General features: G+C 37.9%; 3 protein-coding genes and 1 pseudogene across 5 annotated transcripts; 3 read left to right on the plus strand and 1 right to left on the minus strand.

The window, feature by feature from the left end:
- Positions 1-15557: 15557 nt before the first annotated feature.
- On the minus strand, positions 15558-68054 carry C8H12orf54 (chromosome 8 C12orf54 homolog). Of its 3 annotated transcripts, none has more exons than XM_059183603.1 (9): positions 67972-68054; positions 67294-67406; positions 61629-61659; positions 61103-61141; positions 39523-39555; positions 37470-37494; positions 35785-35833; positions 16869-17036; positions 15558-15769 (listed from the first exon to the last, which is right to left on the minus strand). In XM_059183603.1, the coding sequence occupies exons 2-8, from the start codon at positions 67347-67349 to the stop codon at positions 16946-16948; spliced, it is 324 nt and encodes a 107-aa protein (XP_059039586.1). In that variant the 5' UTR covers positions 67350-67406; positions 67972-68054; the 3' UTR covers positions 15558-15769; positions 16869-16945. The 3 variants fall into 3 exon arrangements, with proteins under 3 accessions (XP_059039586.1, XP_059039584.1, XP_059039585.1); XM_059183601.1 differs by having other exon boundaries at positions 16869-17039; XM_059183602.1 differs by having other exon boundaries at positions 16869-17039; positions 67860-68048.
- A 7220-nt stretch (positions 68055-75274) lies between these two features.
- On the plus strand, positions 75275-84278 carry LOC131837944 (heterogeneous nuclear ribonucleoprotein A1-like; annotated as a pseudogene).
- Positions 84279-89337: 5059 nt separating this feature from the next.
- LOC131837945 (olfactory receptor 8S1-like) lies at positions 89338-90255 on the plus strand. Its single transcript, XM_059183604.1, has one exon. The coding sequence runs from the start codon at positions 89338-89340 to the stop codon at positions 90253-90255; it is 918 nt and encodes a 305-aa protein (XP_059039587.1).
- Positions 90256-129144: 38889 nt separating this feature from the next.
- LOC131837947 (olfactory receptor 8S1-like) lies at positions 129145-130080 on the plus strand. Its single transcript, XM_059183605.1, has one exon. The coding sequence runs from the start codon at positions 129145-129147 to the stop codon at positions 130078-130080; it is 936 nt and encodes a 311-aa protein (XP_059039588.1).
- The last annotated feature ends 14099 nt before the right edge of the window (positions 130081-144179 follow it).

The following is a 144179-nucleotide window of genomic DNA, read 5'->3' on the forward strand; positions in this document are numbered from 1 at the left end:
AAGAACTTGCCTGAGTATCTGTCAATCAACTCCTCCTCCAGCCCTACTCTCGCCTGCCCACTTCCGACTACCCCCATGAGGACGCCCCCTGTCAGCAGGAAGTAGCCAGAACGGAGTCGACGCCCCTGACAACATTATATTAAGCAAAAGGTCGGAATGTTGGGCTGGCAGGAAGGGCTACTAAAGATGGCGAAAGTTCCCTCCACAAGACCTGAGCTCGGACAGGAGAACAAAGGCTCAAGCAGGAATCTGAGACCCCCACCCCGGGCTCCCGTGGACCAATGGGATCCTGATGAGCAGGCGGGATATCCAAATAAGGGAAACTTCCAAAAGACCCTTGAGCTTCCTCTGAGACCCCTTAAAAGCCCCCTCCTCCCTGCCTTGGGGGCGACTTCCGCCACTCTGCTTTCCAGAGTGGCGGAACCTCGCCCGAGGGTGCCCACCTCCTCCCGGCGCAACTTTCCTGGCTCCCCTTCTCCTGAGCCCTGAAACTTCGCTGGAGAGCGTTTTTAATAAATCTTGCCTTGCACCCACTTTGCCTGGTGTTGTGTTTATCTCGCCGGAAAAAACTTTACATTATTAACTATTAACTATAGTTAATATAATAATAGTTATATATATAGTTATATATATAATAGTTAATATAACTATTAACTATTATTAACTATTATTAATAACATTACTTGTTATTAACACCAGCATTAGCCACCCCCACCCCTAAATGGCACATCAGGCACAGCACATTTAGATGTCACAAGGGAAGCCAAAACTTTTACTTACTTTACATTCACATCTTTGCTGTAACAGGAGCGTGCAGTGCTGGCTGTGCTGGGCCCCATAATCCTGGATGACCTCCCTGGCGCTGTTGTCCTGTAGGATGGGGACTATTAGGCTCAGCAAGCGGTTGCAGGGCTTGAGGATATGCAGGATGCCACCGACCCGGTTCTGCTGCTGCTCCTCGATCTCGCCGGATGATCTGGACTTGTGCCACCAGCTTGCCCTCCAGAATGCTGGCCTTGTAGTTGAAGAAGCTTTCCACCACCTTGAAGAAGTAGCAGGGGCTGTCCCTCCAGCCTGTTGCCGCCATTTCAGCAGCAGTGGCGTTTCGTCCAGGTGGCGCCCGCTCTTGGAGGCCCTGAGGAGGGCTGCCTTTTAAACTTCAAGACTTCCCAAGAGTCGTCTCCCCTCGCGCCACCCGCCGCCCTACTGGCAACAGTTGGGGGCCCAGCGCATGGCTGCCTGGGACCGCCTGGCTGGACCGGCATCCCCTGCGCGCATGCGCACGGACCTCTCTTCTGTCCGAGCAGCTGGACGCGAGGTGCTAGGCGGGGGTGGAGCGCTCCGCTCTCTCGGCTTTGGAGGTACATTCGGTTTCTACGGTACATTTTGAGGGCTATAACTCTCATCTGCATTTATTTACTTTTAACATTTCCAGAATATCTTCCCATTGCCTTAAGGTTTCCGTCACGTCTGTTGGGAAGTTTTCAGTCTACTGGTTGTTCTTTCAAAGGCAGTGTTGTGCCTTCTTTCCCAGGCCGAAAAATGGAGGCCCTTGACCCAAGGCCCTTTCTTGTCTCATCCTTGGGTGGTTCCTGAATGATGAGGGTGTCTGTATGCTAAAGGAATTCAGCCGGCACCAGCACGCTCGCGGCACTCCAGCCGAAAGGGAGGTGGAGGTGGACCTGAGGCTCTGTGGGGAGGGAATTCGAGGCCCCAGATGTTTGGAGCCTGAATTACAGAGTGTGCTGGCTGCGGGGGCTTGAATCAGCCAGACGGCAGGGTCCTCACCCTGTCGGGAGTGAAAGGTGGGAAGGAAGCTGAACACGAACCCTCAAAGCACAAGTCCAGGGCAGGACCACTGTTGCCTGTGCTTAAGGGTGGTGCTGTTAAAAGGTATTTGTCTTTTGTCTCTGTCTGTTTTTACATTTTTCTCTTTGTCTTTGGTTTTCAGTAGTTTATTATGAAGTGGTGAGCTGTGGTTTCTTTTGTATTTATTCTGCTGGAGGTTCATAGTTATTAAGCAACTTTTCATCTTCAAACCCACCATTATGCTTTGTGATGCAAAGGTTTTGGGAAGTATATTTGGCAACCAACTTCTTTTAGGTTCTGGCACTGAAGGGAAACTACTTGCTGTTTCTGTTAACACCCCAGCAATAGCTGGGATTCCACTTTCCAGTTTTCTCTCAGCACTCACAAAACTAGTTCCCTTATTCCCTCTTAGACATGGCATCAGCAAGAAAGTTCCCCTTCTGGGATCCACAAAGTCCCTTCTCTGAACTCCTAAGATAGCAACGCAGATGGACATTGTGCCTTTTCAGGGATCCGAGTCCCCACTCTTAGAGAATCTCCTGCAGGCTTCTAGTGGCTGGCCGTCCAAATTCATCTCCTTGTACCCCTAGCCCTAAGGATGGTAGCTACTTCTTGTAATTACTACTTCTGTGTCACCATAATGTCCTCTTTCTGCTTTTCGAAAATTTTTTTTTAAATTTCTTATTTAAATTCAATTTAGTTAACATAGTGTGGTATTAGTTTCAGAGGTGATTCATCAGTTGCATTCAACTCCCAGGGCTCCTTATATCAAGTGCCCTCTGTAATGACCATCACCCAGTTACCTAATCTCCTACCCACCTCCCCTCCAGAAACGCTGTTTGATCCCTATAGTTATGAGTTTATTATGGTTTACCTCCTTCTCTGTTTTTATCTCATTTTATTTTTCATTCCCTTCCCCCATGTTCATCTGTTTTGTTTCTTAAATTACATAAATGAATGAAATCGTTTGGTGTCTTTCTCTGACTGACTTATTTCTGTTAGCATCATATCCTTGGGTTCCATCCATGTGCTTGCAAATGGCAAGATTTCATTCTTTTTGGTGCTCAGTAATATTCTATTGTATATATGTATACCATGTCTTCTTTATCCATTCATCTGTTGATGGACACCTGGGCTCTTTCCATATTGACTATTGTGGACATTGGGGTGCATGTGTCCCTTTGAATCACTATGTTTGTATCCTTTGGATAAATACCTAGTACTGTAATTACTGGATCAAAGGGTAGTTCTAGTTTTAAGTTTTTGAAAAGCCTCCATACTATTTTCCAGAGTAACTGCACCACTTTGCATTCCCACCAACATTTGTAAGAGGGCTTCTCTTTCTTCACATCTTTGTCAACATCTGCTGTTTCCTGCATTGTTAATTTTAGCCATTCTGACTGGTGTGAGATGGTATCTCATTGTGGTTTTGATTTGTATTTCCCTGATGCTGAGTGATGTGGAGCATTTTTTCATATATGTCTTTATTTATTTATTTATTTTTTAAAAAACGATTTTATTTATTTATCAGAGAGAGAACGGGGAAGAGAGCAAGCACAGGCAGACAGAGTGGCAGGCAGAGGCAGAGGGAGAAGCAGGCTCCCCGCCGAGTAAGGAGCCCGATGTGGGACTCGATCCCAGGACGCTGCGATCATGACCTGAGCCGAAGGCAGCTGCCCAACCAACTGAGCCACCCAGGCGTCCCTCATATATGTCTTTATTGGAAAAATGTCTCTTCATGTCTTCTGCCCATTTCTCAACTAGATTTTTTTTTAAATTTTGGGAGTGTTGAGTTTGATAAATTCTTTATAGATCTTAGTTGCTAGCCTTCTATCTGAGAAGACATTTGCAAATATCTTCTCCCATTCCTTCAGTTTTCTTTTAGTTTTGTTGACTGTTTCCTGTGCAAAAGATTTTTATCTTGATGAAGTCCCAATAGTTCATTTTTGCTTTTGTTTCCCTTGCCTTTCGAAACGTGACTTGCAAGAAGTTGCTGTGGCTGAGGTCAAAGAAATTGCTGCCTGTGTTCTCCTCTAGGATTCTGATGGATTCCTGTTTCACATTTAGGTCTTTCATCATCCGTTTTGAGTTTATTTTGTTGTATGGTGTAAGAAAGTGGTCGTTTCATTCTTCTGCACAGGGCTGTCCAATTTTCCCAACACCATTTGCTGAAGAGACTGTTTTCCATTGGATATTCTTTTCTGCTTTGTTGATGATTAATTGACCATACAGTTATGGGTTCATTTCTAGGTTTTCCTTTCTGTTCCGTTGAACTATGTATCTATTTTTGTACCAGTAACATGCTGTCTTGATTACAGCTTTGTAATACAGCTTGATGTCTGGAATTATGATGCCTCTAGCTTTGGTTTTCTTTTTCAACATTACATTGGCTATTCAGGGTCTTTTTTAACCTGAATACAAATTTTGGGATTGCTTTTTGAATTTTTCAATTTCTGTTTAACTATGTTTTCATAAATTATACTGCTCTGTCCCATTCTGTCCTTTCTTTCTGTGACTCTAAACATATGTTAGATCTTACCATTTCCCACAAGATTTTAATGATTTTATGCTGTATTTCCCATTTTTTGTTCTTGTATTTTTGTGAGAACATTTTCTATTGACCCCATTCTAGTTTATTAATTCTTCTGTACGTAATGTATTTAATTTTGGTTATTTTTCAATTTTGATTCTATTTTATAGACTCCAGTCTATAAAATATAATAGAATCAATTTTGATTCTATTTTATAGACTCCAGTTCTCTGAGAAATTCTCCATTTTGCCATCTATTTACTTGAACACATTAATCAAAGTCATTTTGAAATGTATGTCTAAAGAGATCACAAGTATTGCCAAGGATGTGGGGAAGAGGAAATCCTTGTTCACTGTTGGTGGAAATGTAAATAAGTACATCCATTATAGAAAACAGTATGGGGAGTCAATAAAAAATTAAAAATAGACTTGACATACCCAGCAGTCCCACTTCTGGGTGTGTATTAAAAGGAATGAAATCATTGCCTTGAAGATATATGTGTACCCACATGTTCATTGCAGCCTTATTCACATAACTAATACATGGAAACAATCTAAGTGTCTATCAACAAATGCATGGATATATATATATACACACAATGGAATAGTATTTAGCCATAAAAAGAAGGAAATCCTGCCATTTGTGACAACATGGATGACCCCTGAGGGTATTATGCTAAGTGGAACCAGACAGAAAACAAATACTCTATGATCTCACTTATGTGTAGAATCTAGAAAAGCCAAACTCATAGAAACAGAGAGTAGATTAGTTGTTGCCAGAGGCTAGGGGTTGGGGAAAATGAAGAGATCTTGGTCAAAGTGTACAAATTTCTAATTATAAGTGAATAGTTCTGGGGAGCCAATGTACAGTATGCTAACTATATTTAGTAACAGTGTATTATATACATTAAATTTGCTAAGACAGTAGACCATTAATGTTCTTATCACATACACAAAATGGTAACTATTTGAGTTGATGTATATGTTAACTAGTCTTCTTGTGATAATTATTTCACAAGATATACATATATCCAAATCATCTTGTACACGTAAACTCACAATTATCACAGTTATTACATAGTTCAATTATATCTTAATAAAGCTAGAGAAAGGCAAATGTTTGTTGAATAAATGCATGAATGAATTGATGTGAGAAAAAGTCAAAATAAAATGCATATTTAATAACTTCAATATGTAGATAACCCATGACTATGTTTCTGTGGTCTTTTTTTGGTCAGTTGACATTTTTGTTATTATATTTATTAATCTGTTTATTTATTTACTTATGTTAGTCACTGTAAAATGCATCATTAGTTTGCATTGTTCCTAGATTCATTGTTTATGTACAACACCCAGAGCTCCATGCAATACGTGCACTCCTTAATATCCACCACCAGGCTCACCCGTTCCTCCACTCCACTCCCCTCTGCAACACTCACTTTATTTCTTGGAGTCCACAGTCTCTCATGGTTTGTCTCCCCCTCTGATTTCCCCCAAATTGACATTTTTAGATATAATTGAGATTTTGGTTGGTGTTATCTCATTCTAGAAAAGAACGACTTTTGCTTTGTGTAGGCAGAGGCAAATCATCATTTTTCTTTTTTTAAAAATTTTTTCAATTTATTTATTTTCAGAAAAATAGTATTCAATATTTTTTCACCACACCCAGTGCTCCATGCAATCCGTGCCCTCTATAATACCCACCACCTGGTACCCCAACCTCTCACACTCCACCACTTCAAACCCCTCAGATTGTTTTTCAGAGTTCATAGTCTCTCATGATTCACCTCCCCTTCCAATTTACCCTGACTCCCTTCTCCTCTCTAACACCCCATGTCCTCCACGCTATTTGTTATGCTCCACAAATAAGTGAAACCATATGATAATTGACTCTCTCTGCTTGACTTATTTCACTCAACATAATCTCTTCTGGTCCCATCCATGTTGCTACAAAAGTTGGGAATTCGTCCTTTCTGATGGAGGCATAATATCCATAGTGTATATGGACCACATCTTCCTATCCATTCGTCCGTTGAAGGGCGTCTTGGTTCTTTCCATAGTTTGGCGACTGTGGCCATTGCTGCTATAAACATTGGGGTACAGATGACCCTTCTTTTCACTACATCTGTATCTTTGGGGTAAATACCCAGGAGTGCAATTGCAGGGTCAGAATCCTAGAGGAGAACATAGGAAGCAATCTCTTCGATAGCAGCCACAGCAACTTCTTTCAAGATATCTCTCCAAAGGCAAAGGAAACAAAAGCAAAAATAAACTTTTGAGACTTCATCAAAATCAAAAGCTTCTGCACAGCAAAGGAAACAGTCAAGAAAACAAAGAGGCAACCCACGGAATGGGAGAAGATATTTGCAAATGACAGTACAGACAAAAGGTTGATATCCAGCATCTATAATGAACTCCTCAAGCTCAACACACATGAAACAGGCAAACATATCAAAAAATGGGAAGAAGATATGAACAAACACTTCTCCAATCAATATATACAAATGGCTATCAGACACATGAAAAAATGTTCATCATCATTAGCCCTCAGGGAGATTGAAATTAAAACCACATTGAGATACCACCTTACACCAGTTAGAATGGCCAAAATTAACAAAACAGGAAACAACATGTGTTGGAGGGGATGTGGAGAAAGGGGAACCCTCTTCCACTGTTGGTGGGAATGCAAGTTGGTGCAGCCTCTTTGGAGAACAGTGTGGAGATTCCTCAAGAAATTAAAAATAGAACTTCCCTATGACCCTGCAATTGCAGAGGCAAATCATCTTAATGTAATCTAGGATTGAACTGTTTCAAACTTGTGTTTCTTTTGTTGTGATGGTCTATTTCTTGTTCAGTATTATTTGTAGAGTGTAGGGCTTCCATGACCTACCATACCTCTAACTAGAGAAGTTATTACTAGTTACCTTTTTTTGACAGACCCTGAGCTCCAATTTTGAACTACAGATCTGGTTGGCTTCTTAGCCTCATAGGAACTACTTTTTGCTCATCTAATATTCTTGTCATGTGCTACTTAGGAAATGGCAAATATCTCATGGAAAAAATTGATGCAGAATGTTAGTCTCACCTTAAAAGCATTTTGCTTCTTCTGGGGATCTTGGCCCAACAAGTTCTGGCTGCCTTGGTAGTCCTGAATTTCAAGTTTTGTGCCAAATAGACAAAGGCTTTGAGGATAACATAGAATAATACAGAATACCAAACTCATTTCAGTGCACTTTTCTTCCCTCTGAGGTCTTGGTCTCTGACTGTTGACACCCTTGTTAGACATTCCAGCACTTTGAAACAGATGTTTTAGCATTATCTTTTTCTAGTTCTCAAAAGAAATGTTGATTAGGTACAAGCCAATCCTACATGATCAGAAGTGAGATGTCCATATTCTTTATGACTAAGAAAAAGTGATATTTCTAGAATTATGGCCTAACTTTGAGAACAAAGCTTGTAATTTCCAAAATACCTTAGTGTGGGCTGTCTTAAATATTTATCTGTCATTTGGCTTTTTTTTTTTTTTTAAGATTTTATTTATCTTTTTGACAGAGAGAGGGAAAGACAGTAGAGAGGAACACAAGCAGGTAGAGAGGAAGAGGGGAAAAACAGGCTTACTGCTGAGAAGGGAACCTGATGTGAAGCTGGATCCCAGGACTCTGGGATCATGACCCAAGCCAAAGGCAGACACTTAACAACTGAGCCACCCAGGCATCCCTCATTTGGCTCTTGAAAATCTTTCTCTGGATGTTCTAACTTCATCTCAATGATATTTAGACATTGTTATTTTATTTTTTTATTTTATTTCTTTTTAAAAATTTATTTATTTATCTTCAGCATAACAGTATTCATTACTTTTCCAACACACCCAGTGCTCCATGCAATCCATGCCATCTCTAATACCCACCACCTGGTACCCCAACCTCCCACCCCCCCCCCCCCACTTCAAAACCCTCAGATTGTTTTTCAGAGTCCATAGTCTCTCATGGTTCACCTCCCCTTCCTATTTCCCCCAACTCTCTTCTCCTCTCTATCTCCCCATGTCCTCCACGCTATTTGTTATGCTCCACAAATAAGTGAAACCATATGATAATTGACTCTCTCTGCTTGACTTATTTCACTCAGCATAATCTCTTCCAGTCCCACCCATGTTGCTACAAAAGTTGGGTATTCATCCTCTATAATGGAGGCATAGTACTCCATAGTGTATATGGACCACATCTTCCTTATCCATTCGTCCATTGAAGGGCATCTTGGTTCTTTCCACAGTTTGGCGACTGTGGCCATTGCTACTATAAACATTGGGGTACAAATGGCCCTTCTTTTTACGACATCTGTATCTTTGGGATAAATACCCAGGAGTGCAATGGCAGGGTCATAGGGAAGTTCTATTTTTAATTTCTTGAGGAATCTCCACACTGTTCTCCAAAGAGGCTGCACCAACTTGCATTCCCACCAACAGTGGAAAAGGGTTCCCCTTTCTCCACATCCCCTCCAACACATGTTGTTTCCTGTCTTGTTAATTTTTCCATTTCTTTGTGTCTTCCTTAATTTCTTTCATGAGTACTTTATAGTTTTCTTGAGTATAAATTTTTTGCCTCTTTGGTTAGGTTAATTCCTAGGTATCTTATGGTTTGGGGTGCAATTGTAAATGGGATTGACTCCTTAATTTCTCTTTCTTCTGTCTTGTTGTTGGTGTAGAGAAATTCAACTGATTTCTGTGCATTGATTTTATATCCTGACACTTTACTGAATTCCTGTATAATTTCTAGCAGTTTTGGAGTGGAGTCTTTTGGGTTTTCCACATATAGTATCATATCATCTGCGAAGAGTGATAGTTTGACTTCTTCTTTGCCAATTTGGATGCCTTTAATTTCTTTGTGTTGTCTGATTGCTGAGGCTAGAATTTCTAGTACTATGTTGAATAGCATTGGTGATAATGGACATCCCTGCCGTGTTCCTGACCTTAGTGGAAAAGCTCTTAGTTTTTTTCCATTGAGAATATATTTGCGGTGGGTTTTTCATAGATGGCTTTGATAATATTGAGGTATGTGCCTTCTATCCCTACACTTTGAAGAGTTTTGATCAGGAAGGGATGCTGTACTTTGTCAAATGCTTTTTCAGCATCTATTGAGAGTATCATATGGTTCTTGTTCTTTCTTTTATTAATGTGTTGTTTCACATTGATTGATTTACGGATGTTGAACTATCCTTGCAGCCCTGGAATAAATCCCACTTGGTCGTGGTGAATAACCCTTTTAAACCACTGTTGAGTCCTATTGGCTAGTATTTTGGTGAGGATTTTCACATCTGTGTTCATCAAGGATATTGGTCTGTAGTTCTCTTTTTTGATGGGATCCATATCTGGTTTGGGGATAAAGGTTATGCTGCCTCATAAAATCAGTTTGGAAGTTTTCCTTCCATTTATGTTTTTTGGAACAGTTTCAGGAGAATAGGAATTAATTCCTCTTTAAACGTTTGGTAGAATTCCCCTGGAAAGCTTTCTGGCCCCGGGCTTTGTTTGTTTGGAGATTTTTAATGACTGTTTCAATCTCCTTACTGGTTATGGGTATGTTCAGGTTTTCTATTTCTTCCTGGTTCAGTTGTGGTGGTTTATATGTCTCTAGGAATGCATCCATTTCTTCCAGATTGTCAAATTTTTTTTTCATAGAGTTGCTCATAGTATGTTTTTGTAATTGTTTGTATTTCCTTGGTGTTAGTTGTGATCTCTCCTCTTTCATTCATGATTTTATTTATTTGGGTCCTTTCTCTTTTCTTTTTGATAAGTCTGGCCAGGGGTTTATCAATCTCAATAATTCTTTTAAAGAACCAGCTCCTAGTTTCGTTGATTTGTTCTATTTTTTGTTTTCTATTTCATTGATTTCTGCTCTGATCTTTATGATTTCTCTTCTCTTGCTGGGTTTAGGCTTTCTTTCTTGTTCTTTCTCCAGCTCCTTTAGGTGTAGGGTTAGGTTGTGTACCCGAGACCTTTCTTGTTTCTTGAGAAAGTCTTGTACCGCTATATATTTTCCTCTCAGGACTGCCTTTGCTGTGTCCCACAGATTTTGAGCCATTGTGTTTTCATTATCATTTGTTTCCATGATTTTTTTTCAATTCTTCTTTAATTTCCTGGTTGACCCATTTATTCTTAAGGAGGATGCTGTTTATTCTCCATGTATTTGGGTTCTTTCCAAATTTCCTCTTGTGATTGAGTTCTAGCTTCAGAACATTGTGGTCTGAAAATATGCAGGGAATGATCCCAATCTTTTGATACTGGTTGAGTCCTGATTTAGGACCGAGGATGTGATCTATTCTGGAGTATGTTCCATGCACACCAGAGAAGAATGTGTATTCTTTCACTTTGGGATGAAATGTTCTGAATATATCTATGATGTCCATCTCTTTCAGTGTGTCATTTAAGGCCGTTATTTCCTTGTTGATCTTTTGCTTGGATGATCTGTCCATTTCAGGGAGGGGAGTGTTAAAGTCCCCTACTATTATTGTATTACTGTCGATGTGTTTCTTTGATTTTGTTATTAATTGTTTTATATACTTGGCTGCTCCCACATTAGGGGCATAGACATTTAAAATTGTTAGATCTTCTTGTTGGACAGACCCTTTGAGTATGATATAGTGTCCTTCCTCATCTCTTATTATAGTCTTTGATTAAAATCTAATTTTTTTTTGATTAAAATCTAATTGATCTGATATAAGGATTACCACCCCTGCTTTCTTCTGATGTCCCTTAGCATGGTAAATTGTTTTCCAACCCCTCTCTTTAAATCTGGAGGTGTCTTTGGGTCTAAAATGAGTTTCTTGTAGGCAACATATTGATAGGTTTTGTTTTTTTAATCCATTCTGATACCCTGTGTCTTTTCATTGGGGCATTTAGCCCATTAACATTCAGGGTAACTATTGAGAGATATGATTTTAGTGCCATTGTATTGCCTGTAAGGTGACTGTTACTGTACCTTGTCTCTGTTCCTTTCTGATCTACTACTTTTAGGGTCTCTCTTTGCTTAGAGGACCCCTTTCAATATTTCCTGTAGAGCTGGTTCGGTGTTTGCAAATTTTTTCAGTTTTTGTTTGTCCCGGAAGCTTTTTATCTCTCCTATTTTCAATGATAGCCTAGCTGGATATAGAATTCTTGGCTGCATGTTTTTCTTGTTTAGTGCTCTGACTATATCATGCCAATTCTTTCTGGCCTGCCAGGTCTCTGTGGATACATCTGCTGCCAATCCAATATTTTTACCATTGTATGTTACAGACTTCTTTTCCTGGGCTGCTTTCAGGATTTTCTTTGTCACTAAGACTTGTAAATTTTACTGTTAGGTGACGGGGTATGGTCCTATTCTTGTTGCTTTTGAGGGGGGTTCTCTGCACCTCCTGGATTTTGATGCTTGTTCCCTTTGCCATATTAGGGAAACTCTCTCCAGTAATTCTCTCCAATATACCTTCTGCTCCCCTCTCTTTCTTCCTCTGGAATCCCAATTATTCTAGTGTTGTTTTGTCTTATGGTGTCACTTATCTCTCAAATTCTCCCCTCGTGGTCCAGTAGCTGTTTGTCCCTCTTTTGCTCAGCTTCTTTATTCTCTGTCATTTGGTCTTCTATATCACTAATTCTTTCTTCTGCCTCATTTATCCTAGCATTAAGAGCCTTCCTTTTTGATTGCACCTTATTAATAGCTTTTTTGATTTCAACTTGGTTAGATCTTAGTTCTTTTATTTCTCCATAAAGGGCTTTTAAATCTCCTGAGAAGGTTTCTCTAATATCTTTCATGCCTTTTTTGATCCCGGCTAGAACCTTGAGAATTGTCATTCTGAACTCTAGATCTGACATATTACCAATGTCTGTATTGATTAGGTCCCTAGCCTTTGGTACTGTCTCTTTTTCTCTTTTTTTGTGGTGAATTTTTCTGCCTTGTCATTTTGTCCAGATAAGAGTATATGAAGGAGCCAGTAAAATACTAAAAGAGTGGCAAAGACCCCAGGAATATATGCCTTAACCAAATCAGAAGAGACCCCAAATCTTGGGGGGCAAGATAGGGGATAAGAGAGGTTAATAAAAAAAAGAAACAATTAAAAAAGAAAACAAATAAAGAAAAAATATAAAAAAGAAAAAAATCTATATATACTAATAGACTAGTTAAAAAACGTTACAAAAGAAAAGGGTAAAAGTTAAAAAAATTTAGCAGATGCATGTGCCCCTTTGGATCACTACGTTTGTATCTGGGGATAAAAATATATGTTTATAAAAAATAAAAAAATTAAAAAAAATTTAGCAGAAGAAGAAAAAAAAAGATTGAAAAAAAATTAACTGCGGGACGCCTGGGTGCCTCAGTTGGTTAAGCAGCTGCCTTTGGCTCAGGTCATGATCCCAGCGTCCTGGGATCGAGTCCTACATCGGGCTCCTTGCTCCGCAGGGAGCCTGCTTCTCCCTCTGACTCTGCCTTCCACTCTGTCTGCCTGTGCTTGCTCTCGCTCGCTCTCTCTCTGACAAATAAATAAATAAATAAAATCTTTAAAAAAAAAAAGAAAAAAAAGAAAAAAATTAACTGCAAGACTAAAAAGACTAAAAAATCATGGGGAGAAAGCCATGAGTTCTGTACTTTGCTTTCTCCTCCTCTGGAATTTTTCTGCTTTCCTTGGTATTGAACCTGCCCTCCTTGGTAGGTGAACTTGGTCCTGGCTGGATTTCTTGTTCATCTTCTGGGGGAGTGGCCTGTTGTAGTGATTCTCAAGTGTCTTTGCCCCAGGTGGAATTGCACTGCCCTTACCAGAGGCCAGGCTGAGTAATCCACTCGGGTTTGCTTTCAGGAGCTTTTGTTCCCTGAATGCTTTCCATAGAGTTCCAGAGGACAGGAATGAAAATGGCAGCCTCCCAGTCTCCACCCAGAGGAGCCGAGCGCTCAGGGCTCCACTCCTCAGTGCGCCCTCAGAGAATAGCGCCCGATTACTCCCGTCTCCCTGGCCTCCAGCCGCACTCCAAGCTCACCGAGCCTGCGACCCATTCAAGGTAACCCCGAGCTGAGAGCTCACTCCTGGACTCTGTCTCTGTAGCCGGCTTCCCTGTTCTAATACCTGTAAGCTCTGTGACACTCATACACCCCCTATCCTTCTGTGACCCTGTGGGACCAGGGGCCATGCTGACCCCGCGTGGGTTTCACCCTCCTTTAGCCTCTGGAGCGATGTCCCTCAGCGGAAGAGACTTTTAAAAGTCCTGATTTTATGCTTCATTGCTCCGCCACTTGCTGGGAGCCGGCCCCTCCCTCTGCGGTCTATCTTCCCGTCTCTTTGGATTCACTTCTCCGCCAGTCCTTTCAGAAAGTGGTGGATTTTCTGTTTCTAGAATTGCTGTTCTTCTTCTCTTCCATCTCCCATTGGATTTGTAGGTGTTTGCAATCTTTAGATAAGCTATCTAGCTGATCTCCTGCTACCTGATGTAGTGTCAGCCTGCTACTTCTCCGCCATCTTGACTCCTCCCTTACTGTTGATTTTTAAAGAGTTCTTTGTTTTGGTTTATCTGATGAATATTTGTATTTTCTTCCAATCCACTTGTCTTATTTTCTTGATTTTGAGAAGTAAAACTTTGAAGGTAACTCAATCAATACCTTTTTTATTTTTTGGAACTCTTGCCAATTCTAGATGTATTTTGCTATCTGTCAACCGCTATACATTTCTTACTGGAATTTTATATTTAACTGTTTTTGGAACTGGCAAAACCACTGAAATTAAAAAAAAAGATTTATTTATTTAAAAGAAAGCAAGAATTGGGGAAGGGTACAGAGGGAGAGGGAGAGAAATTCTCAAGCAGACTCCTCACAGAGCACAGAGGCTGATATGGGCCTCAATCTCAGGACCCTGAGATCATGACTTCAGCTGAAATCAAGAGTTGAAGTTTAACTGATTGAGTCACCCAGGTGCCTCCACTGAAAGTGTTTTTAATACTGTTGGATTAACATGAAAATGGAAAGCATCCTTGTGTAGTTTTGTTTTCAGTACAACCCCAAAATTATGTGGTCATTTTATCATGTGGAAAAAACTGCATTACTTTTGTAAAGTCTTTTTTTTTTTAAGATTTTATTTATTTATTTGACAGAGAGAGAGAGAGAGATCACAAGTAGGCAGAGAGGCAGGTGGAGAGAGGGGGAAGAAGGCTCCCTGCCGAGCAGAAAACCCGATGTGGGACTCTATTCCAAGACTCTGAGATCATGACCCCAGCTGAAGGCAGAGACTTTTTTTTTTTAAGGGTTTTTTTCTTTTTCCTTTTTTTTTTTTTTTTTTTTTTTTTTTTAGATAGAGATCTCAAGTAGGCAGAGAGGCAGGCAGAGAAAGAGGGGGAGGCAGGCTCCTTGCCGAGCAGAGAGCCTGATGTGGGGCTCGATCCCAGGACCCCGAGATCATGACCTAAGCTGAAGGCAGAGGCTTAACCCACTGAGCCACCCAGGTTCCCCTGAAGGCAGAGACTTTAACCCACTGAGCCATCCAGGTGCCCACTTTTGTAAAGTCTTAATTAAAAAATCAAAATTTGTGGGGTACTTGGCTGGCTGGCTTGGTAGAGCATGCAACTCATGATCTTGGGGTTCTAACTTCAAGCCCCATGTTGGGTGTAGATCTTACTTTAAAAAAATCAAATTTTAACAAATACCAAGTCAACATCAAACAAGGTAATGGATTTTTGAAAAACATATTTTGTTGCTATAATGAATTCTTCTTATTATTTTATTGGTGTTATGATTAATTTTCACTCCTGGGGTTAAATTCTGTGTTGTATAGTTTTTAGTATGTTATGTTCAGTTGATTATATTTTGTCTAGAAAAGAAAGAATTAAAAGCTCTACTTTCCCTGTCATGTAATATATACATTTTTATGTTTAAAGGTCACCATCTTTGATAGAATCCTAAATATTTCTTCCTTGTAGGAAATATTTTTGGATGAGGTGGCTATTTCACAGTCTGCAGAATAGCTGTATGTTGGACTTGTAGACCGAGAACATTTAGATCACAGGATAATAAAAATGAAAGAAGCCTTCAGTATTTTCCAGTTACACCTCATTATTTACAGGGAAGGAGACTGAGGCCCACAATGCAGAGTAACTTAGACAAAGTCAGAATGGGTTTGTGACTTTATAACCATATCTTTTCCTAATCTGTTGTTTTATGAACCAAACGAACATCCAATCACTATATTCCACTACCCAGTGAGAATCAGTAAAGTAAATGTCTTTTATATCACATTTATTTTTATCAGTTGTTTGTTTGCTGGTTTCTTAGCTTGGCAGTTGTGATGTGCTTGTGTATCATTCGATTTCCAAGTTCCCAGGTGCAGTTACAGATCCTGGCATCTCTGCCCATGAATATCACTTTCTCTTCTGGGCAGTGGTGATGTCTGCCTAATAACTTCTCCTTTACAGGCAACCAAAGTTGTGCCCTAGATGTCATAGTCACATGAATGAAAATAAAAGAAATTTGGTTCAGTAGGCAGGTGGCACTGCCATCATGACCCTATCCCCGGATATCCAACATTGAGTAAGGGAGGAGATATGCTGGTTGTATACCTTCTTTCTATGTAGTGTTCACTCTGGTATCCTACATTGCTTCCTATGTTGTACTGAGAGAAAGGAAGCTCCCTGCCTTAAATTCTGAACCAAATTAAATTTTGAATGATGACAGAGGTTTTGTAAGTATATCTATTCTTTAAGAAAGCTGTAACTTTTTGCCAAAATATTGGAACATTTTGTGAATTTTGCTAATACATGGGGAATAAATATGGGATAAAGTATTTGAAAGGGGGCTGGTCAAGAAAGTACACAGTTACTGTACTTAGACACATGCAGATGAGCCTGCTTTTCTTCATCACCCAGCACTCAGACTCTGTCTTGAAAGGAATTCCCAGTAAGTCCTAGGTCAGGCCAAATAGAGAGTGTGGCTAACTTAGTATATGCCACAGGTGAGCATCTGAGACAGTTTTCTTTATATGATATTAGGCGTCAGATGAAACTAGAGAGTAGGGAACTTTGTCATATTCAAATGTCACTCAAGCAGTGCCTTTGAGCCCTCAATGGCAGCACACTCAAGTACTTTATTAATGAAAATCTTGACAATAGAGTCTATTATGGACATACTGTGTTTAACTCTTGAGTCTGAGTTAAGCCCCCAAAGTAATTAAAGTGTCCAGAGCACTTTCTAGAAGGGAATAATGGGCCTGACATTTCTTAGTATGGTTTAAAAATTTCCTACATTTCCATCTCTTTATCCTATACTTGTCTCTCCATGTTTTTCCCTATATAGGAACCATCCACACCTGATAAATTCTGACTCTTTGTATTGATCAAAGAGAATAAGAAACTGTGGCTCGATCCTGCCCTCAGCCTTCCACTCTCTTACTCCTTGTCCAATGTATTAGAGCACACCTGCTCAGTTTAGTGCTGCTCTGCCATGTTAGAGTGAGGACTCGTTAGGCCTGGTTTTCTGTCTGTAGAAGAATGGGAAGAATGGAGCTAATGGGAAAGGCCATATTGGTAAAATACCTGGCAGAAGCAGAAGAGGCCTTCCTTTCTTGATTGTAGGGCTAGGGTCCAGGGTAGCAAGCTGATTGATCAGAGAACTATCTTCTTAAGTTGTGGGGGTGGATCTTCGATGGCTGTTCTCCAGTGCTTCTCAAATTTAGGGCCATCCCAGAATCTGGAGGTCCAACACTTCTGTACCAAATAAGAGAAGGTTGTGAATATATGACGAAGAAAGATCCCATCCTCCCCCCCTTTCTTCCCTGGCCTCCACTGTCCTTAAGGATTTATTATCACATTCCACCAAGAATAGGCATCTCTAGCTTTGGAACTTGCAAATCTCTGATGATCATGTGGCCCACAGGAAATAGCCTTTTCTGGGTCTTAGGAAAGGGAGTGACATAGTTTATCAGAGCTTGTGTCTTCAACAGGAAAGTCAGGACAATTACTCATGCTTGCCTCAGAGGAATATTAAAATTAAGTAAAATGTTAGTTCCAATATGTGTTTATAAAGATTTATTTATTTGAGAGAGAGCGAGAGAGTGAGAAAGAGAGAGGTGGTGTATGGGGAGGGGCAGAGGAAGAGGGAGAGAAGCAGACTCCACTAAGCACAGAGCTGGGCAGAGAGCTTAATACCATGACCCTGAGATCATGACCTGAGCTGAAATCAAAAGTTGGATACCCAACCAACCGAGTCACCCTGAATATGGTTTTGACAAAACTAAAGTGCTCCTCATATGTAAACGTTTACAATAATTACATTTAAAATATCACCTATATCACCCCATCACCTATGCCTTTATTGGAGAAGTGTCTGTCCATATCTTCTGCCCATTTTTTGATATGATTGTCTGTTTTGTGTGTGTTGAGTTTGAGGAGTTCATTATAGATCCTGGATATCAACCACTTGTCTGTACTGTCATTTGCAAATATCTTCTCCCATTCCATGGGTTGCCTCTTTGTTTTTTTGACTGTTTCCTTTGCTGTACAGAAGCTTTTGATTTTGATGAAGTCCCAAAAGTTTATTTTTGCTTTTGTTTCCTTTGCCTTTGGAGACATATCTTGAAAGAAGTTACTGTGGCTGATATCGAAGAGATTACTGCCTATGTTCTCCTCTAGGATTCTGATGGATTCCTGTCTCACGTTGAGGTCTTTTATCCATTTTGAGTTGATCTTTGGGTATGGTGTAAGAGAATGATCGAGTTTCATTCTTCTACATATAGCTGTCCAGTTTTCCCAGCACCATTTATTGAAGAGACTCCTCAAATTCAACACATACGAAACAGGCAAACATATCAAAAAATGGGAAGAAGATATGAACAGACACTTCTCCCATCAAGACATACAAATGGCTATCAGACACATGAAAAAATGTTCATCATCATTAGCCCTTAGGGAGATTCAAATTAAAACTACATTTAGATATCACCTTACACCAGTTAGAATGGCAAAAATTAGCAAGACAGGAAACAACATGTGTTGGAAAGGATGTGGAGAAAGGGGAACCCTCTTCCACTGTTGGTGGGAATGCAAGTTGGTGCAGCCTCTTTGGAAAACAGTGTGGAGATTCCTCAAGAAATTAAAAATAGAATTTCCCTATGACCCTGCAATTGCACTCCTGGGTATTTAAACCAAAGATACAGATGTAGTGAAAAGAAGGGCCATCTGTACCCCAATGTTTATAGCAGCAATGGCCACGGTTGCCAAACTGTGGAAAGAACCAAGATGCCCTTCAACGGATGAATGGATAAGGAAGATGTGGTCCATATACACTATGGAGTATTATGCCTCCATCAGAAAGGACGAATACCCAACTTTTGTAGCAACATGGACAGGACTGGAAGAGATTATGCTGAGTGAAATAAGTCAAGCAGAGAGAGTCAATTATCTTATGGTTTCAGTTATTTGTGGAGCATAACAAAAAGCATGGAGGACATGGGGAGTTAGAGAGAAGGGGGTTGGGGTAAATTGGAAGGGGAGGTGAATCATGAGAGACTATCGACTCTGAAAAACAGTCTGAGGGGTTTGAAGTGGCAGGGGCATGGGAGGTCGGGGTACCAGGTGGTGGGTATTATAGAGGGCACAGATTGCATGGAGCACTCAGTGTGGTGAAAAATGATACTGTTATGCTGAAAATAAATAAATGAAAAAAAAAGAATATTTAGATAACGAAATGTTTAAGGTACAGATTAAAACTTTTCCAAAGGAAAAAAAATAAAATATATGTAATTAAGAGATTACCTGTCAGTTATTCCTTTCATGGTTTTAGCCCTGATCAGTTTAAAGTATAATGACCTATCATTTTAAGAGGAATTGTTTTTATTTCCAACTTTATGGCCAGCTGTCTGAAAAAGGACCAAATGCTTCAAACAGGGATCAGAGAGGAAGTTCATTTTCATTTCCTGGTTCATGAAGGACCATATCTGAAACATATCAAACTGTTTTTTGTTTTTTTTTTAAATTTTTTATTTTTTATAAACATATATTTTTATCCCCAGGGGTACAGGTCTATTTTAAAAAAATATCTATAGTCCTCTGAAGAACATGCTGATGAAATCCTTCTTGACTATGTATTCCTCTTGTTTCTTAGCTGTCATAATTGGAAAGTTATTCCTAATGTCTAAGTTAAATCTCTGGTATTATTGCTTGATCTTTTTGACTCCTAGACTTTTCATTTTTTAATCATGATAAGTGTTGTCTTTAATCCCCATCACCTATTTCACCCATTCCCCCATCTACCTGCCCTCTGGTAACCTTAAGTTTTTTTAAGAAGATTCTATTTATTTATTTGACAGAGAAAGATCACAAATAGGCAGAGAGGCAGGTGGAGGGCAGGGGGAAGTAGGCTCTGTGCTGAGCAGAGATCCCGAAGTGGGGCTCGATCCCAGGACCCTGAGATCATGACCTGAGTTAAAGGCAGAAGCCTAACCCACTGAGCCACCCAGGCACCCCTAACCTTCATTTTTTTCCCCTATAGTTAAGAATCAGATTCTTGGTTTGTTTTTCTTTCTCTTTTTTCCTTTGCTTGTTTGTTTTGTTTCTTAAATTCCATACGAGTGAAATCATATGGTATTTGTCTTTCTCTGACTTCTTTTGCTTGGTATTATACTCTCTAGCTCTATCAATGTTGTTAAAAATTGCAAGATGTTATTTTTTTTTTTAGTCTTTTTTTTTTTAAAGACTTATATTTATTTGACAGAGATCACAAGTAGGCAGAGAGGCAGGCAGAGAGGAGGGGAAGCAGGCTCCCTGCTGAGCAGAGCGCCCGATGTGGGGCTTGATCCCAGGACCCGGGGATCATGACCTGTGCCAAAGGCAGAGGCTTTAATCCATTGAGCCACCCAGCACCCCCATGATTTTATTCTTTTGATGGGTTAATAATATTCCATTGTATATATGTACCACATCTTCTTTATCCAATCCAGTCTTTATCCAATCCAGTCGATAGCCAGCTGTCTGAAATTTGGCTATTTTGGGCTCTTTCTGTAATTTGGCTATTGTTGATAAAGCTGCTATAAACACCAGGAGCATGTGCCACTTTGAATCAGTATTTTTATATCCTTTGGGTAATATCTACCAGTGCAGTTGCTGGATTGTAGGGTAGTTCTATTTTTAGCTTTTTAAGGAAACTTCTCCTTTTTTCCAGAGTGGCTGCACCAGTTTGCATCCCCACCAACAATGTAAGAGGTTTCCTCTTTCTCTGCGTCCTTGCCTACACCTGTTGTTACTTGTGTTGTTGATTTTAGCCATTCTGATAGTTGTGAGTTGGTATCTCATTGTAGTTTTTAAAAAAATTTTTTAAATTTATAGTCAATTTAGTATCTGGACTCTCTAGTCTGTTCCACTGGTCTATATGTTTGTTTTTATGCCAGTACCATGCTTTCTTGGTGATCACAGCTTTGTAGTACAGCTTGAAATCAGGTAACGTGATGTCCCTAGTTTTATTTTTGTTTTTCAACATTTCTTTAGCGATTCAGGGTCTCTTCTGATTCCATACAAATTTTTGGATTATTTGCTTCAGCTCTTTGAAGAATACCGGTGGAATTTTGATCGGAATAGCATTAAAAGTATAGATTTCTCTAGGCAGTATAGACATTTTAATAATTTTCATTCTTCTGATCCAAGAGCATGGAATGGTCTTCCATCTTTTTGTGTCTTCTTCAGTTTCTTTCATGAGTGTTCTGTAGTTCCGTGAGTACAGATCCTTTACCTCTTTGGTTAGGTTTATTCCCAGGTATTTTATGGTTCTTGGTGCTATAGTATATGGAATCGATTCTCTAATTTCTTTTTCTGTATTTTCATTATTAGTGTATAAGAAAGCCACTGATTTCTGCACATTGACTTTGTATCCTGGCATGTTGCTGAATTGTTGTATGAGTTCTAGTATCTTGGGGGTGGAGTCTTTTGGGTTTTCCATATAAAGAATCATGTCATCTGCAAAGAGAGAGAGTTTGACTTCTTCATTACCAATTTGGATACCTTTTATTTCTCTTTGTTGTCTGATTGCTGTTTCTAGGACTTCTAATACTATGTTCATCATCACTAGCCATCAGGGAGATTCAAATTAAAGCCACATTGAGATAACCTTACACCAGTTAGAATGGCAAAAATTAGCAAGACAGGAAACAACATGTGTTGGAGGGGATGTGGAGAAAGGGGGACCCTTTTCCACTGTTGGTGGGAATGCAAGTTGATGCAGCCTCTTTGGAGAACAGTGTGGCGATTCCTTAAGAAATTAAAAACAGAACTTCCCTATGACCCTGCCATCGCACTCCTGAGTATTTACCCCAAAGATACAGATGTCGTAAAAAGAAGGGCCATTTGTACCCCAATGTTTATAGCAGCAATGGCCACGGTCGCCAAACTGTGGAAAGAACCAAGATGCCCTTCAATGGATGAATGGATAAGGAAGATGTGGTCCATATACACTATGGAGTATTATGCCTCCATCAGAAAGGACGAATACCCAACTTTTGTAGCAACATGGATGAGACTGGAAGAGATTATGCTGAGTGAAATAAGTCAAGCAGAGAGAGTCAATTATCACATGGTTTCACTTATTTGTGGAGCATAACAAATAGCATGGAGGACATGGGGAGTTAGAAAGAAGAAGGGAGTTGGGGGAAATAGGAAGGGGAGGTGAACCATGAGAGACTATGGACTCTGAAAAACAATCTGAGGGGTTTGAAGTGGCGGGGGAGTGGGAGGTTGGGGTACCAGGTGGTGGGTATTATAGAGGGCACGGATTGCATGGAGCACTGGGTGTGGTGAAAAAATAATATTGTTATGCTGAAAGTAAATAAAAAAAGTAAAAAAGGAAATCAATTTAATTAACATATACTGTATTATTAGTTTCAGAGGTAGAATTTAATGATTCTTCTGTGGCATACAACACCCAGTGCTCATTACTTCAAGTGCCCACCTTAATGCCCATCACCCTGTTATCCCATCCCCTACTCACCTTCCCTCTAGTAATCCTCAGTTTGTTTCTTATAGTTAAGTATCTCATAGTTTGCCTCCCTCTCTGCTTTCATCTTGTTTTATTTTTTCCTTCCTTTCCCCCGTTTATCTGTTTTGTTTCTTAAATTCCACATGAGTTAAATCATATGGTATTTATCTTTCTCTGACTAACTTATTTCACATACCTTCTAGTATACCTTTCACTTAACTAACTTATTTCACATACCTTCTAGTGCTGTCCACATGGTTGCAAATAACAATATTTCATTCTTTTGGTGGCTGAGTAATAATCTATTATATTTATGTATACCACATCTTTATTCATTCATCTAGTGAAAGACATCTGAGCTCTTTCCATATTTTGGGTATTGTAGATATGGCTACTATAAACGTTGGTGTTCATTCGACTCTTTGATTCATTTTTTTTCCTTTGGATAAATACTGAGTACTGCAACTGCTGGGTGTTAGATAACTCTATTTTTTAACTTTTTGAGATACCGCCATACTTTTTTCCAGAGTAGCTGAACCAGTTTGCATTCTCACTAAGAGTGTAAGAAGATTTCCCTTTCTCCACATCCTTGCCAACATCTGTTGTTTTTGAGTTGTTAACTTTAGAGCTTTTCCCCTAAGGTTAAGAACACATCAGGGATGTCCACTCTCACCACTGTTGTTCAATATAGTACTGGAAGTCCTAGCCTCAGCAATCAGACAACAAAAAGAGATAAAAGACATCCAGGTAGGCCGAGTAAAAGTAAAATTTTCACTCTTTGTGGACTACATGATATTCTATATAGAAAACCTAAAAGACTCCACCCCAAAATTGCTAGAACTGATATGGGAATTTAGCAAAGTCTCAGGCTATAAAATCAATACACAGAAGTCAGTTGCATTTCTATACACTAACAATGAGGCAGAACAAAGAAAATTAAGGAAGCGATCCCATTAACAGTTGCAACAAAAATCCTAAGATACCTAGGAATAAACCTAACCAAAGAGGTAAAGGGCTGTACTCATCAAAGTTTTGATTTGTATTTCCCTGATGATGAGTGATGTTGAGCATCTTTTCATGTGTCTGTTAGGCATCTGTATGTCTTCTTTGAATAAATGTCTGTTCATGTCTTCTGCCTATTTTTAAATTGGATTATTTGGTTTTGGGATATTGAGTTGTGTATGTCCTGTATATATTTTAGATAGTAACCCTCTTTCAGATATGTCATTTGCAGATATCTTCTCTCATTCTGTAAATTCCCTTTTAGTTTTATTGTTTCCTTTTTGTGCAGAGACTTTTAATATTTATTTAATTTTGTTATGTTAGTCCTGTTATGTTAGTACTGTTTCTCGATTTTTTAAAAAAATTTCTTTTCAGCATAACAGTATTCATTGTTTTTGCACCATGCCCAATGCTCCATGCAATACGTGCCCTCCTTATTACCCACCACCTGGCTCCCCCAACCTCCCACCCCCCTGCCCCTTAAAAACCCTCAGGTTGTTTTTCAGAGTCCATAGTCTCTCATGATTCACCTCCCCTTCCAATTTACCCCAATGTTTATTGCAGTGAAACTTTTTATTTTGATGTAGTCATGATAGTTTATTTTTGCTTTTATTTTCCTTGCCTCAGGATACATATCTAGAAAAATGTTGCTATGACCAATGTCAGAGAAGTTAGTGCCTTTGCTCTCTTCAAGGATTTTTGTGGTTTTAGGTCTCACATTTAGATCTTTACTCCATTTTTGGGGGGGCAAGCAGAAGGAGAGGGGGAGAGAGAATCTTAAGCAGGCTCCTTAGCATGGAGCCTGAAGTGGGCCCAATCTCACAACACTGAGATCATGACCTAAGCTGAAATAAAGAGTTGGGTGCTTAACTGACTGAGCCATCCACGTGCCCTATATGTCTTTAATTCATTTTGAGTTTATTTTTGTGTATGCTGACAGAAAGTGGTCTGTTTCATTCCTTTACATATAGCTGTCCAGTTTTCCCAACACCATTTGTTAAAGAGACCGTCTTTTTCCCATTGTATATTCATTCCTCCTTTGTTGAAGATTAATTGCTCATATAGTTGTGGGTTTATTTCCAGGTTTTCTATTCTATTTACCTATGTGTCTATTTTTGTTCCAGTACCATACTGTTTTGATTACTACAGCTTTGTAATTTAACTTGAAGTCTGGAATTATTATGCTCCCAGCATTGATTTTCTTTTTCAAGGTTGCTTTGGCTATTTGGGGTCTTTTGTGGTTCCACAAATATTAGGATTGTTTGTTCTAGTTCTGTGAAAAATGCTGTTGGCAGTTTTAAAAAATTTTTTAATTTTTTAAAATTTCATTTCAGTGTTCCAGAATTCATTGTTTATGCACCACACCCAGTGCTCCATGCAGTACATGCCCTCCATAATAGCCACTGCCAGGCTCACCCAACCCCCTATCCTCCTCCCCTCCAAAACCCTGTTTGTTTTCCAGAGTCCACAGTCTCTCATGGTTTGTCTCCCCCTCCAATTTCCCCCAATTCACTTTTCCTTTCTCTCTCCTAATGTCTTCCATGTTTATTCCTTATGCTCCACAAGTAAGTGAAACCATATGATAATTGACTTTCACTGCTTGAATTTTTTCACTCAGCATAATCTCTTCCAGTCCCATCCATGTTGATGCAAAAATTGGGTATTCATCCTTACTGATGGAGGCATAATATTCCATTGTATATATGGACCATATCTTCTTTATCCATTCATCTGTTGAAGAGCATCTTGGCTCTTTGCACAGTTTGGTGATTGTGGCCATTGATGCTTGGAACATTTGGTTACATTTGGCCCTTCTTTTCACTACATCTATATCTTTGGGGTAAATACTCAGGAGTGCAATTGAAGGGTCATAGGGTAGCTCTATTTTTAATTTCTTGAGGAATCTCCACACTGTTCTCCAAAGTGGCTGCACCATCTTGCATTCCCACCAACAGTTTAAGAGGGTTCCTCTTTTCTCCACATCGTCTCCAGCACATGTTGTTTACTGTCTTGATCATTTTGGCCATTCTAACCGGTATAAGGTGGTTTTGATTTGAATCTCCCTGATAGCTAGTGTGATGAAGATTTTTTCATGTGTCTGTTAGCCATTTGTATGTCTTCTTTGGAGAAGTCGCTGTTCATGTCTTCTGCCCATTTTTTGACATGATTATTTGTTTTTTGTGTGTCGAGTTTGAGGAGTTCTTTATAGATCTTTATAGATCTTTCAGCCCTTTGTCTGTAGTGTCATTTGCGAATATCTTCTTCCATTCCATGGGTTGCCTCTTTGTTTTGTACACTGATTCCTTTGCTCTGCAGAAGCTTTGATCTTGACGAAGTCCCAAAAGTTCATTTTTGCTTTTGTTTCCTTTGCCTTTGGAGACATATCTTGAAAGAAGTTGCTGTGGCCAACATTGAATACGTTACTGCCTATGTTGTCCTTTAGGATTCTGATGGATTCCTGCCTCATGTTGAGGTCTTTTATCCATTTCTAGTTTATCTTTGTGTAAGGTGTAAGAGAATGGTCGAGTTTCATTCTTCTACACATAGCTGTCCAATTTTCCCAGCACCATTTATTGAAGAGACTGTCTTTTTTCCACTGAATATTTTTTCTGCTTTGTTGAAGATTATTTGACAATAGAGTTGAAGGTCCATATATGGGCTCTCTACTCTGTTCCACTGGTCTATATATCTGTTTTTGTGTCAGTACCATGCTGTCCTGGTGATCACAGCTTTGTAATAACTTCAGTCCAAAACCTATGGGATACAGCAAAAGTAGTCTTAAGGGGGAAATACATAGCCATCCAAGCCACCCTCAAAAAAACTGAAAAATCCAGATTACATCAGCTGTCTTTACACCTTAAAGAACTGGATAATCAACAACAAATTAAGCCAACCCCACACAAAAGAAGGGAAATAATCAAGATCAGAGCAGAGATCAGTGAGATACAAACTAGAGATACAGTAGAACGCATCAACAAAACTAGAAGCTGCTTTTTTGAAAGAATCAATAAGATCAATAAACCATTGGCTAAACTAATCCAAAAGATAAGAGAGAGGACCCAAATTAATAAAATTGTGGATGAAAAGGGAGAGATCATGACTAACACCAAGGAAATAAAATCAATAATCAGAAATTATCAACAGTTATATGCCAATAAGTTAAGCAACCTAGATGAAATTGATGCATTCCTAGAAACCTATAAGCTTCCAAAACTGAATCAGGAAGAAATTGACAACCTGAATAGACCAATACCTAGTAGCGAGATTGAAGCAGTGATCAAAAACCTCCCAAAAAACAAGAGCCCAGGAACTGACAAATTCCCTGGGGAATTCTACTAAACTTTTCAAAGAAGAAATAATACCTATTCTTTGGAGACTGTTTCAAAAAATTGAAGAAGAAGGAAAACTTGCAGACTTTTATTAGGAAACCAGCATTACCCTGATCCCCAAACCAGGCAAAGACTCCACCAAAAAGGATAATTTCTGACCAATATCCCTGATTAATATGGGTGCCAAGATTCTCAACAAGATCCTAGCTAATAGGATCCAAGAGTACATTAAAAAGATTATCTACCATGACCAGGTGGGATTTATCCATGGGATGTAAGGGTGGTTCAACATTTGCAAATCAATCAATATGACAGAACAAATCAATAATAGAAGGGAGAAGAACCACATGGTCTTCTCAATTGATGCAGAAAAAGCATTTGACAAGATACAACATCTGTTTCTGATTAAAACACTTCAAAATATAGGGATAGAGGGAACATTCCTCAACTTCATAAAATCTATGAAAAACCCACAGCTAATCTTATCCTGTATGGGGAAAAGCTGACAGCCTTCCCTTTGAGATCAGTAACACGACAAGGATGCCCATTTTCACCACTCTTGTTCAATATAGTATTAGAAGTCCTAGCAACAGCAATCAGACAACAAAGAGAAATAAAATGTATTCAAATTGGCAATGAAGAAGTCATACTCTTTCTCTTCACAGATGACATGATTCTTTATATGGAAAACCCAAAAGACTCCACCCCCAAACTACTATAACTCATACAGCAATTCAGTAATGTGGCAGGATACAAAGTCAATGTACAGAAATCAGTTGTTTTCTTATATACTAACAATGAAAATACAAAAAGGGAAATTAGAGAATCGATTTCATTTACTATAGCACCAAGAACCATAAGATACTTGGGAATAAACCTAACCAAAGAGGCAAAGGATCTGTATTCAAAGAACTACAGAACGCTCGTGAAAGAAATTGAAGAAGACACAAAAAGATGGAAGACTATTCCATGATCATGGATTGGACGAATAAACATTGTTAAAGTGTCTATATAACCTAGAGCACTCTATACTTTCAATGCCATTCCGATCAAAATTCCACTCGCATTTTTCAAAGAGCTGGAGCAAACAATCCTAAATTATGTATAGATCAAGAAGAGACACCGAATTGCTAAGGAAATGTTTAAAAAAAAAAAAAAACTGGGGGGGAGCATCACGTTGCCTGGTTTCAAGCTGCTGGCGTTTTGATAGGCATTGCATTAAATGTGTAGATTAAATGTGTAGAATTTTAACAATATCCTTTCTTCTAACCCGTGAGCATGGAATGTCTTTTTGTTTCTGTGTCATCTTGAATTTCATCAGTGTTTTATTGTTTTCAGAGTGCAGGATTTTCACCTCTTTGGTTAAGTTTATTTCCTAGATATTTTATTGTTTTTGGTGTAGTTGTAAAGGGGATTGTTTTCTTAATTTCTCTTTCTGCTGCTTCATTTTTAGTGTATAGGAATGCAACATATTTTTTGTACATTGATTTTATGTCCTGAGACTTTACTGAATTCATGTATCAGTTCTACTATATTTTGGTGGAGTCTTTACGTTTTTTTCTATATAGTATCGTGTCATCTGCAAATAGTGATAATTCTAATTCTTCTTTAGCAATCTGGATGTCTTTTATTTTTTTATGTTTAATTGCTGTGGCTAGGACATCTAGTACTATGTTGAATAGAAGTGGTAAAAATGGATATTTTCGTTTTGTTCCAATCTTATGGGAAAAGCTCTCAGTTTTAATCACCATTGGGTACTACATTACTGTGGGTTTTTTATATAAAGACTTTATTATGTTGAGGTATGTTCCCTCTAGACCTGCTTTGCAGAAGGTTTTTATCATGAGTGAATGTTATCCTTCATCAAATGCTTTTTCTGCATCTGTTGGATTGATAATATGTTTTTTAATCCTTCCTTATGATGTGACAAATCACATTGATTGTTTTGTGAAAGGACCAACCTTGCATCCTGGGAATAAATCCCATTGGATCATGGTGTATGATATATTTTTTTTTTTTGTGCATGTTGGATCAGTTTGCTAATATTTTATTGAAGATTTTTGCATCTATATTCACAAGGGATGTTTGCCTGTATTTTCTTTTTTTGTGTGTGGTGTTTTCATCTGGTTTCAGTATCAGGGTGATACCTGCCTCTTGGAATGATTTTGGAAGTTTTCCTTACTCTCCTATTTTTTGGAATAATTGAAGACCTCTTCTTTGAGTATTTGATAGAATTTGCCTGTGAAGCTGTCTGTTCCTAGAATTTTGTTTTAGGGGAGTTTTTGGATTACTGATTCAGTGTTGTTGCTGGTAATTGGTCTGTTCATACTTTTTATTTTGTTCTGCTTTAGTTTTGGCAGGTTATGTGTTTCTAGGAATTTATCCATTTCTTCTAAGTTGTCCATTTTGTTGGTGTATAGGTTTCCATAATATTCTTTTACAATTGTTTGTATTTCTGTGGTATTTGTTATTTTTTCTCCTCTTTCATTAGTGATTTTGTTTATTTGGGTCCTCTTTTTTTGAGGAGCCTGGCTAGAGAGCTATCAACTTTGTTGATCTTTTCAAAGAATCAGCTCCTGGTTTCATTGATCTGTTCTATTGTATTTGTTTGTTTTTTGTTTCTATCTCATTTATTTGTCCTCTAATCTTTATTATTTCTTTTTATATGCTAGCTTTAGGTTTTCTTTGTTGTTCTTGCTCTAACTTCTTTAGGTGTAAGTTTTGGTTGTTTATTTGAGATTTTCTTGCTTCTTGAGTTAGGCCTGTGTTACTATGAACATCCCTACTAGAACTGCTTTTGCTTCATCCCAGAGGTTTTGGACTGTTGTGTTTTCATTTTCATCTATTTCCATGTATTTTTGGATTTCTTCTTTGATTTCTTGGTTTACCCATTCATTGTTTGGTAGTATGTTGTTTAACGTCCATGTTTTTAGGGTTTTTCGGATTTTTTCTTGTGATTGATTTTAGTTTCATAGCATTGTGGTCAGAAAAGATGCATGGTAAGACTTTAATCTTTTTGAATTTGTTGAGGCTTGTTTTGTGGCCTAATTTGTGATGTATGTTCTGGAGACTGTTCCTTGTGTACTTGAAAAGAATGCGGATCCTGCTGTTTTTGAATGGAATGTTCTGAATATGTCTGTTAAATACATCTGGTCCAGTGTGTTATCAGAACCACTGTGTTCTTGCTGATGTTCTGTTTGGATGATCTGTCCATCAATGTAAGTGGGGAGTTAGAGTCCCCTACTATCATTGTATTGTTATTATTTCCTTTATCTTTGTTATTAACTGTTTTATGTATTTGAGAGCACTCATGTTGGGTTTAAATATTTACAACTGTTGTATCTTCTTGTTGGATTGTTCTCTTATTATATAGTGTCCTTCTTTGTCTCTTGTTGCAGTCTTTGTTTTAATTATTTTTTATTTTTTCTTATTTTTCCATTAAGTTGCCCCCTTTTAAAAAATTTTTTAAAAATATTTATTTTCAGCATAACAGTATTTATTGTATTTGCACCACACCCAGTGCTCCATGCAATCCATGCCCTCTCTAATACCCACCACCTGGTTCCCCCCAAAGATACAGATGTAGTAAAAAGAAGGGCCATCTGTACCCCAATGTTTATAGCAGCAATGGCCATGGTTCCCAAACTGTGGAAAGAACCAAGATGCCCTTCAATGGATGAATGGATAAGTTGCCCCTTTTTATTTTATTTTATTTACTTTTCCTCTGATGTAGGACTTTATTTATTTATTTATTCATTCATTCATTTATTATTATGTTCAGTTAGCCAGCATATAGTACATCATTAGTTTTTGATGTAGTGTTCAGTTATTTTTTTAGTTGCATATAACACCCATGCTCATCACAACACGCGCCCTCCTTAATACCCATCACCCTCCTCCCTTCTGTAACTCTCAGTTTCCAAGAGTCCAGAGTCTCTCATGGTTTGTCTCTCTTACTTTTTCCCATTCAGTTTTCTGTCCTTTCCCCTGTGGTCCTTTGCACTATTCATGTATTCTACATATGAGTGAAACCAACACCCAAAAAATAAATAACCTAGTCAAGAAATGGGCAGAAGACATGAACAGACAGTTTTCCAGAGAAGACATACAAATGGCTAACAGACACACGAAAAAATGTTCATCCTCATTAGCCATCAGGGAAATACAAATCAAAACCACATGGAGATACCACCTTACACCAGTTAGAATGGCAAAAATCAATAAAACAGGAAAAAAAAGTATTGGGGAAGATGTGGAGAAAGGGATTCCCCTTACATTGTTGGTGGGAAGATAGTATTTATTTTAAAGTCTAGTTTCTCTGATGTAAATGTTGCTACCTAGGCTTTCTTTTCACTTCCATTTGCATGATAAATGTTTCTCCATCCCCTTACTTTTAATCTGCAGGTGTCTTTGATCTGAAATGAATCTCTTGTAGGCACATGATTTTTTTTTTTTTTTAAATCTACTCTGTCTTTGTATGTCTTTTCATTGGAGCATGTAGTCCATTTACTTTCAATGTAATTATTGATAGATATGTATTTGTTGCCATTTTGTTACTTATTTTGTGGTTGTCTCTATAGATATACTCTGATCCTTCTCTTGTTTTCTTTCTTTCTTTCCTTCCTTCTTTCTTTCTTTCTTTTTTTTTTTTTTTTTTTTTTTTTTGGCTTTCTGTAGTGATATACTTGGATTTCTTTCTCTTTACTCCTTGCATATATATTACTGGTTTTTGATTTGTGGTTACCATTAGATTTTTGTATAACATCTTTTGCATGTAGAAATCTGTATTAAGTTGATGGTTGCTTAAGTTTGGACCCATTCTCCCAGGGTCCTGGGATTGAGCCTCACAGGAGATCCCTGCTCAGTGGAGAGGTTGCTTCTCCCTCTGCTTCTGCCCCTCCCCCTGCTTGGGTTTTCTTGTTCTCTCTCAAATAAATAAATAAATAATAATTAAGTAAAATATTTTAAAAGGAAGTTTGAACCCATTCTTTATGTCCCTCCCCCACCATATCTTAGGTATATTGTGTCATATTTTACATTCTTTTATTTTATGGATCCCTTGACTGATTTTTACAGAAGCACTTATTTCACTGCTTTTGTGTTTTTAATTTTTATTCTTCTTTTTTAAATTAATTTCTTTTCAGTGTAACAGAATTCATTGTTTATGCACCACACACAGTGCTCCATGCAATATGTGCCCTCCTTAATACCCACCACCTGGCTCCCCCAACCTCCCACCCCCCGCCCCTTCAAAACCCTCAGGTTGTTTATCTGTGTCCATAGTCTCTCATGGTTAATCTCCCCTTCCAATTTCCCTCATCTCCCTTCTCCTCTCCATCTCCCTATGTCCTCCTTGTTATTTGTTATGTTCCACAAATAAGTGAAACCATATGATAATTGACTTTCTCCCCTTGACTTATTTCACTCAGCATAATCTCTTCCAGTTCCGTCCATGTTGATACAAAAGTTGGGTTTTCATCCTTTCTGATGGAGGCGTAATACTCCATAATGTATATGGACCACATCTTCCTTATCCATTCGTCTGCTGAAGGGCATCTTGGTTCTTTCCACAGTTTGGCAACCGTGGCCATTGCTGCTATAATCATTGGGGTACAGATGACCCTTTTTTTCACTACATCTGTATCTTTGGGGTAAAAACCCAGTAGTGCAATGGCAGGGTCATAGGGAAGTTCTATTTTTAATTTCTTGAGGAATCTCCACACTGTTCTCCAAAGTGGCTGCACCAACTTGCATTCCCACCAACAGTGTAGGAGGGTTCCCCTTTCTCCACATCCTCTCCAATACACGTTGTTTCCTGTGTTGCTGATTTTGGCCATTCTAACTGGTGTAAGATGGTATCTCAATGTGGTTTTAATTTGAATCTCCCTAATGGCTCATGATGATGAACATTTTTTCATGTGTCTGATAGCCATTTGTATGTCATCAATGGAGAAGTGTCTGTTCATGTTGTCTGCCCATTTTTTGACATGATTATCTGTTTTGTGTGTGTTGAGTTTGAAAAGTTCTTTATAGATCCTGGATATCAACCTTTTGTCTATACTGTCATTTGCAAATATCTTCTCCCATTCCGTGGGTTGCCTCTTTGTTTTGTTGACTGTTTCCTTTGCTGTGCAGAAGCTTTTGATCTTGATAAAGTCCCAAAAGTTCATTTTCGCTTTTGTTTCCTTTACCTTTGGCGATATATCTTGAAAGAAGTTGCTGTGGCTGATATCGAAGACGTTACTGTCTATGTTTTCCTCTAGGGTTCTGATGGATTCCTGTCTTACGTTGAGGTTTTTTAACCATTTTGAGTTTTTCTTTGTGTACGGTGTAAGAGAATGTAAGATACCTGGGTAAAGGTGTCTTTACCTTTACAGGTATCTGTAAAGGTATATTTTTATCTTTACAAAGAGGTAAAGGATCTATACTCGAGGAACTACAGAACACTTATGAAAGAAATTGAAGAAGACACAAAAAGATGGAAGACCATTCCATGCTCTTGGATCAGAGGAATAAACATTGTTAAAATGCCTATACTGCCTAGAGCAATCTATACTTTTAATGCCATTCTGAGCAAAATTCCACCGGTATTTTTCAAAGATCTGGAGCAAATAATCCAGAAATTTGTATGGAATCAGAAGAGACCCCAGATTGCTAAGGAAATGTTGAAAAACAAAAATAAAACTGGGGGCATCTCGTTATTTGATTTCAAGCTGTACTACAAAGCTGTGATCACCAAAATAGCATGGTACTGGCATAAAAACAGACACATAGACCAGTGGAACAGAGTAGAGAGCCCAGATATGGACCCTCAACTCTATGGTCAAATAATCTTTGACAAAACAGGAAAAAATACATAGTGGAAAAAAGACAGTCTCTTCAATAAATGGTGCTGGGAAAATTGGACAGCTATATGTAGAAGAATGAAACTCAACCATTCTCTTACTTTTTGCCATTTTAATTACCATTTGTCTTGGTGTGGATCTCTTTGGATTGAATGTTTCAGGGAGTCTCTGTGCTTCTGGGGTCTAGATATCTGTTTCCTTTCCCAGGTTAGGGAAGTTTTCAGCTGCTTTCTTCAAAACATTTCTACCCTTTTTTCTCCCTTCTTTTTCTGAGCTCCCTATAATCTGAATGTTATTATGCTTGATGGAGTCACTGATTTCTCTAAGACTACTCTCAATTTGCATAATTTTCTTTCCTCTCTTTTGCTTAGTTAGGTTAATTTTCACTCTTCTGTCTTATAGGTCATGAATTTGTGTCTCAGCTCCATCTAGTCTGCTATTTATTCTGCTAAGTGTATTTTAAATTTCATTTATTGTCTTCTTGATCTCTCATTGGTTCTTTTTAAAAAAAATCTTTGCTAAGAGTCTCATTGATGTCCTTCACTCTTTTTTCAAATCCAGTGAGTAGCTTTATGATCATTACCCTATTTTTTTTTTTTTAATCAGGCATATAACTTACATCTGTTTAGATCTCTTGCTGTGGTTTGGTCCTCTTCTTTCATTTTGGATTTGTTTCTTAGTTTCCTTTTGTCTAACTCCTTGTGTCTGTTCCTATGTTAGGAACGTCAGCTACTTCTCCTGCTCTTAATGATAATAGCTCTATGAAGAAGAGGACCTGAGTATTCTGTAATGCAGTGTCCCATTTCCCCAGGGCTTGGAATTTCAGGGAACATCTCCTATGTGTGTTGCATATGCTCTGCTGTTGAGTCTTGTCCTCTTTTTCCTTCAGTCTACTTATCTATTGCGGGCAGTGTTTGGTTCCCAGAAGAGTCGGGGGGAGGGGCATGTTTTAACATGTCTGGTGATCTGCTTGTGAAATGAGACATGCCCTGTCAATGGAACTGAGGCCCCTCAAAGTGCACAGATTGGGAGATGTGTTGCACTGGCCTGGGGAAGGGGTCCTGGAGTGATGGGATTAATGGTAGTGTGACTCAGAAATTAGATCTGCTGAAGCTTGGGGTTAAGGAGGCTTGGTGCTAGCAAGTTAGGTAATCAGTATTGACACCAGTGTACTGGTTCCCACAGGTGGCTGTTTGTGCAGGGGAAGTGGGGGAGGGAAACAGAGCCTAATAACTCCTTTGTTTCTGAAGGGGGTTTCCATGTGATCTCTGTCTCTGTGGGCCATGATCTGAGACGAAAAATTGCTCTCCCTCCCTTCTGCCCTGGCATTTTTCACACTGACGGTTCTATACTATATCTGTACAGACTGTTTGTCATGCTCTCCCTTTAAGAACTCAGCTTCCTAACATCCTCTGGGCGCTCCCAGAGCCTAGAAGGCTGATTTTTAAAATTTTAGGTTTTAAGTCCTGCTGCTTTTGAGAACTCAAGAAATTCTGCCCCTCTTGCTTTCAAAGGCAAATGTTATGGGATTCATCCTCCCCATTCCTGGCTCCCTCGTGGTTTTTGCCCTTCTGTGCAACACCAGCTCCCTCCCCATCTTGACAGTTATGGTTTGTGTCACCCCAAACTCTGTCTTAACCCTTCATATCTTCTTTGATGTGGCCTCTTCTCTACTTTTAGTTGTGGAGTTTGTCTTGCCAGTCTTCAGATTTATTTTCTGGGTTATTTATGCTAATGTGAGTGTAATATAGTTGAATTCATTGAATAAAGTGAGCTTAGGGTTCTCCTACTCTGCCATCTTCCCAGTCAACCAATCCTAGTGTGTGTGTGTGTGTGTGTGTGTGTGTGTGTGTGTGTGTGTATTTTTTAAAGAAATCAACATCTCCCAATGATGGGACCCTGTACTTTCAAATTTTTATTAATTTCCTTCTTCAAAGTCCTTCTAATTTTTATTCCTTTTTCATGAATTTTTTTTTCCTTATCTGACATTTTTTCTGTGTTCCCTTATTCCCTCAACTGAAGATTCTGATACGAATCTCCCCATATCTATTATGGTGAGGTCCAGGACTGATCCTGAGATTACAGGTATCTCTGAAGGGGCTGAGGATGGAGGAAGAAGCCCTGGTTCTGTAGTTCACCATTAGTTGAGAATGGTGCAGGGGGGTTGTCACCTCCTGCCCTTTTAGGAAAGTTGTATATTGGAAGTACAGGCTTCTGAAAGCTCAAGGCTCAGAGACAGCTATATTCCAAGCCATTATATCCATATCTTGGTAGTTGCCATCTCCTTTGGGGATTATCATAAGAGAGATACTTACCCAGTCCAGGATGTAGATGACCTGGGTGTCATGGAGCAGTTGCTCATCCCTGAGGTGGACACATGAAAGAGTCATTCTGTTAAAGGGGTCTAGAAATGTTTCCTTGAGAGCCCTGAGCCCTGCTCACATCCTTACTTAGGACTATAGCTAAAGAAGGAGAAGTTAGAACTTAAACTAAACTGAAAACTTACAGGCCTGTCAGAGAGGCAGTTGCAGAATGTGGCACCAGACATCTGATCACTTGCAAAGCATAGTGAATTATGGCCATCAGATCTGTTTAATCATAGCTGGGCATTAGGAGTGAGCAAAATGTCTCAGTCCCAGGGCACTGCCACTGGGGCCCAGGTCCTTGATTTCTCACTTCCTGTATTCTTTTTTGTTTGGAATATAGACACAATGAGGCTTGAATTCTCATCCTATTCTGAATGCCACCAACCTTCCCCCCCGCCCCACCATTTTAGGAAGCAGAAAGCTAGTAGCAGCAACAGTTGGGATCGTAAGTCAACATTTTTATATTCTAGGTCATCGGATGGTTATTCTGAAAGCCCTGCAGTGATTTCCTTGAAATTCAGCCATTCTTAGATAAATGAGAATATTCTTCAAGCTGAGGTAAGTTTGGCTCTTTTGGCCTATTGACACTTAGGGATCAGCAGCCAAGAAAATATCCTCTGTATCTCATGATGGAGGCTACCTGGTAATAATTCTTTACATTCTGATGAATGGAGGTGATTAATCAGGCTTGGAGAAAGATTTAGAGGGTTTTTTTTTTTTCCTAGACTGGCTGTATTTAAAGATCCAAGAACTTTTGGCCTCTTATGAGCTCTCTTTTGGGGAGAGGCTAGAAAAGCATGGGTAGTTTTAATTCCTGGAGAGATCGCTAGGTTTGTTAGATTCCTCTTTTGAGGAATCCTCCTCCCTCTGATTCCTCTGATTCCTTCCTTGGCTCAGTTATTTATATCCTCAATACTGGTGAATGAATCAGCAGTTTTGGAATCACACTGTAACCTGTTAGAAATATAGAATCTCAGGTCCATGCTAGACCTACTGAATCAGAATCTACTTTTTAACAAGGTATACAGGTGATTTGTATACTTACACAAAATAATGAAGTTTGAAAAGCCCTGTTTTATAAATTCCTTCTTGGGTGGATGAAAGAAGGTGCTCCAGATATGACTTTTATGCTGTAATTTTGGCTTCTGGGTGTTTTGAACATTTTCCTTGAACACTGGAATTTGCATCTGGGCATTTGAGAACTATAACTTGACCACTCTGAATAAGCATTCTGTTCTGACTGCCCCACTGTTTAGTTCCTATGCCAGCCCTGCTAAACCCATAAAGGAGAACGGGGAAGCTGCTAACCTCTATGCTTGTTGTCTCTCCTCTACTGAAAAGGGCCATGTCTTACTGAGGGCTGAGAGTATCCTTAGGTCCTCGGCATGCATCCCATGGGAGGAACCTGTCCAGGTAATTGGGATGGACAAAGGAGAGACTAGCAGTGCTCATGGGAGTTCAGGGAGAGCCAGTGTTTATTTGGCTGAAGGTGGCGGGGGGGATGGGTGGAGGGAGAAAAGAGTACCTCAGCTCCAGCTTTTAGCCAAATGGATGATGAGTCTTTGGGTTAAACTCCTCCTTTTTCCCTCCCACCACTCTAGGCTTAATCAAACCTTGGAATACTGTTCTTTTACCTCGAATCCGAGCATCTTCCTGCAGCTGAAAAATAATGAGAATTCAGAGAGAGAGTCAGAGACTTAGAGGCTAGTCTCCTCTGAAAATTTGGTATAACAGCTGTACACTTGGTCAAATGTAGTGATGTCTATGTGGGAAATTATGGGCTTTTAGAGGATGTAATTAAATTCTAAGTTTCCTGAAAGCAGAACTTTTTTGTGTGTGTCCTTCATACCAGACCACTTAACATAATACCCTGCTATAGAGTATCTGCTCAATAAATGTTTATTGAATAATAAATAAATAGGATGAGATGTGGCCTTTTTAGGGGTGGGAGACACACAATTCATATGGTCATAATTGCTCATTTAGTGGTCTCTACTCTTTTATTTTTTTCTGGCCTTTCTGCTCTCCCTTTTCTGGCCCCTTTACTCTCTCTGCATCTCCAGTGGTTCTCCGAGGAGAACCTTTTAATATCTCTGAAAGACCTTAAAAAAATCCTTCGTACCCATCCTAGAGTAAACAGCTGGTGATGATATGCCCTCTGGGACCCCAGAGCAAACAGGAGTCTGGTAGATTATCTCTCTGTGTAATAGTGCTCTAGGCATGGGTCCTAATCTTTGTCTAATCAAAAAGAAAGTACATTCTAACTCTCCCTGATATCTTTTGCTTGACATTATTCCCTCAGTATTTAAGTACAAAAATTGTTCTTAATAAATCTGTGACTAGGGTATCTGTTTTGGCTGTACCAGCCTGGAGGATCCTTGAGGGCAGGGATTTCTCTGGTGGACCCCATGAAGAAGCAAAAGAAGAGAGCTTCAGCATAGAGGACATCAGATGACTTTTAACTTCATATATAGGTCCTGAGAGGATGGAAATAAACACACACAAGTCCCGCTTATAGAGAGGCTTCCTCCTTTTACTAACTGAAATGCTATCTGGAGGAGATACAGTCCTCAGGGAACTAAAGTTCCAAGTAGGGTGGAGGCACTCTGACCCTAAGGCTTGTGTAAAAATATCAAATTTCTGACCTCTAACCAGTGCCCCCTTTTACTTGCAGCCAGATGGAGGCAAAGACTGCTTTAATTTTCCTTAGAGTAAGTTCCAGACATAGCAACAGAATACAAAGACATAGCTTCTTGGGACTATAGAATAGTTTCAGTTCTAAGGCCAAAAGTGGTTCTGATAGTGAATTAGAGGAAATTTATTTTCAGTGCCTTCTCAGTTAATTTATACATCACCTCTTGCCAACTAGGAAGAGAGAACTATTTCTAAGAGTTTTAAAATATAATTTTAATGAAACTGTGTCTTTAGTCAGAAAAACAAAAGTTAAGACATCTGTCTAAAAGTTTCCCATTTACTTTGTTTTTTATAATATTAGTACTTAAGCTATGTGTTTACTTATTTAGTCACTGATAAGAAGTTATGTAGAGAGTGCTTATTGTTCTCCACTGTACCAGGCAGGAAAGAAAAAAAAAGGTGGGAAGGTGGGAGAGCAGGCTTGGTAGGACTCAGATATATCAAGACCTTGAGAAAGCTAATATAATAACCCAGTGTCTGGGACAGGCCAATAATATAGTGCATGTTTGACCATATTTTAAAAATATTGATCAGTGTATAGAAAAAGACTGAAATCTGCATAGAGGAAGAGCAGAGGAGGAAGAATGTTTTTATTTAGCAAAGACATTTACTCTGTTCTCTAATTTGCACTTTCCTACAGTTAGTAGATGTACTTGTCCATTAAGGAAATCTACCATATTAGTTGGGGACTCCTTCTAACTCAGTCACTTATCAGTGTTTTGTATAACTACACAGAGTATTCTTGCTGAGAGAAGTTCTGGTAGATACAATTTCCTCTGTTATCATATTTCCACAAGGGGGTTGTTAAACCTCTTCTTCTCTTAGATTCCTGAACTGACAAGTCAGTGCTACTCTATAAAGGGAGAAATCACTAGATAAAGGAATGAAACTAAAACCTTGATCAGGGTCAACATCACATTAGGGTATAGTAAAAATGGAAGCAAGGGAAAGTGATATGACCAGGGATTTTAGAGAATTGAATTTTAATCTCACCTCCTTTTGTATATCCCTAAAGGCCATTAACACCTGAAAAGAAGACACAAAAATTATGAAAAATTAATGTTCTAGGCTTTATTACAGAGGAATTTTATATATAGAATCTTCCAGCTATTAGGCTATAGGGTGTGAATGCCAAGATGACTATGGCTTCCTAGATTTAACAATATATCCTACTTCTACTCTACATATATTTCTGGGCTATGATTTCTCCATATGGTAAATGGGTGAAATGCAGGAAGTTATTTAAAGAAGACTGAGTTATGAAAGGAATATAAATTAAACCCACTACTACATTGGTTTAATTGGTCCTTGTTCTGAAGCTAAGCATAGCTGTTAAAATCAACACATATTTGTGTTTAAATTATAATACATAGGAGGACAACACCAAATATTGGTGAGGATACAGAACAGCTAGAACTCATACAATATTGGAAGGTTTATAGAATTGTATGATCATTTTGGGAAAAGCTCTGGCAGTTTTTATAAAACTAAATATATAACTCCACTTATACCAAGCTATGGATGGATATAAGGACTGTTGGAAATCTGAGTTGCCTCATTTTGGGGAAAGGATGAGGACTTTGAGATAGATAGTTGTATCTTGTTTGGTGGAAGCAAACAAGATACTCAGGAGTTTCAACATGTGTCTATGGATGCATATGGAAGCTGAATAGTCGATGGGGTGGACTATGCCAGTTATCGGTATACTGCCTGTGTTCACTCTTTGTTGTATCACATTCATCCTTTTTAATATCACAGGTATCCAGTTATATACTGGTTCCCAACAGGATGGTTTTCTGTTGCTTACATAAGCAACTCATCTTTAGCTAATACAATAGTTGTGAAAATATTAGAGTTGTCCTATTCATTTTATTATATATATATATATAAAATTAAAAAAAAAATATATATATATATTTTAAACATATTTTTATCCCCAGGGGTACAGGTCTGTGAATCACCAGGTTTACACACTTCACAGCACTCACCAAAGCACATACCCTCCCCAATGTCCATAACCCCACCCCCCTTCCCCCAACCCCTCTCCCCCCAGCAACCCTCAGTTTGTTTTGTGAGACCAAGAGTCACTTATGGTTTGTCTCCCTCCCAATCCCATCTTGTTTCATTGATTCTTCTCATACCCACTTAAGCCCCCATGTTGCATCACCACTTCCTCATATCGGGGAGATCATATGATAGTTGTCTTTCTCTGCTTGACTTATTTCACTAAGCATGATACGCTCTAGTTCCATCCATGTTGTCGCAAATGGCAAGATTTCATTTCTTTTGATGGCTGCATAGTATTCCATTGTGTATATATACCACCTTTTCTTTATCCATTCATCTGTTGATGGACATCTAGGTTCTTTCCATAATTTGGCTATTGTGGACATTGCTGCTATAAACATTCAGGTGAACGTCCCTCTTTGGATCACTACGTTTGTATCTTTAGGGTAAATACCCAATAGTGCAATTGCTGGGTCATAGGGCAGTTCTATTTTCAACATTTTGAGGAACCTCCATGCTGTTTTCCAGAGTGGTTGGACCAGCTTGCATTCCCACCAACAGTGTAGGATGGTTCCCCTTTCTCCACATCCTCTCCAGCATCTGTCATTTCCTGACTTGTTGATTTTAGCCATTCTGACTGGTGTGAGGTGATATCTCATTGTGGTTTTGATTTGTATTTCCCTGATGCCGAGTGATATGGAGCACTTTTTCATGTGTATGTTGGCCATCTGGATGTCTTCTTTGCAGAAATGTCTGTTTCATGTCCTCTGCCCATTTCTTGATTGGGTTATTTGTTCCTTGGGTGTTGAGTTTGCTAAGTTCTTTATAGACTTTGGACACTAGTCCTTTATCTAATATGTCATTTGCAAATATCTTCTCCCATTCTGTTAGTTGTCTTTTGATTTTGTTAACTGTTTCCTTTGCTGTGCAAAAGCTTTTGATCTTGATGAAATCCCAATAGTTCATTTTGCCCTTGCTTCCCTTGCCTTTGGCGATGTCCCTAGGAAGATGTTGCTGCGGCTGAGGTCGAAGAGGTTGCTGCCTGTGTTCTCCTCAAGGATTTTGATGGATTCCTTTCTCACATTGAGGTACTTCATCCATTTTGAGTCTATTTTCATGTGGCTGTCCAATTTTCCCAACACCATTTATTGAAGAGGCTGTCTTTTTTCCATTGGACACTCCTTCCTGCTTTGTCGAAGATTAGTTGACCATAGAGTTGAGGGTCTATTTCTGGGCTCTCTATTCTGTTCCATTGATCTATGTGTCTGTTTTTGTGCCAGTACCATGCTGTCTTGATGATGACAGCTTTGTAAAAGAGCTTGAAGTCTGGAATTGTGATGCCACCAACTTTGGCTTTCTTTTTCAATATTCCTTTGGCTATTCGAGGTCTTTTCTGGTTCCATATAAATTTTAGGATTATTTGTTCCATTTCTTTGAAAAAGATGGATGGTAGTTTGATAGGAATTGCATTAAATGTGTAGGTTGCTTTAGGTAGCATAGACATTTTCACAATATTTGTTCTTCCAATCCAGGAGCATGGAACATTTTTCCATTTCTTTGTGTCTTCCTCAATTTCTTTCATGAGTACTTTATAGTTTTCTGAGTATAGATTCTGTGTCTCTTTGGTTAGGTTTATTCCTAGGTATCTTATGGTTTTGGGTGCAATTGTAAATGGGATTGACTCCTTAATTTCTCTTTCTTCTGTCTTGTTGTTGGTGTAGAGAAATTCAACTGATTTCTGTGCATTGATTTTATATCCTGACACTTTACTGAATTCCTGTACAAGTTCTAGCAGTTTGGAGTGGAGTCTTTTGGGTTTTCCACATATAGTATCATATCATCTGCAAAGAGTGATAGTTTGACTTCTTCTTTGCCGATTTGGATGCCTTTAATTTCCTTTTGTTGTCTGATTGCTGAGGCTAGGACTTCTAGTACTATGTTGAATAGCAGTGGTGATAATGGACATCCCTGTCTTGTTCCTGACCTTAGCAGAAAAGCTTTCAGTTTTTCTCCATTGAGAATAATATTTGTGGTGGGTTTTTCATAAATGGCTTTGATAATATTGAGGTATGTGCCCTCTATGCCTACACTTTGAAGAGTTTTGATCAGGAAGGGATGCTGTACTTTGTCAAATGCTTTTTCAGCACCTATTGAGTATCATATGGTTCTTGTTCTTTTTTTATTGATGTGTTGTATCACATTGATTGATTTGCAGATGTTGAACCAACCTTGCAGCCCTGGAGTAAATCCCACTTGGTCGTGGTGAATAATCCTTTTAATGTACTGTTGAATCCTATTCGCTAGTATTTTGGTGAGAATTTTCGCATCTGTGTTCATCAAGGATATTGGTCTATAGCTCTCTTTTCTGATTGGATCCTTGTCTGGTTTTGGGAGCAAAGTGATTCTGGCCTCATAAAATGAGTTTGGAAGTTTTCCTTCCATTTCTACTTTTTGGAACAGTTTCAGGAGAATAGGAATTAGTTCTTCTTTAAATGTTTGGTAGAATTCCCCTGGGAAGCCGTCTGGCCCTGGGCTTTTTTTTTGTTTGGAGATTTTTAATGACTGTTTCAATCTCCTTACTGGTTATGGATCTGCTCAGGCTTTCTATTTCTTCCTGGTTCAGTTGTGGTAATTTATATGTTTCTAGGAATGCATCCATTTCTTCCAGATTGTCAAATTTGTTGGTGTAGAGTTGCTCATAGTATGTTCTTATAATTGTATTTCTTTGGTGTTAGTTGTGATCTCTCCTCTTTCATTCATAATTTTATTTATTTGGGTCCTTTCTCTTTTCTTTTTGATAATTCTGGCCAGGGGTTTATCAATTTTATTAATTCTTTCAAAGAACCAGCTCCTAGTTTCGTTGATTTGTTCTATTTTTTTTTTTTTTTTTGGTTTCTATTTCATTGATTTCTGCTCTGATCTTTATGATTTCTCTTCTCCTGCTGGGCTTAGGGTTTCTTTCTTGTTCTTTCTCCAGCTCCTTTAGTTGTAGGGTTAGGTTGTGTACCTGAGACCTTTCTTGTTTCTTGAGAAAGGCTTGTACCGCTATATATTTTCCTCTCAGGACTGCCTTTGTTGTGTCCCACAGATTTTGAATCATTGTATTTTCACTATCATTTGTTTCCATGATTTTTTTCAATTCTTCTTTAATTTCCTGGTTGACCCATTCATTCTTTAGAAGAATGCTGTTTAGTCTCCATGTATTTGGGTTCTTTCCAAACTTCCGCTTGTGGTTGAGTTCTAGCTTCAGAGCATTGTGGTCTGAAAATGTGCAGGGAATGATCCCAATCTTTTGATACCGGTTGAGTCCTGATTTAGGACCGAGGATGTGATCTATTCTGGAGAATGTTCCATGTGCTCTAGAGAAGAATGTGTATTCTGTTGCTTTGGGATGAAATGTTCTGAATATATCTGTGATGTCCATCTGGTCCAGTGTGTCACTTAAGGCCTTTATTTCCTTGTTGATCTTTTGCTTGGATGATCTGTCCATTTCAGTGAGGGGAGTGTTAAAGTCCCCTAGTATTATTTATTATTGTTGATGTGTTTCTTTGATTTTGTTATTAATTGGTTTATATAGTTGGCTGCTCCCACATTGGGGACATAGACATTTAAAATTGTTAGATTTTCTTGTTGGACAGACCCTTTGAGTATGATATAGTGTCTTTCCTCATCTCTTATTATAGTCTTGGCTTAAAATCTAATTGGTCTGATATAAGGATTGCCACTCCTGCTTTCTTCTGATGTCCATTAGCATGGTAAATTCTTTTCCACCCCCTCACTTTAATTCTGGAGGTGTCTTTGGGCTTAAAATGTGTTTCTTGTAGGCAACATATAGATGGGTTTTGTTTTTTTATCCATTCTGATACCCTGTGTCTTTTGATTGGGGCATTTAGCCCATTAACATTCAGGGTAACTATTGAGAGATATGAATTTAGGGCCATTGTATTGCCTGTAAGGTGACTGTTACAGTATATTGTCTCTGTTCCTTTCTGATCTACTACTTTTAGGGTCTCTCTTTGTTTAGAGGACCCCTTTCAATATTTCCTGTAGAGCTGGTTTGGTGTTTGCAAATTCTTTCAGTTTTTGTCCTGGAAGCTTTTAATCTCTCCTTCTATTTTCAATGATAGCCTAGCTGGATATAGTATCTTGGCTGCATGTTTTTCTCATTTAGTGCTCTGAAAATATCATGCCAGCTCTTTCTGGCCTGCCAGTTCTCTGTGGATACGTCAGCTGCCAATCTAATATTTTTACCATTGTATGTTACAGACTTCTTTTCCCGGGCTGCTTTCAGGATTTTCTCTTTGTCACTAAGGCTCGTAAATTTTACTATTAGTTGACAGGGTGTGGGCTTATTCTTATTGATTTTGAGGGGCGTTCTCTGAACCTCCCGAATTTTGATGCTTGTTCCCTTTGCCATATTGGGGAAATTCTCTATAATAATTCTCTCCAATATATCTTCTGCTCCCCTCTCTCTTTATTCTTCTTCTGGAATCCCAATTATTCTAATGTTGTTTTGTCTTATGGTGTCACTTATCTGTCGAATTCTCTGCTCATGGTCCAGTAGCTGTTTGTCCCTCTTTTGCTCAGCTTCTTTATTTTCTGTCATTTGGTCTTCTATATTGCTAATTCTTTCTTCTGCCTCATTTATCCTAGCAGTGAGAGCCTCCATTTTTGATTGCACCTCATTAATAGCTTTTTAAATTTCAACTTGGTTAGACTTTAGTTCTTTTATATCTCCAGAAAGGGTTTTTATATCTCCCGAGGGGGTTTCTCTAATATCTTCCATGCCTTTTTCAAGCCCGGCTAGAACCTTTAGAATTGTCATTCTGAACTCTAGATCTGACATATTACCAATGTCTGTATTGATTAGATCCCTAGCTTTCGGTACTCCCTCTTGTTCTTCTTTTTTTGTGGTGAATTTTTCCGCCTTGTCATTTTGTCCAGATAAGAGTATATGAAGGAGCAAGTAAAATACTCAACAGGTGGCAACAACCCCAGGAAAATATGCTTTAACCAAATCAGAAGAGATCCCAAATCGTGAGGGGGGAGAAAGGGGATAAAAAGAGGTTCAGAAAGAAAGAAAGAAAAAAAAAGGAAAGAAAGAAAAGAATTAAAAAGAGAAAATGTGTAAAGAAAAGTATAAAAAAGAAAAATATATATATTAAACTAGTTAAAAAACGTTAAAAAAGAAAAGGGTAAAAGTTAAAAATATTTTTAGCAGAAGAGGAGAAAAAAATGAAACAAAAAAAAAATTAAATTAACTGCAAGACTAAAGAATCATAGGGAGAAAGCCATGAGTTCCGTGCTTTGCTTTCTCCTCCTCTGGAATTCTGCTGCTCTCCTTGGTATTGAAACTGCACTCCTTGGTATGTGACCTTGGTCGTGGCTGGATTTCTTGTTGATCTTCTGGGGGAGGGGCCTGTTGTATTGATTCTCAAGTGTCTTTGTCCCAGTTGGAATTGCACCACCCTTACCAGGGGCTGGGCTCACTAATCTGCTCGGGTTTGCTTTCAGAAGCTTTTGTTCCCTGAGCGCTTTCTGTAGAGTTCCGGAGGACAGTAATAAAAATGTCGGCCTCCTGGTCTCCAGCCCGGAGGTGCTGAGAGCCCGGTGCTCCACTCCTCAGTGCACCCTCAGAGAACAGCGCCTCTGGCAACAACCCCAGGGTCTACCCCAGTAACTCCCGTCAGCCTGACCTCCGGCTGCACTCTGAGCTCACCGAGCCTGCGACCGTGGTTCAAGGTACCCCCAAGCTGTGAGCTCACTGTCAGCTCTGTCTCTGTAGCCAGCTTCCCCGTTCTAATACCTGTAAGCTCTGCGACACTCAGACACCCCCAATCCTTCTGTGACCCTGCGGGACCTGAGGCCATGCTGACCCTGTGTGGGCTTCACCCCCGTTTAGCCTCTGGAGCAATGTGCCTCGGTGGAACAGACTTTTAAAAGTCCTGATTTTGTGCTCCGTTGCTCCACCGCTCGCTGGGAGCCAGCCCCTGCCCCCAGCGTCTATCTTCCCATTGCTTTGGATTCACTTCTCCAGCAGTCCTACCTTCAGAAAGAGGTTGTTTTTCTAGTTCTAGAATTGCTGTTCTTCTTCTCTTCGATCTGCCGATGGATTTGTAGGTGTTTGCAATCTTTAGATAAGCCATCTAGCTGATCTCCTGCTAGCTGAAGTAGTCTCAGCTTGCTGCTTCTCCGCCATCTTGACTCCTCCCTGGTCTCTCTTTTCTGTTCCACCTATTTATGTGTCTGTTTTTGGGCCAGTACCTTATGTCTTGATGATTACAGCTTTATAATACAGCTTGAAATCAGGCAACATGATGCCCCCAGCTTTGTTTTTCTTTTTCATCATTTCCTTGGCAATTCAGGGGTCATACAAATTTTAAAATTGTTTGTTCCAGCACTTTGAAAAGCGTCAATGGTATTTTGATCTGGATTGCTCTAGGTAGCATGGACATTTTAACAATTTTTTTCTTCTGATCCTTGAGCATAGAATGCTTTTCCATCTTTTTGTGTCTTCTTCAATTTCTTTCATAAGTGTTATGTAGTTTCTAGTGTATATCCTTTACCTCTTTTGTTAGATTTATTCCAAGGTGTCTTAGGGTTTTTGGTGCTATTTTAAATGGAATCAATTCCCTAATTTCTCTTTCTGTAGTCCCATTTTTAGTGTATAGGAAAGCAGCTGATTTCTGTGCATTGATTTTGTATCCTGCCACATTATTGAATTGCTGTATGAGTTCTAGTAATTTGGGGGTGAAGTCTTTTGGGTTTTCCACAAAAAGTATCATGTCATCTGTAAAGAGAGAGAGTTTGACTTCTTCTTTGCCATTTTGAATACATTTTATTTCTTTTTGTTGTCTGATTGCTGTTGCTAGGTCTTTTAGTACTATGTTGAACAATAGTGGTGAGGTTGGGTATCCTTGTCATGTTGCTGATCTTACGGGAAAGGCTCTCAGCTTTTTCCCATTGAGAATGATATTCACTGTCGGCTTTTCGTAGACGGTTTTTATGAAGTTGAAGAATGTTACCCCCATCCCTACACTCTGAAGAGTTTTAATTGGGAAAGGATGCTGCATTTTGTCAAATGCTTTCTCTGCATCAATTCAGAGGACCGTACTGTTCTTGTCTCTTCTCTTATTAATGTGTTTTATCACACTGATTGATTTGTGAATGTTGAGCCCCCCTTGCATCCCAGGGATAAATCCCACTTAGTTGTGAGAATAATATTTTTAATGTACTGCTGGATCCTATTAGCTGTTGAGAATTTTGGCATCTATATTAATCAGGGGTATTGGTCTGAAATTCTTTTTTGATGGGGTCTTTGCCTGGTTTTAGGATCAAGGTCATTCTGCTTTCATAGAGTCTGGAAGTTTTCCTTTTGTTTATTTTTTGAAACAGCTTCAGGAGAATAGGTAGTATTTCTTATTCTTTGAATGTCTGGTAGAATTCCCCGGGGACTCCATCAGATTGTAGATTCTTGTTTTTTAGGAGGTTTTTGATCACTGCTTCAATCTCGTTACTGGTTATTAGTCTATTTAGGTGGTCAGTTTCTTCCTGTTTCAGTCTTAGTAGTTTATAGTTTTCTAGGAAGGCATCCATTTCTTCCAGGTTGCTTAATTTATTGGCATATAGTTGTTGATAATTTCTAATGATTTTTTCTATGTCCTTGGTGTTAGTCATGATCTCTCTCCTTTCATTCATAATTTTATTAATTTGGGTCCTTTCTCTTTTCTTTTGGATAAGTCTGGCCAGTGGTTTATTGACGTTATTAATTCTTTCAAAGAACTAGCTTCTAGTTTCCTTGATGTGTTCTTCTGCATTTCTGGTTTCTAATTCGTTGATCTCTGCTCTAATTATAATTATTTCTCTTCTTATGCATGGCTTTGTTGTTCTTTCTCCAGTTACTTAAGGTGTAAAGTTAATTTGTGTATTCAGGATTTTTGTATTTATTTGAGTGAGGCTTGGATGGCTACATTCCCCATAGGTTTTGGACCAGCATGTTTTTGTTCTCATTGGTTTCCATGAATTAAGTTCTTCTTTCATTTCCTGGTTGACCCAGACTTTCTTGAGCAGGATGGTCTTTAGTTTCCAAGTGTTTAAATTTCTTCCAAATATTTTCTTGTGATTGAGTTCCACTTTCAAAGCATTATGATCTGAGAATATTCAGGGAATAATCTCTGTCTTTTGGTATCAGCTGAGACATGATTTGTGACCCAGTATGTAGTCTCTTCTGTAGAAAGCTCCATGTGCACTCAAGAGGAATGAGTATTCTGTTGTTTTAGGATGGAATTTCTGTATATGTCTATGAGGTACATATGGTCCAATGTGCCATTCAAAGCACCTGTTTCTTTGTTGATTTTCTGCTTGGATGATATGTCTATTGCTGAGAGTGGAGTGTTGAGGTCTCTTACTATTAATGTATTATCAGTATGTCTATTTTGGTTAACAGTTGGCTTATGTAGTTGGCTGCTCCCATGTTGGGGGCATAGATATTTATAGTAGTTTGATCCTCTTATTGGATAGACTCTTTAAAAATGATATAGTATCATTATGTATCTCTAACTACAGTCTTTAACTTAAAATTTAATTTGTCTGAAATGAGAATTGATACCTCAGCTTTCTTTTGCAGTGTATTCGCATGAAAAGTGCTTCTCCATCCCTTCACTTTAAGCCTGAATGTATCTTTAGGTTCAAAGTGAATCTCTTGTAGACAGCATATGGATGGGTCCTGTCTTTTTATTCAGTCTGCAACCCTGTGCTGCTTTATGGGAGCATTTAGGCCATTCATGTTGAGAGTCATTATTTAAAGATAAGACTTTATTGTCATCATGTTGCCTATGAAGTCCTTGTTTCTATAGATTGTCTCTGTAAATTTCTGATCTATATCACTCTTGGAGTCTTTCTTCTTTTATAGAACCCCCCCCCCCCCCTTAATATTTCTTTCAGGGCCAGCTTGGTGGTCATATAGTCTTTCAGTTTATGCTGGTTTTTGAAGCTCTTTTCTCTCCATCCATTCTGAGTGACAGCCTTGCTGTATAAAGTATCCTTGGCTGCATGTTCTTCTCATTTAGTACCCTATGTCTTTCCAGCCCTTGTCAGGTCTCTGTGCACAGGTTTGATGCAATTCTGATGTTCCTCCTTCTGTATGTAAGAAATTTCTTACCCTTCACTGCTTTCAAGATTGTTTCCTTGGATCTAAGATTTGCAAACTGTTCTATTATATGTCATGGCATTAGTCTGTTCTCATTGATCTTGGGAGGGCTTATCTCTGCCTCTTGGACACGAATGCTTAGTTCATTCCCCAGATTAGGGATGTTCTCAACTACAGATTTGTTCAAATATATCTTCTAGACCTCTCTCTCTCTCCAGCCCCTCAGGGATCCCAATAATTCTAATATTGGAATGCTTCGTTGAGTGACTAATCTAGCTCAGTTTGATTCCTTGGTTTTAATTTGTTTTTCACATGCTGCCTTGGTTTCCTTCTTTTCCATCATCTTATTCTCTGGCTCAATAATTTGTTCTTCTGCTTCGTTTACCCTGGCAATCAGAGTATCCAGTTTAGACTGCATTTCGTTCATAGCCTTTTAAAGTTCAGCCTGATTAGATCTTGTTTCTGCCCTCAGAGATTCTATATTGTCGATAATAATCTTCTCAATTCTAGATATTGCCTTGATAATTGTTACTCTGAAGTCTATTTCTGATATCTTGGTTATATCCATACCCATTAGTTCTGGGGCAGAGACCATATTCTCTGATTCTTTCCCTTGTTAGGGGTTCCTCTTCTTAGTCATTCTGTTGAGGGGTAGTTGAAGGAATATATAGAGTCCAAATTATTGACCACAACCCAAGCAAGATGTACCTGTTTTATAGAGACCTTAAGGTTGTCAGCCTCTTGTTCTTCCAGCCTGTCTTCTAGGGGAGCGGCCTGTTGTGCTGTTATTCAGGCAACTCTGTTTGGGCAGGGTTGCCCTGCCCCCTGTGGGGGGAGGGATGGTCTCAGTGAAAAACAGTTTTTTGGGGCTTTTGTTGTCTGGCGGCTTTCCCTGGTGGCTTTCCAATCTCTTCCGAGAGTCAAAGCAGAAGTGACTATATCCAAACCTCTATCTCAGAATAGAGAGATTGCCTTCTGTTCTTCACTGAGCTCTCCAGGCCACACTGTCTCCGTTTCTGACTGTGCTGCCAAAAACTGCAGTGTCCTAGGTTGTACACCCCACAGCAGCACTCCCAGCCCTTGCTTCTGGGGCTGAGCATATTTCTGCCCTTTGTGCTTCTAAAACCACAAGCTGACCCCCCCTCCTTTTGCTCACACCCCCCATAGCTGCAGGTTTCAGTGTGGGGGGCTGCCCTAAAGTTTTTTCCTTGCTGCTACTGGTCTGCAAGTCTGTGCATGGTCCTCAGCACGGGAAGCTTTTGCCTTCCCAGAGCAAAATCATGAAGGCTCCCTCGCACTTCCATTTATCTTCTGATATCTGCCAGCAGAATCATGGCTCCCTTCTTCATACCTTGAGACCAGCTTCTGGAGATACTCTCTTTGTAGAGATCCAGATATATCTTCTTACATCTCAGACTGATTCATGGGTGTTTAGAATGGTCTGGTAGATATACAGCTCAATTCAGGGGACTGGTTGAAATAGGATCCCTTGTTCCTCTGCCATCTTATCCTTCTTCCCTCTAAAGAATTCTTCTCTAACCATTTTAATTAAGAAGATTACTTTCTTCTGTAAAACTTATAGGAAGAGTAATTTAAAAACCACAATGAATAAAAAAGTTGATCACATTACTCATTTCATATAATATTGTTCAGTGGGAGCTTGCAGGAGAGGCTGTGGAGACTTTTACTTGTTTCAACAGAAAATCCAGAGTGATTAATTTAATAGTCTTTTCTTGCTTGGCTCTGTAGGGAAACTTATGTTATAGGTTCAGAGGGATCAACCCCCTATCTAAGAGTTTAAGTGTACATGAAACTGAATTGTTAAGATTGGGAAGTTGAAGTAGTTGATATTTTTGGGAAGTCATCAGAAACTCCAAATAATGTCTGTAGTTTATGAACATTCACAACAGCTTGCTCTGGCTACCTATTGACATAGTTAGCTTCTCCACTGACATAACATTCAAATGTAAAGTGAAGTCTGGCATTTTCATGTTTGAGAATTTGCCACCTTATTATTTTTGTATAGCTGGGAAACCAAGGACATTTTGTGAAAATGGAAAGGACATCAGTTTTTATATAATGAAAATAAGCTACTCTCAAATTCATTAAATTTAAATCTGTTTCAAAATCCAGGCTGAATAATGTAGATTCTCAGACTTACTGCTTATGGCATTGATCTAGTTAGACAACTGAAAGCAACAAATTTACATTGGTGACTTAAAGGACCTTTTTAAAAATTTTCAACTCATAGTTGTCGGATTCTAAAACACACTTGTAATTGGACTCAACAATTTAATTTATTATCAAACATTTGATTTAATGAAGAAGGCTGTTTTTGGCTGGATATCTTTAATTAAAAATCAAAAGCTTCTGCACAGCAAAGGAAACAGTCAACAAAACAGGCAACCCACGGAATGGGAGAAGATATTTGCAAATGACAGTATAGACAAAAGGTTGATATCCAGGCTCTATAAAGAACTTCTCAAACTCAACACACACAAAACAGATAATCATATCAAAAAATGGGCAGAAGATATGAGCAGACACTTCTCCAATGAAGACATACAAATGGCTATCAGACACATGAAAAAAATGTTCATCATCACTAGCCATCAGGGAGATTCAAATTAAACTACATTGGGATACCACCTTACACCAGTTAGAATGGCCAAAATTAGCAAGACAGGAAACAACATGTGTTGGAGGGGATGTGGAGAAAGGGGAACCCTCTTATACTGTTGGTGGGAATGTAAGATGGTGCAGCCACTTTGGAGAACAGTGTGGAGATTCCTCAAGAAATTAAAAATAGAGCTTCCCTATGACCCTGCCATTGCACTCCTGAGTATTTACCCCAAAGATACAGATGTAGTGAAAAGAAGGGCCATCTGTACCCCAATGTCTATAGCAGCAATGGCCACAGTCGCCAAAGTGTGGAAAGAACCAAGATGCCCTTAGCAGATGAATGGATGAGGAAGATGTGGTCCATATACACTATGGAGTATTATGCCTCCATCAGAAAGGATGAATACTCAACTTCTGTAGCAACATGGACAGGACTGGAAGTGATTATGCTGAGTGAAATAAGTCAAGCAGAGAGTGTCAATTATAATATGGTTTCACTTATTTGTGGAGCATAACAAATAGCATGGAGGACAAGGGGAGATGGAGAGGAGAAGGGAGTTGAGGAAATTGGAAGGGGAGTTGAACCATGAGAGACTATGGACTCTGAAAAACAATCTGAGGGTTTTGAAGGGGTAGGAGGTGGGAGGTTGGGGGAACCAGGTGGTGGGTATTGGAGAGGACATGGATTGCATAGAGCACTGGGTGTGGTGCAAAAACAATGAATTCTGTTACACTGAAAATAAATTAAAATAAATAAATAAATTAAAAATTAAATAAATTTAAATGATTTAATCTCATGTCACTGAAGTGAGATTCAGTTATTTTTTTTCTAACCACAAAAATGGCAATTATTCTTCACATCCAAAGTACAGAATCATATTCTTTTGCTTCTCAACACTTTAGAATTCTTCAATGAAAAGCAGGTTTGAGTCTCTCAAATCTAATAAATTTGAAGAATAGGAAAGCTCCAGGCATAGTTTTCTACTTGTTAGCCATTATTCTCAGTTAAACTACTGTCAATCAATTTGGGAATGTCTAGGACATTTCAAAACATTAAAAATTTTTTATTAGCAACCTCTAATCCCATGGAATGAATCTGGCATTTGTACTCCTCCAGAATCTTTGTTAAAATACTTTAAAGAAATTCACAACAGAGAAATGCCTTAGTAATAAAACAATTTCCTATTATAAATAATTCAAAGCAGAATGCTGTCCAAAATATTGAAGTTATGTTGAAAATGTATCTGAATGACAGTCCAATTTTGATGTCTTTCAGTGTCTTGATATAGACCTGCCAGCCATAGCCAATGGGAGGGAGAAAACTATCCTCCTCTGTGCTAATGACAAAAATCCCAATCACCTTCCAGATAAGACCTTTAGAAACAATGGGGCCACTTAACATGTTACTCTGTGAAACTCACTAGTAATTATATGAAAATTAATCATTTTTAATGGACTTAATTTTGCACTTAAATAGATAAAATTAAACACCTATACTTTTCAGGTTGAGTCATTTATTTTTTGAGAGGTTTATTTTTAAGCAAATTCATTTTTGGAGGGGCCAAATGTTTCAGAAAATTATTTTTATGAAATGGGACTTAAGGGTCAAGTGAAGTATTTGTTACACAATTTGAGTAGCTCTAAAGGTAAAATAACTTTCTTTTGGAAAAGAAATGGAATTAAGATCTTTAATTTTCATAACAAAATTGTAACTTTGTCTTCTTCTCATCCAAGACTTAAAATATATGTATTTCTCAAGTGGGTATGAATTTCTTGTTAGTGGAAAAGATTTATTATTTTATTATTTATTTATTTATATTGTGTTATGTTAGTCACCATACAGCTCATCATTAGTTTTTTGAGGTAGTGTTCCATGATTTATAGTTCTTATTAAAAGGCTGGCAGAGAGGATAAGGGACAAGATGGTGGGAAGTAAGAGGAGGTGCCTTTAAAGGCAAAGGAAACAAAAGCGAAAATAAACTTTTGGGACTTCATCAAAATCAAAAGCTTCTGCACAGCAAAGGAAACAATCAAAAAAACAAAGAGGCAACCCACGGAATGGGAGAAGATATTTGCAAAAGGTAGTACAGACAAAAGGTTGATATCCAGGATCTATAATGAACTCCTCAAACTCAACACACACAAAACAGGCAAACATATAAAAAAATGGGCAGAAGATATGAACAGAGACTTCTCCAATGAAGACATACAAATGGCTATCAGACACATGAGAAAATGTTCATCATCACTAGCCATCAGGGAGATTCAAATTAAAACCACATTGAGATACCATCTTACACCAGTTAGAATGGCCAAAATTAACAAGACAGGAAACAACATGTGTTTGAGGGGATGTGGAGAAAGGGGAGCCCTCTTCCACTGTTGGTGGGAATGCAGGTTGGTGCAGCCACTTTGGAGAACAGTGTGGAGATTCCTCAAGAAATTAAAAATAGAACTTCTCTATGACCCTGCAATTGCACTCCTGGGTATTTACCCCAAAGATACAGATGTAGTGAGAAGAAGGGCCATCTGTACCCCAATGTTTATAGCAGCAATGGCCACGGTCGCCAAACTGTGGAAAGAACCAAGATGCCCTTCAACAGACGAATGGATAAGGAAGATGTGGTCCATATACACTATGGAGTATTATGCCTCCATCAGAAAGGATGAATACCCAACTTTTGTAGCAACATGGACAGGACTGGAAGAGATTATGCTGAGTGAAATAAGTCAAGCAGAGAGAGTCAATTATCATATGGTTTCACTTATTTGTGGAGCATAACAAATAGCATGGAGGACATGGGGAGTTAGAGAGGAGAAGGGAGTTTGGGGAAATTGGAAGGGGAGGTGAATCATGAGAGACTATGGACTCTGAAAAACAATCTGAGGGGTTTGAAATGGCAGGGGTTGGGAGGTTGGGGTACCAGGTGGTAGGTATTATAGAGGGCACGGATTGCATGGAGCACTGGGTGTGATGAAAAAATAATGAATACTGTAATGCTGAAAAGAAATAAATTTAATTAAAAAATAATAAAATAGGGGGGAGGAGTCAAGATGGCAGAGAAGTAGCAGGCTGAGACTACTTCAGCTAGCCGGAGATCAGCTAGATACGTTATCTAAAGATTGCAAACACCTGAAAATCCATCGGCAGATGGAAGAGAAGAAGAACAGCAATTCTGGAAACAGAAAAACAACCACTTTCTGAAAGGTGTTTTCTTTTTTAAAAAATTCTTTTTTTTTCTTTTTTCTGTTTTTTTTCTTTCTTCCTTTTTGAACCTCTTTTTAGCCCCTTTCTCCCCCCTCACGATTTGGGATCTCTTCTAATTTGGTTAAAGCATATTTTCCTGGGGTTGTTGCCACCCTTTTAGTATTTTACTTTCCCCTTCATATACTCTTCTCTGGACAAAATGACAAGACGGAAAAATTCAGCACAAAAAAAAGAACAAGAGGCAGTACCGAAGGCTAGGGACCTAATCAATACAGACATTGGTAATATGTCAGATCTAGAGTTCAGAATGACAATTCTCAAGGTTCTAGCCGGGCTTGAAAAAGGCATGGAAGATATTAGAGAAACCCTCTCGAGAGATATAAAAGCCCTTTCTGGAGAAATAAAAGAACTAAAATCTAACCAAGTTGAAATAAAAAAAGCTATTAATGAGGTGCAATAAAAAATGGAGGCTCTCACTGCTAGGATAAATGAGGCAGAAGAAAGAATTAGTGATATAGAAGACCAAACGATAGAGAATAAAGAAGCTGAGCAAAAGAGGGACAAACAGCTACTGGACCATGAGCAGAGAATTCGACAGATAAGTGACACCATAAGACGAAACAACATTAGAATAATTGGGATTCCAGAAGAAGAATAAAGAGAGAGGGGAGCAGAAGGTATACTAGAGAGAATTATTGGGGAGAATTTCCCCAATATGGCAAAGGGAATGAGCATCAAAATTCAGGAGGTTCAGAGAACACCCCTCAAAATCAATAAGAATAGGCCCACACCCCGTCACCTAATAGTAAAATTTACAAGTCTCAGTGACAAAGAGAAAATCCTGAAAGCAGCCTGGGAAAAGAAGTCTGTAACATACAATGGTAAAAATATTAGATTGGCAGATGACTTATCCACAGAGACCTGGCAGGCCAGAAAGAGCTGGCATGATATTTTCAGAGCACTAAATGAGAAAAACATGCAGCCCAGAATACTCTATCCAGCGAGGCTATCATTGAAAATAGAAGGAGAGATTAAACGCTTCCAGGACAAACAACAACTGAAAGAATTTGCAAACACCAAACCAGCTCTACAGGAAATCTTGAAAGGGGTCCTCTAAGCAAAGAGAGAGCCTACAAGTGGTAGATCAGAAAGGAACAGAGACCATATACTGTAACAGTCACCTTACAGGCAAAACAATGGCCCTAAATTCATATCTCTCAATAGTTACCCTGAATGTTAATGGGCTAAATGCCCCAATCAAAAGACACAGGGTATCAAAATGGATAAAAAAACAAAACCCATCTATATGTTGCCTCCAAGAAACTCATTTTAAGCCCGAAGACACCTCCAGATTTAAAGTGAGGGGGTGGAAAAGAATTTACCATGCTAATGGACATCAGAAGAAAGCAGGAGTGGCAATCCTTATATCAGATCAATTAGATTTTAAGCCAAAGACTATAATAAGAGATGAGGAAGGACACTATATCATACTCAAAGGGTCTGTCCAACAAGAAGATTTAACAATTTTAAATATCTATGCCCCCAACGTGGGAGCAGCCAACTATATAAACCAATTAATAACAAAATCAAAGAAACACATCAACAATAATAAATAATACTAGGGGACTTTAACACTCCCCTCACTGAAATGGACAGATCATCCAAGGAAAAGATCAGCAAGGAAATAAAGGCCTTAAACGACACACTGGACCAGATGGACATCACAGATATATTCAGAACATTTCATCCCAAAGCAACAGAATACACATTCTTCTCTAGTGCACATGGAACATTCTCCAGAATAGATCACATCCTCGGTCCTAAATCAGGACTCAACCGGTATCAAAAGATTGGGATCATTCCCTGCATATTTTCAGACCACAATGCTCTAAAGCTAGAACTCAACCACAAGCGGAAGTTTGGAAAGAACCCAAATACATGGAGACTGAACAGCATCCTTCTAAAGAATGAATGGGCCAACCGGGAAATTAAAGAAGAATTGAAAAAAATCATGGAATCAAATGATAATGAAAATACAACGGTTCAAAATCTGTGGGACACAACAAAGGCAGTCCTGAGAGGAAAATATATAGCGGAACAAGCCTTTCTCAAGAAACAAGAAAGGTCTCAGGTACACAATCTAATCCTACACCTAAAGGAGCTGGAGAAAGAACAAGAAAGAAACCCTAAGCCTAGCAGGAGAAGAGAAATCATAAAGATCAGAGCAGAAATCAATGAAATAGAAACCAAAAAAACAATAGAACAAATCAACGAAAGTAGGAGCTGGTTCTTTGAAAGAATTAATAAAATTGATAAACCCCTGGCCAGACTTATCAAAAAGAAAAGAGAAAGGACCCAAATAATTAAAATCATGAATGAAAGAGGAGAGATCACAACTAACACCAAAGAAATACAAACTATTATAACAACATACTATGAGCAACTCTATGGCAATAAATTTGACAATCTGGAAGAAATGGATGCATTCCTAGAAACATATAAACTACCACAACTGAACCAGGAAGAAATAGAAAGCCTGAACAGACCCATAACCAGTAAGGAGATTGAAACAGTCATTAAAAATCTCCAAACAAACAAAAGCCCAGGGCCAGACGGCTTCCCGGGGGAATTCTACCAAACATTTAAAGAAGAACTAATTCCTATTCTCCTAAAACTGTTCCAAAAAGTAGAAATGGAAGGAAAACTTCCAAACTCATTTTATGAGGCCAGCATCACCTTGATCCCAAAACCAGACAAGGATCCCACCAAAAAAGAGAGCTATAGACCAATATCCTTGATGAACACAGATGCGAATATTCTCACCAAAATACTAGCGAATAGGATTCAACAGTACATTATAAGGATTATTCACCACGACCAAGTGGGATTTATTCCAGGCTGCAAGGTTGGTTCAACATCTGCTAATCAGTCAATGTGATACAACACATCAATAAAAGTAAGAACAAGAACCATATGATACTCTCAATAGATGCTGAAAAAGCATTTGACAAAGTACAGCATCCCTTCCTCATCAAAACTCTTCAAAATGTAGGGATAGAGGGCACATGCCTCAATATCATCAAAGCCATCTATGAAAAACCCACCGCAAATATCATTCTCAATGGAGAAAAACTGAAAGCTTTTCTGCTAAGGTCAGGAACACGGCAGGGATGTCCATTATCACCACTGCTATTCAACATAGTACTAGAGGTCCTAGCCTCAGCAATCAGACAACAAAAGGAAATTAAAGGCATCCAAATTTGCAAAGAAGTAGTCAAATTATCACTCTTCGCAGATGATATGATACTATATGTGGAAAACCCAAAAGATTCCACTCCAAAACTGCTAGAAATTATACAGGAATTCAGTAAAGTGTCAGGATATAAAATCAATGCACAGAAATCAGTTGCATTTCTCTACACCAACAGCAAGACAGAAGAAAGGGAAATTAAGGAGTCAATCCCATTTACAATTGCACCCAAAACCATAAGATACCTAGGAATAAACCTAACCAAAGAGACACAGAATCTATACTCAGAAAACTATAAAGTACTCATGAAAGAAATTGAGGAAGACACAAAGAAATGGAAAAATGTTCCATGCTCCTGGATTGGAAGAATAAATATTGTGAAAATGTCTATGCTACCTAAAGCAATCTACACATTTAATGCAATTCCTATCAAACTACCATCCATCTTTTTCAAAGAAATGGAACAAATAATGCTAAAATTTATATGGAACCAGAAAAGACCTCGAATAGCTAAAGGGATATTGAAAAAGAAAGCCAACGTTGGTGGCATCACAATCCCGGACTTCAAGCTCTATTACAAAGCTGTCATCATCAAGACAGCATGGTACTGGCACAAAAACAGACACATAGATCAATGGAACAGAATAGAGAGCCCAGAAATAGACCCTCAACTCTATGGTCAACTAAACTTCGACAAAGCAGGAAAGAATGTCCAATGGAAAAAAGACAGCCTCTTCAATAAATGGTGCTGGGAAAATTGGACAGCCACATGCAGAAAAATGAAATTGGACCATTTCCTTACACCACACACAAAAATAGACTCAAAATGGATGAAGGACCTCAATGTGAGAAAGGAATCCATCAAAATCCTTGAGGAGAACACAGGCAGCAACCTCTTTGACCTCAGCCGCAGCAACATCTTCCTAGGGACATCGCCAAAGGCAAGGGTAGCAAGGGCAAAAATGAACTATTGGGATTTCATCAAGATCAAAAGCTTTTGCACAGCAAAGGAAACAGTGAAGAAAATCAAAAGACAACTGACAGAATGGGAGAAGATATTTTCAAACGACATATTAGATAAAGGACTAGTGTCCAGAATCTATAAAGAGCTTAGCAAACTCAACACCCAAAGAACAAATAATCCAATCAAGAAATGGGCAGAGGACATGAGCAGACATATCTGCAAAGAAGACATCCAGATGGCCAACAGACACATGAAAAAGTGCTCCATATCACTCAGCATCAGGGAAATACAAATCAAAACCACAATGCGATATCACCTCACACCAGTCAGAATGGCTAAAATCAACAAGTCAGGAAATGACAGATGCTGGCGAGGATGCGGAGAAAGGGGAACCCTCCTCCACTGTTGGTGGGAATGCAAGCTGGTGCAACCTCTCTGGAAAACAGCATGGAGGTTCCTCAAAATGTTGAAAATAGAACTGCCCTATGACCCAGCAATTGCACTATTGGGTATTTACCCTAAAGATCCAAACGTAGTGATCCAAAGGGACACGTGTACTCGAATGTTTATAGCAGCATTGTCCACAATAGCCAAACTATGGAAAGAACCTAGATGTCCATCAACAGATGAATTGATCAAGAAGATGTGGAATATATACACAATGGAATACTATGCAGTCATCAAAAGAAATGAAATCTTGCCATTTGCGACAACATGGATGGAACTAGAGCATATCATGCTTAGCGAAATAAGTCAAGCTGAGAAAGACAACTATCATATGATCTCCCTGATATGAGGAAGTGGTGTTGCAACATGGGGGCTTAAGTAGGTACGAGAAGAATAAATGAAAGAAGATGGGATTGGGAGGGAGACAAACCATAAGTGACTCTTAATCTCACAAAACAAACTGAGGGTTGCTGGGGGGAGGGGGTTTGGGAGAAGGGGGTAGTATTATGGACATTGGGGAGGGTATGTGCTTTGGTGAGTGCTGTGAAGTGTGTAAACCTGGTGATTCACAGACCTGTACCCCTGGGGATAAAAATATATGTTTATAAAAAATAAAAAATTATATTAAAAAAAATAATAATAAAATAAAATAAAAACATAAAAAAAGGCTCGTGGAGAAATCATATTTGAGAGGGATTATCTAAATGGACAGGTGAATATCTAGAAAGTGCCAACGTGCACAAAGATGAGTTTCTAAGGATTTGGGACTAGGTGAATAATAGAACAAGACAGGGGAGAGCATAGGAATCCTTCACTATCAATCAGCAATTACTCAAGGGGAAAGGAAGAAGTTTGCTCCTTTCTTAAGTCCTCTCTCCCTTCTCCCACTTCTTACCATGCTGTCAAAGATGACCCCTTCATACTCACTTGGTCCCACAGGGCTTCAGTGATTATTAGCTGTATTTCCTGTTGAAATAAGAGACACATTTTGGGATCATTACTCTAACTCTCCCAGAATTTGAATAGATACATCATGAAACTGATGCAATATAGGATATTTTTTTTGAATGGAGATGGACACTTCAAGTCACCCTATTTTTCAGACAGTCCAAAGTCTTCTTTAGCCCTACTGAGTCCTTTTTAGGCTGTATCTCTTGTCATCTCTTGACCTAGCTTGTGGGTGACAGAGATGCATATTTTACCCTTATGAATACCCACATAGGCTGCCTTCCCCTGGAGTTATCTAGTATAGTAGTAGCATTGAAAATATTACCTAGTCTTGGTAGACTGTGATCCACCAGTTGTAGTTCAGATCCCTGAACTACAGTGCCCAAGTCCTCCAAGATATGGTCCTTAATAGGCAGCTTTCTGCCTTCTGAGTGCAGTCCCTTCTCCATTTTCCTCAGAAACCAGGAGCCCCAAAGCAAACTGTCTATTTGGAATTCTTACCCACCTTTGGTCTCATTGTGTCATCAGCGGATTTTCTGGAAGGAAAGAATGACATAAATCTGATGAGGCACTGGGTAGGTGATGTCAGCAAGATGGCAGAAAAGGAGATTCCAAGTCCTCATACCCCCCACACAAACATTAATCTTGATAACCATCATGGATGGGAATACCTGTGTGGCAAACCAGGAGTCCAGTGAAAAGATTCTAGCATCTCACTGGAGCAAAATATCCATAAATAGATGCATTGAAGAGGGTAAGAAAAGCAGCTTCACTTTACTTATGTCACCCCTCCCCAAGGGCAGTGTAACTCAGTGCCAGGAGAGATCATCTCAGCCTGTGATTTTTCCCAGGGGGAAAGTGAAAGTGGAATGAGCACCCTGTTTCCCCAGCCTTGTGAGACATTGCCCAAGAAGCCAACTTCTGTTTCAACCCACCCAGGTCACTGAGGTGATCAGCATAGCTAAATATTTTGGGGGATATGGGGAAAAAGAGAGGGAGTGGGCATTCACAGAAGCCACCATGTGGATCTCAAAAACCAGCTACAGATCCTACTAGGTGGTTTGTGGACTCTACCAAGAGACCCATCCATGAACACTATGGGACTCCTTACCTGCACGTACCCCTAACCCCTCAACTGGGTGACAAATGCCCCTAACGCTCTGTATATATCCTGAAGTGATGCATACAAGCTTCTGCAGATGGCAGGTGCAAGCATCTGCACAGTGTGTAGATATCTTCAGCTAGCTCAATTATGTAAGAATGAGAGAAGGCATATAATTTTAAATGCTCCAGGGCACCATCATGGAGAAAATAAACAGGAGGCTCTCAGTACCCAGACTGACTTTAAGGGATCAAGAGAAGACACAAAACCTAAATGCTCCTGAAGAGGGAACAAGAACATAGGGGTGAGTACCTCCATAAAAAAGGCCTGAGAAGCCCCCCACATTTTTAGCTGGGCTGATTGGAGAAGGTCTTTCACTCTCAAAGCTAGTCAGTAAAGATTAACAGTGGGGACCACTTCTTCAAATGCAAAGATAACGATGGAAGAATTCAGGGAACATGAAGAATCAAGGAAATAAATTTCCAGTGGTGGGCCCCAAAGAAATGGAAATCTAGGAATTACCTGGAAAATGATTCAAAATAATCATATTAAGGAAGCTCTGTGAGCTACAAGAAGGCACAGACAACTAGTGGAAATCAGGAAAGCAATACATAAACAAAAAGAAAAGTTTAAGAAAGAGATGATAAGCATAAAAAAAAGAATCCAGCAATTTCTGGAGCTGAAGAATACAGTGGTTTCACTAAAGAATTCAATAAAGAATTCTTATGCTTGAGCAGACTCAAGCATAAGAGAGAATTGTTGAGTTTGAAGACATAATTTGAAATTTAAATTCAAACAGAGGAACAAAAAGAAAAAAACAATTTAAAAGAGTGAAGAAAACCAATTCAAAAGTGAAAAAAAAATTCAAAAGAGTGAAGAAGTAACTTATGCGACACCATCAAATGACACAATATAGACATTTTGAGACCCTCAGAAGAAACAAGGAAAGAGAAAAAGACAGAGAACTTATATAATAAAATAATGCCAGAAAAATTCCTAAATCCAAGAAACGAAATAAACATCCTGATTCAAGATGCTCAAAAATTTCAAAGAGGCTGAAATTGAGAGGTCTTCACTGAGACATTATATTCGAATTGTCTAAAGGCAAAGGCAAAGAGAATTTGGAAAGCAGCAAGGAAAAATGAAATGCTACATACAAGGCTACTTCCAAAAGAAAATAAGCTGTCTTCTCAGCAGACACCTTGCATGCCAGGAGGGAGTAGGATGAAGTAGCCAAAGTATTAAAAGAAAAAATCTGCTAACAAAGAATATTTTACCTGGCAAAATTATCCTTCAGAAATGAATGAAAGGTAGACTTTCCCAGACAGATAAAAGCTAAGCAAGTTCATCACCACTAGACTTGGTGTACAATACATGCTAAAGGGATTTCATCAAGTTGAAATCAAAGAATGTGAAATAGCAGAATGAAAATATAGAAGTGTAACTTTTCTGGGAAAAAGTAAGTATATAGTCTAATTCAGAATATTTCAGTACTGTAATGGTGGTGCTTCAGTCATTTTTAATGCCAGTATAAAAGTTAAAACCCAATAGTACTAAAAGTAACTGTAGCTACAATAATTTTTTAATGGATACACATTACAAAAGATGTATATATCGAGGCATCTGGCTGGCTCAGTTGGTAGAACATGTGACTCTTGGTCTTGGGCATCATAATCGCTGATTTCAAGCTATATTACAAAGGTATAGTTATTAAACTGTCATATAAACAAAAACATAAACCAGTGTAATATAGTAGAGAGACAAGAAATTAATACACATATGTACAGTAAACTAATCTTTGACTAGGGAACTAAGGATACAAAATGAAAAAGAGATGTTTTTTTTTTTTTCAAAAAACTGTGTTGAGGAAAAAGGATATCCACATGCAAAAGAATGAAATCAAACTTTTATAACATGCATAAAAATCAAACCAGCATTGATTAAAGACTTAAAGACCTCAAATTGTAAAACCCCTAGAAGAAAACAAAGGAAAAAGCTCCTTGACATTATTTTTAGCAATGTTTTTTTGGATATGGCACCATAATTCCAGGCAAAAAAAAACAAAAATAAACAAGTGGGACTATATCAAACTAATAACTTTCTGCACAACAACAACAACAACAACAAAATCAAGAAAGTGAAAAGACAACCTCTGAAATGAGAGAAAATACTTGCAAACCGTACATTTGATAAGGGGCTAATATCCAAAATATGTAAGGAACTCCTATAACTCAATATCAAAAAAGCAAGTAACCCATTTGAAAAATGGGCAAAGGACCTGAATAGACATTGTTTCAAAGAAGACATACAAATAGCCAACAAGCACATGAAAAGTGCTCAACTTCATTAACCATCAGGGAAATGCAAATCAAAACCATAATGAGAATGGTCATACATGTTAGAATTATTATCAAAAAGACAAATAACAAGTGTTGGTAAGGTTGTAGAGAAAAGGGAACACCTGAGATGGGCACTTGTTGATCACTTAGATCAACAGTTGTTGAGGGGAATGGAAAACATTATGGAGGTTCCTCAAAAAATTAAACAGAGCCGCCATATGAGCTAGCAATTCTACTTCTCAATATTTATCCAAAGAAAATGAAAACACTAACTTGAAAAGATATATGCACTTCCATGTTCACTGTAGCATTATTTACAGTAGTCAAGATACGGAAACAACCTAAGTGTCCATCAAGGGATGAATGAGTAATAAAAACGTGATCTATATTTATATAGATATCTATAACTATATAACTCTATACAATGGAATATTATTCAGTCAAAAAAGAAGGAAATATGGCATCTGTGACATGGATAGAACTTGAGGACATTATGATACATGAAATAAGTCAGAAAAAGACAGATACCAACTAATGAATCATTGAACAGTACATCAAAAACTAATGATGCACTATATGTTGCCTAATTGAACTTAATTTTAAAAAAAAGACATATCATATGATCTCATTAATCTGTGAAATCTCTCCCACCCACCAAAAAAAACCCCCAAAACTGAATTCATAGAAATAGAGAACAGATTGGTGACTACCAGAGTGGGGGAAGATGGTGGGTGAAATGGGTTAAGGGGCCAAAAGGTACAAAGCTCCAGTTATAAAATAAGTTGTGGGGATATAATGTACAGCATAGTGACTATGGTTAATAATACTGGTACTGCATATTTGAAAGTTACTGAGAGAGTAGATCCTAAAATTTCTCATCACAAGGAAAAACGTAACTCTGTGTAGTGGCATATTAATTAGACATATTGTGGCAGTTGTTTTATAGTATATAAAATATCAAATCATTTTGTTGTACACATGAAACCAATATAATGTTGTGTTGATTATATCTCAATTTTGAAAAAACATATCAAGTGTTGGTGAAGATATAGACAAAGGGGAACCTTGGTATACTGTTGGTGGGAATGTAAATTGGTACAGAAATTATGGTTAACAGTATTAAAAATTTTTTAATGGAATTACCATGTGAGCCAGCAGTTCCACTATTGGGTATATATACATGAGAACTGAAATTATTATACTTTAATGGATACCTATACTCCTGTGTTCATTGCAGCATTATTTATAGTAGCTAAGATATGGAAACAACATATTGTTTATGATAGATGAGTGATTAAAAAATGTAGCATATACATACAATCAAATATTGTTTTGCCTTGAAAAACAAGGAAATTCTGTCATTTATGACAACACTGGTGGACCTGGAGGACATTATGCTAAGGGAAATAAGCCAGACTGAGAAAGGCAAATTTTATGTGATCTATATTATACGTGGAATCTAAAATTGTTAAACTCATAGAAACAGTGGGTAGATGGTTGTTATCTGGGGCCTGGGTGAGAGGGAAATGAAGAAATGTTGGTTAAGGGGTACAAAGTTTCATAATGCAAGATGAGTAAATTCTGGAGATCACTAATGTTTGGCATATTTCCTATAGATAACAATACTGTACTGTATATTTGAGGGTAGTTTGGGATTGGATTGTATGAAAGCCTTTGCAACTGTAAAGTTCGTTTTAAATATTACTTAATTACTATTACTAATTATATATTATATATTATACTATTTACTATACTGCTATGTATTACATATTATTACTAATAATGTTAATAAATATTAACATTATAACCACATAATTATATAATTATAATATTATGTTAATATTAATATAATAACTATTATATAATAGTTATCACTATTTTTCAGTGTCTTGCTTACTGCCACTGACAAAACAACTATTTGTCAGCAGAGAAATCAGGTCTCTGTTGTTTATGTGCTTTCTTCATATATTTCTCATTGACTCCATTATCTATTCATTATTTTCCCCTTATAGTCCTGCATCTGTCTGCAAGAGACTTCATACTCTTAGAACAGGTTTCCATCTTCCTGCAAGTTTCAGGCTGCTCAGTTTCTCACTGGTTCTCAAGACTTGAGGTCTATTTAACTATTCTGAGCAATTTAATCAAAGATAGGCAGCTTAGAAACCTTGAAGACACTTTGATTCTCTTCCTGAACTCCTACAAACTCTTATCTTGAAACATCTGCATACTTCAAAAGCTCAAGCCAAGTCCTAATTCCTTTCTGGAGCTTTCTTGAGCTATAAGCTCACTGCAAGCCTCCTTCCTTTCAACTTTATGGATAACATTGCCTGGCTGTCATACTCAATTTCATGAGGGTAGATTCTGGCCCTCCTCTCCACCCTAGTCCAAGGGAAGCATAGTTTTGGAAGGCTGGCCTTGATTTACACTATAGAGGAGGTAAGGACTTCCAGCAAAAGTTTATCCTAAGATAAATAAATATCTGTAGGTTGTATACCCACCTAACTCCTACAGGTATTTCAGATTGATGCCCACCCTCCAAAGTGAAAAAACAAAGGTCTAATATTCCTTCCATTGAGGAGGTGGGGAAGAGGGAGGACACACAAAAGTTCCCACCCTCCTCTATCAGGAAATAGGTACAGCCAGAAGGGTGATGGGAGAGAGTTGACCCTAGTTTGTGTCCCATACAGCATATATAAAGACTTCTGAAGTTCATCATTAGCTCCATTTACCTATTCTGCTGCGTAGAGGTCCTTTGTTCTTGATCTTGGGAGATATGCTGTGCCATTTGTCCTTGAACAGAAACCAGAAACTCTGGAGCTGAAGATGGAAATAGCTCTAGGCCCTGGGAAGGCACAAATGATAGGGGGAAGAAGACAGGTTTATAGTGAGAAGAGAAGTGTTTATTTACTAGAGAATACCAGGACAGAGGTCTCCATAGTTCCTTAAGCATCTGTGTTTTGAATTGGTCAATGTGTGTGTGTGTGTGTGTAAAGAAAGATAAGGGTGAGAGTAAGGAAGTATAGAAGTATAGCCCCATGTAAGTCTCTATCCTTTTTTTCATAAAAACAGAAATTCCAATGAGAAAGTAGGTGAAGAAAGAGAAACAATGTAAAAAATAATAGCTGAAAAAAAAATAGCTGGCTGAGATTGGGGCTCCCCCACAGTCAGAATCTTCATGGTCAACTAAGGGTACCACTATAGGTTAGAAGTCTATCAGCTCTAGCCTTCAAGTGCTTTGAGGGAAACCTCATAGTTGAGTGTCAAAAAGACATGGGGCTGAGAAGCTAAAACTGACCTAGACAAGAGTTAAACCTTCCTCTGAAAATTTGCCTCCCAGCTTCGCCCTCCCATCCTTCCCCAGCTCCAAACCCAAGTCAGAACTAGGCCAGTTATGCCCAGAAAGTTACCCAGCTGGGCTTCCCAAGTTGTAATTCACCCCACCCTTTTCCCCCTAGAATTTCTCCTCTTTGAGCCCCATCTCACAACAACCCCATCTCATCTGCTCTCATCTACCTTGCTCTTTATCAACTCTCTGTGACTTCAGCTGTGACATCATAGATCTGAGACAGTGGGCTTTCCCCTCCCACCCTCAGCCCAGGCTCCATTTAGTCCAAATGATGATAAAATAATGAGATAATATTATGAAATTTGAGTTTTGTAAGATTTTTGTGCTGCTTCATTGCCTTCCACTCATTGTATTAAACATCCAGTGCTTCTGAGAGACGGTAGGAATGGGCTGAGAGGAATCCACCTTTAACTTTGAATTTCAAAACAAGGTCTGAAAAATTTGGCTTTCAGTTTCCTTTTTTTTTTTTTTTAAAGATTTTATTTATTTATTTGACAGACAGAGATCACAACTAGGAAGAGGAGCAGGCAGAGAGAGAGAGGGGAAGCAGGATTCTTGCTGAACAGAGAGTCCAATGTGGGGCTCGATCCCAGGACCCTGGGATCATGACCTGAGCCAAAGGTAGAGGCTTTAACCCACTGAGCCATACAGGCACCCCTGGCTTTCAGTTTCTTAAAAAAAAAAAAATTTTTAAAATTCCAGTATACTTATATACAGTATTATATTAGTTTCAGGTGTACTATATAGTGATTCAGCAGTTCTGTACATTACTCAGTGCTCATCCAGGTAAGTATACTCTTAAACTTCTTCATCTATTTCAACCTTTCCCCTCCACTTCCCCTCAGACAACTACTAGTTTGTTCTCTATGTTTAAGACATTTTTTTGCCTCTTTTTTCTTTGTTCATTTGTTTTATTTCTTGAATTTCACATATGAGTGAAATCATATGGTGTTTGTCCTTGTCTGACTTACTTCACTTAGCATAATACCATCTGGATGCATCCATGTTGTTATTAATGGCAAGATTTCATTCTTTTTATTGCTAAGTAATATTCCATTGTTTATATATACACCACCTCTTCTTTATCCATTCTTCTATTGATGGACACTTAGGTTGCTTCCATATCTTGGCTATTATAAATAACGCTGCAATAAACATGTGGATACATGTATCACTAAGTTACTGTTTTCATTTTGGAATCCTTGTATACCTTGTGCCCTCAGGCAGCTCCACTGGGAGGCAACAGCTGGAAGCTTGTGCTTGGTTTTTCCTGGATTTTGCCACATTATGTTTTTCCCTTTGCTGATTTTTATATTTATCCTAACCTAACAGTAATAAACTGTAACCATAATTAGGACAGCTTCCAAGTCCTGTGAGTCTTTCTGGTAAGTCATCAAGCCTGAGGGTACTCTTGGGATTCCCAGCATAATGTCCCAAATCTCAGCAGCTTAAAACGGAAAGGTTTGTTTTTTGTTCACATTACATGTCCTTTCTTGGTGTGGGGAGGTTTATGAGAAAGGCTATGCTCTGTATCATTATCACTTGGGTCATCAGGCTAAGGGAGTTTCTTCTTCATGCTTTAGCAATTTCTAGGAATACAAAAACATGATGAATCATGCCCGTTTTAAAAAACGCTTTCCTTAAACTGACACATAACTTCCACTCATACTTCATTGGCCCAGATAAGACATAGAGGCACTCTTAGCTTTGAGCTAGGTAGCTTAGAGCAGTTCTCTCCCATCGTGGGGTCAGACAGAGAACTGGAGTATCAGTGAATAGCATTGCTAATTACCTCAGCATCTATAAGCTCTGAAAGTCCTAGCTTGAGACATCTTCCATTTAGAACAGGATCTATTATGCAGAGAGAAAAATTACAAGTATAAGGAAACTGGAGAAGTACAGTTTCATAACATTCAAGGGACTACAGAAATCAAAGAAGATTGGAGGGGTTTGGGATGGGAAGTTGGGTGAGCCTGATGGTGGGTATTATGGAGGGCATGTATTGCATGGAGCACTGGGTGTGGTACATAAACAATGAATTCTGGTACACTGAAAAGAAATGTAAAAAAATTTAAAAAATAAATAAATGAAAATGAAAAGAAAATCAAAGAAGAAAGAGGCAGTTCAGATTTGTCAAGAATAAGATTTTGGTGCCTAAACAATGTGCAGCTCCTGAAGAGGAGGATAGATGGAAGCCAGCTTACAGGAAAAGTGGAGTTTAAGAAAAGAATTGATGAATAGGAAGTAATGTCAGTATACCTGGACATGCTGTTGAAAAGCACAGCAGTAAAAATAAGAGAAAAGATTTGATAAATTCTACTAAATTGCTCAATATCTGTGTTTGAAAACCTAAGTAAAAGATTTACATGTTTTGGTGAAGAAAAAAGTACGTGTCTGTTCATCCATGCTGAAACATTTCAGTCTACTTTCTAAAATGAGAAGAGAGGTATCACCAGGTATGGGTTTTCTAAAAAAAAAGCAATGAGGGGGTGCCTGGGTGGCTCAGTGGGTTAAAGCCTCTGCCTTCAACTCAGGCCGTGATCCTGGGGTCCTGGGATTGAGCCCCGCATTGGGCTCTCTGCTTGGCAGGGAGCCTACTTCCTCTTCTCTCTCTGCCTGCTTCTCTGCCTACTTGTGATCTCGGTCTGTCAAATAAATAAACAAATAAATAAAAATCTTTAAAAAATATATAGACTATAAAAAAAGCCATGAGGAATCTTTGTGGAAAGGATGTATCAGAGACAAAACAATAATGAAGAGAGATCAGTAAGTTGATATAAACATTATTTAGTTGATTTTGTGAATGTTTATTAAACACCTGGTATGTCTTGAGCACTAGGATGGAAATAGAGTAAAATAGATGGAGGAGATGAGGAGATGGTTCCAGTCCTTGAATGGCCCTTTTGTAGTTAAGCAGCAATATTTGGGTGAACTATGCAGTAATTGACAATGTTAATCAGAAGGAGGTCAACAGAGTGGTCACTGTTACAATAACAAAGCAATAGAAAGGATGTGTGAAGGATGTGTGAACAGTTATGGAAAGGAGGAGTCTATTCTGTCCAAACATCCCAATAATAAAATGCCATGGATGTTAAATTATTTGAGTTATGTGTTTTAAATGTTTATAGTTCAGGATTTTAACTGGTGTAATCCCTCTCCTATAGCAGTCAATTAATATTTTCTAAATCCAGCTAGCTTCTGAACAATTCCAGTGAGTGAGGCTGAAGACAATTTATGCTTGCAATTGGCTATGGTAGATCAAGCTGGAGCTCACTAGGAAAGCCTCAAGGGTATCCCCTCTCCTTTTTGCATTTCTGATACTTTTGCTGAGAAGCAGCTGAAGACAAAGTGGGCATCTGGCCAGTTTCTTCAGAAGTCTTTAAATGAGGGAGGCTAAGATTGTTGCCCAAGCAGTTTTTCTTGAGGTTGGACACTGGGGACCTTCTTCCACAAATTTTCCTCAGCTAAGTTTCCTATGATCTGTCAGAGGAGGCAGAAGCTGCTGGAGCCTGAAGAGACCAGTGTAGTTTGCAGTAACAAGACCCCGAGATACCTGGCAGAATCTTACTTCTCATTCTTGCCCTGTGGCTAATAATGCTCAATGGGATCACAGTTGCTTCTCCCCAGGATAATATTTTAATGTCATTGTGGTTGTAGAGAAAGCCAAACAAAAAGAAGAGTGAAAGCCAGAGAAGGCAGCTGACTGGAGAGGCTCATAGGCTTCTGGGCATTGAGGCCTACTTACCCAACCCACTGGAGAGAAGTCAGATGAGCCAAGGGCCTTTCAGAATAATTGTCCCTGCCTGAGGCTCTGGAGGTTCAATTTCCTCTAGTTCTCAGACCAGAGGCATCATTACTGGCCTGCAGAGCTTAACAAGTCAAATTCTTGAGCTCCACCCCTGGATCTACTGAATCAGAAGCTCTTGTGGGCTTGGCAGCAATGTGTTTTAACACAATTCAGATGGACTGCAAAGTTTGGTAACCACTGATATAGTTGGGTTTTTTTTATTTGTTTGTTTTGATTTTTTTTTTTTTTTGGTAGGTTTACCAAACGTGCAGTGGGAGGAGGTGAGCTATCTATACACTATTAGGTCCAGGCAAAAACTGCATTTTTTTTTGGTATTTATTTTATACTGATCTTATGGCTTATTCATCTTTGAGTTCTAGAATGAGACCCTGATTTTCACCTCTCACAGGTTGGTCAGATTCCATTTAATTCTATACTCTTTGGAATGTCCACTATTTGCTGAGGACATGTTAGAGACCACATGAAACAGAAGGTTAACATTAACCTTAATGTGTGATTTAAGAACTACAAACAAAATACCTAGAAACCACCAAGAAGGGAAAGAGTTTAATAGTGGGCTCAAATCTGAATTTTCAGGATAGCATTAAAGATTCTTTGCAGACTGATTGCCATAATTACAATAAAGTATATTCCTTGATTCAAAGATGCACATTTTTTATATTTTAGTGTTTCTGAAATTTGAATGCATCTTACAGTTGATTGTATATTTAACATGGTTTATTCTGCTTAAAAAAATTAGCAATTAATAGATGGTTTACCTTTTTCTCTTTCAGCAAATGAAAATTTAGAGGCAAATATATTAATAACCCAACATATAATGTGTTACCTGTTATGTGCATGTCTCATTTAATTCTCACAACCAAGCTCTGATAGCACACAATTGTCAAATCCATTTTCTAAGTAAGGAAACAGGTGAATGAGAAGTAGACTGCCCAGAGTTACAAGGCAGGTGAAGAGCAGAGCTGGGAATTGAGTTTAGCTGTTTTAATTCTAGAGTCCATCCTTTTAATCTAAAATACTACAAGTTCACATCTCTCTCCCTTACTAAACTGTTCCTTCTGCCTGGAAGATTTTTTTCTCTTCTGTTTCTAAAACTTGGTAATCTAGACAAAGCAAAGTCAATAGTGTCTTTCCTGTGAAGATTTCCCTGACCATTTGATAAAGAATGTTTATTTTCCTTCTCAGAACTCCCATAGAAGTCTTGTCACACTGTTATAGTATAAATCACTATGTTGTATTATAGCTGTTAATACAGATTTCTTTCACACAGTCTAAGTGTCTTAAAGGAAGGGACTCTTACTCATCTTTATAAACCTACAGGACCTGGACAACAAGCCTTATTGGCTGAACTGATTAGTTCAGTGTGTTCCTCCTACTTGACTGAGATATAAAGGTTTACAGACTTGGAATATCATTTATTGAGTACAAATTGCTGACATAGTATGAGCAAAGATCTTTACATTATTTATAAATGTTTTGAGAAGAAATAAGATGATGTAAAATATTTAAAATAGCCTGTGGCCCATGGTAAAGACTCAATCATGTTATTATTTTTATTATTACCATTTTTAACTGCAAAACTCACTAAACTGAGTTGCAAAAAACTCACTGAAATAGTTACTATGATTGTCAAATAATTATTTAGTTTACTTATATATATAATTATATATATAATTTATAAATTTATAAAATTTATAAATATTTATATATGAATTACAAGTTATAAATATATATATATAGATATATGAGTAATTTGTTTATAAATACATTATTTGTATATACAAAATTATTTATAAATTACATATAAATATATATTTCATAATTTTACATAATACATGAAAGAGAAATGCCTGTACTATAGACTTGATTTCAGTGTGTGTTAGTTTTTCTGTATGGTCATGCTCTGGTGCATGCTATTCTGGAACCTCTCAACTCCAGGTTTTCTTATTACTTGAGTCTTTTTCGACCTCTCTGTCCCCATTCCTGGGAGACCTGAAAGAAAAACCTGGATAGCTTTTTCTAGTTATGTCTCTGTTCAGAATTGCTATTCTTCTCATGTTTCTCTGGGATCTTCAACAATTGTATCTCTACTCCAAACCATGGCTTCTGTGACATTGCTGTGAAGACTCTGATTTGAAAACAAACAGGCAGAAACTTCCAATAATCATAACTTGTCATTCTGGAATTTTGTCACAAGGAGGCAGTGGTATCTTAATCATTAGGTCTGAACCAGCTAGTTTATTTACTCATGCCTCCACAGATCTCTAACCTTGAGCTTTGCATATTTCATTTACAAATAAATGTAAACCTGTTGCAGTAGTTACTCAGATACCATTTTAAAAGTATATTTGGAATCAATGCTAAAAAGGAAAAATTTAGATATTAAAAAGGAAGTCAAGGGGTGCCTGTGTGGCTCAGTGGGGTTAAAGCTTCTGCCTTTTTGGCTCAGGTCGTGATCCCAGGGTCCTGGGATCAAGTCCCACATCAGGCTCTCTGCTCAGCGGGGAGCCTGATTCCTCCTCTCTCTGCCTGCCTCTCTGCCTACTTGTGATCTCTGTCTGTCAAATAAATAAATAAAATCTTAAAAAAAAAAAACGAAGTCAAGGTGTAATTTTGTATTTTTTCTCTTAACTCTTAGCTTTTCCTAAATCACTCTAATTTTAGATTGAATTAAAAGAAGAATAAAAGAGGAAAAGGGATAGGGAGAGAAAAAGAATTCCACAGGCTTTATTCTCAGCCATTAGATTTGCTCAGCCAAATTCCACATGTCTTACACCTTCTTAATGTGCCTTGAGTTGGTGATCATCTCATCTTGTTTCTATCTCAGGTAAAAATGGCTATGCCACCTGTAGGATCTGATTAATTTAATTAAAGGAATCATCTTAATTTTGTTTCCTGTAACTTAGAACTACTGCTTTATTTCTCAACAATAACAGGAGTTGCCTGACCTCATAATGCCATTATGCTTCAGGGTTACAGGACCCTCGTTCCAATTTATCTAAAATCAAAATAAGGCATTTCTCTTGTCAGTTCAATGGAGGAATGAAGTATCACCTTCATTTTTTTCTCCCGAAGGAAATGAGTTCCCTAGAGCAAATGAGTTACAAATGTGTGTGTGTGTGTGTGTGTGTGTGTGTGTGTGTGTGTGTGTGTAGATGCACACATAGATGAAGAGGAGAGAGATGGATAAAGAGGTATATGATATTTCACTTATATGTTTCATGTATAATGGTGTGTGTGTTTGAAACAGGCAACACGAAGGGTTTCTTAGATCTAAATAAACTTTAATCCTGGTCTTCACTACCTTTAAATCTCCAGTTGAAAAGTTTGGGCAAATTACTTAATTTATTTGAACGTTGGAATATGAATATGAATATATTTAGAAGGAATAATTTCTTCTCCATTCCCTAGTTTTAAAGTGGTTGGATTTACCATAAATGCAATAGTTTTCTGATTCAAACTTTAAAAAATATTTTACTTAAATCTACTATTTGAGCTTTCTACCTGTGGATGCCACCAAGTAACCATCGTTAAAGTCTTCCCTCCTGCCACGATCATGTCTCAGTCAGAGTCTCCCAAAGGGCCTGAATAGCTGCAGAAGCTCTTTATTGGAGGCTTGAGCTTTGAAACAACCGATGAGAATCTGAGGAGCCATTTTGAGCAATGGGGAACACTTACGGACTGTGTGTTAATGGGAGATCCAAACACCAAGCGGTCCAGAGGCTTTGGGTTTGTTCACATATGCCACTGTGGGGGAGGTGGATGCAGCCATGAATGCAAGGCCACACAAGGTGGATTGAAGAGTTTGAGAACCAAAGAGGGCTATGTCAAAATTCTCAAAGATCTGGTGCCCACTTAACTGTGCGAAGGATTTTAGTTGGGGTGCCTGGGTGTCTCAGTGGATTAAAGCCTTTGCCTTTGGCTCTGGTCATGATCTCAGGGTCCTGGAATTGAGTCCCGCATTGGGTTCTCCGCTCAGTGGGAAGCCTGCTTTCCCCTCTCTGTCTCAACCTACCTCTCTGACTACTTGTGATCTCTGTCTGTCAAATAAATAAATAATTAAAAAAAGATTTTTGTTGGTGGCATTAAAGAAGACATTGAAGAACATCTAAGACATTATTTTGAACAGAAATTATTTCGAAGTAATTGAGATCATGACTGACTGAGGCAGTGACAAAAAGAGAGGCTTTGCTTTTGATACACTTGACCATGACTCTGTAGACAAGACTGTCATTCAAAAATACCATACTGCGAATGGCCACAACTGTGAAGTAAGGAAAGCACTATCTAAGCAAAGAGATGGCTAGTGCTTCATCCAGCCAAAGAGGTTGAAGTTGTTCTGGAAACTTTGGTGGTGGTCATGGAGGTGGTTTTGGTGGGAATGACAACTTTGGTCATGGAGGGAACTTTAGTGGTCTAGGTGGCTGGTGGCACTCGAAGTGGTGGTGGATATGGTGGCAGTAGGGAAGGCTTTAATGGATTTGGTAATGATGGTGGTTATGGAGGAGGGCCCTGGTTACTCTGGAGGAAGCAGAGGTTATGGAAGTGGTGGACAGGGTTATGGAAACCAGGGCAGTGGCTATGGTGGGAGCGGCAGCTATCACAGCTATAACAACAGAGGAGGTGGAGGCAGCTATGGCAGTGGTAGTGAAAGCAGCTTTGGAGGTGATGGAAGCAATAATGATTTGGCAGTTACAACAATCCTCAAATTTTGGACACATGAAAGGGGGAAATTTTGGAGGCAGAAGCTCTGGCTCCTGTGGTGGTGGAGGCCAATACTTTGCCAAATCATGAAACCAAGGTGGCTATGGTGGTTCCGGCAGCAGCAGTGGTGGCAGGGCCTAGCTGTGACAAAGAAGACATATTTTAGACAATATTCATGTGTATGGGCAAAAAACTTAAGGACTGTATTTGTGACTAACTGTATAACAGGTTATTTTCATTTCTGTTCTGTGGAAAGTATAAAGTTCTGTTCTGTGGAAAGTATAAAGCATTCCAACAAAGGGTTTTAATGTAGATTTTTTTTTTACACCCATGCTATTCATTGCTAAATGTAATAGTCTTATCATGATGCTGAATAAATGTGTCTTTAAAAAAATAAATCTACTAATTGAAATTTTAAGTGGAAAAATACCATGCTATCTCCACAGATGCAAAAATATATCCAATAAAATTCAGCACTTATCATTTATAAAGACGTTTGCAAACTGGGGTTAGTAGGGAACTTTCTTAACAGTTCATAGCATCTATCAAACTGAAGGAGGGAATAAAAATAGTTGTATACTTCCAATCCAGGAGCATGGAACATTTTTCCATTTCTTTGTGTCTTCCTCAATTTCTTTCATGAGTACTTTATAGTTTTCTGAGTATAGATTCTGTATCTCTTTGGTTAGGTTTATTCCTAGGTATCTTATGGTTTTGGGTGCAATTGTAAATGGGATTGACTCCTTAATTTCTCTTTCTTCTGTCTTGCTGTTGGTGTAGAGAAATGCAACTGATTTCTGTGCATTGATTTTATATCCTGACACTTTACTGAATTCCTGTATCAGTTCTAGCAGTTTTGGAGTGGAGTCTTTTGGGTTTTCCACATATAGTATCATATCATCTGCGAAGAGTGATAATTTGACTTCTTCTTTGCCGATTTGGATGCCTTTAATTTCCTTTTGTTGTCTGATTGCTGAGGCTAGGACCTCTAGTACTATGTTGAATAGCAGTGGTGATAATGGACATCCCTGCCGTGTTCCTGACCTTAGCATGGGGGCTTAAGTGGGTAGGAGAAGAATAAATGAAACAAGATGGGATTGGGAGGGAGACAAACCATAAGTGACTCTTAATCTCACAAAACAAACTGAGGGTTGCTGGGGGGAGGGGGTTTGGGAGAAGGGGGTGGGATTATGGACATTGGGGAGGGTATGTGCTTTGGTGAGTGCTGTGAAGTGTGTAAACCTGGTGATTCACAGACCTGTACCCCTGGGGATAAAAATATATGTTTATAAAATAAAAATTTAAAAAGTAAAATAAATAAATAAATAAATAAAAGTTTAAAATGAAAAAAAAAATAGTTGTATAAAGAGGAATCATGGGGAAATAGAGAGGAGAAGGGAGCTGGGGGAAATTGGAAGGGGAGGTGAACCATGAGAGACTATGCTGAAAAGCAATCTGAGGGTTTTGAAGGGGCTGGGGGTGGGAGGTTGGGGTACCAAGTGGTAGGTATTATAGAGGGCATGGATTGCATGGACCACTGGGTGTGGTGCAAAAATAATGAATACTGTTATGCTGAAAATAATTAAAAAATTAAAAAAAATTTTTAAAAAGAGGAATCTAGTCACAAGTGGGAAAGTAGGTAAAAATATTCTTATATATTTACCAAAAAAGATGCACACAATGAAATATCTAAGTTATTAATCTCTAGCAAAGAGCAGGGTAAGGATATTATTGAGAATTCTGGAATTTACATCAAAGACATAGAAAATTAAGAAGAAAGAAACTTGCCACATTGGTGGACACTATTGCTTACCTATTTCATGGTTATTTTACCTTTTACTTACAAACAACTCTAATTTTAGTCAGATACCCAACACCAGAGGATGATTTATTATTGTCTAAATCATTTAGGAAATTCCACTTACCTTGGCTGGATGCTCAGTTTCCCAGTCTTCCTTGCAACTAAGGGTAGCCCTGTGATACAGAATTAGCCAGTGAGTCTAAAGGGAACTTTTTGGTGGAATAGTCTTTGCTCTTCTCTCAATTTGGACATGATATCTGAGAATGTGATGCTAAAAGCTACAGAAGTTGTGATGAGACTGTGAGGGAAAGGGAAAAAAAAATGACAGTCACATTTAACCAGTAATCTGACTTATCATGGAAATGCAGAACCAAACCCAACATCTCATGCCCTCTCTCAGAGTTTTTGAGTATCATTAAACATTCTTATGATTTAAACGATGGCTATTTAGGTTACCTTTTACTTTCATCCAAATGCATTCTAACTGATGTACAATGCAAAGATAGAGGAAGTAATCAGGAAGAAAAATAAGCTAAAAAATCCTCAAATTTTTTGCATATGGTTCTGTTCATAGTAATATGTAATTAGAACATTCATTTATTTATAAAAATTAGGGAGCAAAGAGCAAATGATAAAAATTGGGGTTTGAGGAAAAGGTAGAAGAGTAAAGTAAACCAAAGGAGGACTAAAGAAATCAGCGTTATAAAATATGTAAATTAGCAATACCAAATAATAAATAAAACAGGCATGGACTAAAAATTATCAGGCACTTTCACTTCTGGTAATAATTAGATAGGTTGAACTAACACATCGCCAAAGCAAAAAAACTGAAGAACATATTTTTAAATTTTTTATTATTTTTCTTTTTATTTGGGTGTAGTTGATACCTTGGTTCAGGCATACAAATTAGTGATTTGACACGTTTATACATTATGCTATGTTTGGTACAAGTATAGCTACCATTTGTACAGTATCATTGACTGTATTCCTTATGCTGTGCCTTTTATTGCTGTCACATACTCATTCCATAACTGGAAACCTGTATCTCCTCCCCCTTTCTCCTTCAACCATTTTGCCTGACCCATGGCACCTCTTCCCTCTGACAACCATTAGTTTGTTGTCTGTGTTTATAGGTCTGATTCTGCTTTTTGTTTGTTTATTCATTTTGGTGAGTGCTGTGAATTGTGTAAGACTGATGAATCACAGACCTGTACTCCTGAAAGAAATAATATATTATATGTTAATTAAAAAATAAAAAATATTCACTTCCCCCCCAAATTTGGGTGCTCGCTTCAGCAGCACATATACTAAAAATTGGAACCAAAAAAAATTTAGGTATCTGTCTTTCTTAGTCTGACTTATTTCACTTAGTATAATACTCTGTAGGTCCATCCATATTGTCTAAAATGGCATGATCTCATCCTTTTTTTAATGGCTGTGTGTGTGTATATATATATATACCCCCCTCATACACACACATGTGTATATATATATACATACACACATGTATAAATGTATGCATACCACATCTGTCTTACCCATTTTTCTATTGATGGACACTTAGGTTGCTTCCATATCTTGCATGTTGTAAAAATAAACATAGGGGCACAAATATCTTTTTGAATTAATGTTTTTGTTTTCTTCAGTAGTAGAATTATTGGATCCTATGGTATTTCTATTTTTAATCTTTTGAGGAACCTCCATGCTACTTTTCACGGTAGCTGTACCAACTTACATTCCCACCAGCAGTGCAAAAGTGTTCCTTTCTCTTCAGATCCTCACCAATACTTGTTATTTCTTGTGTTTTTAATTTTAGCCACTCTGACAGGTGTAAGGTTGTATCTCATTATGGTTTTGATTTGCATTTCCCAACCCCTCACCCTCCTCCCCCCAAAAACCCTCAGTTTGTTTCTCAGAGTCCACAGTCTTTCGTGGATCATTTCCCCCTCCAATTTCCCCCAACTCACTTCTCCTCTCCAATTCCCAGTGTCCTCCATGTTATTCCTTATGCTCCACAAGTAAGTGAAACCATATAATAATTGGCTCTCTCTGCTTGACTTATTTCACTCAGCATAATCTCTAGTCCTGTCCATGTTGATACAAAAGTTGGGTATTTATCCTTTCTGAAGGAGACATAATACTCCATTGTATATATGGACCACATCTTCTTTATCCATTTGTCTGTTGAAGGGCATCTTGGTTCTTTCCACAGTTTGGCAACTGTGGCCATTGCTGCTATGAACATTGGGGTACGGATGGCCCTTCTTTTCACTACATCTGTATCTTTGGGGTAAATACCCAGTAGTGCCATTGCAGGGTCATAGGGAAGCTCTATTTTTAATTTCTTAAGGAACCCCCACACTGTTTTCCAAAGTAGCTGCACTAATTTGCATTCCCATCCAACAGTAGAAGAGGGCTCCCCTTTCTCCACATCTTCTCCAGCACTTGTTGTTTCCTGTCTTGTTCATTTTGGCCATTCTAACTGGTGTAAGGTGGTATCTCAATATGGTTTGGATTTGAATCTCCCTGATGGCTACCAATCAAAATTCCACCAGCATTTTTCAAAGAGCTGGAACAAGCAATCCTAAAATTTGTATGGAACCAGAAGAGACCCCAAATTGTTAAGGAAATGTTGAAAAAGAAAGACAAAACTGGAGGCATCATGTTGCCTGATTTCAAGCTTTACTACAAAGCTGTCATCACCAAGACAACATGGTACTGGCATAAAAACAGACACATAGACCAGTGGAATAGAGTAGAGAGCCCAGATATGGACCTGCAACTCTATGGTCAACTAATCTTCGACAAAGCAGGAAAAAATATCCAGTGGAAAAAAGACAGTCTCTGCAATAAATGGTGCTGGGAAAATTGGACAGCTCTATACAGGGGAATGAAACTTGACCATTCTCTTACACCATACACAAAGATAAACTCGAAATGGACAAAAGACCTCAACGTGAGTCAGGAATCTATCAAAATACTAGAGGAGAACATAGGCAATAACCTCTTTGACATTGGTCACAGCAGCTTCTTTTAAGACATGTCTCCAAAGGCAATGGAAACTAAAGCGAAAACGACCTTTTGGGACTTCATCAAGATCAAAAGCTTCTGCACAAAAAAGGAAACAGTTAACAAAACAAAGAGGCAACACATGGAATGGGAGAAGATAATCACAACTGACACTGCAGACAAAGGGTTGATATCAAAGATCTATAAAGAACTCCTCAAACTCAACACACACAAAACAATCATGTCAAAAAATGGGCAGAGGACATGAACAGACACTTCTGCAAAGAAGACATACAAATGGTTAACAGACACATGAAAAAATGTACATCATTTGTTTTTGATGTACTCTTTCAAGATTCATTGTTTGCATATAACACCCAGTGAACCATGCAATACATGCCCTCCTCAATACCCATCACTGGGCCTACCTAACCCTCCATGCCCCCCGAAAACCCTGTTTGTTTCTCGGAGTCCACAGTTTCTCATGTTTCATCTCTCCCCTCCAATTTCTGCCCCCCCTCATTTTTCCTTTCCTTCTAACGTCCTCCATGCTATGTTCCTTATGTTCCTTATGTTCCACAAATAAGTGAAACCATATGATAATTGACTCTTTCTGCTTGACTTATTTCACTTCGCATAATCTCCTCTAGTCCCACCCATGTTGATGCAAAAACTAGGTATTCATCCTTTGTCTGTTGGAGGGCATCTTGGCTCTTTCCACAGTTTAGCTATTGTGGACATTTCTGCTATGAACACTGGGGTAGACATGGCCCTTCTTTTCACTACATCTGTATCTTTGGGGTAAATGCCCAGTGGTGCAATTGCTGGGTCATAGGATAGTTCGATTTTTAACTTTTTGAGGAACCTCCGCACTGTTCTAAAGTGGGTGCACCAACTTGCATTCCCACCGACAGTGTAAAAAGTTTCCCCTTTCTCCAAAGCCTATCCAACATCTGTTGTTTCTTGTCAATTTTTGCCATTCTAACTGGTGTAGAGTGGCTTCTCAATGTGGTTTTGAATTTCCCTGATGGCTAATAATGATGAACATTTTTTCATGTGTCTATTAGACACTTGTATGTCTTCTTTGGAGAAGTGTCTGTTCATGTCTTCAGCCCATTTTTTGACTTGATGATTTGTTTTTTAGGTGTTGAGTTTGAGGAGTTCTTAAGAGATCTTGGATACCAGCCCTTTGCCTGTAGTGTCATTTGCAAATATCTTCTCCCATTCCATGGGTTGCCTCTTTGTTTTGTTGGCTGTTTTCCTTTGCTGTGCAGAAGCTTTTTATATTAAGTCCCAAAAGTTCATTCTCACTTTTGTTTCCCTTGCCTTTGGAGGCTTGTCTTGAAAGAAATTGCTGTGGTCGATGTTGGAGAGGTTTCCACCTGTGTTCTCCTCTAGGATTTTGGTGGATTTCTGTCTCACACTGAGGTCTTTCGTCCATTTAGTTTATCTTTGTGTATGGTGTAAGAGAATGGTCAAGTTTCACTCTTCTGTATATAGCTGTCCAATTTTTCCAGCACCGTTTATTTCCATTTATTTATTTTTTTCCATTGGATACTTTATCCTGCTTTGTCAAAGATTAGTTGACCATAGAGTTGAGGGTCCATATCTGGGCTCTCTTCTGTTCCATTGATCTATGTGTCTGTTTTTGTGCCAGTATCATGCTGTTTTGGTGATCGTGGCTTTATAATATAGCTTAAAATTGGGCAATGTGATGAGCGTATTTTTAATATGTGCTTTGAAACTATTTTAAAACTAAGAAAGTGGTGAAGAATTTTGGAACCATCATCCCAAAGAAAGGAAAATCTAGAAAAATTAGCTCAGCATTTGGGGGTCTGTTATTCCCATAAGGGCATCTTGAAGAGGTGGTTGAGAATGTGAAAAGTTATTCTGACAGTTTCCTGAAATAAGTGGGGAAAATGGAATTCAGGGACAACCAAGGGGGTGTGTTGGAGCCTTAAAGGACAGTACCCTGAAATAAAAGTGGATTGAAAGCAGACCAACTTCATAAGGGTTGAAGCCTAACTTCATCTCAGCCCCTGGAATTACATGAGAATGATCCATTACTGCAAATGCCCATGGCTGTCTGACAGAAGCTAGTGGAATTTTTCTCTAGAGGAAGAGAATACAAGCCAGAGCCATAAATTGCTTCTCTAATTTTCATAATAACATCCTGTTCTCAATAGAAAAAAAATTAAACAAAATGGAGAGACAAAAACTAGAGAGAGTAGAAACACATCCAGACATATAACTTAAAATAAATGAACTTAAAATATTTATGGAGATTAAAGATAAGATCGAGAACTTTGGCATAATATTTCTGGAAGATATAAAAAATCTAAATGGAAGTTCTAGAAGGCTCAGTGGCTGAAACTAAGATTTTAATGAGTAAGTTCGAAGGAGATCAGTCAGTATTGAGTATACTAATGATTTATAAGGTAGGTAAGAAGAAAATATATTCAGTATGGCACAGACAGAATAAAGAAAAAAGAGAGTATGCAATACATAATGCATAGAATGAGAAGGATAAGATACATGTATATGGAGCTACAGAGAAGAGAGAGAGAATGAGGTAATATATGAGAAAATAGGGCAATGTGTAAGATAATGGAAAAAAATGTTCCTAACTGGGGTGCCTGAGTGGCTCAGTGGGTTAAAGTCTCTGCCTTTGGCTCAGGTCATGATCCCAGGGTCCTGGGATTGAGCCCTGCATCTGGCTCTCTGCTCAGCAGGGAGCCTGCTTCCTCCTCTCTCTCTCTGCCTGCCTCTCTGCCTGCTTGTGATCTCTGTCTGTCAAATAAATAAATAAAATCTTAAAAAAAAAGGAAGTGTTCCAAACTGAAAAAGTATATCAACTACAAATGCTAGAAGTTCTATAAATAAATCCCAAGTATGATAAATAATAAGAAAGTCACACTTCGTCACATCATAATAAAATTACTAAAAATCAAAAAAGATAAACATTAAAAACAGTGAGAGAGAGAGGAAAAAAAAAGACAGGGGCACCTGGGTGGCTCAGTGGGTTAAAGCCTCTGCCTTTGGCTCTGGTCGTGGTCTCAGGGTCCTGGGATCGAGCCCCGCATTGGTCTCTCTGTTTGGCGGGGAGCCTGCTTCCCACTCTCTCTGCCTGCCTCTCTGTCTGCTTGTGATCTCTGTCTGTCAAATAAATAAATAAAATCTTAAAAAAAAAAGAAATAAAAGACAAATTAATTCCAGAGAATTACAGTTAGATTAACAATTGACTTCTCAAGAAAAGCATTAGACTAACGAAGATAGAAGACACTGAGGTAATATCTTCAAAGTACTGAATAAAAAAATAACTTCCACATTAGGAGTCCGTGTCCAGTAAAACATCATTTAAGAAAGAAGGTGAGGAACCCCTGGGTCACTCAGTTTGTAGATATCTGCCTTTGGCTCAGATCATGATCCCAGGGTCCTGCTCAGCGGGAAGCCTGCTTCTCCCTCTGCTACCCTCTCCCCCTTCTTATGTGTGCGCTCTCTCTCTCTGACAAATAAGGAAATAAAATCTTTTTTTAAAAAAGAATGAAGGTGAAAAAACACATCACTAGCAGTAAATGAAAAATTACATTCTTCTAGGAGAAAGAAAATTCTCACAGGTGGAAAATTTTATTTTCTTCTGATTCACTAATATCTCTTCAGCTTTGTCTAATTTGTTAAACTCATCCATTGAGATCTTAGCTATTGAACTGTTCAATTCTAGAAAAAATCGAGCAAAAAAAGAGTAAAATATGTAGGTAAATTTAAATTACCATTGACCATGTAGTAGTAGCAGTAGTAGTAGTAATGATGTCATATATAATAATTCTGTATTGAGTACATGTAATAAATACATGACATTAAGGAAGAGGATCTAAAGGTGAGCTGTAAATCACTTAACTTTAATGGGAGTTCCCAGTGGGATCACTCAGTAACCATTTTTAGGTAATGAGTCCAAAGTAAGCTTCAGGCTGAACTTTCCAGGAATCAGGACAGACCCACAATGTCCCCTGGGCTCTCAGGTTGTCATAATCTGCCATCTCATTGGCCACCTTAACCCACAGTCACTTCTGAATGGCTAGACCTGAGCCACCTTTGTTAGCATGGTGCTTTCAGCAATATATTAACAGTCATACAGAGGGAAATATGCAGAAATGATGGTATAATTGTGCTAGGAGAAATATGAAAGAAGTTGCTTTATTACTTGTTAGGAATTTGAAGTTTTCAAGTTTTCCTTTGTCATTTTTCAGAGTCATTAAGGGATAAGTGTAAAAATGCTGTCAAAGTTTAGAAGCATTTTCTGAAATCTTTATTTGCAGAGGCTTTTGAGGATGGAGCTTATGTATTTCTCTTTATGCACAAAAAATCTTTTAAATAGAAAAAGCTATACCAGTTCACATGATTGAACAATTGTGGCACATTTTCTCTCTTGAACATTTCTCCTGAGCTCCACAGTATATGTACCAATCCAGAAAAACAGGATGTATTCTGCACCAGGAAAAACCAGAAATATGGTAATATTTTTCTCGTGTTTTCTGATGGGTTTCTCTATCTCTGTGCTCCCTGTGTAGAATCCTTTCTGACTCAATTCCTGCCACTTGTTATTCCCTCATCTGGTACTTCCTTTCCCTTTCAGTTATCTCATCTCTTCTCTGTTCCCCTGGACTGGACGTCATGGCCTCCCTGTTTCACTCTGACATGGCATTCATTTCTGTGACCTGAAATGTTTTGATCTGCTCCTCAAAATCAGCTCTTTTCCTCCTTTAGGGAAAATTAAACACTTGCATTGGGCATGAAGAAAAGAGAATCTAATGATTCTTTAGCATTCAGCATTCTTAAGTCATGACAACTTTTTAAGATAATTATATTTAGCTTCATTTTACATATGGGACAACTGAGACAAGATCTTTTCTATAGGTTGTTATATTTATTGTTTCTGGTGCTGAAACACACCACATTATACCAGAAACCTGGAAGTTCATGGAAGCTAGTCTCTGAGAGCTGTCTGTAAAAGGTGAGAGGGGGATAGGACATCAACAATAGACTTGGGGTACCCTGTGATTCACAAATAACCCTCTTCTGAAGTACTCCAAATGCACAGTGTCCAGAAACTAATTACGTCTTTAATTATAGGTATTCTCTACAATTATGTACCCTGAGGTATGTGGAAGTTCAGAACAGGGCATGAAACACTGCATTGAGGCAAACATTTCTAGTTGAGAGAATTGTTCAGACCATTAATACATCTGTTTTCATGCAAGCCCCAAGTGTCCAAATTCCTTATTGGTTCCTAATCAGATTTGTACCTTGTGGATAGTAAAGCCCTAGACTATTCTTCTCCTGAGTTTCATTCGTTTATTTACTCATTCACTCATTCATGTATTCATTTTTATTTCTAAATAATACTTTTTGAGGAATTCCTTTGGGCCAGTTATAATGCTATATACTCTGGTGTGTCTCATCTTTTTTTTTCTTTTTCTTTTTCTTTTTTAATAAGTGAGGTTTAGTTTAATAATTAATATAACTGCTGGCTCAGTTACAACTCAAAAGCAAGCTACATAAAAAGAAATTAGCTTCATAAATATACTCAAAAACTGCGAGTAGATTTTGTTTTTTCATACTCATTGCAACAAAGCTTCATGGCAGAACTTTTGGACTTTTATGAATTTACTAAACATAAAAAAGTGTTCTCAAAGACAGGAGTAAAGACCCTACACACACTTTTATGGTATTAATACTTCTGTGTGACATAATATATAGGTGATTAAAAAATATTTTTCAAAGCCAACTTAAAACATTTTATGTTAAATTTACCATTTGATGACTAACTTTCATTAAAAGGCTTGGCGATTATCTAATCAGCCTTACTCAAAAGTTTGTGTGTCTCATCTTTTTTTAAAAATTTTATTAATTTATTTGACAGACAGAGATCACAAGTAGGCAGAGAGGCAGGCAGGGAGAGAGGAGGAAGTGGGCTCCCCTATGAGCAGAGAGACCTATGCAGGGCTCCATCCCAGGACCTTGAGATCATGACCTGAGCCGAAGGCAGAGACTTTAACTCACTGAGCCACGTAGGCGTCCTGTGTATCCCATCTTAAAAGGAGCTCCTCTTAGGCAGCTTTTCTTTGGATATTATCTCGTTGCTAACTCCACCACATTGTGATAACTGAAAAATAGTGGTAATATTTTCAGAGCTTTTTCCATTCTAAATTTGGACTCACAGCCTGAATAACCAAAGCATTGAGAATAATGAAATTGCAGCACCAGGTAAAAATAGAAGTGACTTTATTTACTTATGTGATTCCTCAAATAACTCTAATACAGTAAATCTATACCTTTGAAGAAGTATGGCCCCTGATAGAGTACAATTTCCAGGTTTGTCTTTCATGAAAATGTCTTTTAGTCTTTAAGTCGAAGAGAGAAAATTTCCCCAAAGTTTAAGGAATTTCTAGTGCTAGTAAGTTGGGTCCCACTTGGAGATGAGCAACAGCTCTTTTTGGTGCCCTCCAAAATTATAATGGGTGGTTCTCTGCCTACATTTCATGGTTTGATTCCTTGCTTTTCCAATATCTTCTGCCAATGATGTAATTAATATTCTCAGGGTGAATCCAGGTTACTATAGCTATAGCTATAGTGGTGAGCAAAAGAACAAAGTATTAGCATGGAAAATGCAATCCCTACATGATTGGAAGTATTTAAGTTTTCAGAAACCACACACACAATTTAGCCTTCTGTTTCCTCTTTTAGAAATCAAGGGAGAGGGCTGTATCCAACAGAAATTTTCAAACTCTACCTTAACACCAAATTCTCACACTTGTCTCCAAATTTTCACACAAATATTCAAACTTGTCTTGTGGATTCCTGGATTTGAAAAAGTTTTTCTTTAATTCTGTGCTAGTTATTGCTCAGCTAGGTGAGAAGGACAGGTAATGTGGATTTCCTTCCTAAGAACAGCTTTAATTCTGGGTGTTTTTTGGATAAATAATGGGAGAAAAATCATAAGTCCTTTGAGAAGTTGACTGTGCCCATCTTGCAGTATGAACCCAAGAGATAGAGGAGGACATGAAGGAACAAGATGGTATAATCAGTGGTGTTGAAGAGTTATTCTGAGTCTATGGTTATAAATGGGTTTTCAGCCCAAAGTAGGAGGGGAAAAAAAAGGCTAAGCTTTGGAAAGTTAGTAGGTGGTCTGTATTTGCAAATGGCATAAGGGCACAGAATAGATGACACAAACTAGGGATAGAGATTATGACCAGCATATGTTCCTATATTGGTGAGCAGTTTCTTTTGATGGGTTATGTAACATCTGGGATACCTCTCTGCTGCATTCTTTCTAACTCATTCTCTTTCTCCTCACTGTGCAAATGTCTAGCCACTACTCCTCTTCAGTTTGCTTTAATGACCCCATTTAAATAAAAGCCATTACACGGAACTGCTTCCTTCCCAACATCACATCCTTGCAGTTTGATGGATGAAATAAACTTGCTCCCACCTAAGGGCATGCTCTGCTTCTGCGTTGCAACCCAGCTGCTCTCGGAGATACTATTTCTGCAATTTTTTCTCATTCTTCCTGCAGTTTCTTCCTCTCTGCTTATTTTGAGAGTTTGCAAAATATCTTCCAATTGCTTTTATTTATTTTTTTTTTGTCATAGCGTCAAGGTTTTATTTTTTTTTTAATTTTAATAAATTTTTTTATTTTTTATAAACATATATTTTTATCCCCAGGGGTACAGGTCTGTGAATCACCAGGTTTACACACTTCACAGCACTCACCAAAACACATACCCTCCCCAATGTCCATAATACCACCCCCTTCTCCAATTGCTTTTATAATAAAACAACAACAACAAAATAAACTCTTAAGACATTAAAGAAAGAATAATAAAAGTGGAAAAGGAGTTGATACAGGGTTGGAATCTTATAGAAATATTATTGCAGATTTTAGGAAATCTAGAGACTTAGGGAAGTTTATCATTTCAGAACTTAAAGTTTTGAGTAGGCATGAAACTTTGTGAATAGAGAATGTTGAAACCTTTGAATATTTGTTAGGCATAAGAAGAGGCTTTATTTGATTTATTTCTTACATTCCAAAGAAAATATTGAAAGCAATGAGAAACCACAGTGTTGTTTCTGAGTTCATCCTCCTTGGGCTGTCTGCTGACTCCCAGATCCAGGCTCTGCTCTTTGTGCTGTTCCTTGTTGTTTACCTCCTGACTCTGATGGGGAACCTGCTGCTGCTGCTGGTGATCAGGGCTGATTCTCACCTCCACACCCCCATGTACTTCTTCCTGGGACAGTTGTCCTTCCTGGATCTCTGCCACTCCTCTGTCAGTGTGCCCAAGCTGTTGGAGAACCTTCTGTCTGAGAAGAAAACCATCTCAGTAAAGGGCTGCCTGGCTCAGGTCTTCTTTGTGTTTGCCACTGGAGGCACTGAATCCTGCCTGCTTGCTGTCATGGCCTATGACCGCTATGTTGCCATCAGCTCCCCTCTGCTGTACAGCCAGATGATGAATAGACAGCTGTGTATAGGGCTGGTGTGGGGCTCATGGAGCTTGGCTTTTCTGGATGCTCTTATCAATATCCTTGTAGCTCTCAATTTAGACTTCTGTGAGGCTCAAAATATACACCACTTCAGCTGTGAGCTGCCATCTCTCTACCCTTTATCTTGCTCTGATGTGTCTGCAAGTTTTACTGCCCTGCTCTGCTCCAGCCTCCTGCATTTCTTTGGAAACTTCCTCCTGATATTTTTCTCCTATGTTCGCATTTTATCCACCATCCTGAGCATTAGCTCTGCTACAGGCAGAAGCAAGGCCTTCTCCACCTGCTCCTCCCACCTCACTGCGGTGATCTTCTTTTATGGCTCAGGGTTACTCCGCTATCTCATGCCAAACTCAGGATCCACTCAAGAGTTAATCTTCTCCTTGCAGTATAGCGTGATCACTCCTATGCTGAATCCTCTCATCTACAGCCTGAAGAACAGAGAGGTGAAGGCAGCTGTGAGAAGAATCTTAAGAAAATGTGTCTAGTGTTATAATTAATAGACTACAGAATCAAAATGATGAGGGGAGAAACTGCATAGAACTGCAATATGTAGTACCTGAATATTAAGGAGAATTTTCTGATATCAGGATCTGCAACATACCTTATATCTTTTCTTTAAAATGGTTAATAAAAGGTGGAGTTATTTCCCTGGTATGATAGTAGTTCTCTCCTATTCAGAGGAAAATGGATGGATGAACCTCTTGTCTTACAATTTTTCTTATAAAACTATTTAGTGTATTACAGACAATATGGTAGACTATGTTATTGCTTGCTTGTTATCTTTACCATTTCTCCAGTAACTAAATTCCATGTGTTCAGTATAGTTTCAGAGAGACTGTTAATCATGGTGTCCCCAAATCCTCTTTCCTCCCCCACTCATTATTCACTCTTTGTCCTGGCAAGTGGCTAGTATAGGAATGAGCATATGGTCAGTGTCAGACCATCCACTCCCTTAGGAATCTTAATTTTCAGAATAGATTTAGAGAGGCAAAGGTAATTCTTTCTGTTTGTAGCACTCTGATAGCCTATCCCAATGCCCCTGCTTATTAGATCACTACTGTTATCCTAGATTCTATACTTTCAAGGAAGATTGATAAACATGATTAAACCTATATCTTTTCTTAAAGATTTTATTTATTTGAGAGAGAGAGAGAGAGAGAGAGAGTGTCAGAATGAGATAGAGAACACTAAATGGGATTAGAGGCAGAGGAGGAGGGAGAAGCAGACCTCTCACTGAGCAGCGAGCCTGATGTGGGGCTTGAGCCCAGAACCCTGGGATCATGACCTGAGCTGAAGGCAGACTCTTAACTGGATTGAGCCACCCATGTGCCCCGATAAACATGAATTATATTAAGAGCATGTGATTAGGTATTTACATCATGTCAGGCACTGTTCCAATAATTTTAAATACATTATCCCATTTAAATGTCACAACAAATGCTATAGGTAAATACTTTAGTGTCCTTGTTTCAGAGAAGTGGAAGTAGACTCAGAGAGGTAAGTGGTGGGGGTGGAATTTGGAACCAAGTATCTTATCCCAAAGCCTGTTTTCTTTACCACCTTGACACACTGACTGTTCCTTTGGTGCTGTGGGCTACCGCAGACCTAGTTCATGAATTTCTCTTTTAATGCTTTACTATTGTTGTTTTGTTTTAGTTCACTTAAGTAAGTCATAATTAAATTCTGTCATTTGCAAGGAAAAGACCTAAAAGATATATATTGGTACTGCAATTAAATTGTAGGTATAGACATCCAAAGACAACCAGGAACTATTGACCTAATGGTCAAACATTTCCATTTGTGAGAGAGAGATACTGTTAGACACGTAGCTCTGCCACTCAGCCCTAATAATGCTACAGAAATGGTGGAATGTGAGAAGGTAAATGCTGTGCAGTGCGTATAACAAACTATAGAAAGAAATCAACAGAATTTCAGCAAAAGCCCATTAGATCATGAAATGCAATTGGAGAATTACTGAGAAGGAGATTTGGGAGATTAAAATTATCATGGTCAAAAATTAATTATTATTTCTTTCTGAAATTACCTTTTAGTTGTTTTTTTTTAAATTTATTTTTTATTTATTTTCAGCATAACAGTATTCATTATTTTTTCACCACACCCAGTGCTCCATGCAATCCGTGCCCTCTCTAATACCCACCACCTGGTTCTCTCAACCTCCCCCTCCCTCCCCCCCCCCCACCCCGCCACTTCAAACCCCACAGATTGTTTTTCAGAGTCCTAGTCTCTCATGGTTCACCTCCCCTTCCAATTTCCCCCAACTCCCTTCTCCTCTCTAACTCCCCATGTTCTCCATGCTATTTGTTATGCTCCACAAATAAGTGAAACCATATGATAATTGACTCTCTCTGCTTGACTTACTTCACTCAGCATAATCTCTTCCAATCCCATTAGTTGTTTTTTTTTTTTAAATATATCCAACTGCTTTTTAAAAATCTTTTTAAAAAATTTTATTTATTTATTTGACAGAGAGATCACAAGTAGGCAGAGAGGCAGGTGGAGGGTGGGGAGGGGTGGGAAGCAGGCTCCCTGCTGAGCAGAGAGCCTGATATGGGGGAGGACCCCCCACTGAGCCACCCAGGTGCCCTTACCTTTTAGTTTTTACTTACTTTACTTACTTACCCTTCATTTTACACTCCACAGTAGTAGAGAATATAAACTCAAAGAGATCAAGGGCCTTTTTCTGGCAGTCCTTGATACTTTTTCCAGAATATAAAATAGTTTCAAACATGCATGTTGCACAATAGCTGTATTTTGATTGCGTAAATTTTGGGCAAAGAAACTGGGAAAATATATGGGATGAATTTCCACCAGTGGGATTCCATTGCCAAAACAGTTTGAAATAATTATAAGTAAGATAGTCTACCATGTGAATGCCAATCTTTACCTTCCGGGTGATCCTAGTTCCATGAATTTTCTAATAGCGTGGCCATGGTTGGGTATGGTGGTTATGCAAAGGTTCAGTAACATTTTCATTCACAAAAGCTATTCTACTGTTGCCATTGGTGAAATTCATTTTGATAAAGGTCACACACAAATTTTGTAAGATATATTATTAAATAGCTTTTATTTTTTGTTTCTATTATGAATTAAAAATTCAATTATATTTACTACTTGGTTATTTCTAGTACATAGGAATGTTGTGATATTTCGTATACTGAGCTTGTATCTGTTGACTTTGTTGAACTATCTTCCTAGTTATAATGGCTTGTTTATAGATACTATTGGATTTTAAAATTACATTTTAATTATTTCCTCTTAAATAAAAGCAAATAATTTTGTTTCTTTACTATTTTCTATTTCTAATTTTTATATCTTATTATTATTATTATTATTATTATTATTATTTTAGCTTTTGGAATGATTTTCTCTTTAAAAATTTTTTTTGTTAGATTTATTTTATTTTATTTTTTTAAATTTTCTTTTATTGTGTTATGTTAGTCACCATACAGTACATCATTAGTTTTTGATGTAGTGTTGCATGATTCATTGTTTGCATGTAATTGGTGATGGGTATTAAGGAAGGCATGGATTTCATGGAGAACTGGGTGTTATTTTTATTATTTTTAAATTAAAAATGTTTTACTTGAGTATAGTTGACACAAAATGTTATATTAACTTCAGGTGTACAGCACAGTGATTCAACTTCTTTATGTGTTACACTATGCTCACCATAAGTTTAGTTGCCATCTATCACTGTACAACACTATTATAATACCCTTGACATATTTCTGATGCTGTGCCTTTTATTCCGATGACTTACTCCTTCCATAACTGGAAACCCATATCTTCCTTTCCCTTTCACCCATTTTTGCCCATCCCATAACACCATCTCTCCTATGGCAACCACCAGTTTCTTCTCCATATTTATAGGTCTGATTCTGCTTTTCATTTGTTTGTGTTTTTTTCTTTTTTTCCTTTTTCTTTTCCTTTTTTAGATTCCACACGAGTAAATCTGGTATTTGTTTTTCTCAGTCTGACCAGTTTCACTTAGCATAATACCTTCTGGTTCCATCCATGTTGTCCCAAATGCCATGATTTCATCCTTTTTATGCTGTGTAACATTCCTCTCTCTATATGGCTATATACATATGTATATATTGACATACACACACACATACAAACACACCATATGTTCTTTATCCATTCATCTATTGATGGACACTTAGGTTCCTTCCATATCTTGACTATTATAAATGATGTTGCAATAAACACAGGGATACATATGTCTTTTTTAAATTGAAATTCAATTAGCCAAATATAATACATCATTAGATTTTGATAATATTTGAGGATTTATTAGTTGTGTATAACACCCAGTGTTCATCATATCACCCAGTTACCCCATCCCCCCATCAAGTATTCCAGAGTCAAGAGTCTCATATGGTTTGTCTCCCTCTCTGATTTCTTCCTATTCAGTTTTCCCTCCCTTCCCCTATTGTCCTCTGCACTATTCCTTACGTTCCATATATGAGTGAAACCATATGATAATTGTCTTTCTCTGATTGACTTATTTCACTTAGCATACTACCCTCCAGTTCCATCCATGTAGATGTAAATGCTAGATTTATATACCTTTTTGAACTAGTGTTTTCACTTTTGAGGGGTAGATACCCAGTAGTGGAATTATTGGATAATATGGTATTCCTATTTTTAATTTTTTCCCTGTTTTCAACAGTGGATGTACCAGTTTACATTCCTACCAACGGTATACAAGAGTTTTTCTCCACATCCTTGCCAATACTTGTTATTTATTGTGCTTTTATTTTAGCCATTCTGACAGGTGTAAAGTGGTTATATCATTGTGGTTTTGATTTGCATTTCCCTGATAATGACTTATTTTGAGCATCTTTTCATGTGTCTGTTGCCATCTGTATGTCCTCTTTAGAAAAATTTCCTCTGCCTACTTTTTGTTTTTGCTTTTTTTGGTGCTGAGTTGTACATGTATTTCACTTTTAAAGTTAATTCAGTGGCCAGAATTCTTGTACAAACATCTTTTTATTGGAATCAGTGAGAAAGCTTAAGTTTCAACATTAAAAATAATCTTTGTTCTGTTTTTAATCAGTACCTTTAATTTAAGAATTCTCTCTTAATTATATTTTGCTAAGAATTGGTGTAAAATTTTATCAGATGCTTTTCTGTTTCCATTGAGGACCAGGACTCTTTTCTTCCATTTAATAATATATAGTGTCTGTCACATAGAGCATGCAATAAATACATACTGAATAAAAAATAAATTCATTGAAATAGTCATATGGTTTTATTTTTCTAAGTTTTTATTTAAATTCCAGTTGCTTAATGTCAGTATAATATTAGTTTCAGGTGTAAAATGTAATGATTCAGCAATTAAAACAATACTCATTGCTCCTGACAACAAGTGTATTCCTTGATCCCCATCAACTATTTCATCTGTCTCCTCACCCTCACCCCTCTGGTAACCATCAATTTGTTCTCTATAGTTAAAAGTCTGTTTCTTGGTTGGCCTCTCTCTCTGTATTTTCTTTTCCCTTTGCTCTTGTTTTTTTTGTTTCTTAAATTCCATATATAAGTGAAATCATATAATATTTGTCTTTTTCTGGCTGACTTATTTTGCTTAGCATTATACTCTCTAGTTCCAGCTATGTTCTTGCAAATGGCAAGATTTCTTTTTTTTATGGCTGAATAATATTCCATCGTGTGTATATACCACATCTTCTTTATCCATTCATCTGTTAATGGACATTTGGGCCACTTCCATAGTTTGGCTATTATAAATAGTGCTGCAGTAAATATAGCAATACATGTATCCCTTTGAATTAGGGTTTTTGTATTTTTTGAGTTAATACCCAGTAGTGTGATTACTGGATTATAGGGGATGTCCACTCTTACCACTTATATTTGCATGGCGCTGAAAGTCCTAGTCACAGTGATCAGGCAACAAAAAGAAAAAAGAGGGCATCCAAATTGGCAAGGGAGAAGTTAACCTTTTACTATTTGCAGAAGACATAGTTCACTATATAGAAAATTCAAAAGACTCCACCAAAAAAATTGCTTGAAATGATACACAAATTCAGTAAAGTCACAGGATAAAAAAAATCAGTGTACAGAATACTGTTGCATTTCTATACACCAATAATGAAACAGCAGAAAGAGACATCAAGGAATCAATCTCATTTACCATTGTGCCAAAACCCATAAGATATCTAGGAAAAAACCTAACCAAAGAGGTAAAAGATCTGTACTCTGAAAACTATAAAACACTGATGAAAGAAATTGAAGATGATATAAAAAAAATGGAAGGACATTCCATGTTCATGGATTAGAAAAACAAATATTGTAAAAATGTTTATACTGCCGAAAGTAATCTACGCATTTAATACAATCTCTATCAAAATATCACTGGCATTTTTCACAGAGCTAGAACAAAGAATCCTAAATTTTATGTTTTTTTTTTTTTTTTTTTTTAAATACTAAATTGTATAAGTAGGTGTTCTGGTGTTGAAGAATCTTTGCATTGATATCACCCTATTTAGGTGGAGTAGTAAAGACTGAATTAGCTTTTTCCAATATTTAACTTAGGAATTTCCCATTTATGTTCATAAATGAGATAGTATAATATTTTTCTTACACTTACCTGGTCTTGTCTTTTCAGCAGCATTATTGAGATTATGTTTCACACATCACAAGGTCACCTATTCAAAGCATACAATTCAGGTCACAGTAGTGGGGTATGGATCAAGTCCCATACCTCATCCTGGGCACCTGGGCACCCTTAGGGAAGGGCTGCTGCCAGATTGGGCACTGCTGCTGACCTGGACACACTCAAGCCTGTGTGGTGAGGAGCAAGGCTCTTCTGAAGAGCTGCAGTAGTAGGCGGCAGCTGAGTCACTGGTGGGCAGGTGCTACCCATAGATGAAGTGGATCTTCCATGGAACTTTGGACCCTTGCCTAAGCCCCAGTGGGACCTTCACAGAGCCAGCCCAGGTATGACTGACATCAGGAAAAAACCCCTGTAGGCTTTTGAGCAGAACCCACCTTGGAGGGAGACTCCAAGCATACTGCAAAGTATAGTTGCCTACATTTGCTTCTGTGAGGGGCAGTATTGTCCTCCCGCTCCAAATCCAGGTCCTGATCTTTACACAATGGAAGACAAAGGATTTGGGTGATAGTGAATTGGACTCAATTTTTTTAAATAGGCAAATTCCTGCCACTACAAAATTCCCTTTGATCTAGGGTACTTAATTGCCACCTTTCGGCTTGAGAGTTTCTAAAAGGCAGTTCTGGTCTCAAGCGTATGTGTATGTGCCTATAGTTCTGAGGTTCAGCCAATGCTGGACATGGAACAGTCAGTGGCAGCAGGGCTGTGTTTTATTTATTTTTATTTATTAATTAATTTATTATTGTCTCTCTCATTCTTTCTTTTTAAGTTATGTTATGTTAGTCACCATACAGTACATCATTAGTTTTTGATGTAGTGTTCCAAGACTCATTGTTTATGTATAATACCCAGTGCTCCATGCTATACATGCCCTCCTTAATATCCACTACCAGGCTGACCCATCCCCCGAACCCCCTCCCCTCTAAAACCCTCAGTTTGTTTCTTGGAGTCCATAGTCTCTCATGGTTGTGTTTTAAATGGTCTTCTGCATATGGTGGAATCTTGCATATTTTTAGAATTTTGTAAAGCCATTTTATAATAAATGAGAATCTCTGGTAGGAGAAAACAAACAAACAAAACCAAGCATACAATTGAGTGGTCTCTAGCACATTCACAGAGTTATGCAGTCCTTAATACAACCCAATCTTCAAATATTTTCATCACTTCAAATAAATTCAATACCCATGTGCAGTTACTCTCCATTCTCTCTCCCCAGCTCCTGCCATAGGCAGTCACTAACCTACTTTTTGCCTATATTAATTTGTCTATTCTAGAAATCTGATATTGGCATCATTAGCATGCTTGCTTTCATCTATGTGTTTTCTTTTCTTTTTAAAGATTTTATTTATTTTTTTGAGAGAGAGAGAGAGACACAGCGAGAGAGGGAACACAAACAGAGGAGTGGGAGAGGGAGAAGCAGGCTTCCCACTGAGCAGGGATTCGGGGCTCCAACTCAGGACCCTGGGATCATGACTTGAGCCAAAGGCAGATGCTTAACCAACTAAGCCACCCAGGTGCCCCTCATCTTTGTATTTTCTCCTTTTAAATTTAAATTCCATTAGCCAACATATAGTACATCATTAGTTTTTGATGTAATCTTCAATAATTCAGTACTTGCATATAACATCCTTGCATTTTCTTAATATATTTGCATAAAAAAGGAACTATCACTTCCTTGAAGGCTTTATAAAATTTGCCTTTTAAAATTGTGAGGAATTCTTGTCTTTTTGTTGTTATTAGGGAAGGAAAATTTTGAATACCAATTTAATTCCTTTAATAATTAGTGATATATTTGGGTTTCATATTTATTCGTGAATCAATTTTAGTGATTTGTAATTTTTGTCTATTTCCATTTGATTTTTAAAATTTCATTGGCATTTTGATACTTATAATATTCTAATATTTTTGCAAGCTTTTTCAGCATTCATTTATTTTGAGAATAAAAATATTTCAAACATACAGCAAAGTTGAAAGAATTTTACAGTGAATATCTACAGAACCACATCTAAATTTTACTATTAACTTTTTAGCATATATGCCTTATCATCTACTGATCCATCTATCCATTCATCAACCCACCTTTTTAAAAAAACTTTATTTTATTTTTTCAGCGTTCCAAGATTCATTGTTTATGCACCACACCCAGTGCTCCATGCAATATGTGCCCTCCTTAATACCCACCCAGACTCACCTAATCCCTCAAACCCCCTCCCCTCCAAAAACCTCTGTTTCTCAGAGTCTACAGTCTCTCAAGGTTCATCTCCCCCTCTGATTTCCCCTAATTCACTTTTCTTTTACTTCTTCTAATGTCCTCTGTGTTATTCCTTATGCCCCACAAGTGAGTGAAACCATATGATAATTGACTCTTTCTGCTTGGTTTATTTCACTCAGCATAATATCCTCCAGTCTCATTCATGTTGTACAAAAGTTGGGTATTCATCCTTTCTGATGGAAGCATAATATTCCATTGTATATATGGACCATATCTTCTTTATCCATCCATCTGTCGAAGGGCATCTTGGCTCTTTCCACAGTTTGACAAGTGTGACCATTGCTGCTAGGAACACTGGGGTACATATGGCCCTCCTTTCACTACATTTGTATCTTTGGGGTAAATACCCAGTAGTGCAATTGAAGGGTCATAGGGTAGCTTTATATTTAATTTCTTAAGGAATCTCCACACTGTTTTCCAAAGTGGCTTCACTAACTTGCATTCCCACTAACAGTTTAAGAAGAGGGTTCCCCTTTCTCCACATCCTCTCCAGCACATGTTGTTTACTGACTTGTTAATTTTGGCCATTCTAACTGATATAAGGTAGTATCTCAATGTGTTTTGGATTTGAGTCTTCCTGGTGGCTAATGATGATGAAGATTTTTTCATGGGTCTGTTAGCCATTTGTATGTCTTCATTGGAGAATTGTCTGTTCATGTCTTTTGCCCATTTTTTGACATGATTATATGTTGTTTTGAGGGTTGAGTTTGAGGAGTTCTTTATAGATTTTGGATACCTGCCTTTTGTCTGTAATGTCATTTGCAAATATCTTCTCCCATTCTGTGGGTTTCCTCTTTGTTTTGTTGACTGTTTCCTTTGCCATGCAGAAGCTTTTCAATCCACCTTTTAAAAGCACATTTAAAAAAAATTACATTTGTACACATCACCCTAATTAGTAAATACTTCAGCATGTATATCATTAACTAGAGTTCAAAATTTGACTACACCTTCTCTTTTTCTTTTGAGGTTAAATATACATGCTGAAATGTTAAGAGTGTTATTTTATGAATTTTGATATATGCAAACTGCTGCATAACTCAAAACCTATTGAGATATAAAGCATTACTCAAATTACCCACACCCAAGCAGAGTACTTCATATCATTTCCAGTCAATTCTTTTTCCACACTCATTAACCACTGAACTGCTTTTTCCACTATAGATTGATCTTGCCTTTTACAAAACATCATATAAACAGAATCATATACTGTGTGAAAGTATTTGTCTTTCTCTCTCTGACTTATTTTAGTTAGCATAATACCCTCAGGGTACATACATGCCCTTGCCTAAGGAAACATGTCTAGTAAGATGTTGCTACAGCTGAGATCAAAGAGATTGCTGCCTGTTTCTCTTCTAGGATTTTGATTGTTTCCTGTCTCACATTTAGTCTTTAATCCATTTTGAATTTATTTTTGTGTATGGTAAAGAAAGTGATCCAGGTTCATTCTTTTGTATTTTGCTGTCCAGTTTTCCTAACACCATTTGTTGAAGAGACTGTCTTTTTTCCATTGGATACTCTTTCCTGCCATGTTGAAAATTTGTTGACCATAGAGTTGTAGGTCCATTTCTGGGTTTTCTATTCTGTTCCATTGATCTATGGGTTTTTATTCTAGTCTTGATGACTGTAGCTTTGTAATATAGCTTGAAATCCAAAATGTGGTGCCTTCATCTTTTCTTTTCTTTTTCAAGATTGCTTTGGCTATTTGGGGTCTTTTGCAGTTCCATACAAATTTTAGGATTGTTTGTTCTATCTCTGTGAAAAATGCTGTTGGCTTTTTTTTTTTTTTAATCAGGATTGTATTAAATATATAAGTTGCTTTGGGTAGCACAGACATTTTAACAATATGTTTTCTTCCATCCCGTGAGCACGGAGTATTTTTCCATATATTTGTGTTCTGTTCAATTTGTTTTATGTTTTCTATAGTTTTCAGAGTACAAATCTTTAACCTCTTTGGTTAGGTTTGTTCTTGGGTATCTCACGGTGTTGGGTGCAATTGTAAATGGGATCAATTCCTTGATTTCTCTTTTTGCTGCTTCATTATTAGTATATAGAAATACAACAGATTTCTGTACATTGATTTTGTGTCCTGAAATTTCACTGAATTCATGTATCAGTTCTAGCAATTGTTTGGTGAGGTCTTTTGGGTTTTCTATGAAGAGTATCATGTCATCTGCAAGTTGTGAAAGTTTGATTTTTTGCTTGCCAATTTGGATGCCATTTATTTTATTTTATTATTTCATTTCATTCATTTCATTATTTCATTTCATTTCAATTATTTTTGTTCTGATTGCTCTGGCTAGGACTTACAGTATTCTGTTTTAACAGCTTTTCTGAGGCATAATTTGTTTATAATAACTGTATAATTTGATAAACTTTGACATATATATGTGTGTATTTGTGACCACAATACAAATATTTCCTTATGCTGCTTTGTTATCCTTCCCTCTCACCCCTGGCCAAAATTCCAATAATCTACAAATTCTGTTATTTCTGGATCACCTTCAAATGATTGATTTTTTTTTTTATACTCATTAAGGGTTGCACTTTACTTTCTCTTTACATGCCTAAGAGTTTTTTTTAATTGTGATATTATGATATCAGACAATTTTACCATGCCACATGCTTGGTATTTTTTTGAATTCCAAAAAGCATTACTGAACTTCATTCTGGGAACAGTTAGGTTACTTTCAGCTCTTGTTAGATAAAACCATAATGGTATTTAATCAAGTATTTTGTTGTTGTTTAATCACGTTTTAATTTTCCTTACCATTGAGACAATACCCTACTGAGTACTCTTAACTGATTGGGGAAGAAATCACAAAGGACCAGTGAAGGCAATTGCCAGATAGATAAGTGCATAGAGGAGTAGAGAAGGGAGGTGGGGTACAAAACAAACTAACAAAACCCAAACTGAAATCAGTCTGCGACAGAAATATGTTGCATTTCTATACATTAATAATGAAGCAAGCAGAAAGAGAAATTAAGAAAACAATCCCATTTGCAATTGTACCAAAATTAATAGAATACCTAGGAATAAACTTAACCAAAGTTCTGTACTCTGAAAACTATAAAAACTGATGAAACAAACTGAAGGTGACACAAAGAAATGGAAAGACATTCCATGCTCAGGGGTTGGAAGAATTATATTGTTAAAATGTTTGTACTACCAGAAACCTTCTACAGATTTAAAGCAATATCTACCAAGATACCAAAAGAATTTTTCACAGAACTAGAAAAAACAATCCTAAAATTTGTATGAAACCACAAAAGACTCTGAATAGCCAAAGCAACCTTGAGAAAGAAAAACAAAACTGGAGGTATCACAATTCAGACTTTAAGTTAGATTACAAAGCTATAGTAATCAAACCAGTATGGTACTGGCACAAAAGGAGGCACACAGATCAATGGAACAGAATAGAGAATCTGGACATAAACCCACAATTATGTGGTCAATTAATCTTTCACAAAGGAGGAAATAATGAGCAATGGGAAAAAAGACAGTCTCTTCAATAAATGGTGTTGGAAAAATTCGACAGCTACATACAAAAGAAAGAAACGGGACAATTTCTTGTACCATACACAAAAATAAATTCAAAATGGATTAAAGACCTACATGTGAGACCTGAAACTGTAAATATTCTTGAAGAGAGCACAGGCATCAATTACTTTTACATTGGCTGTAGCAACATCTTTGTAAATTTGTCTCTTGAAATAAGGCAAGTAAAAGTGAGAATAAACTATTGGGACTACATCAAAATAAAAAGGTTTTGCACAGCAAAGGATACAATCAACACAACTCAAGGACAAGCTATTGAATGGGAGAAGATGTTTGCAAATGACATATCAGATAAGGAGCTAGTATTCAAAATACATAAAGAATTTATTAAATTCAACACCCCAAATCCAATAATCCAATTGAAAATGGGCATAAACAGCCATTTATCCAAGGAAGACATACAAATGGTCAACAGACACATGAAAAAAACGTTCGACATCACTTGGCATCAGAGAAATACAAATCAAAACCACAATAAGATAACACCTCACACTCATCAGAATGGCTAAAATTAACAAGTCAGGAAACAACAAATATTGGCAAGGATGGGCAGAAAGGGGAACCATCTTGCACTGTTGGTGGGAATGGAAGCTGGTACAGCCACTCTGGAAAGCAGTATGGAGGTTCCTCAAGAAGTTAAAAATAGAGCTATCCTACAGCTCAGCAATTAGGTATTTACCCCAAATATACAAATATGATGATCTGATACACACATGCACAATGGAGTATTAGTCATCAGAAAGGATGAATATTCACCATTTACATCCACATGGATGCAATGGGAGGGTATTATGCTAAGCAAAATAAATCAATCAGAGAAAGACAATTGGTATATGGTTTCATTCTTATGTGGAATATAAGAAACAGTGTAGAGTATCATAGGGGAAGGGAGGGAAAACTGAGTGGGAAGTAATCAGAGAGGGAGAAAAACTCTTAACTATAGGAAATGAACTGAGGGTTTCTGGAGGGGAGGTGAGTAGGTGGATGGGGTAATTGAGTGATAGGAATTAAGGAAGACATGTAATGTGATGAGCACTGAGTGTTACATGCAACTGATGGATTATTGAACTCTACATATGAAACTAATGATGTACTATATGATGGCTAATTGAATTTAAACTTAAAAAGCAATAGAATGAAGTGGTGGTGACTGGTGAAGAGAGAAATTCCCATTACAGGCCAGAGATGGAGAGCTGGAAAGCGCACCACTCCTATCCACCCAACAAGAAAATAGCTAGACACACTGTAATAGATTAACAACTGCAACTCCTGAAACCATAAGCAGGTTATAGGGCAAACAGCTAATCTGAAATTTGGAGAGAGACAAATACCTGCATGGGTAACAAGGTTTAACTAGGATAGATACTAAGAAAAGCCATCTAAATTGGTATGAAGAATAAACACAATATTTTTAATGAATTCCTAAAGGCTGAATGTGGGCTAGTGTGAGAATACAAAACCTCTGTTGGCTGCAGAGAGGTTCACACTCTCCTACAGACTTTTCCCTGAGAAATGTAAAGAAACAAAGAGTACTCTAAAAAAGCCTCCCTGTGGTACGGGTAGGGGAACAGCAGTTGATGCAAAAACTCCGCCTAGACCCTTCTTTTCTATTTCCATTATGGAACAAAAACCTTAACCTTAATCTGCACAGAGTATATCATCAAAACCTTTGCGGGTAAAATTTCTTTGTACCTTGGGGAATGGAAAAGAAGGAGAAATGTGGAGTACTACCCATGAGAAAAGAAAAGGATTTTGTGCTAGAGAAAATACATACATTACCTAGAGAGGTACAAATATAAGAATTACAGCAGCCTCTTGTGGTTGCCAAAGATGGGAGATTGGGAGGTGGGAGAAATGGGTGTGGGCATCAAAAGATAAAAAGAAAAAAAAAAAAAAGAAGGTAATCTGGGTGGCTCAGGCAGTTAAGTGTCTGACTCTTGACTTCAGCTCAGGTCTTGATCTTAGAGTTGTAAGTCCAAGCCCCACAGTCAGGCCCAGCATGGAACCTACTTAAAAAAAAAAAAAAGAAAAAAGAAAGAAAGAAAGAAAAGAAAAAAAAAAAAGAAAGAAATTCAATACTAACATCCTTTTATATTTTAAATTTCTTTTCAGCGTAACAGTATTCATTGTTTTTGCACCACCCCCAGTGCTCCATGCAATACATGCCCTCCTTATTACCCACCACATGGTTTCCCCAACCTCCCGCCCCCCACCCCTTCAAAACCGTGTGGTGAAAAAATAATGAATACTGTTTTTCTGAAAATAAATTGAAAAAATTAAAAAAAAAAAAAACCCTCAGGTTGTTTTTGAGAGTCCATAGTCCCTCATGATTCACTTCCCTTTCCAATTTCCCTCAATTCCCTTCTCCTCTCCATCTCCCCTTGTCCTCCATGCTATTTGTTATGTTCCACTAACATCCTTTTTAAAAAGGAAAAAGAAAATTACAGCAGAATTCCCATTAAAACCACATAACTGAGAAGAGAGTAGAGTGAAATCTTTAAAGTGCTGCAAGAAAGAAATCGTCAACAAATAACTGTCTACCCAACAAAGATAACCTTTAAAATTAAAGAATAAACAAAGATTTTCTAGGCAAACACAACATTGAGAGACTACATTGCCAATATATATATTGAAAGTATGACCTACTTTATAAAAAGTTAAGTGAGGTTTCTCAGGTACATGGAATATTATATAAGCTAAGACTTTGGACTAGTATAAAAATGAAGGGAAGTTAAAGTTTTGTACTATAAAAGTTTTGGACTACAACAAAGAAACAGAAAAAACTGCTGGGCTAAAAAATTGGGGATGGCCACATAGAAAAGCATTGGAAACATTTTACCTGTGTCACCCTATCCCCAAAGCAGCTCAGTTTCAGGAGGGATCTCCTCAGAGGAATTTCATCCCATGGGGAAAAGGAGAACAGGAGGATGCCAGCAAGCCTCCCTGCTGTGGATGTTTGCAGTCTTTGCTACTGAAGATTCCCACAGTACAGGGCTTATCCTAGCTCATGGAGCTGCAGGAAGTCCCCACCACTGCATCTTCTCCCTGGGTCTGGAGATGTTGCTGTGGTGAGACTTGCCATCAGGGACCCCAATCACTGCTGTGCCCCACTTTCTGGGATCAGGATGCTATAGTACCTTGCCATTTATGGGACCAGAAGTGCTGATTCTCTGTGCCCTGCTTCTGGTCCCAGGTCATAGCTTTGTCCTGCCATTACAAAGGCAGCCACTACTTCTCTGAGTTCTACCTCTTGGCTCCCAAATCACTCTTTGACCACCATTACTTGAGCTATGTTGATGCTGCTCTGAGCTCTCCCCCCAGATCACAGGTTATGGGTTTGACTTTGTCACTACAGGAACCCAGCCACCACTGCTCTGCAATCTACCCTCCTGGGTCCTGACATGCAGCTTTAATGGACTACCACTGGAAACATGCTCCTGTTGTTCTGCAGTTGCCTCCTGGAGCCCAAGTTGAGACTTTGACCCCTTCATCCATAGGCTGTGCTGCTACTACACCCTGCTGCCTTGGTCCAAGGCACTGCTAATTCTCAGTCTGATGCTACTATTTCTTCTTCCTTCCTGATCAATTATGACAAGCTGTAGAGACCCAGAGCCTTGTTCCATGGAATGTTTGCACACTCTCACACCTTAGGCACCAGTACCAGTGCAACAGCAGGTACATTTGTGCCAGGACACTGTGGCAGTTCTACATGCACCTGATCCTAGCACCCCAAATCTGCTACCACTTTAAGTGCCAGCATGCCAGATCAAGCACCAAGAGTGATCCCTTTGATTAGAACTTCTTCCCATGGGCAAAAGAGGGCAACAAGAAGATCCCAGAAGGTTTCCTCTGAGAATAGTAATAGCCATAGCCACCCCTGCCATCCACAGGAACTCTGCAGTCTTGGCCACAAAAGACTTCCACAGTCTGTGCCAGTGTTGACCTAAGATGATGGAGCTGCACAGAGACTATGCTTCCCTGCCCTCCCAGGAACCAAAGACATTGCATCCCACCCAACCAGTGACATTGCAGTGATCTTCAGCTGAAGATATTCCCAGCGAAGCCAGTCCAAAATGGATGGAAGAGGTGACTACATCCTCAAATATGCAGACATCAATGCAAAGCCATCAGAAACATGAAAAAGCAAGGAAAGGTGACACCACTAAAGGAACACAATAGTTTTCTAGTAACTGATCCTCCAAAAAATAGAAATCTGTAAATTATCAGAAAAAGAATTCAAAATAATTATTTTAAGGAAATTAGTTGAGATTCAAGAGAACACGAATAGAAAATTCAATGACCTCCTGAAAACAATATATGAAAAAAAATGGTAAGTTAATAAAGAGGTAGAATCATAGAAGAGAACCAAATAGCAATTCTGGAGCTGAAGAATGCAATGAATGACATGAAAAATGCAATAGAGAGCTTTAACATCAGGCTCAGGCAGAAGAAAGAATCTGTAATCTGGAAAATAGAGCTCTTGATATCCAGTAAGAGGAAAAAAGAAATTACAGTGAAATAAGTCAAGCAGAGAGAGTCAATTATCATATGGTTTCACTTATTTGTGGAACATAACAAATAACATGGAAGACATGGGGAGATGGAGAGGAGAAGGGAGTTGAGGGAAATTGGAAGCGGAGGTGAACCATGAGAGACTATGGACTCTGAAAAACAACCTGAGGGTTTTGAAGGGGCAGGGGTGGGAGGTTGGGGGAGCCAGGTGGTGGGTAATAAGGAGGGCACGCATTGCATGGAGCACTGGGTGTGGTGCAAAAGCAATGAATACTGTTACACTGAAAAAAAAAATAATAAAAAGAGTGTAGAAGCCTGTATGAATTATGGGCAACTATCACAAAGGATAATATTTGCATTATGGGAGTCCTAGAGGAAAAAAGGGAACAAAATCTTATCTGAAGAAATAATGGCTGCAAACTCCAAATCTGGGGAAAGCTATGATCAACCAGGTACATAAAGCTCAAAGATCCTCCAAAGAATTGAACCCAAGGAGATCTTGGGTGAGATACATTATGATCAAGTTCTCTAAAATCAAAGACAAAAAGGAAATTTTAAAGGCAGCAATAGAAAAAACACTCAACACATTCAAGGCAATCCCAATAAGACCAAGATTTCTCAGCTGTAACCTTCTACCCAGGAGAGAGTGGAATTATATATTCAAAATATTCAAAGAAAAAAAAAACTCTCAACAGGAAACTCTTTACTCAGCAAAGTAAGTTGTTCTTCAGAAATGAAAGAGGGATAAAGACTTTCCTACAGAAAAAAAAAAAAAAAAAGCTGAGGGAATTTTGTCACTGCTAGACATGCCTTACAAAAGAATGCTAAAGGGAAATAAAAATTCTGAGACAAACAAAAATGGAAACACAGAATGCCATACCTTATGAAGTGCAGCAAAAGCAGCTCTGTGAGGGAAAATTTTTTTTTGATATCCAATATGATTTTTTTTAATTTTTTATTTTTTATAAACATATATTTTTATCCCCAGGGGTACAGGTCTGTGAATCACCAGGTTTACACACTTCACATCACTCACCAAAGCACATACCCTCCCCAATGTCCATAATCCCACCCCCTTCTCCCAAACCCCCTCCCCCCAGCAACCCTCAGTTTGTTTTGTGGGATTAAGAGTCACTTATGGTTTGTCTCCCTCCCAATTCCATCTTTTTTCATTGATTATTCTTCTACCCACTTAAGCCCCCATGTTGCATCACCACTTCCTCATATCAAGGAGATCATATGATAGTTGTCTTTCTCTGTTTGACTTATTTCGCTAAGCATGATACTCTCTAGTTCCATCCATGTTGTCGCAAATGGCAAGATTTCATTTCTTTTGATGGCTGCATAGTATTCCATTGTGTATATATACCACATCTTCTTGATCCATTCATCTGTTGATGGACATCTAGGTTCTTTCCATAGTTTGGCTATTGTGGACATTGCTGCTATAAACATTCGGGTGCATGTGCCCCTTTGGATCACTACGTTTGTATCTTTAGGGTAAATACCCAGTAGTGCAATGGCTGGGTCATAGGGCAGTTCTATTTTCAACATTTTGAGGAACCTCCATGCTGTTTTCCAGAGTGGCTGCACCAGCTTGCATTCCCACCAACAGTGGAGGAGGGTTCCCCTTTCTCCGCATCCTCGCCAGCATCTGTCATTTCAGACATTTCTGCAAAGAAGACATCCAGATGGCCAACAGACACATGAAAAAGTGCTCCATATCACTCGGCATCAGGGAAATACAAATCAAAACCACAGTGAGATATCACCTTACACCAGTCAGAATGTGAGGGAAATTTTTAAAGCACCTATATTGAGAAAAAAAGAAAGATCTCAAACAACTTAAACTTACCTGTCAAGGAAATAGAAAAGAAAGGACAAAATAAGATCAGAAACAAATGAAATGAAGACTAGGAAGACAATAGAGACAATAAACCAAACTGAGTGTTGGTTTTTTGAAAAGACAAAATTGACAAACTTTTGATAACCTTAAAAGAAAGAACTGGTTCATAAATGAAAAAGGAGACATTACAACTGATATCACAGAATATAAGAATCATGAGAGACTATGTGAATAATTATATGCTAACATATTAGATAATTTAGAAAAAATAGATAAATTCCTAGAAACATATTAGTTACCAGACAGAATTGTGAAGTAATAGAAAATCTGAAAAAGCAATAATGAGAAAAGATTGAATCAGTAATCAAAAATCTCCCAACAAATAAAATTCTGATACCAGATAGCTTTACAGGTGAATTCTGCAAAAGATTTAAAGAATTAATGCAGTTCTTCTCAAACTCTACCAAGAAACTGAAGAGGAAGGAACACTTCCAAATGCATTTTATGAGGACAGCATTACCTTGATGCCAAAGCTAGACAAGGACACTTCATGAAAGAACATTATAGGTCCATATCCCTGATAAACATAGATGTAAAAATCCTCAAAAAACACTAGCAAACTGAATTAAGAGCACACTAAGAAGATCATATGTCATCAAGTGGGATTCACCCCTGGTATAAAAAAAAATGGTTGAACATCTGCAAATCAATCAGTGTGATACACCATAACAACACAATGAAGAATAAAAATCTTCACAATCACTTCAGTAGATGTAGAAAAAGAATTTGACAAAATACAACATTCTTTCATTATATACTAAAAAAATTCTCAGTGAATTTGCTATTGAAGGAATGTTTCCCAACATAACAGTGTCCATTTAACCAAGGAGGTGAAAGCCTGAAAGTTGAAAACTATAAGACTTTGATGAATAAATTAAAGAAGACATAAATAAATGGAAAGATATGCTGTGTTGTGTTCTTGAATCAGAAGAATTAATAATGTTAAAACGTCCAAACTATGCAAAGCGATCAGATGCAATGCAATCTTTATAAAAATTCCAATGGCATTTTTCAAAGAAAGAGAAAGAACTATCCTAAAATGTCTGTGGAACCACAAAGGGCCCCAAATAACCAAATCAATCTTTTTTTTCAATTTATTTATTTTCAGAAAAACAGTATTCATTATTTTTTCACCACACCCAGTGCTCCATGCAATCCATGCCCTCTATAATACCCACCACCCGCTATCCCAACCTCCCACACCCCCGCCACTTCAAACCCCTCAGATTGTTTTTCAGAGTCCATAGTTATTTTACTTTTTTTTCAGTGTTCCAAGGTTCATTGTTTATGCACCACACACAGTGCCCCATGTGATACATGCCCTCCTTAATACCCACCATCAGGCTTACCTATCCCCCCACCTCTTTCCCCTCCAAAACAACAGGACATATATGTCCCTTTAGTATTTTTGTATCCTTTGGGTAAATATCCAATAGCACAATTCCTGAATCATATGGTAGTTCTATTTTTCATTTTTTGAGGAACCTCCATACTATTTTCCAGAGTGGTTGCACCAGTTCACATTCCCACCACCATTGTAAGAGGGTTCCCCTTACTCCAAATCCTGGCCAAAATCTGTTGTTTCTAGTGCTGTTGATTTTAGCCATTCTGACAGGTGTGAGGTGATGTCTCATTGTAGTTTCAATTTGTATTTCCCTGATGGAGAGAAAAAAGAAAATGAATTCTTAAATAAGACATCAAAATCACAGGCAGCAAAAGCTAAAATATTTATACAAGGGGGATTGTACCAGACTAAAGATATTCTGCATCACAAAAGAAACAATGTATAAAATGAAAAGGCAAATAAAGAATGGGAAAAATATTATCAAATCACATATTTGTAAAGGGGTTACTATCCAAAATATATAAGGAATTCATACAACTCTATGGCAAAAAAGGAAATAACCCAATTAAAAATGGGCTTAAAATATAGTCCTTTAGTTTTTGTCTTAGAAACTCTTTATCTCTCCTTTTATTCTGAATGAAGGTCTTGCTGAATAAAGTACTCTTGGTTGCATATTTTTCCCATTTAGCACCTTGAATATATCATGCCAGTCCTTTCTGGCATGCCAGGTCTCTGTAGACAGGACTGCTGCTAGCTTTATGTGTCTACCCTTGTAGGTTACCGCTTGTTCTGAATTGCTTTCAGAATTTTCTCTTTATCTTTGTAACTTGCAAAAGTTTCACTATAATATGTCAATGTGTTGACCTACTTTTGTTGATTTTGAGGGGAATTCTTTGTGCCTCTGGGACTAGAAAGCCTGTTTACTTCTCAGCTATATTTTGTTCAAATAAACCTTCTGCTCCTTGTTCCCACTCTTCTTCTGGGCCTCTGGTTATCTGGATACTGTTTCACTTTATGGAATTGCCGAGTTCCCTAAATCTACATTCATGATCTAATAGTTTTCTTTCACTCTTCCTTTCAGCTTCCTACTTTTCCATATTATCTTCTATATCACTGATTCACTCTTATCATTCAATCATCCTCATTTTTGTGACCTCCATTTGGACTGTACCTCAGTACCAGCATGTTTAATTATAGCCTGACTAGATTTTAGTTCTTTATCTCTACTGCAAGGCTTCTGTAATGTCTTCTATGTTTTTTTCAAGATTTTAAGCCAAAGACTGCAATAAAAGATGAAGAAGGACACTATACCACAATAAAGAGGTCTATCCAAAAAGAAGATCTAATAATTGTAAATATTTATGCCTCTAATTTGGGAACAGTCAAATATATAAATCATAATAACAAACTTAAAGACTCATTGATAAGAATACAAAATAGTAGATTTTAACACTCCACTTACAGCAATAGACAGATTATCTAAGCAGAAGGTCAACAAGGAAACAAGGGCTTTTAATGATGCACTGGACCAGATGGATTTTACAGACATATTGAGAGCATTTCGTCCTAAAGCAGCAGAATACCCGTTATTTTCAAGTGCACATGAAACATTCTCCAGAATATATCACATACTGTGTCACAAATCAGGTCTTAACTGGTGCAAAAAGATTGAGATCAAATTATGTATATTTTCAAACTACAGTGCTATGAAAATTGAAGACAACCACAATAAAAATTTTGGAAAGAACTCAAATACATGGAGGCTAAAGAACATCCTACTAAAGAATGAATGGGTCAACCAGGAAATTAAGGAAATATTTTTAAAAAACACATGGAAACAAATGAAAATTGAAACATGACTGTTCAAAACCTTTGGGATGCAATAAAGGCAATCTTAAAAGGGGAGTTTATAGCAATACAGGTCTTCCCCAAGAATGAAGAAAAGTTTCAAAAACACAAGGTAACCTTACAACTAATGGAGGTGAAAAAAGAAGAGCAAATAAAGTATAAATCCAGTCAGAGAAGGGAAATGATAAAGATTAGAGCAAAAAGCAATAAATAATATAGGGGTTCCTGGGTGGCTCAGTCATTAAGCATCTGCCTTTGGCTCAAGTCATGATCCCAGAGTCCTGGGATTGAGCCCTGCATTGGGCTCCCTGCTTGGCAGGAACCCTGCTTCTTCCTCTCTCACTCCTCCTTCTTGTGTTCCTTCTCTTGCTGTCTGTCTCCCTGTCAAATAAATAAATAAGAAAATAATGATATAGAAATTTTTAAAAAGACAGTAGAGCAGATCAGTGAAACTAGGAGCTTGTTCTTTGAAAGAATTAACAAGATTGATAAGCCACTAGCCAGACGTATCAAAAAGAAAAGAGAAAGGACCCAAATAAATAAAATCATGAATAAATAAAAGAGGAGGGTTCCTCCTCCTACACTGTTGGTGGGAATGCAGGCTGGTGCAACCACTCTGGAAAACAGCATGGAGGTTTCTCAAAATGTTGAAAATAGAACTACCCTATGACCCAGCCATTGCACTACTGGGTATTTACCCGAAAGATACAAATGTAGTGATCCAAAGGGGCACGTGCACCTGAATGTTTATAGCAGCAATGTCTACAATAGCCAAACTATGGAAAGAACCTAGATGTCCATCAACAGATGAATGGATAAAGAAGATGTGATATATATACACAGTGGAATACTATGCAGCCATCAAAAGAAATGAAATCGTGCCATTTGTGACAACATGGATGGAACTAGAGGGTATCATGCTTAGTGAAATAAGTCAAGCAGAGAAAGACAACTATCATATGATCTCCCTGATATGAGGAAGTGGAGATGCAACATGGGGGGTTAAGGGGGTAGGATAAGAATAAATGAAATAAGATGGGATTGGGAGGGAGACAAACCATAAGTAACTCTTAATCTCACAAAACAAACTGAAGGTTGCTGGGGGGAGGAAGGTTGGGAGAAGGGGGGTGGAGTTATGGACATTGGAGAGGGTAAGTGCTATGGTGAGTGCTGTGAAGTGTGTAAACCTGGTGTTTCATAGACCTGTACCCCTGGGGATAAAAATATATTATGTGTTTATAAAAAAAAATAAATTTAAAAAATAAAAGAGGAGGGTTCCCAATCCACACGGCAGAAATACAATTATAAGAGGCTATTATGAGCAATTATATGCCAACAAATTAGGCAGTCTGGAAGAAATGGATGCGTTCCTAGAGATGTATAAACTACCAAAACTGAAACAGGAATAAATAGAAAATCTGAACAGACCCATAACCTGGAAAGAAATTGAATCAATAATCAAAAATCTTCCAAAAAAACAGAAGTCTAGGGCCAGATGGCCTCCCAGGGAATTCCACCAACATTTATAGATGAATTATTACCTAAAAAAAAATTATTACCTATTCTTCTGAAACTGTTTCAAAAAACAGAAATGGAAAAAAAACTTCCAAACTCATTCTATGAGGCCAGCACAACTTGATTCCTAAAGACCCCACTATAAGAGGAGAATTACAGACCAATATCCCCGATGAATATGGATACAAAAATTTTCACCAAGATATGAATTAGTAGGATCCAAGAATACATTAAAAGTTATTCACCATGACCAAGTGGGATTTATTTCTGGGCCTCAAGGGTGGTTCAACATTCACAAATCAATCAGTATGATACACCACATTAAAAAAGAAAGGACAAGAACTATATGATCCTCTTAATAGATGCAGGGAAAGTATTTGACAAAATATAACATTGTTTCTTCATAAAAACTCTCTTCTGTGTAGGGATAGAGGGAACATATCTATCTCACTATCATAAAAGCCATGTACAAAAAACCCACAGAAAATATCATCCTCAATGGGGAAAAACTTTCAGTTTTTCTCCTAAGGTCAGGAGCACAACAGGGATGCCCACTTTCCCAACTGTTCTAGCTTCAGCAATCATACAACAGAAAGAAATAAAAGGCATCCAAATCAACAAAGAGGAAGTCAAACTTTCATTCTTTGGTGTTGACCTGATACTCTGTGGAAAATTCAAAAGAATCCACCCCAAACTTGCTAGAACTGATGCAGGAATTCAGCAGAGTTGCAAGAAATAAAATCAATGCACAGAAGTCAGTTGCATTTCTATACACAAATAAGTCAGAAGAAAGAGAAATCAGGAACTGATCCCATTTGCAATTGCACAAGATATCTATGGTAAACCTAACCAAAGAGGTAAAGTGTATGTATTCAAACTATAGAACAGTTATGAATGAAGTTAAGGAAGACAGAAGGAAATTTAAAAAGTCCCACGCTCATGGATTGGAAGAACAAATATTGTTTAAATGTCTGTGTTATCCAAAGCAATCTATACATTCAATGCAATCCCTGTCAAAATACCATCAACATTTTTCAAAGAAATGGAACAGATACTTCACAAATTTGTATGGAACCACAAAGGACGCTGGATAGCCAAAGGAGTGTTGAAAAAGAAAGCCAAAGCTGGTAGCATCACAATCCTGTACTTTAAGCTATATTCCAAAGCTGTAACCATCAAGACAGTATGGTACTGGCACAAAAACAGACACATACATCAACGGAACAGAATAGAGAACCCAGAAATGGACCCTCAACCCTATGGTCAACTAATCTTCGACAAAGCAGGAAAGAATATCCAATGAAAAAAGGACAGTCTCTTCAACAAATGGTGTTGGGAAAAGTGGACAGCCACATGCAGAAGAATGAAATGGGACCACCATACACAAAAATAAACTCAAAATGGATAAAATATCTAAAGTGAGACAGGAATTCATAAAAATCCTAGAGGAGAACAAAGACAGCACACTCTTTGATCTTGGCTGTAGCAATTTCTTGCTAGACACATCTCCAAAGCCCAGGGAAGCAAAAGCAAAAATGAACCATTGGGGTTTCATCAGGATAAAAAGCTTTTGGATAAAAAGCAAAGGAAACAATTAACAAAACTAAAAGACAACCTTTGGAATGGGAGAAGGTATTCTCAAATGACATATCAGTTATAGGGCTAGTAACCAAAATATATAAAGAATGTATTAAAGTCAGCACCCCCAAAAATAAAAAAATGCAGTCAAGAAATGTGCAGAAGACATGAATAGACATTTTTCCAAAGAAGACATACAAATGGCCAACAGACACATAGAAAAATGTTCTACATCACTTGACATCAGGGAAATACAAATCAAAACCACAATGAGATACCACCTCATGCTGTTCAGATTGGCTAAAATGAACAACTCAGGAAAAAACAGATGTTGGCAAGGATGCTGAGAAAGAGGAACCCTCTTACACTGTTGGTGGGAATGTTGGAGGGTATTAAGCTAAGTGAAATAACTCAGTTAGAGAAAGACAAATACCATATGATCTCACTCATATATGGAATTTAAGAAACAAAACAGATCAATATGTAGGAAGGGAAGAAACAATAAAGATAGAGAAGCAAATGATAAGAGACTCTTAACAATAGTAAACACAGAGGGTTGCTAGACAGGAAATGGGGGATGTATGTTAATTAAATTGGATTTAACTAAAAATTAAAATAAAATAAGAATAACACTACCCTACCATCCAGCAATTACACTATTAGGTATTTAAACAAAGGACACAAAAATACAGATTTTTTTTTTCAAATATAATTAATTTTTTTATTTTTTATAAACATATATTTTTATCCCCAGGGGTAAAGGTCTGTGAATCACCAGGTTTACACACTTCACAGCACTCACCAAAGCACATACCCTCCCCAATGTCCATAATCCCACCCCCTTCTCCCAAACCCCCTCCCCCCAGCAACCCTCAGTTTGTTTTGTGAGATTAAGAGTCACTTATGGTTTGTCTCCATCCAAATTCCATCTTGTTTCATTTATTCTTCTCCTACCCACTTAAGCCCCCATGTTGCATCACCAATTCCTCATATCAGGGAGATCATATGATAGTTGTCTTTCTCTGCTTGAGTTATTTAGCTAAGCATGATATGCTCTAGTTCCATCCATGTTGTCTCAAATGGCAAGATTTCATTTCTTTTGATGGCTGCATAGTATTCCATAGTATACCACATCTTCGTGATCCATTCATCTGTTGATGGACATCTAGGTTCTTTCCATAGTTTGGCTATTGTGGACATTGCTGCTATAAACATTCGGGTGCACGTGCCCCTTTGGATCACTACGTTTGTATCTTTAGGGTAAATACCCAGTAGTGCAATTCCTGGGTCATAGAGCAGTTCTATTTTCAACATTTTGAGGAACCTCCATGCTGTTTTCCAGAGTGGCTGCACCAGCTTGCATTCCCACCAACAGTGGAGGAGGGTTCCCCTTTCTCCGCATCCTCTCCAGCATCTGTCATTTCCTGACTTGTTGATTTTAGCCATTCTGACTGGTGTGAGGTGATATCTCATTGTGGTTTTGATTTGTATTTCCCTGATGCCGAGTGATATGGAGCACTTTCTCATGTGTCTGTTGGCCATCTGGATGTCTTCTTTGCAGAAATGTCTGTTCATGTCCTCTGCCCATTTCTTGATTGGATTATTTGTTCTTTGGGTGTTGCTAAGTTCTTTATAGATTCTGGACACTAGTCCTTTATCTGATATGTTGTTTGCAAGTATCTTCTCCCATTCTGTCAGTTGTCTTTTGATTTTTTTCACTGTTTCCTTTGCTGTGCAAAAGCTTTTGATCTTGATGAAATCCCAATAGTTCATTTTTGCTCTTGCTTCCCTTGCCTTTGGCGTTGTTCCTAGGAAGATGTTGCTGCGGCTGAGGTCGAAGAGGTTGCTGCCTGTGTTCTCCTCAAGGATTTTGATGGATTCCTTTCTCACATTGAGGTCCTTCATCCATTTTGAGTCTATTTTTGTGTGTGGTGTAAGGAAATGGTCCAATTTCATTTTTCTGCATGTGGCTGTCCAATTTTCCCAGCACCATTTATTGAAGAGGCTGTCTTTTTTCCATTGGACATTCTTTCCTGCTTTGTCGAAGTTTAGTTGACCATAGAGTTGAGGGTCTATTTCTGGGCTCTCTATTCTGTTCCATTGATCTATGTGTCTGTTTTTGTGCCAGTACCATGCTGTCTTGATGATGACAGCTTTGTAATAGAGCTTGAAGTCCGGGATTGTGATGCCACCAACGTTGGCTTTCTTTTTCAATATCCCTTTAGCTATTCGAGGTCTTTTATGGTTCCATATAAATTTTAGCATTATTTGTTCCATTTCTTTGAAAAAGATGGATGGTAGTTTGATAGGAATTGCATTAAATGTGTAGATTGCTTTAGGTAGCATAGACATTTTCACAATATTTATTCTTCCAATCCAGGAGCATGGAACATTTTTCCATTTCTTTGTGTCTTCCTCAATTTCTTTCATGAGTACTTTATAGTTTTCTGAGTATAGATTCTGTGCCTCTCTGGTTAGGTTTATTCCTAGGTATCTTATGGTTTTGGGTGCAATTGTAAATGGGATTGACTCCTTAATTTCTCTTTCTTCTGTCTTGCTGTTGGTGTAGAGAAATGCAACTGATTTCTGTGCATTGATTTTATATCCTGACACTTTACTGAATTCCTGTATCAGTTCTAGCAGTTTTGGAGTGGAATCTTTTGGGTTTTCCACATATAGTATCATATCATCTGCGAAGAGTGATAATTTGACTTCTTCTTTGCCAATTTGGATGCCTTTAATTTCCTTTTGTTTTCTGATTGCTGAGGCTAGGACCTCTAGTACTATGTTGAATAGCAGTGGTGATAATGGACATCCCTGCTGTGTTCCTGACCTTAGCAGAAACGCTTTCAGTTTTTCTCCATTGAGAATGATATTTGCGGTGGGTTTTTCATAGATGGCTTTGATGATATTGAGGTATGTGCCCTCTATCCCTACACTTTGAAGAGTTTTGATCAGGAAGGGATGCTGTACTTTGTCAAATGCTTTTTCAGCATCTATTGAGAGTATCATATGGTTCTTGTTCTTTCTTTTATTGATGTGTTGTATCACATTGACTGATTTGCGGATGTTGAACCAACCTTGCAGCCCTGGAATAAATCCCACTTGGTCGTGGTGAGTAATCCTTTTAATGTACTGTTGAATCCTATTGGCTAGTATTTTGTTGAGTATTTTCGCATCTGTGTTCATCAAGGATATTGGTCTATAGCTCTCTTTTTTGATGGGATCCTTGTCTGGTTTTGGGATCAAGGTGATGCTGGCCTCATAAAAAGAGTTTGGAAGTTTTCCTTCCATTTCTATTTTTTGGAACAGTTTCAGGAGAATAGGAATTAGTTCTTCCCCAGAGATGAGGAAGTCTCCTCTGAGAGGCTGAATGATTTAAATGCATGGCTCTGATCTTGTTTGTTTTCACATTCCCCTTTACATGTTATGTAGCACAAAATCAGCATTAATTTGGAGTCCTGTTGAGTCCACATAGTCAAATATATACCTCACATAGTCAGTATACACAATAAGTTGATATTACTGAGAATTGGAATATATAAACTATCAAACCAGATTTCAAATGTATGTCTCTTTGGTATTGATGCAGCAATTGCAATATAGTGTTCTAGACTACAAAGGTGCTAGCATAAATACCCAAGACATAGGTGCAGTAATTTTTTTCCTCAGTATAGCACTAATTGTAATTGATTGACTTGGAATCATCTTGAATTATCATCAATGGGAGAATGGCTAAATAAATTACAGCAGATCTGTATGATGAATATCACATAGGCATAATGAAGAAAAAGATTGGTATTGCATGTAGGCATGAAAAGTATTCCAAAGTATATAATTAAATGATGAAAACAAGCTGAAGCATACATATGGGTCTCATATATGTATAGAAAAATGTCTCTGAGCATATCTGCTAAATCATTATATCTAGGTAAAGTGATATAGTGTCCAGTGATATGGCAGAAGATTGTTTTATGTTTTTTTTTCTTTTATTTATTTATTTATTTTCAGCATAACAGGATTCATTATTTTTGCACCACACCCATTGCTCCATGCAATCCGTGCCCTCTATAACACCCACCACCTGGTTCCCCCAACCTCCCACCCACCCGCCCCTACAAACGCCTCAGATTGTTTTTAGAGTCCATAGTCTCTTATGGTTCACCTCCCCTTCCAATTTCCCCCAACTCCCTTCTCCTCTCTAACTCCCCATGTCCTCCATGCTATTTGTTATGCTCCACAAATAAGTGAAACCATATGATAATTGACTCTCTCTGCTTGATTTATTTCACTCAGCATAATCTCTTCCAGTCTTGTCCATGTTGCTACAAAAGTTGGGTATTCATCCTTTCTGATGGAGGCCATCATGGTTTTTTACATAATGAAACACTAATGAAAAGCAAGTTTGTCTTGTTTTTACTCATTTGACTATCCTGATATTCAGCTCACTTGTATTTACAAGCCTGTTTCATATACACATGGGAAGATGATCAAGAGATAAACTCAGTCACTTCTCAGTTTCCATAGTAAATCCACGGAGGGTTCATCCACTTTGTATTTGGCCTGTGGGAAAATCCTGGCTTCCTACACAGGGACCAAATTTCCTTTTCCCTCCCTGTTCCTATGAAACTCTCATAAGAATGGTAGGATTTGGGAAGGGAGGGAAAACTGAATGGGAATAAATCAGAGAGGGAGACAAACCATGAGAGACTCCTGACCCTGGGAAACAAACTGAGGATAGTGGATAGGGAGGTGGGTAGGGAGATGGGGTAACTGGGTAGGTGATGGGCATTAAGGAGGGCACATGATGTGATGAGCACTGGGTGTTATATGCAACTAATGGATCGTTGAAAATTATATAAAAAACTAATGATATACTATATGTTGGCTAACTGAATTCAGAAGAAAGATAGGTTCGTCTCCCTGAGAAACAAACTGAGGGTTTTAGAAAGGAGCAGAGTGGGGGGATGGGTAAGCCTGGTGATGGGTATTAACACTGGGTGTTATATGTAAACAATGAATCTTGGAACACTACATCAAAAACAAATGATGTATGGTGACTAATATAATACAATAATTAAAAAAAAAAGAATGGTAGTATTTGTCATTCGCAGTTCAAAGTGATTTCTTCAACCCAGAATTTCCAGCAATGTTGCATAATAAAGTCCACTGTTACCCTCCCCAAAATTCTTCTTTTTAGTTAATGAGTCCAGAGTCAAACTTCTAGTGTGACCCTAGGGACTGCCTAACATTAGCCAGCTGCCTCTTAGTCTCCCCATTTAATTCTACAACTCATCAACTGACAAAACCCAGCTGCCTACCTCTGATTGGTTACATGGGAGGATTCATTATTTGGACAGTGCAAACAGCAAGGTATTTATCATATAGAAAGTTAAGTAGACAAATGATTCTGTGATCAGGATTACAAAAGATGAAAGAAACTTCTGAAATGAGAGGATTCTCAAGCAGAAATTAGAAAAAGTTTCTGAAGATTTACCTATAGGGTCTTTTGGAGCCTGGGTAAACATACTTCTTTTTTCTCATCCAGTTTTTTAGAGTGAAAATTATATCTATTCGCAGAGTAGTTGTGGTACATCCTCTCTTTAAGGGACTCACCTGAACAAGTATTGCTTTACTTATTAACCCTAAGCTCCAGAATACAAGCCAAGAGCAAATAATGTCCTTCCTAAACTGTATGATGTTTTTGTTCCTTCTGACCAGCTCCATGAGCTACTTTTTTCTCCCTTCTCTCTTGCCTTCCCTCTCTTTATGGCTTTCTTAGACATTTATTTTTATTCCTTTCATCTGAACTCTTTTTTAATGTCTTAGAGCTGTTCTATAATGCTGTTTCCTCCAGGATGACTAGTTTTTATCTGTTCTCTAAGATGTTCTGGTCAGCTTCACATCCTTTGAAATATTAAGCATTTTAAATAAATTGAAAACTGAGTTGGTTAAAGTTTTTATTTTATGTAAATTAATTAAATTATTATAATACTATAAAGTGGATATTATCCCCACTGTGCAGATGGGAAATGTGAAATTAAAAAGGTGAAATTTCTTTTTAAGCTTGCATATCTAGAAAACAGCAAATCTGGGATAGGGTCTTACATATGTCTGCCTCCAAGGAGGTCTGCCTCTGCTGCTTCTCCTTACCTTTTGGCATAAAGCCTGCATTTTATCAGGGTCTAGAAAGGTTGATCCACTGAGGTTATCTGAGCAGGTAAGAACATCAAGCACATTATTTCTAATCTTTATAGATTAAAATCTACTTTTTGCCCTGAACCTCATGGAGTAGCACTTTTGCAGCTAAAAAATAAATCACAGAGTTTGTATCAGGTAAGTTAGATTTGTTTTATGCAGTTTTATGAGTTGTCAGAATTTCTGTAAATATCATTACTATAAAATGATATATTTAAGAAAAAATGCATACATTGCAACAATAAGTATATCTGGTAGGTCTTATTTTCTTAAGCAGAGATCTTGCCACTTTGTCTGCATAGGTGTGTATAAAACCGAGAAGTAAATAAAAGTAAAAATGAGCATATATAGCATATAGTACATTTGAATCAATAGACTTCTAATTCTGTCACAACAGAAATTGTTTAATTATTCTCAGCATAAACTTATCCATTGCTGGCAATGTACTTGCTTTTGGATGTCAACATAAAGCAATAAAGAAAAGAAAATCAATAGGATACTTACCAAAAAATCACAACACTGTAAAGCTCACTGAGATGTATATTTGTGGAGCAACTGCACAATCATTTGTTTATAAGTTTCTAGTTCACTGTTTTCTTTTATTTTGCAAATCTATACCTGAAAGTTATTTAAAATATTTAAAAATCAAGAAAGTCCAACAGTTCAGTAATTCAAGATGTGTTTTCCATTTTTGTGTTTGACTCTAGTTGCTTTTTTTTGCACCATTTGACTGTGAAAATCTGGTTTTAATGCTGTTCACTCAAAGATCTCAAGGTACAACCATGTTGGCAGAGAGCGCTAACATAGTGAGCACCATAGACTGGCACTCATCACACCTGAACATTAAAACAACTGGTCCTGTTACTTGGCTGACACGTGCAGGGAAATAATTTATTGGATTTCTCCCCTAACTAGCTGATTTTGCATTGCATTAACAGAATGTTAGATTTTCTTTTGCTTCAGTTATAGGGATTTGAAGTATGATTCCTCATTTGCTTTTCAGTTTTGGTCACTTTACCTAGCATATATTTTACATAGGTTGGTCAAGTTCTATATATTCTTGGTTCTTATGGAGGTAAGAATTTACAGTTTTCACTTAACAAAATCAAAGGAAAAGCACAAAAAGTTATTTGAATGCATAATTTTTTTATTATGTTATGTTAGTTTATTTGGAGTGTGTATGGTGGATATAGAGGGAGTGTGTTTTAACAAGAATAACATTTTACTATCAGATTTATATTGTAAACCCAATAGCCTTTTAACTAAGGGAAATACACTGTAACTGTTTTCAATAAATTTTTGTATTTTAAGAAACACCATTTAGCTTGAATTTGATCTTCCACAGTGGAAAGGTCTAAGTAAAACTTAGTTATTCAATTTGGCAGGGGGAAGTTATTCAAAAATTGTTTTTTAAAATTTATTTATTTTCAGCATAACAGTATCATTATTTTTTCACCACACCCAGTGCTCCATGCAATCCGTGTCCTCTATAATACCCACCACCTGGTACCCCGACCTCCCACCCCCTGCCACTTCAAATCCCTCAGATTGTTTTTCAGAGTCCATAGTCTCTCATGATTCACCTCCCCTTCCAATTTACCCCAACCCCCTTCTCTCTAACTCCCCATGTCCTCCATGCTATTTGTTATGCTCCACAAATAAGTGAAACCATATGATAATTGACTCTCTCTGCTTGACTTATTTCACTCAGCATAATCTCTTCCAGTCCTATCCATGTTGCTAAAAAAGTTGGGTATTCGTCCTTTCTGATGGAGGCATAATACTCCATAGTGTATATGGACCATATCTTCCTTATCCATTCATCCGCTGAAGGGCATCTTGGTTCTTTCCACAGTTTGGTGACCATGGCCATTGCTGCTATAAACATTGGGGTACAGATGGCCCTTCTTTTCACTACATCTGTATCTTTGGGGTAAATACCCAGTGTAGTTTTAATTTGAATCTCCCTGATGGGTATGATGATGAACATTTTTTCATGTGTCTGATAGCCATTTGTATGTCTTTATTGGAGAAGTGTCTATCCATATCTTCTGCCCATTTTTTGATATGATGGTCTGTTTTGTGTGTGTTGAGTTTGAGGAGTTCATTATAGATCCTGGCTATCAACCTGTCTGTACTGTCATTTGCAAATATCTTCTCCGATTCCGTGGGTTGCCTCTTTGTTTTCTTGACTGTTTCCTTTGCTGTGAAGAAGCTTTTGATTTTGATGAAGTCCCAAAAGTTCATCTTCGCTTTTGTTTCTTTTGCATTTGGAGACATTTCTTGAAAGAAGTTGCTGTGGCTGATATCGAAGAGATTACTGCCTATGTTCTCCTCTAGGATTCTGACGGATTCCTGTCTCACATTGAGATCTTTTATCCATTTTGAGTTTATTTTTGTGTATGGTGTAAGAGAATGGTCGAGTTTCATTCTTCTACTTATAGCTGCCCAGTTTTTCCAGCACCATTTATTGAAGAGACTGTCTTTTTTCCACTGTATATTTTTTCCTGTTTTGTCGAAGATTATTTGACCATAGAGTTGAGGGTCCTCTGGGCTCTCTGCTCTGTTCCACTGGTCTATGTGTCTGTTTTTATGCCAGTACCATGCTGTCTTGGTGATCACAGCTTTGTAGTAAAGCTTGAAATCAGGTAACGTGATGCCCCCCATTTTATTTTTGTTTTTCAACATTTCCTTAGCGATTCGGGGTCTCTTCTGATTCCATACAAATTTTAAAAACATTTTTCACTTCAAAAAATTGTAAACATATAGGAAAATTGCAAGAGTAATATGATAGTATAACTTTCAGCTAGATCCACAAATTGGTAGCATTTTGCTACATATACTTTATTAATTTATCTATATGTATGTATTGTATTATGTATGTATTTATATCTGTCTATCTAATTTGACCTGCTGAATCTTTTGAAAGTAATGTATGTCAACTGCAACACCTCACTTGTGACTACTTAAGCATTCATCTCTTATGAATAAGGATATTTTCTTACATAATCACAATCCCACTGACAGACCTGCAATAAATAACAGTAATTTAATAAATATCCAATCCTGAGTTTGTGTTTTAACAGATGGAATTTGAAGCCTTTTGAAATGTAGTTACTGCTTCTTTGCCCTCCAAGATGGTATCTCACTATGTTACAGCGTCATTCTTTTGGTGTTTCACCATGTTGTCCAAGTTTCTAGGACAAATGTGGCTGTTATAAGGTACCACCGATGTGAGGTAGTAAGCTTTGTCATTTGGAGCTCTTACTGGCAAGCTGGAACTGGAAACTCCAGAAGGTGATCTTAGTTACTGTGCGCTGTATACAGCTAGTCCTCACTCATGTGGAGAAGAAGTTTAAAATCTTGTCAATCAATTGCTTAATAAGAATTACTGTGATTTGTATGTAAATCCTTGGGAAATTTTACTGAAGTCTAATTTATGTAATAATACTATTGATTTCCAGGTTTGTTTAGTAAAGTTTTGTGAAATGAAACCAGACCAAAGACCTCCCTAAACCCACCCCAAAACATATGAGGTATCTCATGAGTAGAGGAGTGGAACATAAAGCAAAACCAGGACACATATAGAAGGTTATCTTTGGCCCTTCTTATTTTATATTTTATTTATATATATTTTATATATTTATATATAAATATCATATATTTATATATTTACATGTTTGTTTATATTTATATCTTATATTTTCTCCCCAATGCCAAGTGCCCCTTATAAAGTAAGGGGTTTTAACTAATACCATTTAGAAGCTTATATCTTGGTTACATAGACTGGCTTGTCTCTTTCCTTACTTCTTTTCTTTCCTTTCCTTTTCTTTCTTTCTTTCAAGCAGTATCTCACTCATTCATTCACTCATTTGTTCATGTTTTTCATTATCACATTCTGAATAACCCACATGAGCTATTTATTATGCTTGGTACCTTTTGTCTGACTTTGAAATTAACACTTCTCAGGGAACTTTTAGTTTGGGCAAGAGCTAACTAACTTCCTCCACATAGTGATGTTAATATGTAGAAACAAATCTATTCTATTACATTTCCAGAGCTGTTTATTTTACATTTTTAAATAGAGACTAAAAAATAAATCAGTAATGGTCATGTTTCAGAAATGAACCACAATAAAAAATGGAAGTTTTAATGTAAAATTTAAAGCACCTTATTGAGATGACATTGACAAAAAGCTGAACATATTTAATGTATAAACTCATTGAGTTTGAAGATGTTTATATTGGTGAGATCACCATTACAATCTATGCCATAAATATATTCATCATCTCCAAAAGTCTTCTCCTACTCTCTTTATTTTTGTGACTTATTGTGTGTGATAAGAACATTGAAGATATATCATGTTAGCCACTTTTTAAGTATATAATGCAGTATTACTAATTATTGTCACCATGGCATATGGTAGATCTCAGAACTTAATCATCTTATATAACAGATTTTGAACCCTTTGACTAATACCTCCCTATTTTGTCCTACTCTTAATCCCTGGTAGCCATATTCTACTCTCTGCTTCTATGAGTTTGACTATTTTAGACTCCTCATATAAGTATTATTCTGTAGTATTTTTCCTCCTGCGTCTGACTTATTTCACTTAGCGTATAATCCTCCAAGTTCATCCATGTTTTTGCAAATGGCAGGATTTCCTTTTTTTAAGGCTGAATAATACTCTATTAAATGTATATATGACATTTTCTTTATCCATTAACCTATGATGGACTCTTACCATGTCTTGGCTACTGTGAATAATATGACAATGAATATTGGAATGCACATATTTCTTCAAGAGAAACTTTCACAAGGAAACTCCTTCACTGTCAGCCAGGCCAGGGATTCTGGGTAGGTTGGTTGATGGAGACCTTGAGCAGGCTGGCTGAAGGGAGTATGTGGGTTGGCCTTGTGCCTTTTGCTGGGTATGTGGGCAGGTAAATCAGGGGCGGGGATCTGTGGGTATGCTTGCTCTCTCTTTGTCCCATGGGAGAACTTGTGGGTCTAGGATATCTTTTTTTGCAGTTCTCTGTGCTGAGTTTCAAGAAGTTTGACACAGGTGAAGTTATTTCTTACCCTTTCAAATGTGTCTTTCTCATTTATGTGTTCCATCAGGGTGCTGTAATCTGTCACCTGGATTCTAGATCTTTCATAAAGGTATTTTCATCCATGGATGGTTGTTCAGTTGGTGTTTCTTTTTTCTTTTCTTTTTTTTTTTTTTTTTTTTTAGCAGAGCCGTGGTTCCTTTATTCTTTCTTTTTTTTTTTTTTAATAATTTTTATTATTTTTTATAAACATATATTTTTATCCCCAGGGGTACAGGTCTGTGAATCACCAGGTTTCAGTTGGTGTTTCTTTAAGGGAATAAGGTCTGGGACCTCTTATTCCTCCATCTTACTAACATCCATAATTTTATTTTTAAAAGATTGTTCTGAGAACCTCTAAATTATGTTAAAGGAGAAGCTTACTGGAAAATCAAACCCCTAGCATTGACTTTTATCACAGTGGTTGTTTCTTTACAAGGTATTGCCTTGATCCAAGGTTTGGATTCTCCTTGCAGTTCATGGAATCTCTGGATCTAGTTAGTTGGACTATGTTTGTTAGTAGCCAAGAGAAAGGGAATTTTATTTTGTATGTACAATATATAACAATACAACACAAGACTCACTCCTGCTTACTGTGAACCCTTACTTGGGTTCTCTTGTTTTGCTCTGGGGGTGATGGGGTGATCTCAGGATGAGCATTGGCAGCCCCAAGGATAATATTGCTATATCGAAAGAGTGAAAGAGGAAGAATTTACAAGATTATCTCCATGTTCTGACCCTAAGTAATTGCCCACAATTTATTATTTTACATTGCTAGTGTTGAATCCATCATAAATGTTAACTTCCAATATATGATTTTCTCTCCCTTAAGAATACTAAAACAGTATTCTTAATATTGACTTTACAAGCTGAAAAATTTTATTACTTACTGGATCTGAAAGGATTGTTGCCACAAAACATTGTACTACTAAATGTGAGTTCAGATAATTAGGTTTTGTCTCTCACATGGACTGGGATGCTTAACTGTTCAGTTAGTGAATCAACAACAGAATAGTTCCCTCAGTCTTCACTGATGGAGTAAATGAAGTAGTGTTGAATTATAATAGCAAGGGCCAGAAAGCACCTCCAGTTTGAGGCAAGAATATTGAACATTTATATTGAGACTCGGGTGATGCCTAAAATATACAGATGTAGTGAAAAGAAGGGCTATCTGTACCCCAACGTTTATAGCAGCAATGGCCACAGTCGCCAAACTGTGGAAAGAGCCAAGGTGGCCTTCAGCCCATGAATTGATAAAGAAGATATGGCCCATATATATTATGCTTTCATCAGAAAGGATGAATACCCAACTTTTGTATCAACATGAATGAGACTGGAGGAGACTATGCTGAGTGAAATAAGCCAAGCAGAGAGTCAATTATCATATGGTTTCACTTACTTGTGGAGCATAAGGAATAACATGGAGGACATTAGGAGAAGGAAAGGAAAAGTGAATTAGGGGAAATCAGAGGGGGAGATGAACCATGAGAGACTGTGGACTCTGAGAAACAAACTGAGGGTTTTGGAGGGGAGGGGGGTAGGGAGTTAGGTGAGCCTGGTGGTGAGTACTAAGGAGGGCACATAATGCATGGAGCACTGGGTGTGGTACATAAACAAATCTTGAAACACTGAAAAAATAAAGTTTAAAATAAAATAACAGGCCAGTATGTGGATATATGCACAAGTTTCAAAGTATGAAGTGAGAGTTTAGAGAACCACGTGTGGGCCTTAAAACCTGCAATAATGGCCTAGACAGGAGTGGTGACTACATATATTCCTGAATATGTGATTTTTAGGGTTAGCATGGTGATCCAATCAAAGCATTGTCCTATTAAATAGGAAGAGCTTCTCATGACCCATTGTAGTCATAGCACTGCCCATAGAATCCCACCTAGAACATCACTGGGTATCATGATCTAGGCTACCAATTTTTAAAACTTTATTATTATTTTGTGAATGTATGTTAAAATTAAATTACAATATGAAACCATTAAATAAAATGAAAGAAATTTAAAATTAGAACAATCCAGAACAATCTAATTCCACATCCAGTTTCTAATTCCTTGATGTCTTATTGTCCTCCTATCCTATAATAGTTTCTTACACTTAATCATGGCTTCTATGCCCATGATTTTTTTTAAATTTTTATTTTATTTTCAGTGTAACAGTATTCATTGTTTTTGCACCACACCCAGTGCTCCATGCAATCTGTGACCTCTCTAATACCCACCACCTGGTTCCCCCAACCTCCAACCCCCAGCCCTTTCAAACCCTTCAGATTGTTTTTCAGAGTCCATAGTCTCTCCTATGTCCTGCCATTTTAAGTCACTCCCCTTCCAGTGTGCATACTTTTATCATTATCAATACCATTATAATTTATTGTGTAGATATGGGCATGCTCACACACATACATAAGCACAACGAATAATCTCATTTACACTTTATTGAAAACAAATAGAAACAGTCAAATGGAAACTCACTTCTTGCACTCTTGACCATCTCTCCTAGACATAGACTAGACAAAATATCTCTGCTCCTACCTAAGTCCTTTTAATCTAGACTTAATCCTACCTCAACTTCTCAAGTAATTCACTCCTGAAATTTTCTTCTCTGCCTTCTTCTCATATCAGGAAACTTCTTTTCAAATGTATCACTCTAAACTACATAAAAGGATTATGGCTCCAAAAAAAGATTATAATCAAAAATAGGATCTTGCCTTATTTAAAATATCAATGACAAGATGATGACCAAGAAATTAACTTTTAAATAACTGAATGTGGATTGTGAGACGGTAATGAAAAGATATTCATGTAGAATAAGATCAAGGTGGTGGGGTACTGAGAGGCACTGAAAGACTTTTGGTGGATCTTCTTGTTTTCCAGAGAGAATACTTCTCTACATGGCAATGAAAAACTACAGTGCTATCAGTGAGTTCATTCTCCTTGGACTATCTACTGACCCCAAAATTCAGGACATACTCTTCATGCTATTCCTTCTGATTTATCTCTTCACTCTGATGGGAAATTTCTTGATGCTGCTGGTGATTAAGGCTGATTCCCACCTTCACATGCCCATGTACTTCTTTTTGAGACAGCTCTCTTTCCTGGACCTCTGCCACTCATCTGTCACAGTCCCCAAGATGCTGGAGAATCTACTTTCTGAAAGCAAAACCATCTTTGTAGAGAGCTGTCTGGCTCAGGCCTTCTTTGTCTTTGCCACCGGAGGTACTGAGGCCTGTCTGCTGGCTGTGATGGCCTATGACCGCTATGTAGCCATCACCTCCCCTCTGCTCTATGGCCAGGTGATGAGCAACCAGCTCTGTGTTGGGATGGTGTGGGGTTCCTGGGGCCTGGCCTTTGCTGATGCTCTCATCAATATCCTCTTGGCTGTCAATTTAGACTACTGTGAGGACCAGACTATTCCTCACTTCAGCTGTGAGCTGTCTTCTCTCTTCCCTCTGTCTTGCTCTGATACGTCCATCAACTTCACACTCCTGCTCTGCTCCTCTGTCCTACATTTCTTTGGAACCTTCATTATGATTTTTTCCTCCTATGTCCGAATTGTCTCCACCATCCTGAGCATTAGCTCTACCTCAGGCAGAGGCAAGGCCTTCTCCACCTGCTCCTCCCACCTCACTACTGTGACTTTGTTCTATAGCTCAGGTTTCCTCAGCTACCTCTTGCCAACTTCAGGCTCCCCTCTGGAGATGATATTCTCTTTACAGTACAGTGTGGTCACTCCCATGCTAAATCCCCTCATTTATAGCCTGCAGAACAAGGAGGTGAAGACAGCATTGGGAAGAATGTTCAGAAAATATTTTCATTCTCTCATGTGATAGACCCCAAGTCATGACTAAAGGGAACTGAACTACTATGCTACATGATCAAATAATGAACTTTAAGGAGAGTTTCTTTGTTGTCCATGATGTTAGATGCTACAGAGAACGTGGTGGCATTTATTTTCTTGAAGATGCTTATGAAGAGGACAGAAAACTAATATCTCAGGATGATTAGTGTACATTCTTGTTCAGAAAAGGAGAAATGAATCAGATAGCCTTCTTTTTTAGGGGATCATTTTATAAAAATGTTAATTTATTTTTCATGTCTATGTGGGCATCTGTTGCTATTGGCTTCTCATTACTCCTTCACACTTCTTCAAATAATTACATCTAAATCCTTAGGAAAACTAGTTCTTTCAAATTCTTATCTGTAAAACAGGGTGATCCTGTAGCCTAAGATAGGCTAACTTTTCTGTCCCTTTCTCCTAACAGTGAGCTGAGGTAAGAATTAAAACCAAGACCCAAGTGAGGTTATTCAGAATCTTACTCTAGGAAATTCGAGTACTTAGCAGGAATAAACAACAAGAAAAGACAGCATTTAGAACAGAGTCAATCTGAGCGTAATGCCTAAAGACACCATGAAATCCAGCTCCCCTAGCAGTTGTCCTTCATTAGGTCATATTAATACAGTAACAATATAGTAACAATTGTTATATATATATAGTTACAATATAGTATTATATATAGTTATAGTAACTATTGTTACTATTGTGTATATAGTTACAATATAGTAACTATTGTAACAATAGCTAATTTGTTACATTTCTTAACTCATGTCAAAAAGTATGCTAATAAGTTCCTGTGATAGACAGGCTGGCCCCCCAAAGAGCTCCTCCTAAATCCCTGGAAACTATGAATATGTTATATGGCTTTAGGGATTGAGCAGATGTATAAAATTATAGACCTTAAAATAGGGAGAGTATCCTGGATTATCCAGGTGGGTTCAGTCTAATCACATGAATCCTTAAAAGCAGGGAAAATTCTCCAGCTGTAGTCAGGAACAACAAGCCAGAAGGGAAGGTCAAAGATAATATAAGCATTATTGGCTTGATTGGGCCTTGTGTGATCCAGAAGAATGGAATCAGTTGAGCCCATCCAGATTCTGATATAAAGATCTCTGAGATAATATATTTCTGCCATTTTAAGTCACTACATTTGTGGTAATTTGTTATAGGGCAATAGAAAACTAATACAGTACCTTACTTTTGTTACCCTACTTAATCATCTCAGCAGGTATGAGATAGGTTTATTGTTAATTTTCCTTTACTGGTGAGGAAATGAAGACGTTTGCCTGTCCAGTGACTCACAGCAAGGAAATGGTGGAGCTGGAGTTTAACCTATGCAGTTTGAACATACTCTTAGTATGCCATCTCCATTAAGTCTACAAAGCTCATGGATCCTTCTTAAAATTATTTACTATCAGATGCAGTTGCTTACAATCAAAGAATGGTAACTGATACAGGTATCAAAGGTGAAATTAAGTCAACTGAATTAGTGAAATACAAAGTGTTTAGAATTAGTTATTTGGTTAAGATTTGAGAAAACAAAGTATTTAGTATGCTACCCTTTCTCTTCTGTTTTATGAGTCATCCCCCCCCCCCACAAAAAACTTCCTTTTCTGCCTTTAATCAGGTTATCCACAGGCAGTTTCTGTTGCTTTCAAAGAAAGAAAATTAGTTTTGAAATTGGAACAGGAGACTGATTTGTAAACAACTCCTCTCAGGGAAGTAAGGATATGTAGAAATAGTTATTGTGCTAAGATCTGTACAATGAAGTGAATTGTCTTTTCATTTTTTTTTTCTGCTCATGATATATAATTGCCACCCTTAAGGCCCACGATTGCCTGAGACAGTGGACTTGTGCTAAGCCTCTGAATAAGGAGAAAATGCTAAAATTAAGCAAGTCCAAGAGAAAGAGGAATGCCAAGACTACAGGTCTTCTATTGTCAAGATAATTATTTCATTTCTTGATTTTTGATCTTCAGGTACAGAATGAACTTCAGGGCCTTTCTTTTCCTATGCTGAAAGGATATCTTTCATTTTATAGACACAAAGTAGAGTCTATACAAAATAACTCAGACTGGTTCCATGAATTTACTATCACAACAGGTTGCTTATAGGAGAATTAGATGTTTATCAGGGAATTGCATCATCTGAATAATTGGAATAATGACATCATGGAGAATTTGGAGGACCTTGAAAAAATGAACCTCCAATCCCTCTAAAGCTACAATGTCTACCTTGCTTGGCATGCTATCTCTCTAATGGAAGAAAGCTAGTTTATCATATGCTTTCACTTACTTGGGGAACATACGGAATAACATGGAGGACATTAGGAGAAGGAAAGGAAAAGCAAAGGGGGGAAATCAGAGAGGGAAATGAACCATGAGAGACTATGGACTCCAAGAAACAAACTGAGGTTTTTAGAGGAGAGGGGCATGGGGGAATGGGTAAGCCTGGTGGTGGGTATTAAGGAGGGTACATATTACATGGAGCACTGGGTGTTATGCATAAACAATGAGTCATGGAACACTGCATCAAAAACTAATGACGTATTGTAGGGTGACTGACATGAACACAATAAAAATTAAAAAAAAAAAAGAAATCTAGTAACTCCTTCTATCTTATATTCTTCTATAATGCTCTGTTGAGGCCTAGAATTCAAATTAACATGACCTGAAAGCTAAAATCAGAACCAAAGAAGGAAAGAATTACACATAAAAGAAATAATAGTAATGGATGAATTTTATCTCAAATAATCTAGGGAATTTTTCTAGGAGTTTATATTTCTCTTAACTGAAGCGTGTATATTTAATTTCTGTGTACTGTTTTTTAAAATTTTTTATTTTAATTCTCAGTGTACTAGAATTCATTGTTTATGCACCATCCCCAGTGCTCCATGCAATACGTGCCCTTTACAGATTCTTTTTCAGAGTCCATAGTCTCTCATGGTTCATCTCTGTGTAGTGTTTTTAAAATAATTTTTACATATATTAATTTATCCAGACACCATTTTATATAAATACCTGAATGGATCCTATCATACAGTCTATTTCCTGGTGATTTTGGGGGGCAGGAGGAGTCGCTACCCTTCAACATTTTCTCCTACTTATTCTCTACTCAAGGTAACCCATGTTAACCACAAAGTATTTATCTTTCTTAGCTTTCTTTGTCTTATATATTCATGTTCGAGTTTCTGCACACGTATTCTGTCATCTATGTGCATATATAGAAGCTTTTCCATCTCTGTTTAAAAACTATATATAATACATATTTTCTTTTCTCATTCATTAATAATTTATAAAACTTATTACATGTCAAATGGCATAGCTCCAATTCATTTTTTTGTGTGTCAGCATTAAATCCCAACTTGTGAATGTGTCCTAATTTCTCAAGCCATTTCCCTACATATGGATTCACTTTGCTTCCATTAAAAAAAAAAAAAAGTGTTTATATGAGTATAGTTGACATACAATGTTACATTAGTTTCAGGTTTACCACGTAGTGATTCAACTTTTATATCTTATGTTAGGCTCACCACACGTGACCTTCTGTCATAATACAACACTATTACAATATCATATTCCTTATGCTGTGTCTTTTATTCCTGGATTTATTACTTTCATAGCTGGAAGCCTGTATCTCCCACTCCCCTTCACTGATTTTGCCCATCCCCTGACCCATCTTCCTTCCAGCAATCATCAATTATTTGTATTTACAGGTCAGATTTTGCTTTTTGCTTATTTGCTTATTCATTTGTTTTTTTTCCACTTTATTTTATTTTATTTCTTTTCAGTGTCCCAGCATTCATTGTTTACGCACCACACCCAGTGCTCCATGCAATATGTGCCCTCCATAATACCCACCACCAGGCTCACCCAACTCCTTTTGGGGTTCCCCTCCAAAATCCCTCCCTTCCAAAACCCTGTTTTTTTTTCTCAGATTCCACAGTCTCTCGTGGTTCGTCTCCCCCTCCAAGTTCCTCCAACTCACTTCTCTCCAATTCCCAATGTCCTCCATGCTATTGCTTATGTTCCACAAGTAAGTGAAACCATATGATAATGGACTCTTTCTGCTTGACTTATTTCACTCAGCATAATCTCTTCCAGTCCTGTCCATGTTGCTACAAAAGTTGGGTATTCATCCTTTCTGATGGAGGCATAATACTCCATTGTATATATGGACCATATCTTCTTTATTCATTTGTTCATTGAAGGGCCTCTTGGTTCTTTCCACAGTTTGGCATTTGTTTTGTTTTTAGACCACGTATAAGTGAAATCATATGGTATTTGTCTTTCTCATTTTGACATATTTTGCTTAGCTAAAATATGGAAGCAACTTTGTTTCAATTTTTTTAACCACTACAAAAAATTCTACAATAAACATTTCTCAGTACATAGTACAGAAATTTAGTGTTTTTGTTTCTCTGGAATTGATTCCCAGAAATAGAATTGTAAAGTGTATACATATTTCTAATTCTAATTGACGTTGCCAAATTGTTTACCAGGTATACTTTACATTTTCACCAGCAGAGTAAGAGTGCCCTTTAACCCCTACTGAGTCTGCAATATATTATAGTTTATTATATAATGATATTTTTATTTCAGTTTGTATTTTTTTAAGATTTTATTTATTTGACAGAGAGAGACACAGAGTTAGAGGAAACACAAGCAGGGGAAGTGGGAAATGAAGAAGCAGGCTTCTTGCCAAGCAGGAAGCCCAGTGCAGGGCTTGAACCCAGGATGCCGGGATCATGACCTGAGCTGAAAGGCAGATGCTTAACAACTGAGCCACCCAGATGCCCCTTCAGTTTGTATTCTTTTGACTAGTAGGCAATATTAATGTCTTTTCACATATTAGTTGACCATTTGCATTTGTTGTTTTGTGAAGATCATATCCATAGCCCATTTTACTTTTGGCTTGTTTGCTGTTTTTATTAATGTTTTAGAGCACTTTACATTTCAGGTATGTTAACCATTTGTATTCTATGCAGCAAGTGTCTTTTCAGCTCTATTATGTGCTCTTGTCTTTTTTTAATGGTATATTTTGCCAAGCCAAAGTTTTTTTTTATGTATTCATACATAAATAAATAAGTTATGAAACATTAAACATTATAAACATTAAGTCTATTTACCTATCTAGGTAAAGATATACCTCAGCTTTGATTTTAAAAAGTTTCCTAGATGTTATTATTAGCCTTTAATTTTTAACTTTTTACATTTAAGTCTGTAATCATTTGGAATTCATGTTTGTACTTGGTGTGAAATAGATGTCTATCTTCATTAAGTTATGATGGATAACAACTTGTGACAGCAACATTAATGACTCATTCTTTGAAGAAGCCTTTGATCTTGATGAAGTCACAAAAGTTTTTTGCTTTTCTTTCCTTTGGAGACATGTCTTGAAAGAAGTTGCTGTGGCTGATGTTGAAGAGGTTACTGCCTATGTTCTCCTCTAGGATTTTGATAGATTCCTGCCTCGTGTTGAGGTCTTTTATCCACTCTGAGTTTATCTTTGTGTATGGTGTTAAAGAATGGTCAAGTTTAATTATTCTGCATATAGCTGTCCAATTTTCCCAGCACCATGAGAGACTGGACTCTGAGAAATAAACTGAAGGTTTTGGAGGGTAGGAGGATGGAGTGTTGGATGAGTCTGGTGGTGGGTACTGGGGAGGGCACATATTGCATGAAGCACCACATGTGGTGCATAAACATTGAATCTTGGAACACTGAAAAAAATAAAATTAAAAAAAGTATCTTAGGGAATAATTGTTATGGCTTCCATCACTAATGGCATTCTTTGCAGATCCTATTCCCCTGTGCATGGCACTTCCTTTATTTAAGTGAGAGCGGAAGATGAGAGATCATAGGCCTCATGAGGCCAGAAAAGCAGGACAGGGGAAGATGGGTTGCCAGAGAGTACTCTACTCATAAGCTTCTCCCCAAGTATAGAATCATTGACAGGAGGGTAAGGAGATTGGGTAGAATTTGTCAGCTCTGCTTTTACCAGTTTGTCCACCACCTTCCATCTCTACTGCTGTCACCTTTATACAAGCCACCGTACTTTCTTGATTAGATGACCTCAAGGACCTCCTCACTAAGTCTTCCTGCTCCTACTTGTGCTCCTTCATGATCCAAGGTCCATCCAACAAACACCAGGATCTCCTTATTAGGAGACAAATCATATCTCCTTATTCCACAGTTAAATCTTCCCCCCGCCTCTGCCTGCCTCTCTGCCTACTTGTGATCTCTCTCTGTCAAATAAATAAATAAATAAAAAGTCTTTGAAAAAAATTTAGGATTGTTTGTTGGAGCACTTTGAAAAATGCCGGTGAAATTTTGATCAGGATAGCATTGAAAGTATAGATTGCTCTAGGCAGTATAGACATTTTTAACAATGTTTATTCTTCTGATCCATGAGCATGGAATGCTTTTCCATCTTTTTGTGTCTTCTTCAATTTATGCACAGCAAAGGAAACAGTCAACAAAACAAAGAGGCAGTTCATGGAATGAGAGAGGATATTCGCAAATGACACTACAGACAAAGCGCTGATATCCAAGATCGATAAGAACTCCTCATACTCAACACTAAAAAATAGATAATCCACATCAAAAAATGGGCAGAAGATATGGTCCATATATACAATGGGATATTGTGCCTCCAATAAGAAAGGATGAATACCCAATTTTTGTATCCACATTGATAGGACTGCAGGGAAGGGGAAGGAGTAGGGTTTGGGTAAGCCTGGTGGTGTGTATTAAGGAGGGCACATATTGCATGGACTACTGGGTGTGATGCGTAAACAATGAATCTTGGAGCACTGAAAAAATAAAGTTTAGGGGAGGAGTCAAGATGGCGGAGAAGTAGCAGGCTGAGACTACATCAGGTAGCAGGAGATCAGCTAGATAGCTTATCTAAACATTGCAAACACCTACAGCTCCAACGGGAGATCGAAGAGAAGAAGAACAGCAATTCTAGAAACAGAAAATCAACCACTTTCTGAAAAGTATGACTGGCGGAGAAGTGAATCCAAAGCGATGGGAAGATAGACCATGGGGGGAGGGGCCGGCTACCTGCAAGCGGTGGAGCAATGGGGCATAAATCAGGACATTTAAAAGTCTGTTCTGCTGAGGGACTTCGCTCCAGAGGCTAAACCGGGGTGAAGCCCACATGGGGTCAGCAAGGTCCCAGATCCCACAGGGTCACAGAAGGATTGGGGGTGTCTGAATGTCACAGAGCTTACAGGTATTAGAGCAGGGAAGGCAGCTACAGAGACAGAGCCAAGGAGTGAGCTCTCAGCTCGAGGTTACCTTGAACCAGTCACAGGCTGGGTGAGCTCAGAACGTGCCAGAGGCCAGGGAGACGGGAGTGATTGGGTGCTATTCTCTGAGGGCGCACTGAGGAGTGGGGTCCTGAGCCCTCAGCTCCTCCGGGCTGGAGACTGGGAGGCTGCCATTTTCATTCCCATCCTCTGGAACTTTACGGAAAGCATTCAGGAACAAAAGCTCCCGAAAGCAAACCTGAGTAGATTACTCAGACCAGCCCCTGGTAAGGGCAGTGCAATTCTGCCTGGAGCAAAGACACTTGAGAATCACTACAACAGGCCCCTCCTCCAGAAGACCAACAAGAAATCCAGCCAGGACCAAGTTCACCTACCAAGGAGTGCAGGTTCAATACCAAGGAGAGCAGTGGAATTCCAGAGGAGGAGAAAGCAAAGCACGGAACTCGTGGCTTTCTTCCCATGATTCTTTAGTCTTGCAGTTAATTTAACTTTTTTCAATCTTTTTTTTTCTTCTTCTGCTAATTTTTTTTAACTTTACACTTTTCTTTTTTAACGTTTTTAAACTAGTTTATCTAATTATATAAATATTTTTCTTTTTTATATTTGTTCTTTGTTTTCATTTTTAAATTTATTTTTTATTTATTTTCAGCATAACAGTATTCATTATTTTCGCACCACACCCAGAGCTCCATGCAATCCGTGCCCTCTATAATACGCACCACCTGGCTCCCCCAACCTCCCATCCCCCACCACTTCAAACCCCTCAGATTGTTTTTCAGAGTCCATAGTCTCTCGTGGTTCACCTCCCCTTCCAATTGCCCCCAACTCCCTTCTCCTCTCTATCTCCCCATGTCCTCCATGCTATTTGTTATGCTCCACAAATAAGTGAAACCATGTGATAATTGACTCTCTGCTTGACTTATTTCACTCAGCATAATCTCTTCCAGTCCCGTCCATGTTGCTACAAAAGTTGGGTATTCATCCTTTCTGATGGAGGCATAATACTCCATAGTGTATATGGACCACATTTTCCTTTTGTTTTCGTTTTTAATTGTTTCTTTTTTTTTTCCAGAACCTCTTTTTATCCCCTTTCTCCCCCCATGACTTGGGGTCTCTTCTGATTTCCTTAAAGCATATTTTCCTGGGGTCTTTGCCACTCTTTTAGTATTTTACTTGCTCCTTCATATACTCTTATCTGGACAAAATGACAAGGCGGAAAAATTCACCACAAAAAAAAGAACAAGAGGCAGTAGCAAAGGCTAGGGACCGAATCAATACAGACATTGGTAATATGTCAGATCGAGTTCAGAATGACGATTCTCAAGGTTTTAGCCGGGCTCAAAAATGGCATGGAAGATATTAGAGAAACCCTCTCAGGAGATATAAAAGTTTTCTCTGGAGAAATAAAAGAACTAAAATCTAATGAAGTTGAAATAAAAAAAGCTATTAATGAGGTGCAATAAAAAAGGGAGGCTCTCACTGCTAGGATAAAAGAGGCAGAAGAAAGAATTAGTGATATAGAAGACCAAATGACAGAGAATAAGGAAACTGAGCAAAAGAGGGACAAACAACTACTGGACCACGAGGGGAGAATTCGAGAGATAAGTGACACCATAAGACAAAACAACATTAGAATAATTGGGATTCCAGAAAAAGAAGAAAGAGAGAGGGGAGCAGAAGGTATATTGGAGAGAATTATTGGGGAGAGTTTCCCTAATATGGCAAAGGGAACAAGCATCAAAATCCAGGAGGTGCAGAGAAACCCCCTCAAAATCAACAAGAATAGTCCACACCCCATCACCTAATAGTAAAATTTGCAAGTCTTAGTGACAAAGAGAAAATCCTGAAAGCATCCCGGGAAAAGAAGTCTGTAACATACAATGGTAAAAATATTAGATTGGCAGCAGTCGTATCCACAGAGACCTGGCAGGCCAGAAAGAGCTGGCATGATATTTTCAGAGCACTAAACGAGAAGACCATGCAGCCAAGAATACTATACCCAGCTAGGCAATCACTGAAAATAGGAGAGATAAAAAGCTTCCAGGACAAACAAAAACTGAAAGAATTTGCAAACACCAAACCAGCTCTACAGGAAATATTGAAAGGGGTCCTCTAAGCAAAGAGAGAGCCTACAAGTGGTAGATCAGAAAGGAACAGAGACAATATGCAGTAACAGTCACATTACAGGCAATACGATGGCACTAAATTCATATCTCTCAATAGTTACCCTCAATGTTAATGGGCTAAATGCCCCAATCAAAGGACACAGGGTATCAGAATGGATAGAAAAACAAAACCCATCTATTTATTGCCTACAAGAAACTCATGTTAGACCCGAAGACACCTCCAGATTTAAAGTGAGGTGGTGGAAAGCAATTTACCATGCTAATGGACATCAGAAGAAAGCAGGGGTGGCAACGCTTATATAAGATCAATTAGATTTTAAGCCAAAGACTATAATAAGAGATGAGGAAGGACACTATATCATATTCAAAGAGACTGTACAACAAGAAGATCTAACAATTTTAAATATCTATGCCCCTAACGTGGGAGCAACCAAGTATATAAAACAATAACAAAATCAAAGAAACACATCGACATAATGCAATAATAGTAGGGGACTTTAACACCCCCCTCACTGAAATGGACAGATCATCCAAGCAAAAGATCAACAAGGAAATAAAGGCCTTAAATGACACACTGGACCAGATGGACATCACAGATATATTCAGATCATTCCATCCCAAAGCAACAGAATACACATTCTTCTCTAGTGCACATGGAACATTCTCCAGAATAGATCACATCGTGGGTCACAAATCGGGTCTCAACCAGTATCAAAAGATTGGGACCATTCCCTGCATATTTTCAGATCACAATGCTCTGAAGCTAGAACTCAATCACAAGAGGAAATTTGGAAAGAACCCAAATATATGGAGACTAACCAGCATCCTTCTAAAGAATGAATGGGTCAACCAGGAAATTAAAAAAGAATTGAAAAATTCATGGAAACAAATGATAATGAAAACACAATAGTTCAAAATCTGTGGGACACAGCAAAGGCAGTCCTGAGAGGAAAATATATAGCAGTACAAGCCTTTCTCAAGAACCAAGAAAGGTCTCAGGTACACGACCTAACCCTACACCTAAAGGAGCTGGAGAAAGAACAAGAAAGAAATCTAAACCGAGCAGGAGAAGAGAATCATAAAGATCAGAGCAGAAATCAATGAAATAGAAAACAAACAAACAAACAAATGAACAAAAAACCAAGAACAAATCAATGAAACGAGGAGCTGGTTCTTTGAAAGAATTAATAAGATTGATAAACCCCTGGCCAGACTTATCAAAAAGAAAAGAGATCACTGCCTATGTTCTCCTCTAGGAATTGATGGATTCCTGTCTCACATTAAGGTCTTTTATCCATTTTGAGTTTATCGTTGTGTATGGTGTAAGAGAATGGTCGAGTTTCATTCTTCTACATATAGCTGTCCAGTTTACCCAGCACCATTTACTGAAGAGACTGTCTTTTTTCCACTGTATATTTTTTCCTGTTTTGTCAAAGATTATTTGACCATAGACTTGAGGGTCCATATCTGGGCTCTCTACTCTGTTCCATTGGTCTGTGTGTCTGTTTTTATGCCAGTACCATGCCATCTTGGTGATCAAATCTTTGTAGTAAAGCTTGAAGTCGGGTAACATGATGCCCCCCATTTTATTTTTGTTTTTCAACATTTCCTTAGTGATTCGGGGTCTCTTCTGATTCCATACAAATTTTAGGATCATTTACTCCAGCTCTTTGAAAAATGCCGGTGGAATTTTGATCAGAATAGCATTAAAAGTATACATTGCTCTAGGCAGTATAGACATTTTAACAATGTTTATTCTTTAAATCCAAGAGCATAGAACGGTCTTCCATCTTTTTGTGTCTTCAATTTCTTTCATGAATGTTCTGTTGTTCCTCGAGTACAGAGGAACCTAACCACTTTGGTTAGGTTTATCCCCAGGTATCTTATGGTTCTTGGTGCTATAGTAAATGGGATCGATTCTCTAATTTCCCTTTCTGTATTTACATTGTTAGTGTATAAGAAAGCCACTGATTTCTGTACATTGCCTTTGTATCCTGCCACGTTACTGAATTGCTGTATGAGGTCTAGTAGTTTGGGGGTGGAGTCTTTGGGGTTTTCCATATAAAGTATCATGTCATCTGCAAACAGAGAGAGTTTGACTTCTTCCTTGCCAATTTGGATACCTTTTATTTCTCTTTGTTGTCTTATTGCTGTTGCTAGGACTTCTAATACTATGTTGAACAGGAGTGGTGAGAGTGGGCATCCTTGTCATGTTCCTGATCTCAACGGTAAGGTTGCAATCTTTTTCCCATTGAGGATGATATTTTCTGTGGGTCTTTCATAGATAGATTTGATGAAGTTCAGGAATGTTCCCTCTATCCCTATCCTTTGAAGCGTTTTAATCAGGAATGGATGCTGGATTTAGTCAAATGCTTTTTCTGCATCAATTGAGAGGACCATGTGGTTCTTCTCTCTTCTCTTATTAATTTTTCTATGACATTAATTGGTTTGCGAATGTTGAACCATCCTTGTAGCCCAGGGATGAATCCCACCTGGTCATGGTGGATAATCTTTTTAATGTGCTGTTGAATCCTGTTTGCTAGGATCCTGTTGAGAATCTTAGCATCCATATTCATCAGTGATATTGGTCTGAAATTCTCCTTTTTGGTAGGGTCTTTGCCTGGTTTGGGGAGCAGGGTAATGCTGGCTTCATATAAAGAGTCTGGAAGTTGTCCTTCTGCTTCAATTTTTTTGAAACAGCTTCAGGAGAATAGGTGTTATTTCCTCTTTGAAAGTTTGTTACAATTCCCCAGGGAATCCATTAGGTCCTGGGCTCTTGTTTTTTGGGAGGTTTTTGATCACTGCTTCAATCTCGTTACTAGATATCGGTTTACTTAGGTTGTCAGTTTCTTCCTGGTTCAATTTTGGGAGTTTATAGTTTTCAGGAATGCATCCATTTCATCTAGGTTGCTTAGTTTATTGGCAATATAACTGTTGATAATAATGTCTGATGATTGTTTCTACTTCCTTGATGTTAGTTGTGATCTCTCCCTTTTCATTCATAATTTTATTAATTTGGGCTTTCTCTCTTTTCTTTTGGATTAGTGTGGTCAATGGTTTATGGATCTTATTGATTCTTTCGAAAAACCAGCTCTTTTGTAGCAACATGGACGGGACTGGAAGAGATTATGCTGAGTGAAATAAGTCAAGCCAAGAGAGTCAATTATCATATGGTTTCACTTATTTGTGGAGCATAACAAATAGCATGGAGGACATGGGGAGTTAAAGAGGAGAAGGGAGTTGGGGGAAATTGGAAGGGGAGGTGAACCATGAGAGACTATGGACTCTGAAAAACAATCTGAGGGTTTTGAAGTGGTGGGGGGGTTGGAAGTTGGGGGAGCCAGGTGGTGAGTATTAGAGAGGGCACGGATTGCATGGAGCACTGGGTGTGGTGAAAAAATAATGAATACTGTTATGCTGAAAATAAATAAAAAATAAATTAAAAAAAATAAGTAAGATATTTGTACAGGTCTCGCTGATTTTCAACCTAATAATACTTCTAAGTAAATGGATATATAAAACAAACAAACAAAAAAAGAAGACATTAAGGAGGGCATGTATTGCATGGAGCATTGGGTGTGGTGTATAAACAATGAATCTTGGAACACTGAAAAAAATAAAATTACAAAAAAAAAAAAAGAGAGAGAGAAGGCATTAGGGATTTTCTCACATGTGACCTTTGCAACTTGTAAACTGAAGCAATCAACTTGAACGCCGAGATGTGCTTTCCTGCTAGTCTCCTGGGAACTAAAGAGAAGCAGGGTTAGAAAAGAGAATTTAGAGTCTTTTCCCTCAGGCACATAGAACATACAGGTCATATGGACCCTCGGAGAATTCGTTTGGGATCTGAAAAGGGAATCACAGCTAAGCTCCAGATTATCCTTTCATGTGTGTATGAGATGATTTTATTCATTCAACTGTGTTTAACATTTATTGATATTAATATTAATCAAGTGAGGCTAATTTTTAACATTTTAAAATAACTAAATACTAATTTGTATCTTATCATACAACAAATAGGTGGTCATGGTAAAGTACATAAACAGAATGTAAGTTTCAGTAGCTTTCCTATGATCCCTCCTATTCTTGAGGGAGACAAAGGGGAGGATTGTTAAAGATATTTGGCCCATTATATCTGGTAACTAGGGAAAGATCCATAGGAATCAGTATGGTATTGTCTTATACGTCTTAATGTGTGTGTGTTCGTATAAAATGAATTTTTTAGTGCGATTGCAGGGTCATAGGGAAGTTCTATTTTTAATTTCTTGATGAATCTCCACACTGTTCTCCAAGGAGGCTGCACCAACTTGCATTCCCACCAACAGTGGAAGAGGGTTCCCCTTTCTCCACATCCCCTCCAACACATGTTGCTTCCTGTCTTGCTAATTTTGGCCATTCTAACTGGTGTAAGGTGATATCTCAATGTGGTTTTAATTTGAATCCCCCTGATGGCTAGTGATGATGAACATTTTTTCATGTGTCTGATAGCCATTTGTATGTCTTCATTGGAGAAGTGTCTGTCCATATCTTCTGCCCATTTTTTGATATGATTGTCTGTTTTGTGTGTGTTGAGTTTGAGGGGTTCTTTATAGATCCTGGATATCAACCTTTTGTCTGCACTGTCATTTGCAAATATCTTCTCCCATTCCGTGGGTTGCCTCTTTGTTTTCTTGACTGTTTCCTTGGCTG

Source organism: Mustela lutreola, chromosome 8 (genome assembly GCF_030435805.1).
Source record: "Mustela lutreola isolate mMusLut2 chromosome 8, mMusLut2.pri, whole genome shotgun sequence".
NCBI lineage: Eukaryota > Metazoa > Chordata > Mammalia > Carnivora > Mustelidae > Mustela > Mustela lutreola.

Excerpts from the sequence above, each read along its gene's own strand:
- LOC131837947 (XM_059183605.1), top strand. The coding sequence starts at position 129,145 with ATGGCAATGAAAAACTACAGTGCTATCAGTGAGTTCATTCTCCTTGGA.
- C8H12orf54 (XM_059183601.1), bottom strand. The coding sequence starts at position 67,349 with ATGGCACAGCATATCTCCCAAGATCAAGAACAAAGGACCTCTACGCAG. Across the intron at positions 61,660-67,293 it reads ACCTCTACGCAGCAGAATAG|AAAATCCGCTGATGACACAA; the intron begins GTAAATGGAGCT and ends CTTTCCTTCCAG. Across the intron at positions 61,142-61,628 it reads ATGACACAATGAGACCAAAG|GAAATACAGCTAATAATCAC; the intron begins GTGGGTAAGAAT and ends TTATTTCAACAG.
- LOC131837945 (XM_059183604.1), top strand. The coding sequence starts at position 89,338 with ATGAGAAACCACAGTGTTGTTTCTGAGTTCATCCTCCTTGGGCTGTCT.